The sequence below is a fragment of the Podarcis melisellensis genome (assembly GCF_964234715.1).
Source record: "Podarcis melisellensis genome assembly, chromosome: 4".
NCBI lineage: Eukaryota > Metazoa > Chordata > Lepidosauria > Squamata > Lacertidae > Podarcis > Podarcis melisellensis.
This window is the reverse complement of record NC_138531.1, coordinates 29,158,870-29,303,048: the sequence shown is the minus strand read 5'-3', so window position 1 is coordinate 29,303,048 and position 144,179 is coordinate 29,158,870. Positions and strand designations below refer to the sequence as shown.

The 144,179-nt window shown below is 42.8% G+C and overlaps 4 protein-coding genes across 11 annotated transcripts; 3 read left to right on the top strand and 1 right to left on the bottom strand.

Annotated features, from left to right (window-relative positions):
- The first annotated feature begins 48,204 nt into the window (after positions 1-48,204).
- On the top strand, positions 48,205-86,216 carry MRPS9 (mitochondrial ribosomal protein S9). Its single transcript, XM_081907458.1, has 11 exons — positions 48,205-48,361; positions 57,739-57,918; positions 67,375-67,437; positions 67,527-67,557; positions 69,100-69,179; positions 74,676-74,764; positions 77,373-77,448; positions 80,063-80,231; positions 83,388-83,496; positions 84,915-85,084; positions 86,012-86,216. The coding sequence occupies exons 1-11, from the start codon at positions 48,272-48,274 to the stop codon at positions 86,101-86,103; spliced, it is 1,149 nt and encodes a 382-aa protein (XP_081763584.1). The 5' UTR covers positions 48,205-48,271; the 3' UTR covers positions 86,104-86,216.
- Positions 86,217-92,357: 6,141 nt separating this feature from the next.
- On the top strand, positions 92,358-102,969 carry GPR45 (G protein-coupled receptor 45). Of its 5 annotated transcripts, none has more exons than XM_081907461.1 (2): positions 92,358-92,481; positions 101,034-102,969. In XM_081907461.1, the coding sequence occupies exon 2, from the start codon at positions 101,268-101,270 to the stop codon at positions 102,402-102,404; it is 1,137 nt and encodes a 378-aa protein (XP_081763587.1). In that variant the 5' UTR covers positions 92,358-92,481; positions 101,034-101,267; the 3' UTR covers positions 102,405-102,969. The 5 variants fall into 5 exon arrangements, with proteins under 5 accessions (XP_081763587.1, XP_081763588.1, XP_081763591.1 ...); XM_081907462.1 differs by lacking the exon at positions 92,358-92,481 and adding an exon at positions 92,746-92,911; XM_081907465.1 differs by lacking the exon at positions 92,358-92,481 and adding an exon at positions 93,489-93,506.
- A 1,413-nt stretch (positions 102,970-104,382) lies between these two features.
- TGFBRAP1 (transforming growth factor beta receptor associated protein 1) lies at positions 104,383-128,787 on the bottom strand. Of its 4 annotated transcripts, none has more exons than XM_081907381.1 (13): positions 128,390-128,519; positions 126,344-126,449; positions 123,782-124,483; positions 121,193-121,387; positions 119,179-119,333; positions 116,645-116,727; positions 113,956-114,297; positions 112,687-112,744; positions 111,433-111,576; positions 110,749-110,895; positions 108,993-109,152; positions 107,126-107,559; positions 104,383-105,680 (listed from the first exon to the last, which is right to left on the bottom strand). In XM_081907381.1, exons 2-13 carry the CDS (start codon positions 126,387-126,389, stop codon positions 105,492-105,494), a joined length of 2,655 nt encoding a protein of 884 aa, XP_081763507.1. In that variant the 5' UTR covers positions 126,390-126,449; positions 128,390-128,519; the 3' UTR covers positions 104,383-105,491. The 4 variants fall into 4 exon arrangements, with proteins under 4 accessions (XP_081763507.1, XP_081763506.1, XP_081763505.1 ...); XM_081907380.1 differs by having other exon boundaries at positions 128,386-128,515; XM_081907379.1 differs by lacking the exon at positions 126,344-126,449 and having other exon boundaries at positions 128,386-128,787.
- Positions 128,788-133,850: 5,063 nt separating this feature from the next.
- Positions 133,851-140,565, top strand: LOC309367845 (ashwin). The gene is made up of 4 exons (XM_081907486.1): positions 133,851-134,037; positions 136,209-136,375; positions 138,075-138,444; positions 139,177-140,565. The coding sequence occupies exons 1-4, from the start codon at positions 133,912-133,914 to the stop codon at positions 139,231-139,233; spliced, it is 720 nt and encodes a 239-aa protein (XP_081763612.1). The 5' UTR covers positions 133,851-133,911; the 3' UTR covers positions 139,234-140,565.
- The last annotated feature ends 3,614 nt before the right edge of the window (positions 140,566-144,179 follow it).

Genomic DNA, 144,179 nt, shown 5'->3' with positions numbered 1-144,179 from the left:
TCAATTGAAGGGCTCTAGGCCTCTCCTCAGGGCCTCGGGAACATGGCTGCCATGTGGCTGCGACATCTCCAGGCATGCTGCCAACAGAGGTCACCTATCCCAACAGGCTGTTCACTTCAGCAGCAGTTACCACGGTGACAGCATGTCGCCGTTGCCCTGGTGTCCTTCTAGGTAAGGTGGAAACCAATGCATCACTGCCTTTGATGGATTTGTCAATAATACTTAGCAGGGGAGGGGAACCACTCACATAACATTCGCAGGGCCGCAGTCCCTAAGCAGTTTGGGGGTGATTTAATTGTTTGAAGGGATGTGTGCTTCTGCATATATGCAGGGGCTAAACAGCGTCCGTAGAAAGCAAGGGGTAGGCCATTTGAATGGCTGCCTTCTGAAACCTTGGGAAAACACGGGCCTGTCAGCAGCAGAAGTAGCCAGCCTGGTGGTACATTAACCAAGATGCTGCGCAAGGGAGGTATAACCTGGAAATCTGTGGACTGCAAATTTATTATCTACAGAATTCTAATGCATTACTTATGAATGGCTGTGGTATTGTTTATTAACTCTCCAGGATCCGGGACAACATTTACTTACACCTTCTTATTTCCTGTCTGTCAGGCAAGAGGGTAACCAATTAAATGTCATCAGCAGAATTTAGTTCCTCTATTAGTTTTGACTTTCTATCACCTGCTAAAGATTGGCAGTTAAGGCGGCATCCCAAACATGCTTACCTGGAGTAAGTCTCCTTAAAATCAATGGGATTCCCTCCCCCAGTGTCATCTTCCACAAACAGACATGGTTTACTGCTTGACCAATGGCCAGTGGTCATTACAATAATACGGGGAAAGTAAATAAAAGACACCAGCAACAAAATGATAAAATGTGCCAACTGGTAAAAACTCAAGCAATCTTGTCCTATTAAAGCAAGTCTGATTCAGTCCCTCCGAGATGGTCCACCACCTTAGTCTTTGCAGGGCATTTCTCAGTTTTTCAGCAGCAAAAGCAAATTTGCTTTTCAAGTAAGCAGGTTCAAAATGGTGTGTTATGATTAATCTACATGGGTTTGGGGAAAGCACACACACACACACACACACACACCTACCTCTTAAATTCATGTGATGACAGTATATGTGGTTAGCTCCAGCAAGTAAATGAATGGAAGAAACCCTGACCACTGCTTTGCAATGGGATGAACTTTGTAGAGGGTGAATGAATTACCTGCTTTGGAATGTCACCAATACGTTTGCATTTGATATATTGCTGGTAGAAATTAGATATGTGTGAAGTTAGCTGGAATTCTGGAGAACCTCAAGCCCTGACCACAGACAACTGGCCTAGTAAGCTGCTGTGGACTGAATGTGCTCAGCACTGCTTAATTGTCAAGTAATATGAGGCTCCTGAATTGGCCACATCCGGTATCAATAGGAGACTGTCATACAGAGCAGTACTTCTTGCTTCGAGCTTTATGCAGTATATACTTCAGGGATCCTAAGGTGGAGACCATTCAGGTCTAGATTTAGGTCTCACCATCCATGCTGCTGGTCTGGGCAGCTCAGTAATGGAGTGTTGAAGTTACTAGGAGACAATCCTATATCTGCCATGTTTGGGGTAACTAAAGACTCCAGGAAGAAAATGCAAAATTATATGTGGAAGAACTTTGAACTTACAAGCCGTGTCTATGAAGCTTATTGTGTTCCCAAAGCTTACCTTAATTCAGCATTGAAGGTATTGCAGAGGAGAAGGAAGAATTATTACATATATGTGGATTCAGAACAAGCTCTCAAGAGATCAATACAATACTTGAAATCAGTGGTGGCCAGTGCCCATTGGAAGTGGACCACACACCTATCCGCCATGAATTTGTCTAATTATCTTTCAAAGTCTTCCCAATTTGGGGTCTTCATTGCATCTTGTTAAAGTGAATTTCGTAGATCAGAATCGATACAGAAGTTTGTGGTGTTTAAATGAATAAGTAATAATAAAGCAGTAAATAACCAAGAAGACCTCTGTGAATAGAAGGACTAATTTTGTTTGTAGGCAGACAACACTAAATGTAACTAGATGGGAGCGTACCCAGGAAGTGTAAACAAGGGCAGGAACCCAGGGGTGATTGGTTCTGCTGATATGGACTCCCCCCTCAAAAAAAACCCATAATGTGTGAATTGGCACTTAGATAGGGTTGCCATACATCCGTAATCTCCTGGACATATCCAGAATACTGCAGTTGGCAGCAGTGTCTGGGCAGAAATTGGCAAAAATAGACTTCCGGGTTAGCGCGTCTGGCTAATGGCGGATTCCCTCCGAGCTCCGGAGGGAATCGGCTCAGCAGGGGATCGGGTCTTACCGTGCCGGCGACACGGGGACCCTCATAAACCACGCACACGGAGTGCGTGGACATGGTGACTCGGCGGGCACCGTAAGCGCCCCCCCGACTCGTGAAAGAGCCTTTTTAAAGGCTAAGGATCGGGTGCCAGGGAGCGGCGTGGTGCTGTGAGTCTTCTGCTACCCCTGCCGGGCGAAGCCGCATGCCATTCTTCAGTCAGCGCTGACTTCTTCCTGTTAAATTTGGACTTAAAAGCAAGAGCAACAACCCGTGAGTAACTTGAAAATTGGATTACAAATTTTTTGGTTTGGATTTGGCACGAACGGGGGAGACGAAAAAAAAAGGAAGTCCGCCTCCTCCATATTGTTAACAGTGCAAGCAAGGATTTGTCAACTAAAATTGCGGGAAAAATTTGTGTGATTGGATAAAAGATATAAACCTCACGGATTTAAAAGAACTAAGTTAAGGTGCTGGAGGACAAGAGAGTATTTTGTCTGAAGTAAAATACCACCCTACTCAAGCCCGGGAGCAATCTGAGTTAAGAGCCTGCCGAGATATAGATATTTTTGACAGCTGTCAAATTTGCTGTCAAAGTTGAAAGGACTGAAATTGAAACTCTAATTGATTAAATCGCTACAAAATATCACAAATAAGGAAAGATTGATACAAACAAATCTGACTTTGGGATCGGAGAAGGAAAGATTACTAAGTAACCAGAATCCCTCTAGAGGGGACTTTCGGACATTGCAAGAATGGAACTAAAACAAGGAATACAGGAAATACGTGCTGACTTGAAAGAGCTGATCCTTTTCGTGGGAAAATTGTTACAGAAGAATGAGAAAGGCCATGTTTTGTCTACGAGCCCATCAGACCTGAAACTATCTGAAAATACACTAACTGACTTGGAAAGGGACTCGTTGCGCAAAACACAGGCAGCTGGACAAGGAAAAGAACTCAAGACTGAGGAGGAAAAAACACCTGCCAAACAAAAGGATTCAAAAGAAGTGAAGGCTGAGACACTGCATAAGAGAGAAAGACCTGTTAAAAAGAAATTCAAACTGACCAAGGTGAAAACAGGATTATTTGGGACATATAGATTCAGGAAACAGCGTTGGAATACTGGGTATAAGCGAACAGGTCCAACTGAAAGAATCACTGCCAGCACTGAGAAAATAAGTCACCGATCCTGGGAGTTAAGCATGAGAGACTTTCAAAGAAATCAGCTGAAAGGAACTGTGAGAGACTTGCGCGCCTCGGACGTGAGATCGCCAGGCTAAAAAGATGGACTAAATGTACTTTGGTTAAGGATTGAAACCGGGGGGAGAAGGGTGGGAATTAACAGTCCGAAGGGGATCTTTTCTCTTCTTTTTTTTTTCTTTTTTTTTCTTTTTAATTTTTACAGAACAAAGACTAGTATTATAAGAATGGGGAATCCGGGGGAGGGAAATGGTGGCAAATTTAGGAAAGGTATTTTCTTTCTTCTTTTAGATCCATGTTTATATTTCTGTCTATTCCTTCATTTTTATATAGAGGATTAAGGGATATATGTTAATGAAACGTCAAAAGCATAATAAAGTATAATTTTACAACTAAAATGTCAGAGCACAAACAAAGTATAGATTTTATAACTAAAATGAATTTAATTAAATTAGGGATAAGTAACTTTAACAAAATAAGGTACAGGATGTTCAGGGGAAAAACTTGCTAGAATAAATAAATTGGAGCTGGGAAACAATAGGAGGAGACGTGGGGAAGTCCTGAAAAGAAGCTATTGAAAATAAGTGTGAAGAGGAGAATACTTTTTCTTTTTTATTTTTTCTTTCTGCTGATGTACTGCATGTTTATTTGATATATTTGATGTAACCTTTTTGGAAAACCAATAAAGATTATTTAAAAAAAAAAAAAGAAATTGGCAAAAATATCTGGGAAAATCCAGATGTATGGCAGCCCATGTCGGCAGTGCTGTTTTTGTCAGGATTTTCACTGTTTGAAATATGGCAACCCTAATTTAGGATGATAATGATGTATGGAAGTGAGAGCTGGACCATAAAGAAGGCTGATTGCCAAAGAATTGATGCTTTTGAATTATGGTGCTGGAGGAGACTCTTGAGAGTCCCATGGACTGCAAGAAGATCAAACCTATCCTTAAGGAAATCAGCCCTGAGTGCTCACTGGAAGGACAGATCCTGAAGCTGAGGCTCCAATACTTAGGCCACCTCATGAGAAGAGAAGACTCCCTGGAAAAGACCCTGATGTTGGGAAAGATTGAGGGCACAAGGAGAAGGCGGCGACAGAGGACCAGATGGTTGGACAGTGTTCTTGAAGCTACCAGCATGAGTTTGACCAAACTGCGGGAGGCAGTGGAAGACAGGAGTGCCTGGTGTGCTCTGGTCCATGGGGTCACGAAGAGTCAGACACAACTAAACAACTAAACAACAACAATTTAGGATGAATTTACACATGACAATCGCAGGACCTAGCAATTTCACTTATGTGTGAAACAAGCCAACGCAGATCAACCACACCAGACAGAACTTTCATGCCCTCTTACATCATCTCCAACACGAAGCTTTTTTAGCTGGGATGGTTCACACATACACCAGCAGATTTATCAGTGACAAATCACCTACTGAGGGGCATGCACGTGTGAAGCAACCTGGAGCTTAAAGAAATCTCCTTTCCAAACGACCAGCGAAGTGGGTGTTCAAACAAAGTAATGCATTGCATCTCCTTAATTGCCCTGACTCTTTGCTCAGTTCCTCCAGCTATATTATGAGAGCCAGCCCCCCCCCCCCGCCGTTGCAGCCTTCTCATTGTTATTAATTGTATTCCTTTTTAAATGTAATGTCATATCGCTGCTGGCTGAACTAATGAAACATCCCCATATTACTAAAATAGGCATATTTCTTTTCTCCCTCTTTTCTCTCTCTCTACGGCACATTCTATCAGACCTGTCTGCTAAAGACATCCCGTTAAAGACCTTTTCAGAGAGTAATACAAAGAACATCTCAGGCACTCCAACATTTCTATTACACGATTATTAAAATGCCCAGGAGGACCAAACAATATGGTGTGAATTCAGCTAGACTTTAGAAAGATGGGTAATTCCTGCCATTGATTTTTAGGTTAATATTAATGCCCGATTACATTGCGAGGGCTCCCAAACACAGCCACCACATACCAGTTTTCACAAAAGGAGCCACTCAGCTCTGTTCAAGAGCCGCACTCCCCTGTTATAATGAAAATCTGAATTATTTATCTCAGCTTATTCTATGGTAGGTCACTTGACCTAACTCCCCTTTTCTGCTCTGTGGTTCATCAGGCATAAAAACAGCATTTTCCACCACAAATATCACCAGTTCTGGGCTTTTTTTCTTTTTCTTTTTTTAAAAAGAATAGTCAACATGTTTGGACTACGTCTCCCGCAGCCAAGGAGAAGAGAACACAGAACCACTGGCTTGAACATCAAACACTGACATTGACCTGCTTTAAAACATCACTGGTACAACAAGTACAAAACTGAATCGTGGCAGCAACTGCCCACTTTTGATGACCAAGGAAAAAACTAATAAACATGTATCTATGTAGAAAGACATGTTTCAGGTCTAATCTGAAGCCAGAGCTTATGAAGAGTCAGTCATCAAATCTATTTCCAGCATCTTAGTTCACCCTGAAAAGGAAGTCCCCACAACAAGAGGTGGTCGAGGTCACTGATATAAATGATATTAAAATGAATTGGAGAATAGGTTTATTGTAAGTGGCCAACAGCTTATGTAGGGAATCTTTGGCCCACCAGATGTTGCTGAACTAGAACCCTGGCTGTTGATGATGCTTGCTGGGGTTAATGGGAGTTGCAGTTCAGCAACATCTGGAAGGCCAGATGGTCTCTATACCTGACTTACACAGATCCTTTTCGTATAGAGAAAGCCTGACTTAAATGAAGTTTGGAACGGGTGGTGTCTTCTCAACAGACCAGATGATTTAGAGCTGGCTCCCTTGTCTCTCCTCCAGAGAAAGCTGACAGCAGCAACTGGGAAATGCTGGGGAGGGCATTTCAGCCAGGAAGTTGGTGCTGCCAGTTGTTATCTTATTACACTAGACTACCATTCCTATAAAGCCCTGATCACTGGCCATGCTGGCAAGTAGGGGGTGGGGAAGAATTTCAATGCCATTTGCATTTAAAGTGAAATAGATCAGATTTGCGCTTTTCGAAACAATATGCAAACCGAAACACAACAAACCTTCAAAATTCGTACTTATCTGAATTTTGCAAGGCAGTTCGGCAGCCAAACAATGCTTACAAAAATGCACATATTACATAAAAATATGCATTTGTTAGGAGACATTTGCACTAAAAAGTGGAAGGATTTAAAAAATAAGTAAATCACAGATTACTACAGAGATGTGGAGAATTGAATTTAAGGGGGAGAAAAATGAGAAACTTTGAGAAGAGAAATTGATCAATCCTTCCATCCCTCCTGGGTGGTCTTGATGGGAGTTGTAGTTCAACATCTGGAGGGCCACAGGTTCCCCATGCCCAACTATTGCTTTGTCTTTTCTTCTTCTTAGTGTTCATATGAACCCTGAGCGTTGGGGGACAGGGCAAATTAGAACTCTAAATCAATAATGACTCTTGACCTTGAGTTCAGAAATCACTATGCATCTATCAAAATTGGTACGGTTTACTTCCTGCTACTTAAAACCACTTATATCTTCGCTGGATAAGAAAGTGCAGCCTCAGCATTCAATTTAACAAAATCTAATTTCAAACACTGAAACCTGGTTCACAATCTGAGTGATTTCAGATACATCTGGGAATATCAAAACACTATTACCCTCAAACTCAATCCTCATTTTTTTTAATTAAACATTCTTGTCCCATCTATGTACCTGAGAACTTAAAAGGCAGTAGAAGCGACAGCTGAATTTTTTTCCTTTTTTTAAAGTTAAGAATCTAATTAACTTACAGGACAGTTCTGTGAGGAAATGCAGTTAGTAACGCGTTTGGGAACTACTGCTAAGGGCTCAGATTTGTCCTTTATTCTGTACTAGTGAGAGTTTAAATAAAAACTTTGCTGTTTTATCTTCAATTTATTCATTCATACTCGTCATCACATTAGATTTCAGGCTATTAAAAGAAACAACTGAATAAAACACACTATTTTTCAATTACAATTCTGCAAATCCAAGTTGTACAATTACAATTGATTGGGCAATCTTGCACAACAAACCTGCTTCTCATAAATTTTGGACTTTTGCAACAAGGTGATAGGAAACCGCACTGAGACATGTGGGGTAACACTTGGTGGATGCAATGTCATCTAGCCTCACCCTAAAATCAGGTTGAATGCCTACTAAACAGCCAACATTGTTTAGCCTTCTTGCAGACAAATTGGATGAATGCTCCATAATCAGGTCATCTGGAAGAACACCCACAGACCAAAAATAAAAGCAATAGATAAACCTCAAAAACATAACAAGAACATGACTGGTACTATTCATTTAAATATTAATAAAAATGCTACCATGATGTAAAAGTGCATCTCATCCTAGTTTTTATTATTTTGAGGTGACTATATTATTATTATTATTATTATTATTATTATTATTATTATTATTATTATTATTATTATTTACACCTGCCTTTTGTTTAAAATGGCCATTAACATGAGCATTAATATGATGGGAACTACAGTGGTACCTCGGGTTACAGACGCTTCAGGTTACAGACTCCGCTAACCCAGAAATAGTACCTCGTGTTAAGAACTTTGCTTCAGGATGAGAACAGAAATCGTGCAGCAGTGGCACAGCGGCAGCAGGAGGCCCTATTACCTAAAGTGGTGCTTCAGGTTAAGAACAGTTTCAGGTTAAGAACAGACCTCCAGAACAAATTAAGTTCTTAACCCAAGGTACCACTGTAGATGCAATAATCATACTATTGCAGCCTCAATATTAAACACACTTCCTAGGGAATAGACTGCACTGAACACGGTGGGACTTACTTCAGAACAGAAGTGCAAATTATTACACCATTGAAAGTAATTCTGTGGTGCTGTAATAAGATTTGCATTTGCTCCCACACTTTTTCGTTAGGCTTTTGGCATAAAAACAACAAATAAACCAGCAAATATCTTGCTTAATGTAATAATAGGAAAAGTCTGGTGATTCTCTTTCTTTCATCCACCTTAATCATATCAACCTGTGCGCTTGCTTGAGCGTAACCAATGCCAAAAAGCCTGCTGGCATCTCACTGCCTTGCCAGTTGGTACGGCCTGTATTTCTGTCTGATTCCTTCCTGCCTTGCAAGCAAGGGATTTTGGGGAAGGCGGGCGGGGAGAATCCCTGGGGTGAAAAATGGAAGCAGGTTAACATGTTTTTGCTTGCTGAGGCGGACAGTGACCTCAGCTCTTGGGAGATGTGTTTAATCTTTGGAAACTTCTTGCTATATTGAAGCCTCACCTTTGCCAAACCATCGTGATTTCAGACAAATCTCAAGACAGAGAAATTCAAGACGCATTGGAGGAAAAGCAAGCTCCATTTGAGTTGTGAACCTGGGTCCTCTGGAAGTTTTGGAAGCAATTTGGAGGCAAGTGGAACCACAGGCAGTGCGCCTGCAAGAACTATAACATTCTCTTTGCTATTTGAGGCAAATGGAGAACTGTGTCTGACAGTTGTAACTTCCACACAGAGGGAATGGTTTTTTTACCAGCATTCTCCAGTTGCGGGGTTGTGCCCAGTCAAGTCAGGCAAGGACATCCGCTTCAACAACGGAACTTCCACTCCATCTTTCTCCCCGTGTGCCCAACAAATATGTGTCTGCTGACTTGCCTATCAGAAGAACTTACCCCCATGTACACTGCCTGGGTGCTAATTGCCAGATTTCCAGGAAACCCCACAGAAAACTTCATGTATCTGGCACAAGGCAGATGGAGTTTCCTCTGAAGAGAGTCACACCCATTTGAGGTACCTACCTAAAGTGTTGGCTGTCCCTTTGTGACCCCACACTTGGTGGGTTTTGTATAGTCACAAACAGCTGATATGGGTGGGGGGGAGGTGCCAGGACTCCATACCAGTGAGTACCACCACACACAAAAAGCCCTGCTCACCATCCACAGAGGAAGTCCCCAAGTCCCACCTGATCCTGTGTAAGCCAATTTCCTTTTCCACCTCTAAGACAAGGGTGAATAACCTGTGACCCTCCAGATGTTGGTGGATTGGGGCGTGTAGGGAAGGAGTGTGTGTGTGCTTGTTGTTCCAACTAAAATTGCCTGACAGAAGCTGTTATTTAGCCCCAGGGGAGAAGATGCCATTGGAATAAAAACTCATTTTATCGAATAAGAAAGACAAAGAAGTTTAAAAGTTTGGCAAAGTTTTATTTTTTATATAAACACTGCTAACAATATCCAGACTGTTTGAGTGAGATATGCCAGCGTTTCAAATGTTTGCTGCTTGCCAACTACCACTGATGACTGATGGTGAAATTTTAGATGCTGGACCTCCTGCTAAAATCTACAAAGAACAGAACTGGGGTGGGGGTGAGGGTGAGGGGATGCTTTATGGCAACAACATTTCGTTTCCCCAGCAGGGTGGTCATTGTTTCTTCTTTTTCTTTTCTTTTTCTATTATTTTTTTTTTGTTCTTTCTTTTCTGGTTACAGATATGCACATGTACCTATCTGTTGGTGGGAAATTAAATAAAAATATTACTCGATATATGAAAAAACCTGCACCCTTGATTCACTGGTGCTTGTTTTTGAGAACATGAAACCACTGGGAAGTTTAAATTTTGAACCTTGCCACACAAAAAAGCACAGGGGTAACTTGCGTTCATTGGGCAAACCAGTGAACTTTTCTGGTAGGAATTGGCTAAGCTGTAGTCCTCCAAATGTTGCTGGACTCCAAATCCCATCAACCCCTGCCAGCATAGACAATTGTCGGGGGTGCTGGGAATTGTAATCCACCAACATCTGGAGGGCTGCAGGCTCCATCCCCTCCCTAGTTGGTGGGATAAAGTTTGGCATTGGCATCTAGCTTAAATTCTTGACCATTTTTTTGAAGATCTGTATGGGGCAAAGGTCAAATGAAATGCTTAAAAAATAATTATTATTATTGGTTGTGTCAGATTATAAATGTGTGTTGTAAGATCTGCCCTACAGAAGTCAGATCAAAAAGACACGTTCTAAGACACACAGAAGGAATCTGGAATGTGGATAACTTCATGCCTTACCAAGCCCGGTTTGTGTATGAGCTGCCAACACATCATAGACTAGAGACAAACTACAGGAAAAGAAGTGTTCAGAAGTGGGGAAATGAAGCAGCCGGGATATTTCCTTTTCATCCCCTAATATGCAAGAGACTCCTTTTTCCGCCTCCTGTTTCCTAGGGCTGCTGTGATCTTGTACGGCATCTGCAACCACTCGGAGCTGTTCTTACATGACTGTATTTATTATTAAGGTGCAAGCTGCACCTGAACAGTTAAGGCTGAGCTGAGAATATAATGGAGAATAAACGCAATGTTTTTGAAACCGCATAGGGAATATTAAATTCTCTTCACAGAGGAAGGGGGTTAGCTCTCTGATCTTTCAGAGCCAACCCTCCAGGTGTATTCCGCAATGTGTCCTTGATATAATAATAGTGTGTCAGTGGTGGGATTTATACTGGGCTATCCACAATCTATTCTACTTTATTGGTACTGCAATGTTCCCCCAGTATTACCACATTAAGGACCCCGGGAGGTTAAGTCCAGTCAAAGGCAACTATGGGGTTGCAGCGCTCATCTCACTTTTCAGGCTAAGGGAGCTGGCATTTGTCCACAGACAGCTTTTCCGGTCATGTGGCCAGCATGACTAAACTGCTTCTGGCTCAACTGGACACTGTGACGAGTGCCAGAGCACACGGAAACACCATTTACCTTCTTGCTGCAGTGATACCTATTTATCTACTTGCACTGGTGTCCTTTCGAACTGCTAGGTTGGCAGGAGCTGGAACAGAGCAACAGGTGCTTACCCCATCTCAGGGATTTGAACCGCCAACCTTCTAACCAGCAAGCCCAAGAGGCTCAGTGGTTTAGATCATAGCGCCACCTGCCTCTGCATTATTGCCATCTGGCAATCATAGCACAATGAAAGCAGGACAAATGAACAAAACCACCTTGCCCCGTAAATTTTGTGGAATGAAAAGTTACAGTATTTCAGCTAAAGGCGTGCACTGACTGAAAACGAAGCATCATGCCCTTCCCGAAACCTCTGCAGGCACAAACAGTAGTGGAAGTGGACCAGTGTATAACTGCTCTGATACCATCATGTGCACAATTCATCATGGAGGTGCAATATAAAAGGACTTCTGGTGCTTCATTGGGAATGTACCAATCCAGGCTGCAGTTGGAGTATTCGTTAAATGCTCCTCAGTGAAAAGTGTCCCTGCAGATAGAAAATTATAATGTCTACTAGAGCTAGTGTTAGACCCTGACATTGGGTTAGTTAATCATGGGGGGGGGGATAAATTTGATTCAATTCACAATTTTCATAGGAACCTGCCTATTTCACATTTCCCGAAACAATAATCAAAACAAACCAAAACACAGCTACTCTGGTATGTTCACACTTCCCTGTGTTTTGTGATGCAGAGCTCCAACCCAACAATCTATTTTGTATATGAAGGGAAAGCGTGCATTTAAAAAAATGCACATATTTGTGAAAATACCACACAAAACACATTACATTAGACAAAACGGCTTACTAAATTGCTGACGAATTTTCGTAAGAACATTTTTTAATTTTAAAAAAATTCGGAAAGAGTGAAATTTAAGATCAGAAATGTTAAAAATTGCAAGAAACTTAAACCGGCAGAATTATCCACCCCTGGCAACTACCAAGGTCCCAGCAGAGGAGGTTTAAGGGTAATGTGATTAGTCTGGCTGCACCGGGAGCTGCAGGGGCCCCAAATTTTAGCATAGACAAGGTGCTGCTGAAATTTGAGAGCCCCAAATCTGCCACTGTTCCCAGGGCCCTGGCAGGATTCACTACTGATGTCTGTCCTGATGCCTGAATTCTGCCCACTGCCTGACACACCAAGCAGCACTCGGGGGTTGGATTATAGGCAGCTTGAGATTGTCCACAGTTTCCTTGAGCCACTTCCACTCAGGGGCATTATGGGAAAGCAAGAGGGTGCCACCATGTTGCCAGGTAAGCCCACCAGAGCCCACCATCAGAAGCGAGGACCCACCACTCTGCCTATAACCTCCTCAGACTTTGAGCCAGCTCTGCTGTCATAGAATCATAGAATTGTAGAGTTGGAAGGGACCCTGAGGAACATCTAGTTCTAGTCCGACCCCCTGCAATGCAGGAATATGCAGCTGTCCCATACAGGGATCGAACTTGCAGCCTTGGCAGTGTCAGCACCATGCTCTAACCAACTGAGCTATTCAGTCTGGCAATAAGAAGGACTGTGTGCTGAGCTTCTTCCCTGGCATGATCGATGGCTGTGGGAGTTTTATGGGTCTGAGTACACACAATGCAGCATAAACCTTCCTTGTGCAGTGTGCGAGGGATGGGGGCAGGGGAGAGGAACATGCCAACTTCCAGCTCTCCTTATTGTAAGCTGGAAAAATTGAGATCGTGAGAAACATGGCAGCCGCAGAGAGCTGGCTGACACATTCTACGGGCGTTGCCATAGAAAGTTGTCCACTATCACTACCCTGCTTGTAATGTACTCAACATTTGATGTGGCATCATTGCATTCTGACTTTCAGAGGCACTCCCCTTGCTAAGAGTCACAACGTTGACAGGTTGGATGTGGGGAAGCTCCATCAAGATAAAAACCACATCAGGTCAGCACACGCTTATTTATTTATTTAGACAATTCATCTGCCGCTTAATTGCGATCCTCTCTGAGTGGTGTACAAGCTCCCCAACAATACACTAAAGACAAAATCGGTTATCAAACTATAAAATTGAAATTCAGTTAAAATGCCAGTTCTTTTCTTTTTTTAAAAGTAAGGGACGTGGGTGGCGCTGTGGGCTAAACCACAGAACCTAGGGCTTGCCGATCAGAAGGTCGGTGGTTCGAATCCCCACAATGGGGTGAGCTCCCGTTGCTCGGTCCCTGCTCCTGCCAACCTAGCAGTTCGAAAGCACGTCAAAGTGCAAGTAGATAAATAGGTACAGCTCTGGCAAGAAGGTAAACGGCGTTTCCGTGCGCTGCTCTGGTTCACCAGAAGCAGCTTAGTCATGCTGGCCACATGACCCGGAAGCTGTACGCCGGCTCCCTCGGCCAATAAAGCGAGATGAGTGCTGCAACCCCAGTGGGTCATGACTGGACCTAATGGTCAGGGGTCACTTTACCTTTACCTTTAAGTGAAGAGGTTGATGAGGTTGATGACCTAGAATCAGCTTATATTTAGATCCCGTCCAAATGTAGGAAACTGCCTCAATCTGAGTCTAACCTTACAATTCTCAGTGAAAAGCACAAACTTATCCCCCCCCCCCCCGTATTCTTCAAACAATGCATCCCAACATATCACAACGACCTCAAGGAGAAAACCCCAGATCTGTGAGGGTCATATCTGACTGTGATGAGTGAAGTTATTTTCTGTTTGTTTTTACTGAACCTTGAAAATTAGGTTTAAAACCAAACAGATACATATACCTATATGTTTGACTCTGTTTCCTCTTTATAGCAAATCCAAAATTGTCCCTGAGAGTGTTCAGAAAATTTCAAATTTTCACCCATATCAAACTTTAATCATTGTCTGCTATCAAGGAAAGGTACGGAAAGCAATATTTTCCCATCAGAGATGAGCAAAATGCAGTAAAGAGATGTCACTTCTCACATGATACACCATCTGCTGAAGTCCACAGGAGTTTAGCCACAATAGAAGCTGGGAGAAAAAAGATCCCATTTTAGCATTGAAAAATGTTATTAATTTTACCTTTCTCAAAGCAATTTCGCTGACATGTGGGAGGGGGAGAGAATTTCCCTTTTTGCAGCTCTCTCTTTTCTGAGCTCAAAACATTTTATACTTTCATGAGTCTGTCTTCTAAGAGTGTGAAAAATCAAAAAGAGATGGACAGCGAGATAGTCTGGTTAAAAAGATGCGCCGACTTTATAAGAAAGTGTTTGCCTGCCTAAAGTTGTCTTTTATCATCACAATGACAATAATGTCTGCTCATATGCCTGGATTTGTAGAAGTGGTTTGCTTTTAATTCATTCACAAGATGATATCTTAAGGAGAAGGAGCTACGTCTGCCTTCTTCCCCAAAACAAAATAATATTACTAAACAATACATATTGCATATCGCTTCAGAATTCCAAACATGGTCACATATAAATAGATGGTTTAGAGCTAAACTCTCCCTGAAAAAAAAAAGTAATTAATTGGTGCAATACACAAAAGACTTTTTTTTGGTAACCAGCACAGCTTTAATTACAAGTAATTGTTCTCAAAACCCCGCTGTTCACAAGTTCTACATTCTAGACAGTGATTATGCATCAAGACGCTAATCTATCACTTTCATTATTTTAGTCATCAGGGGTATGTTCATCAAAGTCCTGTGTGTAATCCAAACAACAAGCCAGACACATCCCAAGCTCCTTTTTAAAATCTATCTGTTTTCAACCATTTTTAATGCTTATATAAACCAGATACCTTTGTTTTAAATGAAGACATTATGTTCAGTTTCCCTGTTCTTGATTTTTAGGGTCAATTTATTCATTTTTTAATATTGCTGTGTGTGTGTGTGTGTGTGTGTGTGTGTGTGTGTGTAAGACAATGAAGTCCTTTGGAGATCTAATCCATCCATGTTGGTGGCCATAACTACCTCTTGTGGGTAATTGCCGTAGTTTAACTATGCGCTCTGTGAAGAAGTACAGTGGTACCTCGGGTTACATACGCTTCAGGTTACATACACTTCAGATTACAGACTCCGCTAACCCAGAAATAGTACCTCAGGTTAAGAACTTTGCTTCAGGATGAGAACAGAAATCGTGCTCCGGTGGCGCGGCGGCAGCAGGAGACCCCATTAGCTAAAGTGGTGCTTCAGGTTAAGAACAGTTTCAGGTTAAGAATGGACCTCCGGAACGAATTAAGTACTTAACCCGATGTACCACTGTACTTTATTTTCTGTCCTGCGTCGACCAATATTCAGCTTCATTGGGGGAGGGGCCATAGGAGCCAACTCCTAGGAGCTGAGGTCCCTTTGGCCACCCTCAATAAAATTTGCCCCCAAATTGGACATTGCCATTCAAATGGTGTGAGTGCACCCTGGCATGTGATCAATTGTGAGAAGTGGGCTTACCTGAGCACCCCCTATTTTATTCATGTTGGCACCCCTGGCTCCAAGTTCTAGTATCATGAAAGAGGGAGAGAGAAAAATCTTTATCCACTTTTCCCATAACCTTATATACACCTATCATAACCCTATCTTACTCATATTTTTTTTCTAAACCAAAAGCCCCAAACGTTGTAAATACTGAAGGCTGGATCAGAGTGACATTTATGTCTTCCTTCAAAGATGTGAATTGTGGTGCCTCAGACAGAAAATCCATACGGGATACCAACCACTAAACTAGCACGAGGCCTAACTCTGTACAAGCCACATTCGAAGTAAAAAAAAAGCTCCTGTTCCTTTCCATGGGGTTTGTGGAAAAGAATTTCCTCATGGGTTGCGCCCCACAAATCAGATCTGCCTGTCTCATGCTCTGCTACCCTGAAAGGCACCCCAAATCTGCCTTTCGAGGCAGAATGTAAAACTTCAAAGCTATGTTTGTAGGGGTGAACCGCATTCAGGGCATGGAAGCCAACTTTAGCTGAACTAAATTGTTTGTGCATGAGGTGTCTGTCAATTGATTCCATAGATAGCCTGATAACCCTTTTGATGTGAGTCAGAATTCATGGGCTTGATACATCATCATCAGTCGTCATCAATAGTTTATTTACATGCAGCTTTTCCATTGTAAAAACTATGCTCAAAGTGGTTCACGACAACATGCAGAAGAAAATATAACAACATTTCAACGTAATACAGGGATTGGTTGGAAGAATTCTTAAAACTGGTCCAATTCAGCAGAAAAAAGGAGGCAAGTGAGCGGTTCTGCCTGTCAGATCAGGTCCTAAGTGCTAGATTGTCAATTAGCAATTATTTCTGAGTCCTAGGGTAGTAGCAAGAGAATGGGTTTTTTCAATAGCAGCCCCTTGGTTGTGGAATGTTCTCCCCAAAGATACCCACTCGGTGCCCATCTTAATGTTTTTAGAGCATCAGATCTGCTCTGATGACACATTGCTGCGTGTTTGTTTCAGGACGGTGTCGTGGACTCTAGACATCAGCCTAAGCTTCCTGAAGGGAGGGTGCAATACGTAATGGAATCCATCATATTTTTGCCACTTTCTCTAGCTATAGACTTGAAAGCACTTCTCAAATAGACCGAAATCCAAATTACACACTCAGAAATATCAAAGAGTGCAGCCTTTCGTTGACTGTACCATTTCAGCCTACATTCAGAAGATTGCATGCCAGTGAATTGCCAGTGCACTGGAAGAAGCAAAGATCACCAGTGTTGAAGGAATGGTTCTTCAACATCAACTTTGTTGGACTGGTCATGTTGTGCAGATGCCTGATCATCATCTTCCAAAGTAACTCCCTATTCTGAACTTAAAAATAGAAAGTGTAATGCTGGTGGAAAACAAAAGAGGTTTAAAGATGCTCTCAAGGCAAATATAAAAAAATCCAGTATAAGCACACAAAAATGGGAAACACTGGCCTGCAAGCGCTCCAATTGGAGAACAACCTTTACCAAAGGTGTCATGGACTTTGAAGAAGCTCAAACTCAGGATGAAAGGGAGAAATGTGCTAAGAGGAAGGCACGCTTGGCAAACCCTCACCATGATCAACAACCTATGTCTCCACTGTGGAAGGATGTGTGGATCCAGAATTGGCCTCCACAGTCACTTACAGACTCACAGTTAAGATTGTGTTCATGGAAGACAATCTCAGCTACGAGTGATCACCAAAGAAGAAGAAGAAGCATGCCTGAATTCTTTCCAAAGAGAAACCTCCCTGCTTGGGAAAAGTAGCCTATCTGGAAAAGTGCTATTTGAAGTGCTAGAGCTTTGATATGCAAGGAGGTTTACAGACTGGCCACTAGCTGACTGCACAAAGGATTATTTAACAAGTAGTGACCTCTCTCCTGCAGTTGGTGTTGAAACCCCATGGGGAGCCAGTCCTCTGTAGCATCGGCAAGAGTGGCAAGGATTATATCATACACAGTCACCTTCAGTCTGAAATCCATAGGGAAGTGTGTGAGTGGATGCCACAAATGGCAAGCCTTTCTCATGATTGCGTCTAAGTTACAGGGTAGTAAATGGTCAGCTCCTGAGCCTTTTGGAGGAAGCTAGCAAGAAGAAGATCCTTGTTTCTTACATTATGCAATAAGTCAGGGCTCCTGTGCCTTCAACACAGCTTCTTTCATCAACTTTTCATTCTGTCTTCTACATATATCTACGAAAAGCACAGACTTTTCGTTATGTGTGGATTCCAGTAACTTCACAGCCAAATGCCTATTTCACTGGCTACATAATGTTACAAACAATAATTTAACAATGTCACACAATGTTACAAACGATGTGCTGAAGAATACAGTGTGGCAGACACTTGCCCCAAATGGAAAATTGGGACGTGGGGTGACTCTGTAGTGCAATTGTAGTCCATAACCAAAGAGAGACATAGCAGCTGATTCCGATAGAAACTGGCTTGCCTAGCGATGCCCCAGGAAATGCATAGCCGATGTGGCATAACTCCACTGGGCAAGCACCATTTCACTCTTCAAGCGCTCTCTCTATAGTTCCAGAATCCCTCTATCAAGTGATTGTATGCCCTCCTCTATGACCTCCACACTCTAAGCCGACTTGCAGTACATCACAAGTCTTGAATCGTATCTCAATAGGAATGTCACTCATGTTTACAGCTCGGCATGGCATCTTTTACCGCTCGCTAGCATTTTGTCAGACAAATATGAATAATCTGACATGTTTCTCACACTACAATAGAGCCCAAGCCGGTTCCTATTAAAATCAATAAAATGAGTACCGGGGAGGCGGGGTGACATGGGTCTCAGCCACTGTAAATGAGACACGAGTGCGGAGCAGGGAATTGTGTTGACTGCACAGTATGGATCCGACCTTCCGATGGTGTAAAAACATAAACATTATTGACCTCGTTGGGCTCTCTCAATTTGCAGTAGCTATCTGCACCTAGAGCTCTTTTCTTTTCCGTCGTTCAAAATGAGAACCATATGCTACAAAATAAAAGGAGATCTCTACACAACAAATTAAATTATTCACCCCACCCCACCCCCGCTCTGAAGTGCCAACCGTCTTTTATTATGGTTTACATAGCAGTTTGAGCAGGGCAAGCTCAGTGTAATTTTCAATTTCTGACATCATTTTAACCATTTCAAGAAGTGCAGAATCTTCTGTGCAGAATCAATGTGTATTTTCAGAAAGGAGCGCTGTGCGAAGCTGAGGGCTCCTCCAGATGGGCTCTATATTGAGCACTCTTCACGATTTGTGCTCATGTTGTTATCGGGCTGGTCAAACACAATCCCACTCTCAGAACCCTTTGTGTCTGCAAAGGTTTTGGAGCGGCCATACGTCTTCATATGTGGTAGCTGCACGTCCCACAGTTTCCTGCTAAAAAACCTGAAACTTTTCATATCACAAAAGTTCCAGGGTTTCTTTGGGGTTATTTTGTTCTGCTTTTGTTGCGCTGTGTCCCTCCACATGGCAAAAATGGGGCAACATTTGGGAAGCATTACACTCTTGAGAGTCCCATGGACTGCAAGAAGATCAAACCTATCCATTCTGAAAGAAATTAGCCCTGAGTGCTCACTGGAAGAACAGACCGTGAAGCTGAGGCTCCAATACTTTGGCCACCTCATGAGAAGAGAAGACTCCGTGGAAAAGACCCTGATGTTGGGAAAGATTGAGGGCACAAGGAGAAGGGGACGACAGAGGACGAGATGGTTGGACAGTGTTCTCAAGGCTACCAGAATGAGTTTGACCAAACTGCGGGAGGCAGTGGAAGACAGGAGTGCCTGGCATGCTCTGGTCTATGGGGTCATGAAGAGTCGGACACAACTAAACGACTAAACAACAACAAAGCTCTAACAACTCTCAGCACAAACTACAATTCCCAGGATTCATTGAGTGAAGCCATGAAAGTGGTGTAAGAGCGTTTTAAATGTATGGTGTGGATGTGACCACAGACTCTCTTTGATAATGAGAGCATCAAACAGTCAGAGCAGACATTGCTCCTGTCATTATTATTATTTTTTGTCATGATCCAATGTTCAAGAAGCATGATATCCAGTGCAAGGAGAGAACCACTACAGGTCAGAATAGCTTCTTGATTCCTTTCAGTGAAAGGAACTGATTTGTATGTGCATTCCTTACACACAGATCTACTTGCTCCACCAATGGAGACCTACTGTGCAGAGATTCATGAGCATGAATGAGCACTAACAGAACTGCAAATCAGGATGTCTGTGGTATATCTCAATCCCATACACAAAGCAGGGGTGGAACTGACGTCAAGAATCTTATTATTTCGGGTAAATGCAATTTTACAAGGTAGTTGATAACACATTTTTAAACTTTCTTTTCTGAGCACACGGAGAAGGGTGTGTGAAGATTGGACTGAGTGAACCCTCTGAGTTCTGTTGATAGTACTACAGTAGCTTACGTCTCATGGGGGAGGGAGGGAAGGTGAGCAGAGGACTCTGAAATTAACACAGTTTGGACACATCCAATTTCATTTTCACACTTTAAAAACAATAACAATCGTTTCAAATTGCACAAATCTCACGAAACATTAATTCATTATCAGAAGAAGGGGAGGACCCCCACCACAACCCAAAAGTGGCAAGTTGGATCTTATTAAAATGTTCAGCTAATTTAACAATTCACTTCAGGCATTTTGCAAGCTGTGAAAACAGAAGTGTTTTTAAGATAACAAATGCTGCATGTTTGTTAATGAAGTCCATATATACTTTTTTTGCCATTTGTGTGGTGTGTTCTAATGGATGCTCGCACGTGATCCTTGTCAATTGATTTACCAGTCCCAAAAAGAGAAGGGATAACATATTTTCTCCACTGCACGTATAATTGCCTTTTATGCAGGTCTGGCAGATTATTGCTAGCTGTTTACAAATCCCGCTTTAAAGACTTTGCAAGCAAAGGAGAGACACATACTTCCATTGTTTGCAAAATGACAGCTCTTAAAGGATCACATTAGCTTTCACACAAACGACGGAACCTTTCTCAGTAAATTATTATTATTTTTTTGTTTCCTTCTAGAATTTTGTTAGCTCTGGGATGTAGGTGCAAACTCCCGAGGAAACCTGAGCACACATTGAGGCTATTATAGATAATGTTTATTAAATAAGCCTCTGAGGATGTTTTTCTTGGGCCGCTCTCAAGCATTCTGAAGGAGTCATGTTCCATGTTTGAGGTCCCATGTTTCTTCCTCTCAAACTATGAGCAGCTGTAGCACATGACCTACTTCTGTAGATCTCTGTAATGATTTCCTTCCTTCAGTGGCTTCAGGAGTCCCTCTTTGCCCTGCGAAAAAAAGGGACAAATATTTTAATCCAAGCAAAATGCTAACGCAGGTTTTGTTGGTTTCAGGGAAGAAACTCAATACAGCTACATCACTGAGTGTAGGCCTCAAATTGGAACCATCTGGACTGCAGAAGCTCCACAAGTTCTTTGGGGAAAGGCATGGAGACTCCCCCCTCTTGCCTTGGGCTATATTTCCTACACCTGCACACACACACAAACACACATACACACACAAAAAGGGTGGGGGAGGCTATAATGGAAGACAAGCTGGACTAATGCAGGAATTCAACCTTTCTCACACAACTGGAAAAGCAACAGTGGCTAAAGTGCAGAGGCTGAACGGATATATTTCATAAATGCAGGCTCCGTGCAGCATGGTTGTCACAGAAAGTTTTGGATGAGTTAAGGTCATCCAAAAGATGACTGTAAACTGAGCCCATGTCTTCTGGACGTTCCTCACCAAAGCCACTGGGCCAGTATGGAAGTCAAGGCAAAGGAAAGCTCATATGGGAATGTGCACAACACGGGCAAGGAAATATTCTAGAGAACCTTTTTTAAAAACATAAGAAGCTGTCATTGCTCCATCCTGCTCAGTATCATCTACACGGACTGGTAGTGGTTCTCCAGGGTTCAGGCCAGAGTCTGTCCTAGCCCTGCCTGGAGACACTGGGGATTGAACCTGGAACCCCCTGGAACATACAAAGGATGTGCTCAACCCACTGAACCACAACTCCAACCCATGAGGAGTCTGTTTCCTTAAAGGCTTTTGAGAATAGCAGCCCAATGGCACAAAGATGGAAAGATGCATCCCTGCCCACTATAGATGAATGGCTGATAAACATATTGGACTTGGCTGAGATGACAAAGTTAACATGCTTAATTAGAGAAAAATCATTATCGACATTTATTCAGGACTGGAAACTTCCGACAGACTTTTTGCGTGAAAGAGAAAATGAACTTGTAATATTGGGATTTGAAGGTTGAAAAAATACTGGTTTACAGAGGTTGGATTTTAAGGAGCGAATACTATATTTAGCTGTGAGGCAGAGAACCAGAAATCCTTTTATCTTCCTTTATCTCTTTTCTCTCCTTCTCTTCTTTTGCTTTCTCTTTCTTTCGGTCTCTCTTTTCCTTTTCTTCTTTCTGCCGTTGTTCGTTTTAAAATTAAGCAGCTGTTTTATTTCAGTGTATTATAAAAAGATACTTTGCAATGGGTATGAACTTTTGTATATTTTTGGATGAGTATCAATAAATATTTTTTATATGTATATAAAAAAGAGAGAATAGCGGCCCAATGGTATTGCTGTGCTTCTTTGCTCTGGCGACTCAACACCATACAAAGTCACCCTTACCTTTCCCTCCCAAAGTTAAGTCACCATATAGAATCCTTTCCACACTTGGGGGCCTGAGTGTTTCTGAGACCCCTGCACTTGAATGAGCTAGAAATGGAATTATAACTGTGGTTCCACAGAACACTTAATATTCCCTGTTCAAACTCTGCCCTTACAACAACAAAAAATCGGCATGGTTCTTTCTAATTATTGTTCTTTAATTTATGCAACCGAGCTTCGAAACAAAACAAAAGGCCAAACTATTCTAAGCTTCACTTGCAGGCCACAGGGATTGATTGGGTATATAAGGGATGAGAAAGTAATAAGAAAGATGGTGAGTTGCCTAATCCCAGATTGTCCCTCTAGCTCAGTATTGTATCTTTTATGGGCGACAGCCTCTCCAAGGTCTCAGGCACAATACTTGCTACCTGATTCTTGTAAACGAGCTTCCACACTTGAGTGTGGCACCACGAGGAATGGACAGACCTGTCCAGTTCACTTCTCTGTAGCTTTCATCCCCCCCTTTCCATCCATAAGTTCAGCTCTCCACATTTCCACAGCCATTTGCAATCTTAAAAAGAAATCTCATGAAAACTTGTGAGCATATTAGTGTCAATTTCTCCCAATAAATGTATATTTTTATGCAGTTTTGACTAATATACACCAATTTTGCAAGCAATTTCCCTGCTTTAATGCATTTTGTCTGATATTTTCAATAATATGTGTTTTCATGCATGTTTTCCCCCCCAATATATGCATTTTCGTACATATTACTTGGCTGGAGAACTGCATCACAAAATTCAGGGAAGTGAGAATTTCGTAGGGTAGTTGTGTCTTGGTTTGCGTGTTGATTCAAGAAGTATGAATTAGGTAGTTTTTCATTAAATCACAAAGAAAATTGAATTTCCCCTCCATCCCTTGTCTTGACCAATGCCTTGGCAATTCGAAACAAAAAGTTTATTGTGAATACTAGTACAGAAATAGCTTTTGCTTCGTTTTCATGAAACTCTAACAATTTCAGGCAAGGCTTTAGTGTCAAACAGGAAAGTGATGAGTGGGCAACATTATTGTATGTAAACAAGTTTTTCTTGCACCACCATGGCCATTCTGACAGTCTGCTCCCAGAGGCTGCCAAGAACCAACATCAAAACAAATTTATACAAAGCTAACTAACTAACTAACTAAGTAAGTAACAACAACAACGACATGTTCTTATAACAACCCTGTAAGAATACATGGGGTATTATCATTCCTCTTATGACAGATTTAGGACTGTAGTTGAAGGAAAGTAGCCTATCTAGTGTGTTCATGGCTGAGGTGAGATTCCAACCAGCTTTTTGCAATTCACAGCGAAGGCCACAGTTCTAGACTCGCTTGCCTGGGAGTAAGTCCCACTGAATTCAATGGTTCCTACATCTGAACCGGCACTTAAAGAATTGCACTTTACGTCTCATGTACTGCAATCCTATGTACGTTTACTCATAAGTAAATCCCTGAGGTGTCCAATGGGGCTTATTAACTAGCAAGGTGGTGGCGATGACAGAAGCAGCCTTTCCTACTATACCGCAGTAGTTAACATTTGCATTGTCCATAAAAAAAAACCCCACACATTTATGCCTAAGCTATTCTTAACTCCCCTTCTTTCTCTATTCCATCAGTCCTCTTTTTCTCCCTCCTTGAAAAATAAGTCTGGGGTCCAGATGTTTCCCTTAATGTCTAGATATTTTCCTCTGACTTCCATCTCCATCCAGGTACAACTTTTGTTTGAGTAATTCTTTCAAGGGATATGTTTCATGAAGGCAAAGCTGACACACACACACACACACACAAATTATCCAAAGATTTCCCGCCGACTCCCTCTTTCCTCCCCTTTTTTTTCTTTTGGTATGGTGTCATCCAAAGTAGTAAAGACAGCTTTCAGCTAAGAAGCAAGATAGTGGTTATACACATAGCTGCTGCAGCAGGATTATCCTCCCTGCATTACGGAAGATTTGGTGGGCCCACGAACACTTTCTACCTGTTTTAAGATTTGTAACTGGGGGAGTTGAATGGATTACCTTGTGCGCTTGATTTGCCCGCAGTTCCTCTGAGCTCTGTTGACATGATTTATGTAAATCATAAAGCGAAAGCGGCGACCTCAATTGAGTTCTCACTTGATTTTTGTGTAATGTGGAAGGAGGAGGGGGAGGAATGCTACATACGGTGAGGTGCGGCGTTATTGCGCGGGCAGGCACAACGTTCGCTTCACAACGAATGTGCTTTTTCCACACAACTGGTGCACCGGCGTTGGCCTCCGACGTATGTTTTGCCTCCCCCCCCCTCCTTTTTGCTTTTGCCTTTCCTCTTCCGCCTTGCCCTTACTGTCAAGTGGACTTGTCAGCAACTCTCCTCTTCTCAGCGGGGGTGGAAGGGAGAGAGGTAGGGAAGCAGGACAGCTACATTTGCTGCCGTTTCCAGAACAATGCTTTGGCTAATGAACAAAGGAGCCTAACAAAGCAGAAGCCAGCTTTCTCCTCTGGCAGAAGCCGGATGTGTTATCCCTGCACTGTGCTTCTGATCTCCGTTCGAATAAGGGTGACGAGTCAGTTCCCTGGACATACGACTTCTGGCTGTTAGCACCGCTTACACCACCCCAATTAGTCTTTGCAGATAATTTAGTTTAGTTTTGTTGCTTATTTATCAGGGTTAAGGGATCTCAGACCTCTCCTTCCCCACCCCCTTTTGGTATTGATAAAAGCAATGGGTTGTATTCTGCACCCCACCCCCTTCTCTTGAAGCCTTTTGATTGTATCCTTTCTTTGCGGGGGTCCATATGTTCGTGGCCTCCAACTGGAACAAGTTATTCAAAAGGAAAGTGGTTTGTGCTTTTCAAATGTGTTAGGTTTCTTTCCAGAAGCATCTTGCCTCTTCTCCTTCACGTGTTGTTGCTATACCCATCAAAAGGGAACAGGGGGCAGGCAGTTATGTATGAGAGATTTGCCGTCCTTCCTCAAATTTACTGAACTCTGCAATGTTTCAGTTTAGTTTAGCAATGCTTTCAAGGGTTTCAACAATGCGGTTCATCATGGATAGGTATGCCTTGTGTGTATCTATGCTGCCTTTCTTCCAAGAAACACAATAATTTGTAACGGAATTTTGCAGCAGGAATTTGGACCATTTCCAGACCACCGTTACATTTGGGTGGGATTCAGTCATGTATTGGCAAATTTGTGCTGGGCAACAGAAGCTAATTTGGAGATTTACTGTATTTTTCGCTCTATAGGACGCACTTTTTCCTCTCCAAAAATTAAGGAGAAATGTGTGTGCGTCCTATGGGGCGAATGCAGGCTCCTTGGCTTCAGCGATAGCAATGCGAAGCCTCCGAAGCGCAGAGGGAGCACTCCCTCCATGCTCCGGAGGCTTCGCGTTGCTTTCGCTGAAGCCTGGAGAGAGAGAGGGGTTGGTGCGCACCGGCCCCTCTCACTCTCCAGGCTTCAGGGATAGCTGCCTGAAGCCTTTGGAGCGCAGCGGGAACTTGCGCTGCGCTCCAAAGGCTTTGGGTTCCTTTTGCTGAAACTGGAAGAGCAACAAATGGGCTTTCTGCAAGAAGGAAAGTAGTGGGGAAATGCTGTGGAAAGTGTAGGCTTAATACTTTCTTTGACTGAATGTCAGTTAACCTCTCCACAAAAAAAACCAGAATGAGAGCTTATTAAATAGCCAACTTCATCTAATATCCCTGCAAACAAATCAGAATGATGAATGTTCAATAAACAGCACAGTGGAGGCAGGAGAAACTTAGATCTCTCCAGAGGAGGAGTGAAGACAGTAAGACTTTTAAAGATACCTTTGTACACTCACACATACTAAATAGGTCTTTTCCTCCCGGTACTCAGAGTTGATGTTGTTGCTGCTTCATCTTTATCTTCTTCACATTCCATAGAAATGGAGGCACTTTATTTTATGCATACGTGCTTATTTATTTAAAATAGCTCTTTACAGAACAGAATGCTAGATATTTGCTCTGATCCAACAGAAAGCCACAACATTAGCAGGAGTAGGTCTCTCACGCCCCATTTCCTTCTTTTATTAATTTATGGAAAATACTTTGAGGCTGCCTTTTAAGGGCAAAAGCCCTGTCAAGCAGCCTACCAGATAAAAAAATAATAATACGGCACGGCCACACGCAAAAGCCATGCTTAATAAAAACCAGTTACGTATAAAAGATTAAAAAGAAAAACACGCCAGCCCCAAACCAATAGCTTTGCACACTTCAGACGCATCACACTCTTGAGGAATGTGCAGGGTGAACAAACACATGCAGAGATTTCACACCCACCTCAGAAGAAAAGGGTAGAAATTTTGGAAGTGGAAATAGGCAGATTCAGGCAGCAATTACATGAGAGTGAGCTCCACTTCACTCAGAGAGGCTAACTTCTGTAAAGGGTTGTAAGGTGGCACTGCTTGAAGTCCATTTCAGAGGAAGGGGGGGAACCATTTTCACCCTGGGGGCTGCATTTCCTCATGGAGAACTTTTCATGGCATTCCAGTGGTGGGTGGAGCCAGACACAAAAGTGGGTGGAGCAATGGATATGAACTTTGCCGTGCAAAAGCCAGGTGTTCCAGGCAAGCAAGCAGCCTGATCACAACTCACTTCAATCTAAATTCCACCCTTCCTCCTGAAGGTGCCCAGGACAGCAGGACACATTCAGGCCAGGCGAAAGCATGATGCGGGCAGGAAGCTGGCTGTGTGATGAGTGTGGCCTGGGAAGGAGAAATGTGGCCTGGGAAGGGCTGTGGTCTTAGGGCCAAACTGAGAAAAAGGTCACATCTGGCCCCCTGGGTCAGAGGTTCCACACCCCTTAGTGAGCTGGGAGAGTCTGTAGCAGAGAGAAGCCCAGAATCAGCGGCAGAAGCTGAAGCAGGAGAGTGGAAGGAGGGAGGCCAAGAGGCAGAGGTGAGTCACAAGTGTCTCCCCCTCCCACCGCGACAAACTCCCCTCCCCTATTGTCTACCAGATCCAGAAGAGGTATGAAAAGGGCAGAGGAAAGGTTAGCTGCATGCAGGCGCATTCTCCGAATGCTTGGAGAAAGCCATGGAGAGGAGGGGACTGCGAGGAGGCAGGGACTCAGCAACTGATCATGGGGCTACATGCTCTGCTCATTAGGTCTGACACTCAACCAAGTCTGTAGAGATCATGGTTTTGCTAATAAAGAGTTAACTCCCACTGTGAATGGTGTGATTTACTGCCAGCACACTCCTGTGGCGGTAGAGCAACAGAAAACAATTTCCCTCCACCTTCTAGATGACAGCCCTTTCGGATATTCAAAGGCAGCTGTTATATCTCCTTTTGTTCTTCCCTTCTCCAAGCCAAGCATGCCCAACTATTTCAACCATTCCTCATAGGGCTTGGTTTCCAGACACTTCCCCCCATCCTGGTCACCTTCCTTTGTATACACAATCCAGTTTGTCAACATTCTTCTTAACATGGGGTGCCACAGCTGGACACAGGAATCCAGATGTTGTCTGACCAGACTAGAATAGAATGGAACTATTTGTTCCTTTGCTGCATCAATTCACCACATGGATTGTACAGGGACCTGAATTGCATGGGGTGCTTCCACACCATAGAGGAGACCCCTGCCCCTCACAGGAGACCTTAGCCTTCCAACTTGTGAGTGGCTGTACACAGGAATAAAAGTGACAAGCCAGAGGGGGCGGGGTTTGGCAGCATGCTCCCATTTCCCATCATGTGACTGTTTACATGCGATTGCAGTGAGTGCCCAAATGTCTCATGATGCTCCGAGAAGCCCCCATCATTTTATTCCCTCCCTTCCCTCAGAAGTTTATTAGGATTATTTCCCCTAAAGTAAGGATAATCCCTATTTCTGTAGGATGAACAACAAAGGAACATAGATTTTAAAAACACACTGAAATTAACTTTCTCACCACAGAAAACACACTACAAATACATATTACATATGTAGTTGGCTTGCTATTTTGCAGAAATTATGAGATCTGCACTGGAGAGGAGTATGTGTCCTTCAAAGAAGCGATGAAATAAAAATGAAAGCTAGAGCTTCACAGAAATTCAAGGCATTGCCACGATGGGAGGTGATCGCTTTAGAGGTTTCCCCCACTTCTGATCATATGTATCTTAAAAAGACCAAATGAATGCTTGTCAACTTCCCAGCGAATCCATCACTACTTCAGGCCAATTAAACATCCCTTCCTGACTGTTAAGATCATCTTGTCTTAAGATGCCAGCATAAGGGAGCTTTCTGAAGTGCTGAGAAAACTAATTCTTTTGTGAAACTTACTTAAACATGGAAAGGAATTAGAAGATGTGGCATAAAGCAGAGCCCATATGAGCCTGTCTGCCCATGAAGATCATCTTGGGAAGCTGTTCTCCGGTTGCCTCAGCACCTCAAAGGTAGCGATGGGAAAATCTGTCAGTTTCAGTTTCTCTCCGTTTCCAGTCTTCAGTTCAGCTTCCAGTCTTCAGTTCCACATTTTCAAAATAGTTTGTGAATCCCCCCCCCTTTTATAAGTCCTCATGAAAATTTGTCACTATTTTAGTGCAAATTTCTTCTACGATACACATTTCCCCCCATACAATGTCCCCCAATATAATGCATTTTTTTAAAAATGTTATTTTCACTAATACAGTGGTGCCTCGGGTTAAGTACTTAATTCATTCCAGAGGTCCGTTCTTAACCTGAAACTGTTCTTAACCTGAAGCACCACTTTAGCTAATGGGGGTCTCCTGCTGCTGTCGCGCCGCCGGAGCACGATTTCTGTTCTCATCCTGAAGCAAAGTTCTTAACCCGAGGTACTATTTCTGGGTTAGCAGAGTCTGTAACCTGAAGTGTATGTAACCTGAAGCATATGTAACCCGAGGTACCACTTTATATACATTTTAGGCATGTTACTTAGTTAAAGAACTGCATCGCAACATTCAGAGAAGCACGAATTTCAAAGGACGGTTAACGCTTCGGATCGCATATCGTTTCAGAGACTGCATATTAGGTAAAGTCACCTTTAAATGAAGGCTGAATCTAATTCGTCCACACACAGCCCTTGCCCATCCCTGCTCAAAGATTAGACAGCTGGAGACCACTTCTAATGAGAAATGAGATTTTTAAAAATGAATTAATACTGCAGTTATTAATCGGCTACTGTTCTAGTCCTGTTTTATCTGATGGGGTAAATCTGAACTGATCAACAGCAGTCTGCCTTTCATGGCTATTCTGTAGCAGGAATATTTTGCACATGGGTGTCATGGCACATGGCCCTATCATATGACAGCTAAGGGGGGGGGAGTCCTCAGACCTTGTATTGCACATGCTCAGAAGGGGGAAGAGTTGCTGAAAGAACACTGTTTCAGTGTTTATGTCTGCTGAGTGCCAGATCCATGAAATCAGCTCTAGCTTTCTTGGTTGCACTGAATTTCAAAGCTTGGGAATCTGGGCAAAAATTGGGTCGTCCCCCCCTTTTCTCTCCCTCTCTCAATCTCTTTGTACACAGGCTTACCAAAACTTTCTACCTTAAGAACACTGTTTTACATTGCCAGGTAAATTCCCTCGCACCTCTGCAAGTATGGAGAAACAGTGACATTCAGTGGTCAGTAAGATTTATGGCATCTTGGTTTTTTTCTTGCAAATCCCCGGGGTGTCAAATGCCCTGCGATAATCTTGTTTTGTTTTCAGCTCCTTTCATCTTTTGAGGAAGTGGGTGAAAAGGAAAGAGAATGAGAAGGAAATGCTTCGTGTTTCAGTAGTATAAAGTCACTCGAACATTAATTTCAGATTAGCTCAAATGTGTTTGTGTTGCATTTTTCAGGGGAATAAATGTAATGTAAGAAACGACACGCAAGAACAAAGAATCTCATGATGTTGCAATAAACCGCTTAGGCTTTCTTCTTGCCAGCTTCCAATCCCTTGTACTTGGAAGTAAAAAATGTATATTCAAGTCAAGGAAAGAATAAAATGCAGGGAATACCGTTTGGCTTTAGGCATTTCTATTGGGCTAAAAAGAAAAAGAAAAAAAGAGAGAAGCAATTATGCCAAAATGCAAGGAAGGGGAACCTCTGGCCCTATAAATGTTGTTCAACTCTGACTCCAATTAACCCCAGCCAACCTGGGCAATAAGAACAAAGGAAGTTGTCTCACACACTCAGACCATTAGTCCATCTAGTTCAGTATTCTTTACACCAGGCTTTCTCAACCTCGGCCCTCCAGATGTTTTTGGCCTACAACTCCCATGATCCCTAGCTACCAGGACCAGTGGTTAGGGATGATGGGAATTGTAGTCTCCAAACATCTGGAGGGCTGAGGTTGAGGAAGCCTGCTTTACACTGACTGGTCGTGGCTCTCCAGGATTTCAGAGACTGGGTCTTTCCTAGTCCTACTCTTACCGGGAGATATTGCGGATAGAACCTGGATAGAACCTTACCTTCTGCGTAAGAAGTGGATGCTCTGCCATTGAACGGCAACCTTTCCCAGGACAGTCTAATAGCGTCGAAAGGGCCACCTGTTCCGCATCCCTGCCATTATTTACTTCTTTGCGGCATTATACCACCTTCTCTAAGGAGCTTGAGGTGGCACACACCTCCTTCTTTAATCCCGCAACAACCCTGCAAGGTAGTTGAGGTGGAGAGTCAAGAAGGCCCACGGGCAGCTATTGAGCTTCATGGCCAAGTGGGGATTTGACACACTAACCATTAGACCACACTGGCTCTCAGTTATGTATATATTAGCTGTAGGGGACATTCCAGTCTCTGCCCTGTGCACTGCAATGCATGGGCTCGGATCGAAGCACATTCACACAACTTTAGGCCTGCACGTAACTCTGTGAGTGGAGGAGACATTGGTGGGGGAAGAGATGCACTTCTGTGGAAGCAGTGTGTGGGTGCGCACGCGCGCACACACACACACACACACACACACACACAGAGACATACACACAGCACCACGCATATAAGAGAATGGGCCCCCAGTGTCCCCTAAGTTTGCAGCTCTTTTCATTCTTACTTGGAAATAAGGTCAACTGTAATCAAATGAACTTGCTTCTGTGGAACGTGTTTAGGATAGATCTATTTGGATATACTGTACTTTTCTGTGCATAAGACGACCTTTCTTTACTGTAAAATAATGTTCAAAAATGGGGGTCGTCTTATACATGGATAGTACGTGGTGGGGATGGGTGATTGGTTGCCGCCGCGATCAGGAGCTTGTCAGCGGCGATTTTGTGGGTGATTGGTGGTTGCATAAACCACCATGTGTGATTTATGGATCAGTGATCCATGCGACGGTCATCTCCAGGCTTGACTACTGTAATTCGCTCTACGCGGGGCTGCCCTTGAAGCTGTCCCAGAAACTCCAGTGGGTGCAGAATGCTGCAGCGAGGCTCCTCACGGGGTCTCTGCCATGGGAGCATATTCACCCAGTGCTTTTCAAGCTGCACTGGCTCCCGGTGGAGTACAGGGTCAGATTTAAGGTGCTGCTTTTGACCTTTAAAGCCCTTCACGGCCTAGGACCCTCGTACCTACGGGACCGCCTCTCCTGGTATGCCCCACGGAGAGCCTCAAGGTCCATAAATAACAACACCCTAGTGGTCCCAGGCCCTAAGGAAGTTAGATTGGCTTCAACCAGAGCCAGGGCCTTTTCAACTCTGGCTCCAGCCTGGTGGAACGCTCTGCCTCATGAGACTAGGGCCCTGCAGGATCTGATTTCTTTCCACAGGGCCTGTAAGACAGAGTTGTTCCACCTGGCCTTTGGCTTGGAGCCAATTTGATTCCCTCCCTCCCTCTCTTTCTTTTTTCTTTTCCTTCTCCTCCTGCGATGAGGCTATATTTTAATATTTTAATGTTCCATTATTTTAATGCTGTATTTTATTTTTGTTTTTAAGTTGTAATCATTCATCTTGTTTTTATTATTGCTTGTAAGCCGCTCTGAGCCCAGCCTTGGCTGGGGAGGGCGCGGTATAAATAAACAATTATTATTATTATTATTATTATTATTATTATTATTATTATTATTATTATTAAAGTGCTGCTTTTGATTGGCTGGTGCTGTGGAAATTTGGTGGGTGATTGGTTGCTGAGGCAAGTGTTGCTCTGGATTTGCTGCTCCTTTGGTAACTGGGCTTGCGTTTCCCATTTGCTGTTTGTGATCGGGCAGACACATGTTGGCTTCAGCGACGCGAGCGATTGTGAGGGTATGTCATTTGGGTTAGTGATTTTCTGCATCCCCCCCCCCCCGAAAAGCTAAACAACCCTGTGTGCAATCCTCCCCCCAAAAAGCTCAACAACTCTGGGTCATCTCCCCCCATTTTCTTAAATTTGAGTCCCCCAAAATAGGGGGCATCTTATACACAGAGGCGTGTTATACACGGAAAAATATGGTGTGTGTGTGGGTTTGGGTGTGTACACACACACACACACACACACACACACACACACACACATATATATATATATATATATATATATATATATATATATTGCTAAGAAATGGCTTTTAGTCTATAATACATCATATGGTGAACATTATTAATGTGATCGAGAAAAATGGAGGAAAGCCATTTTGAAATTGTATATGCATTCCAATCAATGTAGCTTTTAATTCCACTTACAGATACAGGAAATGTTTTTTAAAAAGAGCATCATTTCTGAAGAGGCCTGGGCCAAACTGAAGACAGAAAAAGATAGTACAGTATTGCCAAAGTATCCCCAAACAGACCAGATGAGGGGAAACAGAGTGGCTTAAAGCCCAGTCCTGTGAGTCATACCAGTAAAATGGCAGTTACTGGCTGCAATGGTCACTCAAATGGCAAAACATAACAAATTGTTTCTCCGTCAGTAAAACACTAGGGCCTGATAAAAGGTTCTCCATATTATGGTTGTGTCTCAGTGACAGCATTGGCTGAAACTGCAAACCTGTTCCTTCAGAGAGAGTTCAATTCCGGCCAAGTTGTGAGGGTGCTTCTGGAGCCATTACTGTCACTTGAGGCTCAGGTGGCCTCGGTGCCATGGATTACCTTCCATTAACTTTGACTGGTGCCCTAGGTGCAGCCCTCTCTTGACAGGGACAGCCTAACATCTGTTGTATGTGCTCTTGTAACCACAGGTTAGATTACTGTAATGTGTTATACATGGGGCTGCCTTTGAAGATGGCTTGGAAACAGCATCTGATGCAATATTCAGATTCCTGACCGTGGCAAGACATTCTTAGCATGTAAAGCCAAATCTGGCATGACTGCACTGCCTACAGATTAGTTTCCAAGCTCAGTTCAAAACACTGTTTTTGACCTATACAGGCGTAGGCAGCTCAGGACCCTAATACCTCAAGAAACACCTCTCCCCACAGGAAGAAGAAGAAGAAGAAGAAGAAGAAGAAGAAGAAGAAGAAGAAGAAGAAGAAGAAGAAGAAGAAGAAGAAGAAAAGGAGGAGGAGGAGGAGGAGGAGTTTGGATTTGATATCCCACTTTATCACTACCCGAAGGAGTCTCAAAGTGGCTAACATTCTCCTTTCCCTTCTTCCCCCACCACAAACACTCTGTGAGGTGAGTGAGGCTGAGAGACTTAAGAGAAGTGTGACTAGCCCAAGGTCACCCAGCAGCCGCATGTGGAGGAGCGGGGACGCGAACCCAGTTCCCCAGATTACGAGTCTACCGCTCTTAACCACTACACCACACTGGCTCTGGGCTCTGCATTTGGCCTCTGTGTGGAGGATGGCAACATGCCTGAAATGGGGAGTGTCCAGGATTTTTTGGGATTCCCTATGTGATTTGGAACCTGGGAAAACCAGTGATTCTTAAATGCAAAGCCAGCCTCCAGGTGGAAGGAAAGCTCTCTTCAAATTGTTGCACTCCTTGGGTTGGTGGACAATGAAAACAACAAGGGTAGGGGGACAGAGCTAGCGTGTGTTAGTTTCCACTGCCCTCCTCATGTGTTTTCTTAATGGTAGTGCCTGAAGAGGGCTATAATGGCCTTTGAATCCGGTTACAGCTACCGGTTGGAATGAAACTGACATAACGTGGCAAGACAGAACTGCTCCGCTGCCTTTTAACAGAATGATGATGTAGCTATATTGATGCACTGTGGCAGCTATGCATATTTTTAGGATCTGGGTGCCAGAGCCATAACAGAGCGTTGACATATAGCTATAAAGGAACCTGCTTTGCTTAAACAGCAAAGAGCAAGTTCTGGAGTTTATGTTGTTCCTCTGTTTATTAAAAACGGATGGGAGCACTTGACAGAAAAATCAAACTTCTGGTCATGGCTCATTAATCTCGGTTGTATCTGTCAGATATGTGTGTTTAGAGTTTCAACAAGGCTCAGAAATTAAGATTACTGCTGTGCTTTTGTGTTTGCTCTAATTCTGAATGGAGAGAAGCACTACCGATAGTTTAAAATGAGAGACAAGAAAAGGGTCATCTTATTAAACGAGATATAGCGGATGACATTTACAAGTTTAACTACGTTTGTCCTCAGTTTCAGAATCAGCTGACACTTATGGCATATATTGACTGCAAATGGTGTTTGGGCAGATTAGGCTCTCTAAATATATAGCTATATCTCAAAAATTCATAATTGAAATGCTTTCCTTTTTAGTTAGAATGTGATTTTCAGTGGCATTTCAGAAAGAGGTAGCTGCATTTTCACTTCCTGCTTTCACCTATGATGGGGTCAGTTATAAGCAATATTATTGAAGACAACAGAGTTTCCCAAATAGAAACAGCATCATTATTGTTATCAGAATTTTCAGGAGAGGTGGAAATAGCTTACTGGTGATGTTGCGTTGCTAATAGTGGGAGCCTAATATTGAAAGTGGAGAATATGAAAAGGCATGGGGCAAAAGGAAAAACATTGTGGAATTCCCCAAAACCTGTTTAATTCACCTTCTTCCCCCACTTTCTGAAATAATACTCAAGAATCTCAGAAAAATGCATAATTACTTTAATTACATAGGAGGCCACATTCAGGTACTTTCTCTACTAAAGAATTCATGCATCATTCCAAATAAATTATTTCCCCTTAGGAAGAAGACAGAAGGGTATGACACTATTCAGCCTGTGTCCCGAGCTGAGTTATGTGGGAAACATTATTTCTGAGTGCTAACAATTTGTATGTTTGCCTGTTCTTAGGGAAATACTGAATGATTAGTGTTAATAGTGACTTTTTATCCGCCCATGGTAGAGGGTAGGATCCTGGCCAAATTGTGTCCCCTGCAATGACGCTATTCCTCAGATTGCCTCAGCCTCTTCAATGGATTGTATTTACCACTGTGAAGGTGTTCATCTTACTTGCTGCTCAACTTAAAGCCTGCTGGCTATTTTCTTATTACAAGGTAAGTGGAACAATTGCCATATTGTCAACTGAAGGAAAATGCAGAATATTGAAGAAGGGCAAATATATGTGCCAGCCTTTGTATGTACATACCGGAAGAATGCGAAAGCAAAATTCACATGAAGAGGGTCTCAGAGCATGCTTTGCTGAGATAAACCACATAAACTATTGCCAGATCACAAATACCCTTTTGCCATTCCAGTGGCATCCTCTAAACAAAAAGGAATAGGATATGACTTCATCCTCTCTTTGAATGTAATTCTAGGGTTCTTACATACTAACAGCAAACTCATTTACTCAGTGTGGATCCTTGCTCAAAATGGCACCGACCTTCCACATGAGGGAGGTTTCTGCAGGTTTGGGAGTGCCCCATGGTTTGTAGAAATGTGAACAGAATATTATTTGGGAGCAGAGAACCTAAGAGGGAGACACTCCAAAACAGCCTGAGCACAAAATGTTGCCTGGTTATTGGAGGGAGGAACTGAAAAATGGTTGAGAAAGTAGACAACAAAAGAGTGTCCTGGAAAAGGGAAAGGCTACCTGGCCAAAACAAAGAACATTTTTCTGGCGGGTCCCATTTGTACTTTGGAATGAGCCAGTCAAAAGAAGTGTGGAATTAGCACTTTTTACGGATTCTTTGGTGATCACTCGTAGCCAAGTAAGATTGTCTTCCATGAACACAGTCTTAACTGTGAGTCCGTAAGTGACTGTGGAGGCCAATTCTGGATCCACATGTCCTTCTACTGTGGGGACATAGGTTTCTGGGCGGGAGTTGATCGTGGTGAGGGTTTGCCAAGCGTGCCTTCCTCTTAGCGCGTTTTCCCCTTTCGTTCTGAGTTTGAGCGTCTTCAAAGTCCATGACACCTTTGGTAAAGGCTGTTCTCCAATTAGAGTACTTTGGAATGAATCAGTGTGAAATTGGCACTTTTATGGATGATACATACTTGCACTTACCAGCTCTCAAGATTAGTACACATTTTTGGATATAAGTGTTGAGGGGGGAAGAAGGTGAAGGAGAGGAAGTTTGGGAGCAAATATTTTTGCAACATCTCACAGGAGCGTGTGCTCTAGCACTGAGCTATGGCCCTTCCCTACAGTCCAGTACTGATAGGGCTAAAAGGAATAAAAGAGAGTTGTACTTCCTTCCCCCTTTGGTACCCATTCCTGGCAGGAAATACTGTAAGAAGCCTCCTTCATGCCCCTGTGGTAACAGGGTCCTATTGGACAACATCTCACTAGGAAACAGAAACAGCAGCTGCAGTGGGCCTACCCTGGATTTCTTTGCTTTGACACTGCAAAATCCTCTTCAAAGTAACTCTAAATAAAATTGGAGTTGTGGAGATCGGCTAATGTATACCAGAAATGAAAATGGAATGTTCTCTGAAATGTGTGAATACAGCTGATTTATATCTGGAAGCAAAGCAATTTTTTGCATCTCCCTTGTAATAGCCATGCATTTATATATATCAAAATGTGACAAAAAGCAACAAAAAATTATAAACCTTGGCATGGTGAAAAAGAAAATCACAATAGGAATATTACCTAAAATGAAATAACATAAAACACCACACAATAAAACCCTGAATTTGTTTACCAGGGTGCAGACTTCTGATTGTTCTGACAATATGTATCTTATTCTCCATGTCACGTGACCTGGCTGAAGTAAGAACTTCGTTTAAAAAAACAAACAAACAAAATCTACCCCAATTCATTTTTAACAAAATGAAAAAGCAAAGTATAAAATTTAAATGAATGCAAAAAGAAAGAAGAAAGAAAAATCAAGATATTTAATCCTTAAAATAGAGCCGGTCCAATACTATGAATATGTTTTGTTTTTATGCATTGATTTTATTATTTGCAAAGGTTCTCTTCATTTAACCCAAACACACACACAGATACGCTCAGAGGTAGAAGTTAGAAAATGGATGAGGGGGGTATAGAGCAAAACATAATATAAGGAATTGTACGGTCCAGAGTGATGCATAGATATGGTTGAAGTAAGCCTGAAATCAAACCCCCTGACTGAAAACAAATGTATTTCAGTGCAGCGTTACTCAGAAGTCAATGGGTTTACTCTCAGGTAAGTGGGTACAGGACTGAAGCTTCAAAGCTCATGGCTGGTTTCAACAAAGATGTATTTCGCATTCTTGCCAGCTGCATTCCCCTTAAGTGTCCCAGACAGTTGATATAATGTGGAAGCCTGCAAGCTACAGGGGCATAACGGACAGGGGAGCCCACCACAGTCCGATGTCTGGGATAATGGGAGAAAATGAACTTTCAAACACCAGGATTGAATGACTAGCCTCTGCTGGTTCAGTAGATTTCACCTCTGCACAAAGAGTTGCAGCAGAACTTATTAGCACTGCACTTTGGACTAAAGAATGAGTTAGGCTAGCCTAAAAATCAGTTTGGGAACAGCAACAGGAAGAAAGAAGAACACTTTCCATGACTAAAAATACATGTGTCTAGAAATCATTTGCCAAGTAGCTAGCAGTCACTAAAGACATAGGCCCAACAGCCATGTTCCCCCGCCCCCTGGGTACAATTCCCTTTGAGAGCAATGAGATGTCATTAAAAATTTGCTCTATCCCATACAAAGTGAGCAAGAAAACCTGTGTTGTATCCACTCTAGGCTGTGTGTGGCTGGATGACTTATTCTGAAGCTTTCTGAAAGGAAAACCTGAAAAAGACTCAGAAAATGCTGGAGCCCTTGGACCATCTCAAAAAGGTATGTGCAGGACTGTGACTTCTAAAGGAAGGGAAGTGGACTCATGGTCCTATGTGGGTCATGTTAATTTTTGTTAAATAAATAAGAAGTGGTGCACCTGGATCAAATCAGGTGAGTTTTGTGGATTCTCCCACTATTTCTAGTAACAATATAAAGTGGAAATCTTCCATCAGCCTAGCAATAACCTGGTAATTGAAATACTTTATTGTCACTTGCACAACTTGTATACAGTGAGATTACATGATCACCCCCTACTCAGCTCTCTTAGTCTTAATTCCCCTCGTTCATTGATGCACACCCACCAAACCCGAAAGTCAGTTGCCCTGTTGTTATCTTTTCATTCAGCAGCCTAACAGCCCATGGATAGAAGCTGTTCTTTACCCTGTTGGTGCGACTAATCGTGCTTCTATATCTTCTGCCCGAGGGCAGGAGATCAAGAAAGTGCCGGCCAGGGTGTGAATCATCCCTGAGAATTTTCCTCACTCTCCTGAGGCAACATTCTTCCGCGATGTCATCCAGCGGATTCCTGGGACAGCCCACAATATCTTGTGCTGTATTCACCACCCTCTGTAGGCACTTCCTATCAGTTGATGTCAAACCAGCCTACAACACCATGATGCAGTATGAAAGGACACTTTCTATTGTGGACCAGTAGAAGGAGATCATCAAATGTTGATTGACATCGTTCTTTCACAATACGCTGAGGAGATGGAGTGCTGCAACTTCTAATTTTGTCAAAAAGTGAACGACTGGTTGAAAAGCCATGTCCATCATCATGACCTACGTACAATAACAGGGTCAATGAGAGACAGAAGCACATGTACTCAACATAGTATATACTGTACTTTCATGCGAGTCACCCTCTATGACATTGCTCCACCTCCAGATACCAGAGGACACATTGGCAGAAAATGACACCGCCCTATGGTTCAAAAGCTAGACACTCCATAACACCACGCACAAATGAGGAAGATATCAAATTCTTCCTGGATCCTGCTTCTCAATCCATTTTGTTGTACACCTGTAGGCCTCCAACAGCAGAAGAGTTTGCATAGTTCAAGAGGTTATTTTAGGAGACCCTCAATGCTGAAGCTGGGTCAAGAAGAGTCAACAACTAATTGGTTCCACTGTTCTAAAGGGGACGTTGCTTACCTGCCAAAAGAAATGACAAAAGTGACAATGTCAAATAAAAAAAAACCCTTCAAACTACCCATGATTCACCAGGAGAAAGGTCATGTAGGAAGATAAGAGAAACTGCATCCTATGATTCTTAGAACAGCTGTGGGCCTCCTCTCTACTACAATGTTTATGACAATTGCAGGGGAAAGAGAGTGAAAATTTCCCCTGGTAGAACCAAATCATGTACCATCTGGCCACCACTGTCAGAGAAAACCCCATCAAGAAACTTCCAATGTAGTGTGAATAATCCCTCAGTCAGCATTCCAGATGCTCTTGCACCAAATTAATGATAATGGCTTATTGTAAACAGTGTTTAAATTTATATAAGGGGGGTGCCATTGAAATCCCCCCCCCAAACTCAGGGCCTATAGAATCTGCTGGCTAGGTGTCAACTTCTAGAATAGGAAGATTCTATTATACATGTGCTTGCACATGTTGGAAACTATTCTTGTTTAGCAGAAGATGATAATGCTAATGCGCCAGTGATGAGGATGCGTTTTATGTGACTTATTATTTGAAATCACTTAGGTCAGAGGTAGTCAATATGGGGCTCTTCAGATGTTCTAGACTACAACTCCCATCATCCACAGTCATGGGCTGATGGGAGTTGGACTCTACACAACGTTTGGAGGGCACCACATTGACTACCCTTGATTTATATGATTGCTCAGTTTATGTTCCAGCACCATTACATATTTCATGCTTAGAAAGGAATCCAAGACTTGGACTATATCTCTACTTCTATTATTTTATTCTTGGTAGGATTGTGCTTTATGCACAATTTTTTTTCAGAGCAGCAATCTTATGCGGCACCCCAAAACACATGATTTGGACCGCTGTGCCCGAAAAAAGTGCAGCCTGAAATTGTGTGAGATCACGACACCTATTTTTGCCACTGTCCTCTCACGAGAAAAGAATGGGATGTCCCATTTTCTCCGGGGCAGTTGAGGGGTCTGTGACTCTTGGACCAACTAGTTGCTGTCTCTCAGCTTAGCCTACCTCTTGGTTTGTTGTGAGGGTGAATTGGGGGGGGGGGCAGAATCATGTATGCTTCTTTGACCTTTTTGGAGAAAAGGTGGGATATAAATCTAATAAATTAAATGCATAATTGGTAACATCATGGAAGCAGTTACCACACATCTTCAAAACTCCATACACATTGAGAAAAGGAACTATTTCCCTTGCGGACCAACTCTTCTCTGAAATATCCTCAGACATTTTTTAATTATTATATTTTCAGAGGAGAATTGGAGGGCTAAGCATGCCTCCCATCACCTAAGAACCAATGCCATTATTTCAGCAAACACAGATTTGGGACATGTAGTTCCCAGGATGTCTGGAAGTCTGAGGGAGAAATTAGACACCAGTCGAAATGCTATTGTGTGGCCTTGTGTGGCTTGCAGTTATAAGGAGGGTGGAGAATCAGAAATCCATTATTTGGAGAGGTACTCACATGATACAACTTATCCCTAAAACTGATCCAAAATCTAGTTAAACATTATTTTTAAATGAAGGAGGAAGAGGAGGTAGCCGTTGTGCTGTAGAGAATATTATCATGTGGACTAGTGTGCCTTGACTTTCCAACAACTAAACCATTGAGATCTATTTGTTTACTGTTATAGATATGAGCAGTATTACATATCAACATCGTGGGGGTGAAGCATACACCTTCAAATCTCCCACTCCAAATCAAGAAAGAATGCAAATAAATCTATTTTAATTACAGGTGATTAATTAAAGCAAGACACCAGAAAAACATTAGTTTTAAAGCTCAAAAGATATATCAGTCTGGAGACGGTTATTTTTGCCCTTTCGGAGGCTGCAGCATCAGCTCTTGGAGGTGATTAAAAGCTGTATTCCAAGATTAAAGGAATTTGTTAAAGGTATTTTATTGGGAGGGCTCTTATTTAAAGAGGTACTTCAGGAAGTAATCAGCTGTTTTACGGTTCCATTGAGAAAGCTATTTCTCTGTCAGTATAACCTCAAATAATAAGCATATAATCAGTCTAAGAAATGAGATGTGTATAATATTTCAGAACAAACTGTGTGGAAAGCATCTTGTAGAGCTGCATAATATGCCTGATTTTACACACACACACACACACACACACACACACACTTGATTAACATCAGGAGTTAGAAAGCCATCACAAATTTTTCAGCAGCAAAGGACTGCAGGGAAGGAATGTACAGCAAATAATACTGAATACAGAAAATATTAATTTCATGTTTCCTTTATATACATAATGGATAAGAAACGGGTTCTGATGGAGTTATCCACATTTATTTTTATACACACATATATTTTATCATTACTATGGTTGGGCAGTATGTCCAAATACTTTATAGGAAAAATAGGCAGTTTTCATTCAAAATTAATCTGACTGGGTATCGGAGACATTACTATTGCATTGCCTAAAGTGTAGAAAGCCTAAGAGTGAAAGCCAAGGTCTTTAGGTTAGATAGATAGGTTTGTATTACAAATCCTTAAACTTCTGCTGGAGAACTAAACAAACTGCAGTGACCTTCAAGATAAAACTCATACTTATTATGAGTAATGCTGATTCTAAGAATGCCATGCTATGTGATTCTGTACATATGCATTTTGGATTTTCCATTCCATTCCATTCTGACCTGAGATCATTTTGCTACACCGGTCCAGAAAAAACCATAGAGGGTCCTCTAACCTTCTGGTATAGCTTCCAGAGGCCAATATGAAGGCAGGCTCAGAAGCGCCAGAGAATTGGCAAAGGGTTAGTACCAGTGTAAACACTCAAAGGATTAAGTCACAGCTGTGAGATCTGGACCTATGGCTTGTATGCTTCACTCCATTTCCCCCAGCAGGTAACAACAGCTTGGGTGTACATGAGAATGGGAAAATGGCACAGGGTATGTGTGGAATACTTTGGCCACCTCATGCGAAGAGAAGACTCCCTGGAAAAGACCCTGATGTTAGGAAAGATTGAAGGCACAAGGAGAAGGGGACGACAGAGGACGAGATGGTTGGAGGGTGTTCTGGAAGCTACCAACATGAGTTTGACCAAACTGTGGGAGGCAGTGGAAGCCAGGAGTGCCTGGCGTGCTCTGGTCCATGGGGTCACGAAGAGTCGGACACGACTAAATGACTAAACAACAACAAAATGTGTGGAATGGTTAAACCTATCTTTCTCCCCATACCCCCAATAATTGCCTAAGCAAACTGGCTATCTAACAGCAGTAGCTGAACAAAAGGAAAATACTGGGAGATCTTATCATAGTTCTCCCACATTGACACCTTTATGGAATGCAGCTTTAAACCCTATCAGATCACAAGACAAGTCTGGGTGCATAGTGGCTGCAATCCACAAATAAGCACTGAGGTAAGAGATTATCTGGAATTTCATCCTAAAAGCCCTATGGGATCTTAAGAAGAGTCCACCTCAGGGACTCATGGTTAGATTTCCAGCTCTCCTTCCCCTCTTTTATCTGAGAACTGCTGCTTGAAAATCCAAGTGATATAAAAGTGAGGTTACAGAGAACCAGGCAGAGGGCCTTCTCGGTAGTGGCACCTGCCCTGTGAAATGCCCTCCTGTCTGATAAATAATTATGCAACCTTCCATAGACAACTGAAGGCAGCCTTTTATCGGAGAAGCTTTTAACGTGATATGTTCTGTTGTAGTTCTGTATATTCTGCTGGAGGCCGCCCAGAGTGGCTGGAGCAACCGGTCAAATAGGCAGGGTATAAATAACAAAATTATTATTATTAAAGGTAATCAGAAGCACACTCTACCTTTCCTAATGATTCAGAACAGGACTGGCAAAAAGAAGCACTTCTTCAAAGAGCATATATAGAGGTACCTCGGGTTAAGTACTTAATTCGTTCTGGAGGTCCGTTCTTAACCTGAAACTGTTCTTAACCTGAAGCACCACTTTAGCTAATGGGGCATCCCACTGCTGCTGCACCGCCAGAGCATGATTTCTGTTCTCATCCTGAAGCAAAGTTCTTAACCTGAGGTACTATTTCTGGGTTAGCAGAGTCTGTAACATGAAGCGTATGTAACCTGAAGCGTATGTAACCTGAGGTATCACTGTAGTTAAGTTTTGGAATTTGCTGCCACGTGATGTAGTGCTAGCCACCAACACAGGTAGCTTAAAAAGGGAGTTAGTGCAAATTCCTGGAGCATAAAGCTCTACTAGTCACTTTGGCTTGCACTATGCCAGTATGCCTCTGAACACCAATTGCTGGGGAACTTGGGCAGAGAGAGTGCTATTGCATTCTGAAATATACTCAGAGTCGAAAGTGGATTTCATGCTCTTTATTCAGCTCATAGTGGTGAGAAGGAATGGAAGTTCCCCCACAATATCGGCTTTACATGCATTATTTACACAATGGGCTGCACATGGTTGGCTAATTCTGGGATTCTCCTGTAAGCCAATCTGGTTGCGGATTCACTTCCACCTGGAGCTGGATTGGGTGGTTCCTGATGACCAATCATACTGCTGCATTGTTCTAGAACCAATCAGACTGCTGCATTCTGAATCCTATTGTTCTAGGACCAATTAGACTGCTGCATTTTGGATCCTATTGTTCTAGGACCAATCAGACTGCTGCATTTTGTTTTGTTTTTTTAAAAAAATAATATTTATTAAAGATTTAAGGATTACAGAAAGAAGAAAAAAGAAAACACAAAATTAAACAAAACAGAACAACACATCACAATAAAGAAAAACAACAACAGAAAACATTACTTATCTTAACAAAACAAAAAACAGACTGCTGCATTTTGGATCCTATTCAACTCAGTGCATAACACATTCAGATCCTGCTTTTGGGTTGGCTACTGTGAAAACAGGATGCCAGACTAGATAAGCCTTTGGTTTGATCCAGCAGAACTCTTGTGTTCTTAACGGCTCTGTCCTGTTGAAACGCCACATGCCTCCACGGCTCTATTACAGAAAAGACTAATTTGATCCAGGGAAGAAATGACACCATAAGAAAGTACTGCTATCATCCAATTTTTTATTTAGGAGTAAAGTACATGTCTCTGTTGGTTTTTTTATAAGGAAAATGCTGTTGCACTGTGAGCGAAAAAAGGAGATCATTATCAGGTGAAGATGAAGAAATGGCACTGCCAAGATTGGAGGGGAAATTCCTGTATCAAGACAAGAGTAATAGGCCTATCAGGAAAAGTGGCAAAGAGACAATGGACGGAGATGTGGAAGGAATAGCCCCGCCAGAACCACCATTCAGTCCCTCCTTATTCAAATGTCAAGAGGAAGCAGCAAAGGAAATCATAGGATTTCAGAGAACCAAAGCTACAGATGGGGCGTCCATACGACAGTATAACGTTGTTATCAGAATCATATTTATTTTCAGAATGAGAGGCAAAAAAATTTGAGAATTGTGTGGTTTTATCATTTTGGCTTAGGATCTGTTTGGTAGAGAAGGGGCAAAGGCCAGTCTACTCTGTTTACTTCTCCGTACCTTTTTCTGTAACAACTTCTCCTACAACTCCCTTCATCCCTGACCATTGGCTTTGGCGGTTGCAGTTGATGAGATAAGAATCCACCAACACAAAAGCTGGAGGGCCACAGGTCTCTCTCCTGCCACTGTATGAGGTAGCTGACCTCTGAAATCAACAGTGACCTGCGGCTTCAGAATTATAGAAGGGGCCAGGCACGGATTAGATCCAGAGAAGAAACTCGATGACCTCCAACACAAATTGGAGGTCACCGATCTGCACTGTTTTGTAGCCTAAACATCATGCAGGTTTTTTTTTTATCCAGTGTCACAAGCTTGTAATGTTGGGTAAAGGTAAAGGGACCCCTGACCATTAGGTCCAGTCGTGGCCGACTCTGGGGTTGCAGCGCCCATCTTGCTTTATTGGCCGAGGGAGCCAGCGGACAGCTTCCGGGTCATGTGGCCAGCATGACTAAGTCGCTTCTGGCAAACCAGAGCAGCACACGGAAATGCCGTTTACCTTCCCGCCGGAGTGGTACCTATTTATCTACTTGCAATTTGACGTGCTTTCGAACTGCTAGGTTGGCAGGAGCAGGGAACGAACAACGGCAGCTCACTTCGTTGCGGGGATTCGAACTGCTGACCTTCTGACTGGCAAGTCCTAGGCTCTGTGGTTTAACCCACAGTGCCACCCGCGTCCCTCTTGTAATGTTACATTTATGCAAAAATGATAAAACATTGTTCTTTTTCTGTGCCAAGCATATTTTTTAATCGTAATTGCTGTACACTTGAAACAGAAAGAAATCCTCTGATCCAGATATTGCATTCTTGATCATTAATTCTCTCTCGGCTTGCAATCCTAGTAGGGAAGAACCTGAAATTGAGGTCTGTAGAAAGGGCATTTGAGTAAACCAAAAACAGTGTACAGAGCTCACAGATAGGTGTGGTGTCATTTCTGAAAAGTCAAAAATATTCAAAGTAATCAAGGAAATTGCACATTGAATAAATGTTGATTTTTATCAGTGCATGCAAAAGAAATGGCAGTTTTTAAACTAACAACCTGCGTTTGAAATCTTTCCCATTAATGCAGGCACATTTGAATTTGCAGCTGCCTTCCCTGGCAAGAGGGGAAGCCTATACAGCAATTGGAATGACGGAGGCGTTGCTGGATGTAATATGCACTGGCCATTCTTTCTAACGGGAAAGAGGTTTGCACTCAATATCCCCAGACAGAGATGGTACACTACATTTAGCTGCAATTATGCAGTTCAGACGCCAACTTCTTCTGGAAAAGTGAGAGTGAATATATTGGAAATAGTGACGTGGTGTTTGGCTGTAGATTGGATAGCAACTGATTGCAGGGTTTTTAGATTTCACGTTACTGCTTCCCCATCTGTCTGTAGGTTAGAAGGCATGTGCTCTCTGAGCCAGAGCCTTTGATTTATTATGTAACAGTGGTACCTCGGGTTACAGACGCTTCAGGTTATAGACCCTTCAGGTTTCAGACTCCACTAACCCAGAAATAGTACCTCGGGTTAAGAACTTTGCTTCAGGATGAGAACAAAAATTGTGTGGTGGCGGCGCAGCGGCAGCAGGAGGCCCCATTAGCTAAAGTGGTACCTCAGGTTAAGAACAGTTTCAGGTTAAGATCGGACCTCCAGAATGAATTAAGTTCTTAACCCGAGATATCACTGTATTTATTCAATATATGCTGCTTTTCGACCTACAGGTTCCCAAAGCAGCTAAAGCCCAATAAAATTTTTATTTTAAAAATCAAACAACTTAAATACATATGACGTCCCAGCAGGCTGCACCATTTTCTGGAGGTCAAATCAGGCATTTGATTAACAGTCGCCACAACATTTTGGGCAGTATCTGACATTATTCATATATAGAGTAGATCTACTGAAATCAATACTGGATGTCACTCATTGCAGAACTATGGATTCCAGAAGCATTTGTTCTTCACCTTGCTGCAGTTCCGTCTTGCAAACATGGATAAATCCAGGTCTGCTTAGCATACCATCAGTGGTAAATTGTTTGAAGATTTTGTTTTTTGGAATTTTAATACAGACACCATCTGCACTATTCATTTACACACTATACACTGTACTATACACACTATACAAGCAGTACTATACAAGCAGTATTATACCACTTTATACAGTCATGGGTCTGCCCCCCCCCCCGAATCCTGTAGTTTTTAAGAGTGCAGAAAGTTGCTATGGTCTCCCTCGTTACTTCCCAGAGTTCCCTGGGCCGAAGAATTGACTGTTAGGAAACAGTGTTGGTAATTAATGTTGAGTGACTATTGGTGGCTGTTTTTCCTTTTCAATGTTGCATCACGCAAAAAAAAAAAAAAGAATTTCAACTAAGCGAGGAAAGATGCTGACTTCATTACATTTGGGCGTTTTCCCAGAATGCCAACTGACCCCAAGAAGCACAAATTTGATGGTTCACGCAAATTTGCATCCCTTCTTGCACATTTCCAGGTTTAACTCAGTCCTATACTCCTAAGCAAATGTGAATAAAACAGCAGCCTTAATTTACCTTTTCCCAGTCCTGAAACTACAGAGTGTGTATCCTAGTAAAATGAACAATAACAAGACACGAAGAAGCATTGGAAGCACGTTCCCCAACCCCTCAAAGAATTCTGGGAGCTGAAGTTCACCCTGCACAGAATTACAATTCCCAGCACCACTTAACAAACTACTGTACCTAGAAATCTTTGAGAAGGGGGGCAGAAAAAGCGCTTTGAATACGTTTTAAAGGCACAGTGTGTAGGTAGACACCCAAGCCACCTGCAACCCTATCTACTTTTTTATTGCAGAACTACTGCAGATCCAGTCGGTTATCCATAGATGTTCCTTAATAATGCTGAATATCCAACGGTTGGGAGATTACACAGCAGCCACTCATTATTTTTCTTCTAAACATCTGGCAACTGCGGACAGTCCTGAAAAAATAGCAGCCTTTCCTCCTTCCTCGGGGTTTTGCGGCTCCCCGGGGTTCAAAACAGAAACAGGCAAGCAAAATATATATATGCTGCTCCCCTTCCCACTCAGACTTAAGTTGCACGCGTGGCTACATAACTATGAATGGCTTTGCGGCTTCACAGCTCGAGAGTCACATGACTCCTCCTGAGGGCGGAGCGTCCTCTCTTCATCCCTCCAACACTCCCCCCGCCCACCCGCTCGCCGCGTTTTGCGGCCAATCAGGCGCGACGTCTCCGCCGTCGTGCTGCTGCGTGTGCGACAGTTGGAGGGCCGCTGAACGGAATACGGCAGATAGGGGAGGGGTCTCTCCGTTTGCCCCGCCCTTCTCTCCCTTAGCAAATATGGTAGTGGCGGCTGTTGGGCGCGTGCTGCTCGGGAGCCGCGCGTGGAGCGGGGCGCTGAGGACGGGGAAGCGGTTGGCGGGGCCGAAGGTAAGTGAGAAGGGAGGGAGGAAGAGAGAGAGCGCGGGGGGGGGGGAGGGGAGTAGCCGCTCACGTAAAGAGCTGCCGGTTTCTGAGCGCTCGGCGGCGCATGCGCTGTTTTTTCTCTCCCATGCCACCTCCCCCCCCCCCCAAGTCCCATGTGAGGTAACTTCAGTCCCCGAAATCTTTCCTTCCTCCGTGTTCAGAAAACGTTGCTCCGTAGTCCGAAGTTGACTCGAGTCAAATCGCTTTCTGCCTTCCCACCTCGCATGCCTGTCAATAGGTTTATGTGGCAGGGCTGTGAAATGCCTGCGGTCGTACTTTGGCATTAAAGTCACGGCTCTCTCTACACAGACACAAATATAGATACACATACTATGTGTGTGTGTGTGTGTGTGTGTGTGTGTGTGTATACACACACACACACACACACAGTCATACCTCGTGTTTCGTTAGGTTCATGTTGCATCTTTTCGGCTTGCAAACACGGCAAGTGTATATTTCCGGGTATCGCCGCATGCGCAGAAGCGTTTTGCGCACTTCACACATGCGCAGAAGCACTCTATCGCGCTCCACGCTTGCGCAGAAGCGCTGCTCTAGTTGCAGACATTTTGGGGTGTGAACGGCACCCCGGAATGGATCGTGTCCGCAACTAGAGGTACCACTGTACACCCAGTCAGGTGGGTGGGGTACAAATAAATTATTCTTTACACACACAAAAATTTACACACATACACATACATGTTATGATAGGAGTTGGGCCTGCAGTCACATCTGGAAGACCACACGCCTCCCACGCCCATCATTTTTTATATACAAACGTTGTGTTCTGCTCCTTATCACAAGGGATCCCTGTATTATTATTTTTTGTGCTGTGGAGCAACTTCCTTATTTTATTATTTTATATATACTTTTCAGATATATACATTTCACTGTTTTTACAATCATTTTGACATTTTAAAACTTGACTTCCTTTCTCCCTCTTTCTGCAGTTCCTTAAATTTATTTTTAATATCTTACGCATATGCAAATTAACTTATTTATTTATCTTCTTTAAATATATACAGTACGCTTATGTAGCTGCAGGTTATTACAATAAGGATTATTACAAATGATTTCTGTAATTGTGCATTGCAACAATGTAAAATAATGAAATGCAATTAAACCATATAGGCTCACAGTAATGAGAGGAGCCCAACACTACAGGGAGAAATGACACGGGTAAAGTTCATTCTCTTTTTGACGATGTATTTAATCAATAATAATAATCCAATGACACTTGGATTCAAGAAAACTATTCTCAGTCCTAAATCAGGAGGCTCAGTGTGGTATAATGGGTAGAGTGGTGGATTATGACCAGAGAGACACAGGTTCAAATCTCTGCCTAGCGATGAGCTAACTGGGTCCTAATCTGCAAACCAAATGTTTTTAAGGTATAAGGGCAAAGGTGCGTGCATGTTTAGCCCTGATTTAACTGGAAGAAGAATAAGGAGAGGAAACCATCATGAATCATAATGAATAATAAATGTGGTGGTTCTGTTTGTGAATATGTCTCATCTGTTTGGGTATGCTTTGCTTTCAACTACAGATAAATTCTCAGCTGGGCTCTCCCATTAACCAGTTTCAGTTTTGCATAGTTCAGCTGCCACCACATCATAGCCTGGCAGGGTCAGGAGCCCCCTTGAGCTCAAAAAAAATTTAACTAATTTATCAATTATACCACCCTCTACCCGCAGGTCTCAGGGCAGTTCACAGAATAAAATCAAAATATAAAACCACCCAATACATAATCAAAATAACAACAACAACAACCCAATACCCCCCCACACACATTTTAAAAGAGCATAGGATCCTTAAATCAATAAGCTGATTTGAGAAGAAAGAGGGGAAGAGTTGTAGGAGAGGAATCCCCAATAAGGTTCACACAAGAGCTGTAACTTAACAACCAAATGGGTTTCCGGTAGTTATACGCAAAGGGTAAAGGTAAGGATAGAAAGTATAACCATACAGAGTGGTCTCTTGAAAAAAGACTGAGTGCTGCCCTTCCAATCTGCTGGCTCCTTTGAAAGCCAGACCCATCACCTAGCCTTGCCAATTTCCAAAACAAGCTAACTGCAGTTGAGAGCTCTGTTCTTCTCCTGCTTCCAGTCTCTGTTGTAGAGGGAGCTTCCTTCTTGACAGGCAGCTTCTAAGGCCCAAGCTCTCAAGCCTGCCAGAGTACTTCATTGCAACAGAGGAAGGATTTAATTGGAGCTATTGGGGCATCTTTTTCTTTGGTTGGGGCTGTCCTAAACACAGGTTTCTGTCTCTTGTAACTGAAAAAGTGGGTGGGCGGGGGGGGGTGCTTTTCAGGTTGCAGAAGGTGCAAGTGCAGTTCATGCCATTGCTCACCTGCACACCTGCTCCGCTAGGCAGAGGAGAAGCCAGAATTATACCGCAAAGTACCAAGACCAAGTTTAGAAGCCAACTTTCCTTTGCTGCAATATATGGCATCTATACAGCACAGAAGAAACCTGGTTATCATTATGCAAAAAGGACTTGGGATAATCCAAGGTGTGAGACAAGAGGGCCTGTACTTGTATAGGACACTGTTGAACAACATGTATCATTATTTACGAAAATCACATTGCACAAAATACTGTAGGAAGATAGAACTTGTAGAACAACAGTCAAAAACTGTATCAACTGTGTTAAAGATATGGGAATGTAATGCCCACTATTTCACCTGATTTTATCAGACTTTGACATATGATGCTGGAAGGATTACCTAGAAAGATTAATAAAAACCAGAAATATGAGCAGTTACTCAACAATTAAAAACTATTTGCATCCTGAGAATTTATGATGGTTTAAATACTTCATATACACAGTGTTGTTACATGACGTTTAAGAGATTCTTAAGAGATTTAAAAGAATTTTATATTTGATAGGTTCTTAAGAGGTTTAACAGTTTGAGGATACTGTCCTAAAAAGATAAAAATTGTTTTGAATTTATTTTGTGAAACAGAGGTATGATTGTGAATGAGAATCCTCATTACATGATTAAATGGGTGCGGGATACTGGAAATAGGATCCCCATGGAAATCAGGAAATTGCTAGAGCTCATTCTTTTTGTTAAATCAAACTATAAGAGAAAACTGCTTGAAAGTAATGTCAAGGTGGTATTTAACTTCAGTTGTACTAAGTGTGGTGAATAAGGATAAGGAAGTTACTTACAATAACAGTTAGATGTTAATTTTGTAAATTTCTATATTATGAGTTATTCTGCTATTGTTACTAAATTACACTTTAATCCAAAGAGAATATTTAGACTACAACTAATCTAGAGATGATCATTGCAGCGAGGATGTTGTTTTCCCAGAAACTGAAAACTCACCTATTGCCTCCTCATATTAGTGACAGGATAAATAAGGTTTGGAAATTGGCTGTGATGTCAAAATTAAAATATTACTTAATATTGAAATAAACAGGATATGGACAAAACAATTTTCTTTAAGTTTGGTCCCCATTCTTACTGTATTGTCAAAGAAATTCTTGTCCCCCAACATTTCAGTATAGTTTTATATGTTTTAAGTTACGTATTAATGATAATTTAATTGTTCTGCTTAAAAATGATTTAAGAAGCTATATTATTTGAAATGCATGTTCAGAAGGATTGATAATATTAATAGCATTATTGTTATCAGTGTATTTTTCTTGTTGCGTTCTATGGCACAAAAATGAAATGTTACTGTTCAGCCATTGCACAGCAAATTCCCCCACCCTTACAAGTGGGTGCTGAGGTGCTAGTGAAGAGCAACCATGGGCAATGTGAGGATAATTGATGGAATGTAACAGTTTGCAAGGATGGGCTCTCCCAATTTGCTACATGAAATGTTGCAGCCGTGTTCTGGTTTGAATTTAAACATTTAAGAACTCCTTAAGCTGGCAAATGGAATATAACTCAGTACGTATTTCGCCTTGCTTGCTTGCTTGCTTGCTTTATTTAATTAATTTCTGTCCCAGAGCAGGGTCACCTAATGAAATAGAAACTTGTTGCATGCTGCTATCGTATCACGTGACCAACACTAAAATTCTCAGCATAGTAGTACCTAACTGTTCCTGCAAACAGCACAATCAATGCTGACTGCGCCTCCTCACAAGCCCTCCCTACCAAAAGCATCAACAAAGAAATGAGCTTTTAACTGGTAGCTAAAACCAAATAAAATTTGTGTCCGTCACATTTGAGGTGGGTGGGAGGGAGGGAATTCCAAAACTCAAGTGCCACCAGAGAAAGGCCCCCGCTTGTTTTTTTGTTTTTTGTAATATGTATAGGCTTATATTGGTAGGATCTGTCTTATATTGAATCAGTCCATTGGTCCATCTAACTCAGTATTTAATAAAAATAATAATAAAATTTTATTTATATCCCACCCTCCCCAGCCAAAGCCAGGCTCAGAGCGGTTAACAACAAAAAAAGTAACACAGCATTCTAAAATCAATTCATTTTAAAATCAGTTCAAAATCAAATTAATGGCAACCATTGGGCTAGAGTTCTGTGAGGATTACCAAAGGAGGGGGTCAGACTGTGCCTTGGCCAAAGGCCTGGTGTAACAGCTCTGTCTTGCAGGCCCTGTGGAAAGATGTTTGTCTGAGCTTTCTAGCAGTGGGTTTCCAGGTGTCTTCACCAGCCTTACCTGGAGATGCCAGGGACTGATGCATGCAAAGCAGATGCTCTCCCACTCAGCTCTGACTCTTCCCCACTTAAATTTTGATTAATACAACTTATGCCTTATATTAATGAATGGATGCTTACAAGTCTGGGGCCATAATCACCACCACTCTCCATGCTGCTCTGTCCCATCTGGAGCAGCCGGGGAGTTATGTGAGGCTGCTGTTTGTGGATTTTAGCTCTGCTTTTAACACTATCCTCCCCCATAGACTGGTGTCCAAGCTAGAGGCGATTGGACTCTCCAACTCCACCTGTCTCTGGGTTTTGGATTTTTTGTCAGAACGTTCTCAGAGGGTTAGAGTAGGGTCACATATGTCCAAAGCCCTTAGCCTTAACACCGGCTCACCACAGGGTTGTGTGTTGAGTCCCCTGCTCTATACTCTCTATACGTATGACTGTACAGCCATCTATTCCAGCAACAAAATCATCAAGTTTGCTGATGACACTACGGTGGTGGGGCTCATTTCAGGAGGGGATGAGTCCGCCTATCGGGACGAGGTGGAGCGGCTCTGTGTTTGGTGTGGAGAGAACAATCTGGCTCTTAATACGGCTAAGACCAAGGAATTGGTGGTGGATTACAGGGGAAAAAAGGCGGACATTCAGCCCTTGTATATCAACGGGGAACGGGTGGAGAGGGTGGCGGAATTCAGGTTTTTGGGAGTGACTATCGATCAGGGCATGACTTGGAGCGCAAATACCACTGCTCTGGTGAAGAAGGCCCAGCAGAGAATTTATTTCCTCAGACTTTTAAAGAAGAACAATCTGAGTGAGAGACTGCTGGTGTCCTTCTACCGAGGCTCCATAGAGAGCATTCTCACATACTGTATTTGTGCTTGGTTCTCCAGTTGTACAGCTAGGGAGAGGAAGGTGCTCCAGAAGGTCATAACCACAGCCCAAAGGATTATTGGTCATCCTCTCCCATCTTTGGAAGAACTGTACGGTTCCCGTTGTCTTAGGAAAGCAAACAACATCCTGCAGGATTCATCTCACCCGGGATACAGTCTGTTTGCTCTACTGCCTTCTGGCAGGAGATATAGAAACATCAAGTCAAGGACAAATAGACTGAAAAATAGTTTCTATCCAAGAGCTGTGGCCTTTTTGAATGCTGTAACTCGATAGTGTGACCTGGGAGTTTAATGGGTGTGGGTGTGGGTGTGGGTGTGGCTGGAATGTGGTTTGTTTGGTTGTTGTTGTTGTTTTGCTTTTGTTGTTTTTTAAGGGATGGCATCCAATTTCGTTGCACTTGTGCAATGTTGCACTTGTGTAATGACAATAAAGAATCTATCTATCTATCTATCTATAATAACGTTCAAGGCAATGCAATATACAAAACAGTACTACCAGGATGAACAGACAGGACACTGGTCTTCAGTTGGTGGACTAGGACTTACTACTGGGTTGTGACTTGACCTAAAGTAGGTTGCAACAGCAATATTACCATCATACCAATATAGCCAGATTCTAGGGTTGCCATACGTCTGGATTTTCCTGGACATTACTGGGATTTCGGGGGGGGGGGGGTGCGGATTTCCGAAAGGCAGTTCTTTGTCCTGGATCTTAGGAGTCAGTTGAAAAATCTTGTTTTTTGGCTCAAAAAAGCTCAACAACTTTGGGGTTTGTCTAAAAAAAGTGCAGCTATGCCGCTGATTTTCAACATAATAGTAATAAATTAGGGATCAAAATAATGCTAGCAGTGTCTTGCAGCTTTAATACAGAATTACCTGCAAATAATTAAGTAAACATCTCTTACTTTAAAATCCTATGCTTGTCTACTCAGAAATAAGCCTCTTTGAGTTTGCTTCTGTTTGACTAAAAAATAATGTGTGTAGGTGGTTCCCTGTGTGGACAATTCACCTACAGGGGTTGGGTCTAAAAGCATGTGTGTGCTTGTGACAGAGACAGAGAGAGCACTCTCTCTTGCCTATTCACCAGCTTCTAACAGTTTCAGTCTAGCTGGTGGAGCCTGTAGGGGGGAGCCACAGTTTATGCAAAATCTGCCTTCTGAAGGCAGATTGATCATCCTGCTAATGCTCTGCTTATATATTTCTAAGTAATGCAAATATTACAAATACACCATAAACCTCCAGTGCCCTTCTCATCCAAATCCCTGGTGTTCTGCCTCTTGAACACCTCATATCTTGGAACTAGGGAGCATGTGACAATACTTAAAAGTATCTGGGCAGGCTAATGTATTTATCTGTCATGGATGAAAAATACTATCCAGGTTAAAAGAGAAAAGCCAAGAAATCACTTTTCCCAGTACCATTTTCTATTCCTGGAAAGTGGGAAGAGCCACTGAGCTCTGCCTCCCTAGGACTCATCATTGTCCTTGTTTCTGCAGTGGTTTTCAGACCTTGAAAGCTCATATTTAACTACATAAAAGATGGTTGGGATATCACCAAAGAAATGCTCTTGTGTGGCATCAGGACAAGATGCCATTGGTTCTATAACTGGGGCTTGCTTTTTATGACAAGAGTGCTACTGGTAAGGGGTAATACAAGGAATAATAGGAAGGTCACTTTATTTCTTTTGGCATGAGGCAAATATTTCATATCTGAATTCAGCACTTCAGCTATTGGACAGCAAAAAAGGCCAGAAACTTTAGCTTGTGACTTGTTGGGAATAGGCTCTCTTTTGAAATCCTTGGGACTTTCTTTTGGGTAGATCTGTATAGCTAGACACACAAGGCACAGAACTCAAACTGAAGTAAGAATATGTGTCACATTGGAGCCTAAAAGATTTGACCACTAGATGGCCAACTCCTTAAATTGCTCTCTAGCAAAACTGTTGAGTAGATCTACAAGATTTCACCTTCCAACTTCTTTTCCACCCTCCCATTTCTTTTTCTTGTTTCTTTCCAGGGAGACAACTCCAGTAATCTGTTTATGGAATAATTAGACTGCTGAGAAGCTTTGTTAATATGAACACAGGACAAATAAAGTAGTGCATAAGGATGGCTCTTTGCCAAGCTTGAGCCATTACTGCTTTGCCAGTGATTCTTCTGTTCCTTTGGCAGAGTGCTTGATTGAAATTACAGTTGTCTTACCCACTGATTATCTTGGTAAAAGAAAAACAAATCTGTCTAGCCATATCTTACAGGATTCCATAAAAGCCAGAAGATAACTGTCTTTTGGACCATTGTTTTGAGCAGAAATTGTATTCGCTAGTAGGCATTGATGGCAATCGCACTAGGGTTTTAAGAGGGAGGAAGTAAATTGCTCAGCCAAAACTGTCAGCCAGGCTTTTAAAATGGGCTGTCTTAGTCAATATGGTAGGCAAATATGCTAAAAAGCTTTGAGTCCTCATAATCTGAAGTTTTAAGAATTGGTCAACATTTACCAAGAACGGTGTAGAATTTCTTTAAAAATAAGTGTTTGCACGCATGCATTCAATACAGTATATGGTACTAAGACTGTATTCTTGTAAATTAGTTACACTGAGTTCAGTGAGACTTATTCCAAGTAAATGTGCTTATGAAATGCAGCCTTAATATATTCTCAGTGCACTCAAGACATATATATTTCTATCATTATTTTTTTTACATCTGTTAGCTAACACATGAAAGAGGATGTGAGCCAGATTGGATTTGAGGTGTGTGAAATTTGGCCTCTTGAATGTTCTGAGTTTCATTCGCTTCTGAAAAATCAGGTGCATGAAAATATTGAAAACTAAGTAACCTGTTTTACTGAAGGTTTAGGCACATAGAATTCTTTACAGCTCCTTTTCTCTTCCTTCTTCCCATCCCACCCCTGTTTTCTTTGCCAACACTTACCATAAGTGACCTAGACCTATCTTCCACCTTCCTTATCTGTGTTCTTGCCAGAAATATCATAGGAACACGTTACCTGATTATTAGTTATATTAGTTGGGGATATGTAAATAAAATACGTCTTGTATGTTTAAAGGCAGGCATTTTGAAAAACAAATGATTACTTGCTTCATTGTGACATCTGTCTCAGAAAACCAAGTTTCTCGGAAAACAATAGCCCCTAATGAGAATTTATTTACAGAGCAGATGCCAGATATTTACAGAGCAATAATTAATCTTGCCACATCACTTCTTTTCTAGAATAGGGCTTTTCTTCTTCTTCTAGAATAGGGATGTGGCCCCTTCAGATGCTACTGGGCTATAAGTCCCATCATCTCTCCTGCTGGCTGATGCTGGTGGGAATTGGAATCCAACATCTGGAGGATCACAAGTTTCCTACCTCTACTTTAGAGCTTTATGTTTGAAAGGAACAATGAAATTTCACTCAGTTCATATAAATCACAAGCTCCAGATCCCTGGAAGTGTTCCAGTAGTATTTAACTGGAAAATTAAGTGGATTGTCTTATGTTAACATGTATTAAATTTTAAAATGTATTGGAGTTTAAGATGCATCTTAGCTCCACGGCAATAGCCCTGTGAGATGGGTTATGCATTTGGGACAGTATAATTTATCCAAGAATTCAAGTGAGCTTACATCTGTATATGTGTTTTTCTACAGTTATATCCTGCCTATCTATCTTCCGTCAGTGAAATAAAGGCAGCATAAAAAGAGTTCCCTGGTAGTGTCTCTACCAGGCACTGAGGAGTCCAGACTGTCTTAGCTTCAGCACAGTTGCCGGATTCTATGCCTTGATCCATGCTGTCCTTTTTATTTTGAGGTTTGTGATCTGTGTTTCCCTTCCCTAGACATTAAGACTGATCTGCACTACCACAACAGTGCAGAGGAAAAATGTTGCCGCTTCAGGACCTGAAAAGTACACAGAAGCTTTTATCAAAAAACAGACTGAAGATTTCAACATAGGAAAGAGACATTTAGCCAACATGATGGGAGAAGATCCAGAAACTTTTACCCAAGAGGATATTGATGTAAGTATGGTTGCTCAGTTGGAGAAGTAATTTACTGCAGGGTTTCAGAATTGAAAGCTCTTTGCTTCAGCATGAGCCCCTCAGCTCTCCGTGAATTTTAATCGAACTGTCAGCGTACAAGCGAATGCTACTATACATAGAAAACATTGCAACTGTGGCTCTGAATAGAGATTCTACCCCTACTACTGTGCGAGGTCAGGCATCACACTGCAGAACTCTATACTATACCTTGCTAAAGCACAGCAGGTTCTTTTTAAAACTACTAATGGATAATCCCCTTGATCTTAGGTCGTAAGAACCACTATCAAGGTTTATATAGCATTTGGAAGCATTTACCCGTAATTTGACCTGCTGGGTAGACTTATGCTGGGGTTTCATGTATGATACTATAACAGCTAGCATTGGCAAGTGACCTTTTTCAACACTTAGGGCCAACACTTGGGTTGCAACTCTGCATGCTTATTTTGGAGCAAGACCTACAGGAGGTTATTCAGAGTAAACATGCCTGTTCCGCTTTTGATTTGTGACTTCAAGTACATATTTGACATTGAGCTTTAATTCTTTCTGGTTGTCCCTGTGTTAGGTGCTTTGCTGATCAAATAAAATAAAAAAAATCATTGGAACTAATATTTCCTTCTTCCCTCCAATCTAATCTCTCCCACCCCACCACATTCTACCCTGTGTTATTTTTTGATGGTATGGCACAAAATGTCAGTAGTTGTGAGCCATTGCAGTTTAATGTAACTTCCACATAAAGAAGCAGAATATCTCTGAATACTGGGTGCTGTGACGAGCAAGATGGAAGCACGTTAACTTACCTACAAATGGTGGAAAGCAGGCTGTGTAGGTGGCCATGTTGAAAACAAAATATTGCACAACTGTTCTGATCTAGCAGGGCAATTTTAATTCTCCTTGTTGTTTCAGTTTTTAAAAATAGTCTTATCTTCCCTTTTGGTCCTATCCTTTTTCCTGATTCTTTCCAGAATGGCACATGCACCTTGCTGGTTGGTTCTACAGTGTACAGCCAAAAGCTCTTGTGCTACTGGGACAAAGGGAGAGATTTATAATATGCCACCCCCCCAGTACAAATTTATTTATTAGACTGGTTCAAGTTTTGACCTCCACATTGCATGCCTCAGCATGAAGCCATGTTTATATGGAGTTGCATTGATCTCTGAGCAGCTTTGATGTAAAGGCACACACTAGAGAGTCTGTGTCAGCATTAAAAACCTTATAATAAGCAAGTCAGTTCTTTAAGCTTGAATTACTTGCATTTCCTCATGTTTATTAACTTCGTTAAGGCTAACAGACCAATTCAATGCTTGTTGACCTCCCCTGAGATTGAAGGGAGATTGTTAAGATTTGGGGCACAGATTTGGCTCTGGTCAGTTTAAAATGGTGGATGATTCCGTAAGCCCAGTGCCAAAAAAGCTGAGACTCCTGTGCTACTCCTAACAATGCCGCTGGTTCAAAACACATACCGGGACGCTTTTCTCTCTGATCCTAGGTAGCATGTGCCACAGCAGCCAGGAGGTGTTAGTGATGTAGCCCAAACAAGTCAGTGATGACTCCAACATTCTTTTTGCAGAAAGGAAGATTGGCCTGGAAATGAGCGTATAACAACTAATGCGTAGGATGGAGAAGCTTTGATTTACACTAGCCAGGGGCAGTTACTCCAATTCGTCCTGCAGTGGGAAATTTCAGCAGCCCGGTCAAAGTGATTGCCAGCATCCCTATTTGAATGCTGGGCCTGGTAAAAATCAAAACGGAAAGTGTTACTTTCCCTTGTGTATTTGCAAAAATAGGGAATGAAGCAGTGGGCGAGAATGGGGCAGTTGAACTCATTCCTTGCCTTCTTTCATCCCTCAGTCCCCTAACTTGGTTGACTGCCTCTCCCTCCCACCTTTGTAAGGGATAAGTTCTGATCTTGAAATCAGGCCAAGGAAAAAGCATTTGGGGAAGAGATCATTCATTCATTTTGCAGGGAGGAGGCATGGGTAGAGTGTGGAACTCTTTGCTCTTTTCTCTGCAAAAAATGATCTCCCCACCACACTGCTGCTTTTATATGTATTTACTAGTGCCTTGTCTTTTAGAACACAGCTTGCCTCCAAACAGTCTAGTTAGATAGACTCTTAAACTCACACGTGCCAGTTCTTCCCCAGCAGTTCCTTCCAATAATATAAGATGCTTTAAGAAGACAAAAAAGTCACCTGAAACTATATTGAGCCCTAATATGACGTAATCTTAAGATCCTGTACCAAACCCCAACCTTGTGGCCAAGAAACACAGGAGGTTTTAGATACAACTTTGTGAGTTAGGAGTTAGGCCCAAGTCTAGTTTATTGCAAACTACCTCCTCAAGAAAACTTTTCCTTGAGAAAAGTGAGGTATATCCTGAAAAATCTCATTTTCTCCTTCTTGCAGATGTCAAGTATAAGACCAGTTCAACACGTTATCTTTTTTAAAAAAAGAGAAGACAACAAAGAACAACATTTTACTTAGCAAAGCATAGTACTTGTAATGCTTGTTCAAATAACATCAGGTGTTGTAAATACTTAGGCTGTATAACAGTGTCTGCTATGCATAATTAAATTTCTGTTATAAAAATATAAAAGCCGCTTAGCACTGGCAGCAGAATTATCAGGCTTTACACTTGGAATGGTAATAATTCCTTCTGATGAGTACTTATGCATCTCCTGTCGTCTACTGTTAATCAGTGTGTGTCGTGCATTTCCAAAGTAGACATCCTAGGGTTCTTTTTCTTACTGGCATTTTGGATGTGTGTGTTTTGAAACAAGTCATACAGAGAAATATGTTAACGGGGTTGTCATTGCGTTCACGAGATATTTTTTTGCGCAGAGTAGTGCTTTCCTGGTGGTTTTATTTTTTAGAAATAAAAAGTTAAGCTATAAATTACAACTGTGTGTCTTGGGGAGAGGCGGGGGGACTCCAGTAAATTGATATATAACTCTGCAGAAGTCTACCAATTGCTTTTTAATTGGTATTATAGACCGTGCTCTGAAATCCGGATGTTTTATTCTCCTATGTGTGAATATGCAGTATGAAGTTTCTCTAATTGATTCGCTTTGCCCATTCCATTTGATGTATCATTTTTCACAATATTTCATAATTTGTGCTCATTTCTAATGAACAGAGTCGTTAGGACAGGCATGTCTAAGTACAACTGACAGCTAACATTAGGTGCCAGATGCAGTTTATAAAGCTATGTAGAACTGTAGAGAACAGTTTAAATAAATTAGCACCTGTACATTAGTCTCACTTGCTGGTAATTTATAAGCGAATCAGTAGAGATGACATTTAGGTAAGTCATTGATCAAGTTAACAGCTGCATACCCGCTGCCCAGCTGGGATACCTAATTAATAGAGATTGCAGTCCTGACCTAGTGCTTTTCCCTGGGTTGAGAATGTAATCCTTTTATTTTGTGATTTCATTTTTAATGTATGGTGCAAACACACCTTAGCTTTGAACAGTTGGATGATATTAACATATAACCATTCAAAAAAAGGTAGCCCAACCAGTACCCAAGCCAACTTGGAATGATATTTTATAATCCATTAAATGCAGTCACATCATCCTGTTATTTATTTTGGACCTCTGTTGAAGACTGCTTCCTTGTTCAATGCTTGATAAAGAAAGGTGAGAGTTGTTGGTATATGTGAGCGCTAAATAAGTTTGTGGGTAGGGTAAGCCAAACGTCTGGATTGTACTGATTTGCAGACTGCCTGTAGCATTTCATGGAATCATCGAATTGTAGAGTTGGAAGGGACCACAAGGTTCATCTAGTCCAATCCCCGTTTCACCCATTGTGGGGCTAGAACCCACAACCTAATGCATAATGACCTAATGTCTAATGCATAAATGTAAAACAAATGTTTTAAGAAACTTAACTTCATTGACAAATGCCTTTTTCCAAGAGGCAGAGCAGCATAGTTCTCTCTGACGAATAATTTTATTGCGTAAAGTATATTTATTAAAAGGTGTAGGGAAAGCTTCCTTTTCTCCAAAAGAACATGTCTCTCCCCACCCCCCTTTTTTGCTGCAAATCTACCAAGGGGGAAGTTTATGATACCTTGATTTTTATTACAAAATATAAAGTAGCTGTAGGTTGCTTTTGAAGGGAGTTGAAAGAAAGTTGGAGGAGATGTTATAAAGCCTGTTGGCTAAAACTTACATTTCAGAAGAGAATAAAACATCAGTTGAGAGACTCCTATAAGAAAGCAGGAAAATACTTTATTTTTTTATATATTGCCTATACATTTGGCTGGTAACATAACATCATTTTTTATACCCAGTTCTAAATAAAAATACTGGGGTTCATGCAGTTATGTGATGATATCACCTGGAAACGGAACATCAGACCTAGTTTGTACTTGAAAACGAATTATGTGTCTTCCTCTTGATAACATTTTCTTGAAGCCAAAGTATCTATTTTCTTTCCATGTGAGGCTATAGTAATTCCTGCTTCCTTCAGGGTCCATAAGAACATGTGATTGCAGCTCACTTAAAAAAGGGTGCCAAAGTCTACATTAATTTTATCCTTAACGTTTATCCAGAGTAATGTTTTTGTGTAATTTGGGTCCTGAATGTATGGGAGTATATAACCCCCGCAGCAGTTTTAGCCTCCCTATTCATCTTTCTTTTCTGCTCATATTTGATTTGGCATGTATAGGTCCATTTCTTGAGATCTGTTTCAGCTGAATGTTCAACTTAGCATAAGCTGCTGTCTCCCCACCCCAATATCAAATTGGAATATAAATAATAATTATAAAGGAACACATTTTTATGAAACAAATCAAACACAAATTAGACGAGTACATATTACTAACTTTACAATAAAATAATATTGGGTCATTTAGAATTCTGTAGCCCACCTTCTTCAGACTTAAGATAAGCTCTGCTGCTGCTTGCACATTTATCCAAAAGAAGAGACAGACAAGTCAAAAACAATCAGATTAATCAAAACTGAAAAACTGTGTTGCTATAGTTGCATACGAATCAAACATTTTTTTAAAAAATTGTGACTAGTATTGAATACATATGCATTAAACATTTGGTAATTAATATTTTCAAGACACCTGTAATTTGGACTGGATGCTTTCTTTCAGCTTCTTTAGTTGTTTGAACAGAATTATTTGAGTGGTAGTCAACTAAGCCGTACTCGGTGTAGGCTGTTTCAATTTGTGTAAGCTGCCTTGAGTTCCAGTATGATTAAAGGGTAGGATATAAATAAAGTAATAAAATAAGAGAAATTACTGAACATGACTAAGTTAGGTCCATTAACAATAATAATAACAATAATTTTATTATTTATACTCCACCCATCTGGCTGGGTTGCCCCGGCCACATTAATGGCAGTGGGATTACTTTGAGTAAAACTGAGTTGAATGCCACACCTTTTCTTTAAAGTCTCAATTAAAAAATAAATTAGAACTTTTTGGTAGAGAAGAAATGAGAAGTGAGTCATCAGGAGTTTGTTTCTTTTTCATAGAAGGAATAGACTTAAAAGTGTTATTTGTAGAGTGATGGTATGCATTGGTCAGCTCACCAGCACTGCTCTAGTAGCTACCTTTTGGAAAACGTGAGGCACCTGTCTGCTACTGAAGTCCCAACCTCTAATCTTGGCACAGCGTATTTTGTCGCTTTTATGACCCTAAGACACTTGGAGAAATACATGGGCCTCCAAAGATTTTCATCATATTAATACTGAACAACATTTGTAAAACAAAGCCCCTTCTTAACTTGCACTTGTGTGCCACAGTTTCTCTCTTATTTCATTCAGCATCAGGATCTTGCATTGCAGCAAAGATCACATCTGAAGCTGCCCCGAGTTTAAGGAGATGGTGTGGTGAGCTGCTTCTGTAAAGCATGGTCTTCATAAATACAGATGTCCACAAGAAATCGGGCTTTCTGCTGTGATTTTAACCATTTTTAAGTTGTCTTTAAAAAACAAAAAAGTGTTGTGGTCTGAGGGCACCAATTGCAATAGCTTTGCTGAAGCTAAGCATCACCAGTGACTAGACCGCTTAAGAGCCCTATAGTACCTTGGGCTTCATGATGACACGATATGAATGAAAACAGTACAATTTTCATTGGAAGCCGCATAATAAGGTGAAAAAAGTCGTGGATCTGTGGAACAGTAACAGGGTTCTGACTTAAGATTTCAGCATCCTAATAGCACTAATTGAAGGAGTCCTGATGTTGGCACATGCTAGAGCAAGTTTTCTTATTCTAGCATTGCACAGCAAGTCACCTTTAGGTCGTTGTCCTTTAGAGCAGTGTTTCCCAACCTTGGGCCTCCAGATGTTTTTGGCCTACAACTCCCATCATCCCTAGCTAGCAAGACCAGTGGTCAGGAATGATGGGAATTGTAGTTCAAAAACAGCTGGAGGCCCAAGGTTGGGAAACACTGCTTTAGAGTGCCATATGTTTGCAGGATAGATATGAGCAGCACTAGCAGCTGGATCTTCCTGTTCCTGCAGTGAACATGTCCTCCTTGCTATCTCATATCACCCCAAAAGTATGATTTTAAGGTTGCAGGTTAGCTCAGGTTGAGCATGATAATTTAATTCTCAGGGTTGTGAGTTTGAGCCCCATGTTGGGCAAAAGATTCCTGCCGTGCAGGGGCTTGGACTAGATGACACTTGGGGTCCCTTCCAGGTCTACCATTCTATGATAAACCAGCAGAAAGTTTTGCTGTTGTCAAATCTTTTTGATAGAAATTTTATTGGAAATTCCGTACTTGGGATTGCATGTGCATGTGAATCCATTTTAGCCATTTGGTTTCAGTTCAGATTTTCAGTGAGGGGCCAAGTGGATCTCTTACCATTCAGTGATGTGGGAATGCCACCAAGAAAGAAGCAGGTCTTTGAAAAGTCTTGTGCAGAGCGCTCATAGTTTGTGCTCATCATTGCCTTCGCCTCGTTTTCTACCTCTTTAGCATGTACACAGGCAATACTCTGTTCTACTTTAATTACAGATATGTAACAGTCAGTGTTTATGCTCTTGTAGCTGAAATTATTGTTTGAATCATCAAGCAGAAGCTGGCACTGAAGAGACTACTTAATAAGTATACATAGTCGGTCCCAGTATTCCATAATATATTCTTTTGATATGTTATTTTATATGGTGTTTAATATCCGTTGGCTTGCAGTGGGTTTTTCTATTGTCATTATAATTAATCCCCATTTGTTCACAAATGAATGTTCACCTACTCTGTATATGTACAATATCCCCATTGACTAACAAATGGGAATTCATCAAGTCACTAAGAGAATCAAAATACCATTCCAGAAAATCAAGTTAATCCTTTCTGTTTGCTGCTGAATTCTCAGAATTTCTGTTTGGAATGCCAATAGGGTATTAATAAAGTAATAGGTGAGGTCTTTATACACTCCACGCATATTAAGTGGGTTGATAGCGTTGACAAACCAATCTGTGTCCACAGAAAATATTATCAGTGTGTAATAGCCTTGAGTTAATGTAACCAGCAATACAACACAATTCTTCAGAGAGAGAAATATTAACTGCAGACTTGAGACTTTTTCTTCTCATTGTAGACAAATTTTGCTTGCACTAGTATTTCTTTATGCAACAGTTCAAGGTTCAGAATCATAATGAATTTTACATAATTTTATGTAACCTCTGTGCTACGTTGTAGCACAGGTATGCTATATTAGATAGCTTTAAAATTATTAAAATGTCATCCTAGATATCTTCCTAGCACACCAATGTAAACACATTAGCCCAACTCAGAGCTTCGTGCACTCTGCTGACATGGAGCTCAGAGCTATTGCGGACTTGCTTGTTCGCTGAAAAGTTGGAATAGCTAGCACTTGCAAGCGCTTTCACCTGCAGCCTGAACCAAGTGGGGAAAATGCATGCGTGTGCATCAGACCTTATGCAGACTTGAGGTGTCACAGAGTTGGAGCTATTTTCTTACAAGTTGATCTCAATGGGTTGGATCTAAACTGTTGGTGGATAAAACTCACTGGCAAAACCCACCTCCCAGTCTTCATCTGGAGCCTCCACTGGTTCTGTGTGTCCTCCATGAAAAGACAATGTCTTTCCTATTTAAGGATGGGTGTCTGGACACAACACAGTGAAATCAGGTACTTCTTTCCAGAAGCATACACGCCAATCTCTGAGCGGTGCGGGGTTTCAGGCGCTTACCCAGGATTTGGTTTCCTTGGAATGAGGGATAGCTGATACTGTGGTGTCTTTAAGATATAAGGTTTATTTACACATATAAACAATCTAAGCTTATGATGGAGGGACTCAGAGCATTAACACCCCAAGAGGGTCTTGCTTCTCTCATAGCTGCAGGCTTGGATTCAAACAGGAATCAGGCATGGTTCTGTCTCTTCCAGCTGTCTGCCCTGCAGAAGCTAGAAGCTTCTTGCTTCTAGCTCGCACACACAAATCCCAGCCCTGGCCTTTGTCTTTCTGACTCCCAGTGAGTTGAGGGAGGGGCTGTCTGGCACAGAGCCACTTCCTTTGTTACCTTAATGGCCCATTCCTACTTAGATTTTAACCCTTACTGGATCCAGGAATTAGAAGGGACTCAGGCATATAGCCTCCCTTCTGCCCTGCAACTCACAACAATGCAAATCATAAAATTGGTGATGATAAAAAAGGCAGCAGCCAATAAGAGTGTATCAGGGCCAGTTATTTTGACCTGCTAGAAGTCACATGATGATGATGTACTGATGCTTTAGAGGAAGTTGCCGCTGATGTCAAGGATCACAATAGGACTCCTACTCTCTCTGGAAGCATAGGCCAAAGCAAAATAAGACTGTCAAACTCCCGCTGGCTGTTGGTAAACGGCACTCTGTTCCCTTCTCCAGCATCCTAAAGCAAACAGAGGGTATTGGATTATACATGTTCCCAAATTAGGAAGGTAGTGTATGAGTTTAACCTTCACAGTTAATATGATCTGAGTTGATGAATCGTAGGCAAATTTATGTGGCTGGCTGAAAGGAGACCATGATCTGCCAGTAGACCTCAGAGTGATTTGCAGCAGATTGACAAGGGTTTCTGTCTCCCAATCGTTGAAGAATGGCAAGAACACAAAGGGTACTTTCCATCCAAAATAAGACTGCTGAAACAAAGAAGGCTTAGGAGGAAATCAGGAGTGAATTTGTGTGTGAAAGGACTGTGAGTTTTGTTCTGGGGCTTAGCATATGCTCAGAGGCCTTGCTTCTCAATAAATACTGTATGTTGGTCCATCTGCCTCTCCAGTAGTATTTTTTATCTACCTCAACTTGGAGATCTAGTAAAAAGAAAGTCAAAGGGTATAGATCCCACAGGCATAAAGTCTACCCATCTCTGTGCTAGATTTCCTGAGATGAGAGCTGTAATTTATGACTCTTATTATCATCAATAAATGGTTTTTTTGTTTTTGATTTTTAACAAATTCTTATTTTTCTCTTCTTGCAGAAAGCTATTGCCTATCTCTTTCCTTCTGGTCTGTTTGACAAAAGGGCCAGACCTGTAATGAAGGTAAGAACACGATTCAGTGCTGTAGATATAAAGAGAGTTTTTGTATAAGTTGTGCTAACATTTCTCTATTTTATTATATTTTTAAACAGCATCCCGAAGAATTGTTTCCAAAGCAAAGAGGTATGTGGAGGTAGACTGTGTATGTGAAACCACTTAAGTTGTTTTCTGTTATGTTCACATGTACACGAAAGCTGGGATACAAAAAGCTACTAAATGTGCACCTGGAATTTTGCCATGCCCACTGGGTTTTTATATGTTGTGGGTGGCGCTGTGGGTTAAACCACAGAGCAGAAGGTCGGCAGGTTCGAATCACCGCGACGGGGTGAGCTCCCATTGCTCGGTCCCTGCTCCTGCCAACCTAGTGGTTCGAAAGCACGTCAAAAGTGCAAGTAGATAAATAGGTACTGCTCCGGCGGGAAGGTAAATGGCGTTTCCGTGCGCTGCTCCGGTTCGCCAGAAGCAGCTTAGTCATGCTGGCCACATGACCCGGAAGCTGTACGCCAGTTCCCTCGGCCAATAAAGCAAGATGAGTGCAGCAACCCCAGAGTCGGCCACGACTGGACCTAATGGTCAGGGGTCCCTTCCTCACTAGCAAGCAAAGATACCCTTGACACATCACAGACTGCTTCGGAATACCTGTTTCAGAAGTGGCTTGCTGTGTGTCATTGGGGGTTGAGGATATAGTAAAAATAATAAAACAAGTTCAATACTCTTTAGGTATGCAGAATAATTTGCCAGGCCCTTTGGATCCCAGGCCATATTTGTGTGATTCCTTTATTTGTTATTTTGCTCTTCTTTTAATCTTCCTATGGTCATTTCTCAGTTGACCAAAGAGATCGTGAAATTTATTGGCGACCTCAACGCAAAAGTAATATTGGGACAGTGGAATTCCACAACTTTTTACCTTGCAGGTGGTGGTAAAGCTTTCTGCAGTCACTAATCACAGTGTTTATATCTTATCCTTAAGGTTCACAAATCTTGGTCCTTAAATATCTTGACTTTTTAGTTTGATGGGAACGGTATATGTTTTTAAAAGAGCTGACCGCAGCCTGTTGCCGTAGTTGCACCTCTACATTGCTGGTATATCTTTATCTAATCTGGAGCTGCACTTTTCATACCAGTTCATTCTTGTTGGTTTCTCTTCTGTGTGTGCTTTGCTATAATTCCCTGTGTAAATGTGCCTGATGCCAACTTGAGATTGCAATACAGAGCATGAACACTTGGAAGCAAGTTCAATTTAGATCACTGGGAGCTAGTATTGGGCTATATTATAGAAATAAACATATTTAGCTGCAAATAGATAAGGCTGAGGTAGTATGTGCCTTTTTATTATGCTAAATGTTTCTATAAATGCTTAGTTTCTGTGACCAGTAAGACCAGGCTGAGAGGTAATAAGCTTAGAGTGAAGAACTGTCACATATTAGACAGGATCATAACCTTAGCATGGTTAAGCAGTGGGATAAATTATTAGTTGAGATTGTGGTGCCAACGTTGTCTTTTTATAAAAAATTAACCGCAGAGAATATCCTGGCATTCTCTGAACAGTATGGGAGGGGGTTCTGGGTGCTGCATGGGGTTTTATTATTCCTGTTTAAACTATAGTTTGTTTTTTAGACTTCTGTGATTACCATTACATTTGCCTCCTTGTTTCTTTTCCTTAAGCAATCCAGTGGGACAAAGATGGCCGCCCATTTCACTTTCTCTTTTACACTGGCAAGCAGTCCTATTATTCTGTAATGCATGTAAGTTATCTAATGGCTTTTTTCCTAGTGGACCAAAATAATGGCCACTTATTACATAATGTGTATGTTTGTCGTAATTTTCTTAGGGCAAACGCGTTACCAAAGGAAGGAATGACTATTAGCTTTGGTTTCCCCCATAGTTACTAAACCAGTCTTGCTATGAAAGAATTTCAGACTGTGATAAGTAAAATACTAACGAAAGATTGACCAGAGGCAAATTTGTATGGTAATCCTTTTTAAAATGTACAGTATTCTTGAAGGAGAGGAAAGTTGCAGAAGGCAGCTAGATGTTTCTTACTGACGGCCATATTAGATAATGTGTGAAGCAGGTTTAAAGCTTTAATTTACATTTACTTGTAATAGCTTGACATTTGAGCACACAGGAAAATTGCAAGAGGCCAGTGCTGTGTTTTGACTGGCAGCTATCCTACCCTTTCAAACATGAGAATTGGTGTGCATTCCACTGGAGTTCACATTGCTTTGTTTAAAATCGGGATCCTGAGTAAAGCACTAGCCTCAACCACTTTTACATTTTTTTACTCGGAGACTACAAAGAACAGCCTCTCCATAGAGCATGGGTACTTCGTGGCTCTCGGTTCTCTAAATCCACTTTGACAGTGACTCGGTGCTGGTACAAATCTGGGTAGAGAATGTGGGAGCCACCCACATGCTGTTGCCCACTACTGCATTGTGTTAGGACATGAACATTGGTAGTGGTAGAAATCCTAAGCCTCATGCCTGATCATTGTGGTTGTTGTGTTAGTCCTTAGCTGATGGGAGTTGGAGTCCAAGAATAACCGAAGGGCATCACTAAAGAATCTCTAAACCTATTTCCTACAGAAGGAACATATTGATAGTATTTGATGCATGTTGTCTCTTTGTAGAACTCCTGCACGGATCACGTTTGCAACCCAAGTGTCCACGGTAGAATGAATTGTGTACTGAAGTTCAGTTATAGAATATATATATCTATATATATCTATATCTATATCTATATCTATCTATCTATCTATCTATCTATCTATCTATCTATCTATCTATCTATCTATTAATCTGATTGATAACTTTTCAGCCTGGTGATGCCACTGAACTCTTGTTTCCCTTGGTATCTACTTCTGGTTGCAGTACCAATTAGAGGACTTCCTCTGAAAAAACAAAAACAAAAAAACACCATGGCTTTACTGTGCATTTTAGAATTATCTGGTGTGTGTTTGTACTCCACACACCCAAAGGACAAAATCCCCACTTGTCAGGTACATTTATTTCTGTAGAGGGAGAAGAGAGGAATTATTTTTTCTTTTGGTTGACCTTGGGCAAATGAGCTTCTTGCCCTGGCAGAAATGAAATGAATGATAAATGTAGAGTGTGTCTTTGCTGAGTAATGGAGCTGCAGCGTAGGCTTTCCAGAGAGGTTTTCTCCTGCACAGCCTGAGGCAGCCCGAGGACCCCTACTGTTCATTTAAATAGGTATGTCAAATCTGCCTCGAAACGCTGCTGGTTTGATCTGTGGTAATATTTGTGAAGGTTCCATATGGACTTGAGCCCCCTGCAGTGCTAAGAAATAATGTACAACGCTTCATGGTGCAGACGCAAATTTTCTCTGAAAAGGGATGCAGCGCTGCGTTTTAGCTGTCGGAGAGGATGATGGAGCTGACGCGCTAGGCCTGTCAACTTGTTACACGGATGGGTTGCACGCAGAGAGGCTGTGGAAAATCTGTGCCTTTTAGCTTTTCTACTTAATCACGGTTGTAGCATTGCCTTTAGACTGTATGCTACATTAATTCTCTTCCTGCCTTCTGCCTTTCATCCCAAGTTTCACGGAAAAAAGTAAAGCATGCAGGTCTTGTCGAGGAGCCTTATCAAGCAGCTGTCATCTGACAGGCCATTTGCATTTGTTTTGGCTGAAACAGAGCAAGCCAAGGGCAAGATGTTTTCTTGCATTCCATCATAATGAAGAAATTAAAAAAAAAATTACAAGGCGCCCAACTTTTATTTTTATTTTTTTTACCCATTGCTTGCCTTTTGAAAGCGGCATGTGAGGTTTTCCTGAGACACACGGCCTTTTCAAAGAATAGCTGTGCTCACCACTTGATTAAAATCTTCCTGCACACGAAATCCTTTTGACAAACAGAAATGCAATCATTGTAGAATATTTGTAAATTTACTTAACTCGTGTCAGGGCGTTTAGAGATGTCTTCATTAAAAAGAGTGATATAAATCATTTCATTAAACAGGACTCATCCCATCTTCTGCTCAGGAAATGTGAAATATGTGTAAGGGTGTTAAAGATGAGAATCGTAGGCTAATGGAAATTAGAGAGATACTTGTTAAGTGCCAAACTGACACTTTAAAAAGTAAATGTAAAATAATTTCACTTTTTTACTGTATCTTGTGCTCATAGCCTTTTATAATTTGCAATATTTAAATTTTTTATAAAATACATTTTGCCTACACGTGTCTATTACCATTTGCTTTACTGTCATATTTCAGTTATTTATTTCAGTTGAGCCAGCCACCCTGCCATTTATATAGGTTACTGGATGCAATATGAATAGGCTTCCTTGTAGCATCTACACTGACCATCATCCATCTTGTATATTCCATTTCATATGCTGCTTACATGTTAAAGCTTATTACTACTTTAGCATTTCTATTCCCAGTTTCATCTTTGTTTCTCTGTTTGTTGAAAAGAGTTTAGGATGTAAATGGTTTCTTTAGTTGCAAATTCAGCTGCATCCTGAAATGTCTTAACCCCTTAAATTATTGAATTTCTGTGAACCATCAATTGGGAACCGCTGTACTAGAAGTCTTCAGAATATCATTCATCTTTTACAAGGTTGCATTATTGGCTTGTTTAAAATGGCATTGGAAACCCAAACATGTTATGTCGTATATGTAAAGCTGTATGTAACAAATTAAGAAACAGAATGCAAAAACAGACCAGAAGGATGTTTTCCAACTAACAGCAACTTATAGAATCTGTGTCTGGCATTTTAAGATATTGGTTGCATATGAACTCCACCTATTTCCTCTCTCCAGTGCTTCTGAGCCTGGGGGCAAGAGAACTAAGTCTAAATGTATTGATGATGTTGATAACCTACTATGTTTGTTTAAGATATAGTTCAAAGATCCAGTAGCCTGGTGCTTGCTCTTAACTTACTATTCAGCAACAGCTTTGTTTAAAACTGTCTGTCTTGTTAATTGACAAGATTGAGGATTAAGTCCTCCTGTTTTATGGCAATATATATATGGCTCACAAGTATCTTATAAAATCTACTGCATAATGGCCACATTTGTAAGGGATATAGGCATGTATATTTATGACTTTGCTGTTGCCTCTGGAAACTGTTAGTTAAATCTTCACCTATCCGTTCTGAAGAAGCAAGAATTCCTTTCTGAAATGCTTCAGATGTGAACATTTGCCGAGTGACATGCTTCTCAGATTCTTATACCATTGCAAGATAGCATGCATCATTATCCTGTCCATTGATTTGTTATCCTGTAAATAATTTTGCACATGCCTTCCTTTATAGCTATGCACATCAATAAAATTTAAGAACAGCCAGAGTGTTTTGAGGAATGAAGGAAATGGGATCTGAAATGAGCAAGTAAAACTTCCCATGTCACAATGTACCCTTGTCAGTAGATAAAAACTCTTTAGGTTATCTCCCCCCCCCCCCCAATCTAGACTGTATTTGAGAAAAATAAGTGAGGGTGGTGAAATACATTTAGCCAAAGGTGAACTGAAAATGCCCATCCTTTGAGGAGCTGTATGGTATCTTGTGGGCTATTATGACCTAGGCACATTCACACAGCATTATAACAGGGCCGGGAGAAGGGATTTTTTTGCCAGTGTTCAGGAAGACAGAATGGTTATCAAGGTTGTGTTTGCATTGCATGCGCCATTGGCTGTGAGTCTGGTGCACAGCTTGACTCTTTTTAAAAGTTTGCAGTCCATGAATTCACAGAGAAACTTGAAAATGTCCAGGCATAGTCAGCTGAAGGCTCTGAAACTAGAGAGGTTATTTGGTAAGGGCTCTCAAAACATATTGGTGTGCAAATGTCTCAAGGTTTCAGTCTGAGAAACTACAAGACAGATCCCAAGTGTAGGTAACCGTTTGTTCACTGCATGGCTACAAATGGGAAACGAGCAATTCACCATGTTGTTAGAATCATAATGGAGTAAAAGTGGCCATGTAGCTATAATTCCAGCTAACACAATAAGTGAAGCAACATCTTCCTCTTCTTCCATCCATGTAGAGCATCATTACCAATCTCAAGAATGAAGGACCTCGCAAGGATAATGGGACATAGCAACCTGTAATCTTCCCCCATAGGCTTGAAGGAAGTTTTCAGAGCCTGCTATCAGATTGTTATAGAGAAGAATAGAGATGAATGTGTGCACTGCAATTTTTATGGTTTGGCTTGCTTCATGTGACAAGCTTCCATTTTAAAAGGGTAGTCAGCAGTGTTGTATTTCTTACATGGGCAAGACCATCTCTTATCCCACCCTCTTCCAAAGGTCCTGAATTGCCTGGGTTGCTGGTACGTAGAGAAGAATGTAATAGAAATTATATCAGTTCCTGGAACCTGATTCAAAGGTGAAATCTACACACATAAAAAAAAACATTCTGAAAATGCTTTTTTTAAAAAGTGTTTTTAAAAATACAATGAATTTTTCATAAGGCTTTCCATCGCCATCTAGTGTCACATTGTATCTTGCACTTAAAACACACTTAAAACGTTTTATTGGCAGCTGTATAGCTGAGTCCAAATGCTGAATAATAAATCAGTAAACTATGGTTTTATATGATTGAGCAGCATGCTGCTTTATAGTGTGCTACTCCCTGGCTCTTGCTATTGCTGTGCTGGGAGGAAGCAAACCAACAGCTGATTTACCATTATGTGCAACTTGGGCTTGTGGTTTGTTTCTCTCCAAACCACAATTGGAAGGCAAGGTTTGTTATCAGCTTATCACTTATTGTTTGTTTAGAGACAGATACACCATTGTCGAGTGTTCAGTCAGAACCTCTTTTCAGGAAGTTGTAATCAGGTAAACGTCCTTATTCTTTTGTATTCTGGCTTAAATCGGGTGATTCTACAGCTAAAGAGCCAGGATTGTTTGAAGAATTTCATTGTTTTTCTTTTGGTTATTACTACAGACAAACCACTGGTCACAATGGTTTGTTATAACTGAAATTAGTTAAGGTATGTGCTGTGCCCCTTTGTACCACAGTTCGAGGGGAAATATGGGAGTTGTGGTACTGTAGTCTTGCAGCTGAACTTCTAACACACACACACACAATAATTGTTTTTATTAAGGATTTTCTTGGGTTACAAAAGTACATACATTGTCTCCATTTTCAGGTAGTAAGAGCCCTTTCTACAGATTAGTTACATTAGTTGTGAGACAATGTTGAACTTCTAACTGATATTTGATGCCAAAATTTTCAGCAAAAAGATTTTAAGTGGAGCTCACCCTTGTATCTATTCTAGGAATTGTATGGTAAGCTACTTCATATTGAGGAACACCAAGAACGAATGCGTGCTCAAGGATTATTACCGCCTGAGAAGAAATCCCATTTGTAAGTTGTCTCTGTGATCATAATGAAAGTATGTTGGGGATGAGGGATGCAGATGCAGTTCTCATACAAGGTTTTCAAGATATATCATCCTATGTGGTATTATTAGCCTAGGCCAGCCTTTCTCAACTTGGGTCCCCAGATGTTGTTGGACTACAACTCCCATCATTCCTAACTACCAGGACCAGTGATGGGAGGAGATGGGAGGTGAGAATTGGGAGGTAAGCAAAGGAGACTATTGAGGAGTGGAGAGTTGATAGGTTGTTGTTGTTTAGTCGTTTAGTCGTGTCTGACTCTTCGTGACCTCATGAACCAGAGCACGCCAGGCACTTCTGTCTTCCACTGCCTCCTGCAGTTTAGTCAAACTCATGCTGGTAGCTTCAAGAACACTGTCCAACCATCTCGTCCTCTGTCGTCCCCTTCTCCTTGTGCCCTCCATCTTTCCCAGCATCAGGGTCTTTTCCAGGGAGTCTTCTCTTCTCATGAGGTGGCCAAAGTATTGGAGCCTCAGCTTCAGGATCTGTCCTTCCAGTGAGCACTCAGGGCTGATTTCCTTCAGAATGGATAGGTTTGATCTTGCTGTCCATGGGACTCTCAAGAGTCTCCTCCAGCACCATAATTCAAAAGCATCAATTCTTTGGCGATCAGCCTTCATTATGGTCCAGCTCTCACTTCCATACATCACTACTGGGAAAACCATAGCTTTACCTATACGGACCTTTGTTGGCAAGGTGATGTCTCTGCTTTTTAAGATGCTATCTAGGTTTGTCATACTCTGGCTTTATTGTGTTTGTAATGTAAGCTTTTCAGTGGTATATGAGAGAGACGGATGAAGTGAAAGATTTTAGGAATGAGTCAAAGTTAAAGCAGAGATAGCTCAGACAGTGAGTGATAAGAGTCTGTGGGAGAAGAGTATAATAATTGCCTAGCTTGGAAAAAGATCAGAACCTAGAGCAGGAATGAAGAGCAAACACAATGTTGACAGTGAGACTTGCCTTTCACCTCCTTGATTAAGAGATGAAACTGCACGTCACTTTTGCTAGTATCCCTGTAGTGAATGTAACAGCCCCAAAAGAGATTCTCCACAGTCTTTGCTTTGCTTTCACATTTAGAAATGATTTCCTCATGGAGGACAGCCTCCTCTGTATGCCTTCCCTCTTTTCCTTGGATTGATTGTCATCCAAATGATTGTGTGCAGAGCCAAGATATGTCAGAATGAATTGGCACTGGGACACCTTCAGGAAACTAATCGTTTGCTGAGGAAAACCAGCTGGTACCAAAGGATGAGCCATTACTTGGAGTGGTGGTGTAAGGAAGCCTTATCCAAGGTGTGGATTAGGAAGGCCAAAAGAAAATGAAATTGGAGGAAGAAGTTGAAGACGAGCACTGGAAAAACAGTGACTGTGGAAATCCCTGACAAGAAGGTTAAAAGACTTCCAAAAAACAACAGCAACACCCCTTGTTAGGACTAGGCTTGGGCTACATACACATCATGCATTTAAAGCAAACCCACCCCAAGAATTCTGAAATCTAGCTTGTTATAAGGGTGCCAGAAACTATAGCTCTTTGCAAGGTAAATTGCAGCTCCCAACCATTTTTTTTATTGTTTTCCTTTGAGTGGGTGTTTTAAATGTATGGTGTGTACATAGCCTTGGTGAAATGTAAGGTTTCAACTGGAGGGAAAGGTTAGCATGAAGAGACAGAATTCTTCTTGAAAAATGAAGCGAAGAGGTAGAATGAGGGATAAAAGATAAAGCCGTTCAGGAAAAGTAAGCATGAGAAGAACAGAAGGAAAGTAAACAGCCTAAAGGGCAGAGGAACAAGCTGATAAATGAATGGCACCAAGCCCAGGGGGCGCTCATCTTTCCGCTGTCCACCGTGTGGTGATATACAAGATGTATGAAACAAACAACACCAGAGAATGCCTGGTTTCTCTTTTGCCTGCAGCACATGGCAAGACTGTAAGATAGTTATTTTTGTTTTCAAATTGTGGCTAATCCAATCCTATGCTGCCCCTACTGATGCTGCCTCTACTGTGTTTTACCACAGCTCTTTTGGATGCACGTCATCCCTCCAGGAACTGAGTGTTCAGCAATTGGCCGGCAACTGGTCAGTCTGTCTTGCACCAGAGCTGATCTAGATAAGGTGTTGAAATCCCAGAAGACTTTGTATTCCCTTTCTACTTCAGTGCTTCACACCCTGCAATTACCACTAGATAGGAGGGAAGAGTTATGGGGAAGATGAAATACTATTTCTTGCTATGTTTGCGGTCTTTTGTGTTGTGTTTTTTGAAATCTTGTGTATTAAATTTCATTCTGGTACAGCTGATTTACATACACATTAGAATGCTGCTGAAAGTTGCCTTTAAACTAAACTGATGCCCGGACTTTTAACTCTCAACCATATTACTTGTTAATAAAGTAAAATTATGACACCGGAGCTACTGCTCTTTGCTTTTGGGAATAGAAAGTTTGTAAATGTAACTTGCACTTTTTCAAAGTAAAAGACAAGTATATTTCCAAATGAAGTGTGACTGTATGTGTGGCCCTTTGCAATCTTAGTCTAATTGCATGATTAGTTAAAAAGAGAATATATGTGATATTTTAAACAGAAACCTGATTGGCAGCAGATGGCTGATTAAAGAGGAATTGGAAGAAATGATAGTGGAAAAACTGTCAGATCAAGATGTGAGTAATTAATCTCCTTTATTTAATGAACCTTGTATTTTAACAGAACAGCTACATGGGTTTTTCTTTAAGGATTCTGAAAAAATCTTTTCCTTGGAGACAGGAATTATTCATATTCTTGGTCTCTTTCGTGCACATAAACACACATATTGAAGAATCTGTATTGATTCCTATACAAATTACATAAGCCACATTTGGACAACTTGTTCACTAAAATTGTGAGAGACTGAATGGATTCTCTCAAAGCAGCACTTCTCTTTAGTTAAATCTGTCTGACAGGAACCCAAGAGGAGATCCTTCCAGTTTAACTTCTTCCCCTGTTTGAACAGAATGATAATTGTCCAAGCATCCATCTGCAAAAGTTTCCTGTCTATTTGACCTGCTTCCTGGTGTCCCTGTTCTCTTCCTCATTGGTTGGCTTTTCCCTATCCAACCTTCTGCCACCCAAGGTGTTTCTTTTAATTTTCTTTGGCTTCATTGAAACATCTCAAAGAGTCATGCATATTCCAGGCATGCTAGCTGAACTTCCTAGCATGCTCAAAGTGTAAGGCTAGCTAGCTAGATCCTAAGTTTGTTTTCATTTTGATATGCATTCTTCTTGTTCACTATTTTTTCCCCTTAAATGAACTCTTATTTGGAAAACAGGAGGATTGGCTAGTCACTTTACTTCACTGCTTTATCTCCCATGAGCCTGGCCACTCTGGCAACAGGCTTCAAGGTTTGTGGAAGCAGGGAATATGAAGAGAAGAAGTGGGCGATTTCCTAAATCCCAAGATAAGCGCTTAAAGGCTGTGAGCTTCCCTGCTGCCTGCTGACTTGGAAACTTAAAAGCAAGGTGGGGGCAGTACTACCTGAAGGTTGGAGACCTGGAACACACTTTTGACAGCGTTGGTGCAGCAGGGAACCCCATAACAAAGAGTTTATTTATTAAGAGAAACATAAAATCAACAAGAACACTACAGAAACAAAATCATAATGGCTCGTATTGTGCTAGCCCTATATATTCCCTAGCATGTGGTGGTGTTAAACAAATGTCCAACAGTGTGTGTGTGTGTGTGTGTGTGTGTGTGTGTAAGTGTGTAATATGCAGAATATTTTGGGGAACTTAGGATAACCTTTTCATTTGTTAGTCTTCATGTGATGGTAGTTGTGCGAAGAGAGCATGCAGGGCTGCACCCCTGACCCTACTATTGGGTCCCCTGCTGCTCCTGCCTTCCCCACTGCTCACACTTTAGGGCAGCAGTTCTCTGTGGGTCCCCAGATGTTGTTGGACTACAACTCCCATCATCCCTGATCTCTGGCCTTTCTAGCTAGGGGTGATGGGAGTTGTAGTCCAACAACATCTGGGGGCCCGCAGGTTGAGAACCGCTGCTTTAGGGGGGATGTTTGTAAAGGGAAAGCCTATTGCACTTGGTGGGAAGTGTTTATGGGCATTCAGCAGGCTTCTCTTTAAAAACATGCTCCAAAATATGTAGAGAGCAGGAAGGGGCAAGGTTGGTGTGACCCCAAAGGCAGTGGGTGCAGCCCCATGTTCTCTCTCCATGTGATTATAATTGTGTGGAGAGGGACAAGTGAAGAGGGCTTATGCCAAACAAATACTGCTACGTCTGCCAATTGGATTACTTGTAATAAAAAGGGGATGATGAGAGATCAGGTACTCTGTACAACAAAGAATTACCTGCATCTTCATTATGTCACCTCTGTTGCTCTCTTCTCTCCCCCCCCCCAATTAATTGTGTTCTTTATTTCTGCCTTTTGTGTGTGCACTAAACAGGTATTTAAGATCTGGGGTCATCAATACAACATTCGTCATCGACACAAACATGTGTGCCGGTGTGTGAAAGACTTTATACTTACAGCCACTTCTTAAATTTCTTGTTGCCACAAGGCCTTCAGATAAGCCTTAATAACAAGACCATGTACAAGCAGTGCAGCGTTTTACTTTCTAATCACATGTTCACGATGTAGGGAGCGAAGCACACAGTACCAAAGGATAATTTATTTCAAGAGGTTGCCCTTTAAGTCAAGTATCTCTTGAATTTTTAAGAAGCTTGATTGTTTGGTTTAAAAAGAAAATTATAAACATTTAAAGTAACTCCCGACTGAACAGCCAGTGGCATAGATACACATTTTCCGTATGTATTACGAAATATAATCACCTAAGAAGTGGCGTTTAGGAAAATAAAATTATTTCCATTTAAATGTACATATCAACTTGTTTGAAATGAGTTGGGAAGCTTACCTCTTGCCACTCTTCATCAAAGAATTGGATTCTGTTTTGAGGCCTGCAAAATATTTCTTTGAAAATTAAGATGAACTTCATTTTAATGTGGTAATCCCGTCTTACAAAGAGGTTGGTTGTATTTTTTTGAATTCTGGATTCATTTGTTGCTAGGGTTAAAAAAAAAAGGATTAGGTATCTTTATTCACATAGAAAATGATACATCTGCATGTTGTTTTGAAAGCAGCATGCAAATGCAGAAGTGTCATCCTGTCAAAAGTTATCAATAAGAGCAGAACTGGAAAGATCAAGCATGTAAAAATAGAAGTTGTTGGCAAATGCAATTACACTTGCACCCCCACCCCTTAATGATATTTTTTTAATTGTCTACAGTATTCACGGTGTATTCAGCTGCTAGAAAAACTGGTCGCAATGCCGTGCCATGAGATTGAAGATGATTATGTGCAAAAATTCCGTAAGCAATTACCTGTGCAATCCAAAAAGCAGAACGTAGAACCCCTACAGTATGATGAGCAGGGCCTGGCCTTCAGTGCCGCAGAAGGTAACTTTTTGTTCTTGTTTTTCCTTTGTAGAGAGAGGGGCAGTTCTTGGTAGACCTGAGAAATAAAATATGTTCTGGTATTTTCCTGGTTGTACATTCACAAGCATGGAAAGGGCCATAGCTCAGGGCTAGAGCATTTGCGTTGTGTACAGAAGAACAGTGGGACGCGGGTGGCGCTGTGGGTTAAACCACAGAGCCTAGGACTTGCCGATCAGAAGGTCAGTGGTTTGAATCCCCGTGAAAGGGTGAGCTCCCATTGCTCGGTCCAAGCTCCTGCCAACCTAGCAGTTCGAAAGCACATCAAAGTGCAAGTAGATAAATAGGTACCACTCCAGCAGGAAGGTAAATGGCGTTTCCGTGCGCTGCTCTGGTTTGCCAGAAGCGGCTTAGTCATGCTGGCCACATGACCCGGAAGCTGCGGACAAGCGCCAGCTCCCTAGGCCTATAGATGAGCGCGCAACCCCAGAGTCGGTCACGACTGGACCTAATGGTCAGGGGTCCCTTTACCTTTACAGAAGGACACAGGTTCAAATTCCCCAGCATTTCCAGATAGTTCAGTGAGCACCTCTTGTCTTAAACTCTGAAGGGCAGCTGCCAATCAATGTGTAGACAATACTGTGTAAGATGGATTAGAGGTCTGTGCAAGATGGATCATATGGCAGCTTCCTATTCTCCTATGACGTTGAACCAAGAAATGCTGTCCCAAGATTTGTGGTGAAATTTGAACTAGAGCCTATGTTGTCGTACTTGTTTCATGAAATTGTTTTGCTAGGGCATAAGGACCCATTAGCAGCTTTCCTTGGATGGGCAGATAACAATTTGGCAGACGCATGCGGAAAAATGGCACATAGTAGTCCCATTGAAGTCACTGGGTTTTACTTCTGAGTAAACACACAGGCTTACGATCAGGCTGTATTCACACCTGGTTTCATGATAAAAGAATACAATGCATTATGACTGTATCTATTAAGCAGTGTTTCTCATTTATGTGGTTTTTTTTAACCTGACAGTTCATTTGGGCTAGTTCAGTACTTTATTTTCTTAACAAGCAAAGCTGTTCAAATTTCACCTGTTGTTAACCCAGTTTTCACAACACCACAGTGACTCGGATTGATAAGATTCTGGGCTTGTGTGTGTGTGTTAATTCTTTCATTTAATATTACTGTCTATGCTGAGAAAGATTATAGACTATGGCTGAATCTTCTAAACATGCTGGTGATATTTTCATACCAACGAGACTTAATCAAACAAATACGGGTATTTGTTGAAAAGCATAATCTTTTGTTTAAAGATTTTCAGTATCCTATGTGTAAAGATTATCTGAAACCTCTACATAAGGAATTCGTTTCTGAAAGGATTCTTTGTATCAGTAGTAGATTGCATCGTTTTATTTTCTTACATCCCTAAATGCATAATGGGCATGATCAAAACAATTTGTAACTGAGTTCAGTGGGACTTACTCCCAGGAAAGTGAATATGGGATTGCAGTCTCATAAACATAGACATAGTCCCACGTATGACCTGTTCACAGGCCATAGTAAGCTGGAGTTACTGTTTTACTGTGAACACAGAGATTACTCCCACATTGCTCATCCCATACCAAGAGCAACATACCACCATCTGTAACTTAACAATACATCTGAACTGGGGATTGTAACAAGCTGTGTTTGTTTGACTCCAAACTATGATCTGAAGCCAAGAAAAAACTTGGCTTCAAATCAGGGTTGGTTTGAAGTTGAACAAACCATGATCCCTAGTTTGGAAGTAATGCTAAGTCAGGGGTTGCGGTTTGGTGCTCCTTTTCACCCTAGCGGAAGGGTGTTGTGTGTGCGTCTGCACATTCACAGTAAACCATTAGCTATAAATTACCACGATGTATGAACACAGCCATTGATTGCGCTAATTTGCCATTTCTCCATTGATAAATGTTCTTCCCAGTTCGCAACAAGCTGCCTTAAGGTTCAGGTCCATCACTTCTTCATACTTATTATTTAAAATACTTATATCCTACCATTCCATTGCATTTGCTGTTCTCAATGCTGCTTACAACAGTTTTAAAAACCTGTAAAATCAAGCAGATATTAATCAACAATAATCAACAGCTGGGGAAATCTCACTGCCCTAAAATCTTGCAATTGGCACATTGAGCTAACCTTAAAAATCACTTTATCTGAAGTCCTATGGCTTTAAGCATATCTAATTTCATTTGAAGTAAATGAGATGAGCTGCTAAGTATTTATGCTTAAACAGAGTTTGGGGTCACTATTAATGAAGAATTCTCCATGTATGTTGTATAGGTCTGAATCTAACTATTTATCTTATGAAAATCCAGTTTCTCTGTTGAAGATGCTGGCTGCCATTTTGAATTCTCAGAGTATGCTTCCCTCTGCTGGAGGAAAAAAAGAAATATTCATAGCAATGGCGGCAATATGAATATTTTATCCACCATGTCCCATTTTTCTTTAATGGGATGAGACATTTTTGTTCTTGCTGTTTATCCCTTTTTTCAATTTATTCAAATCTTTTCAGTATTTTTATAACAACTACTTGCACGGATGGAGAGAGATTATGTGTAAAGCCTTTGTTGTCGAAAGATGCTAGTGTTTCTGCCATAAGACAATAATACTAATCTCAGGGCTTAGCCATACCACTTGGGTTTCCCAGCAGCTAAATAATAAATAATAATAATAATGCAAATTTCCTTGGTATCATTTTAGCAACCACAGATAAACAGGAAGCATAGGAACCCACTCAGTGGCCAGTACCTAGAATAACAGTCCCTATTTATTGGCTATGAGATGGACTCTCTGTTGTTTCCATTACCTGAACAATTGAGGCAGCTTCACCCATATGGAAGTGTCAAAAGGCTGGCAACTTAAGTCTTTCCCATTCCAGAACAAATTTAGGCACTAAATCAGTATTGGGCCCCAGGATGGATAAAATAGCTTTTGGTACATTACAAATAGAAACTTTGCCTCATAGGAAAAAGAAACATGGGCAGTACTGCAATTGGCCAGGAAAGAATGCTGTGTGATGAACTTGGAATAAATAATATTTATTATGAGAGTATTTCACTTTTGCTAGGATTTTCCCATGATGAGCATGCCACGTATGATTTTTGAGGTGCTAAATATAAACGTGTGTTATTTTTTCAAGGCTGGAGAAAGACAGCAAAAGCAACCGTTAAGGTTTATGACAATGGAAGTGGGAAAATTACTATAAATGGAGATGATTATATTCTTTACTTTCCAGTCTTGCAGGACAGGTGAGTGAACTAAGTCAGTGTTTACTGTAGATATATACTTTATTTAGAATTTTTCAAGGGGATATGTTGCTGAAACAAAGACTATAGCCAGTCTAGTCTTAGCAAAGGCTGGTGCCCTGGGTGACTTCGAGAGGAAGGTAGGGATATGAATTGAATAGGTTTCTTAGTTTCTTCAGTAAGATTGAGGTTGTATTACATGTGCACACCACCCTACCATCGATACTTACAAAAAATTGGGAGCGTCTTATTTCTTGCCATTGTTTAACCAAAGTCACAAATGTCTGAGTTGAACACCGCCCATCAGGAGGACTTCCAGGAAGATGATGGACAAAGATCTCACCTGGAGACTCTTCCATGCCACCGGATAAAACCTGGGATCCCCGATTGCAGGATTGCACTGAAAAACACCAAAGTCAAAAGCATTTGTAAACAATTAGACTATGGTTGAACGAGTGGCATAAATACTGTATATTAAAAATAAAAAATGTTTCTCTCCTGGGCTAAACTATTTCCTTCTATCGCTGTATTTTTGTTTTTCAAACTGCATGCTCTTACTTTTGTCATAGCACCTAATACAAGTCGGAATCCTGGGGCCATCTTGAAACTGATCTGAAGCTCTGTGTTTGTTCATCTTCTCACCAAGTGGATTGTTCCACTTGAGAAAATGTTCCATGTTCTGTGAGAGAGTGATGATGCAAATTCATTTATCAAGCCAGGATTTCAGAGATATAATGCACCTAGTCTAGTTAATCTTGGGCACAGATTGGAACAGAGGGGTATTCTAGGTGCCATTTAAGCAAGATCCCTACCAGATTGGACCAAAGGCATCCTGTTTCTAACTAAGGCTAGATTAATGCATTTAAACTCACAAGAAGGCTGCAGTTTCCTTATTGGAAACTGATCTTTAGAGGCTTGCATAAGCTGTTCCCCACCAAACCAAATGCAGCCTTTCAGAAGCTTAACAAAACTCATTTGTTTGTTTGTGGCACTGCAAGAGAGAGAGAGAGAGAGAGGGTTATGTTGGTTATCTTTCTTTCTTTGCAAATGAGCCTGTTCTAGATATTTGCCTTGGAAGTTTTCATTTGACATAGTTTTATATTAACATCATTTTGCTGGCAACCATGCTATGTTTGCCATTAAAGGCAAGCTGAATTTTATGGAATATATATATGCAACATAAAAGAAGTGAAAGGAGGGATAGAAACGTAATTACAAACCGTACAGCATCTAGCACAGTGCATTACAGTTGATACAACAGGCAAAAAATAATAATCAAGTGGTCCACCCAGACCCTCCAGTTTTGTGGGGAAAGATCGGGAACCACTGATCTAGATCATTTCCACCTGTCTCCCTGATTCCTGGTGTTACAACTGGACTACATGAGCCAATAATGCAGGATGCGTTTATATGTTTTTCAGAGAACAGCTGATGTTCCCCTTCCAGTTTCTCGATCGCCTGGAGAAGCACGACATGGTCTGCTCTGTTTCTGGGGGAGGAAGAGCAGCCCAGGCCGGAGCGATCCGCTTAGCTTCCGCAAGAGCGTTGTGTAGCTTTGTCACCGAAAACGAGGTGGAGTCCATGAGGCAAGGTATAATCATGAAAGTTGCCCTGGCTCATCTGTGTGTTTTGCATTAGAAAGGTTTGGACTGAATCTGGCATTGCTTAAGTGGACATCCATTCACACAGCAGGACTTCAGCCTTCTTTCCTCTTCCACCCCCAGCAAACCCTTTGTACCCCCCCCCAATTGCTCCTAACCGTCCAGAGCAGATGAGGGAGAGGGAGAAAAAGAGGAATTCTTGCTGCCTGAACATAAATCTATTCTTTGAGGCATGGAATCCATTGGCTGCAACTCTTATGAAACCCACTCATGAAAAGTGGTCGTACTTCATATATATATATATATAATTTTATTTAACATAATTATTACAAAAGACAAGCAAAATACATACAAATAGATACAAACTATATATTTCAGATAAGCACACATACATAAAAAAGAACAAAAAAGAGAAAAGGATGAAAAGGGAAAAAAAACAAGAAGAAAAATTGGAAAAAGGAGAAAAATTGGAAGAATTTCCTCCAAATTCACTCCACAAATATCTCAACAATAAAACTTCATTGATTGACTTCCATCGCTTACACTGCACTTCCTATATACATTTTAAGCAAATTTGTATCTGTTATTCCGTATTTTTCCCATACAATCTCATAGTAATATTCTAATCAATAAGTTTTCTAAATCTTTCATAAATCTATTCTAAACACAACCAATACCTTACACTTAATCATTTAAACATTTGTCTTTGATAAGACAAAAACCAAAAAATATAATCCAGAAACAATGGAAACGTACTTCTTATTTTAAAGTGTACAATCTCATCATTAGCTTATCTCATCCCTCTGGGCTTCAGCTTGCACCTTCCTGTTTTCTTCTCCCAAGTTCAGCTGCTGTTCTGAGTGTAGTATAGAAGCACCATGACTGAACTTCTTCTAACCTTTCTCTTGCCCCTGCAGCTGGTCTCCTAGCAGTTGATCCACGTGTGAGAGAGCGGAAGAAACCTGGCCAAGCCGGATCCCGCAAAAAGTTCACCTGGCAGAAGCGCTAAATTCAGAAGTGAAACAAAGTGCATTGCAGCTGTTGCGATGGATAAATTTTAGACGTGTGGATGCGTGTAAATATATATCTATATATTTGTAATTAAATTGTTTCTCTCCCACCCACCCCCAATTCCTGTTGATGTTTTTTCTTCTTTTACGAAAAGGACAAAACAAAAAGAGGTATCAGTTGGAGGTATTAAACTTGCTTGATGTCAGACTTGCTTTCCTACTGAATGAGCAGCGGGAACTAACTTTAATAAACGTGGGGACAGGATAGAGAGGAACAGAATAGAGGCAGCTAAACATGGAAGGAAGTACAGAACGAGGCAGCAGTTGTAGGACGAATGGGGAGGCAATGTGAGTTGCTCTTCGAGAGCTCTGCCATTTGTTGTTAAAGCAGAAGGTACAAAGGTATTGAGCCTTCAATATGAAAAAGCAAGACAATGAATTCTTCCTTGGTGAAACTATTAGGAATCATCTTTCTGAAAACAGCATGGTTGGTCTATGTTCTGTCATCATATGCAAGTCATATTTAGAATCTGTGATGCCCCAAGTCACCGTTTGCATGAAAAATGAATACCTTCTTTGCAGCTTTTAATCCACGCACAAACTATTGTAATCAGTTTTTAAAATTGATTTTAATTCTGGCTGTCAATACAACCTTATTACCACAAGATGGAGCTGTTTACAGTCTACCATACAAAATTACATAGGTTTCCAAAGGGGGCAAAAATAAGGAAATGTGGAGATGGTGTAGAATTGCATCAGACTTTTTCACACACATATACTCATGAAACTATTTAAATCATGAGCTCAGTTATTGTTAGAGCCCAGACCGTTTTACACAATACTTTTTTTTTTGCATTGCTGCCTAACTAGTGTAAGGTCACTAATTTGGAGGGTTTTTAATTGCTTGAACATTATGAGGGTTGCAATAATTAGTTGATTGGTTAGAGTAATCAATTTGCAAACCTTTTGATAAACTAAAAAGGTGTCCCTGTTAATCAGGCAGCCTGTGTTTAATACAAGTCATTACAAAAACCCCAGGAAGCAGATAGCATCTTAAGAGATATCTTCTCTAAAATAATTTGTGCTTCAACACCTGTATGCATTATCTAAAAGTGAAGAATGCTTTTTCTCTCTCTCCAGAATTATTTTATTCGTATGCAGATTTATGCAATTATCATACAGTTAATGTACTGTGATTATCTTAATTACTAGCCCTAACAATTATTATTTGGGAGGGGAGGAATGCTGTGGGAGACTTACGTTAATGTCAAAGACCCACTGAGGATAGAGGAATAATTTTGTGAGCTATACAGGAACAGATACAGTGAATTCAGGCAGAAGGTAAATAACATGTCTCTGTATTGGTGCACTGCATAATCATTATCTCTTGCCATTCTAAATAACAGCCTGGATAGCTCAGTTGGTTAGAGTGTTGTGCTGATCACGCCAAGGTTGGAAGTTCGATCCCTGTATGGGTCGGCTACACAGTCCTGCATTGCAGGGGGTTGGACTCTTTAGGGTCCCTTCCAACTCTACAATTCTAGGATTCGAAAACAGTGTTGATAAATTCAATTACCAGCTGTTACGGAAAAAATCTAGGTGCGAGGCTGCTCAGTCACCCGGCTTGTCAGGCAGAGCCCACGGGTCCCTGCGGAATAAAGGATGGAGTTCAGCCACCAACCGGAGCAAATAGCTGTAGACCAAAGTTTACTGCGCAACAGGTTCAAAGAGGAATTTTGAACCCCGAGTGACAAGGACTTTTAAAAGTTTCTGTTTTATCCCAGCATACAGTTCATTAAGCATCATCACTACATCATTGCTACATCAGAAAAGGGGAGGGTTATACATGATTAGCATAGGAGGAATGTGTTGGGGCAACAGACGGATACAGGATATGTATTGGGAAGTACATTCTAAGCACCTACTACAAAGGACAATAGAACAATGGTTTGCGGAGTCTGCCACCGGGGCAAGTCCGGAGGAATGCCTTTGCCCAGCGATTGACACCTGTGAGTGAGTACTCCTGTGAGTATGTGACCTCCAGCTTGAGGGATTATGCCAGGGCCGAGTGGTTTCCAAGTCCTTGGCTGATGAAGCAAATTGGCGGTGGAATGAAGGAAGCTAGCAGAGGAGTTGATTTTATATGATTTTTAAAGCTAGGTAACTTCCCTGTCAAGTCGAAAGGATATATTTATGCATAATATTTGTAACATTTAACAACTTTAAAGATGTGGCCCCACCCCCCTGGTAATTTCCGTAACAAGCTTTTCTATGGACAGTGGTTTTCTATAGAGCCCAGCCTGTGAAAGGCTGGACAGCAGCCCCAGCATCATGGAACCACGGCCTACACCGGTGACAATGCAGTAGTTGCAAGAAAAGAAGCTGGATAGTGCATTGTGGGTAACCAGTTTTGTTTTGTTGTTGTTGCATCTCCTGTAAGGATGCCCAGAGACAGCAGCTGCCTACCCTCCCAATGTAAATAATGTACTTAAAGGTGCAAGAGAAAAGCAGGTTGTGAAAAGAGGAAATCACGGCATTCCTCTCTGAGAAGCCAGCAGCACCAATATTTTGACAAGCTATTTAGACCAGCATGTCTGAACCTAACCAAAGAACGCCCAACCCTTGAAATTTAATTTGCACCAGAAGATTTTGCAGAGAAGCCAGCCAACTTTTTTCCCCTGACCATTTTGGGGAAGATGCTTCCACACCACGTGCTTAGAGTGGAATTGCCATTCTTCACGTACTCTTTATGCGGTATCCGCACAACGCCATCATCCAATCTTTGTCATTCTGTTTTTCCCCAATGGCTCTTCTGCCAAAAAGTGAATTTTCAGAAGAATGAAAGAGTAACACAGGCTTGACACCTGTACGATGCCTTTAGCTTTACTCCCATCTTTTTAAAGAAAGTATTTTCCCCCCTTAGAATATTGTATTTATTGAATTAAATTTAAAAGTATTTCAAAACCGCTTAATGTTTTAAATGTTTCCAAGTGGTGTGCAACAGTAGGAATCAACATAAAAACAAATCAATATCAAAACAGAAGCCCATTGATTCAGAGATCAGGGAAAGCTGGCACAAACAGATACATCTGAAGCAAATAATTGTTGCTTCACGTATGGCAGAGTGAAAGGCATTCCAAAGTGGTGTAGCAGCAGCAGAAAATGCCCATTTAGAGCTATCATTCTATGTTCTGTAGAGTGGTGCCATGAGTAACGTTTCCCTGGGTGATCTTAGAAGTCTGTATTGGGATGAGTACCCTGCCCCCAAGTTTTTGTGGGCTTTATAATGTTAATAAACGTTTACATGGCCCTGTGACTAGTCAGTAGCCAGTACCATTCCCTCAGCATAAAGGTAATAGCTGCATGTCCAGGTATTCCACTCAACAATCACTGCAAGGTTCTGGAGCGGCTGCAGCCTGTCTTAAAGTGGGATGGACACAAAAAAGTGCAGTATTCCTGATGGTGTGGACAAATCTGCTTGTAGATTATCGCTAGCGTAGCACTAGCAAGAACCCTGTATGGTAAGTCAGTAGAATGGAAAGCAAAATACTGGTGGACACAAAAGAGGTTTAAATACGCTCTCAAGGCAAATCTTTAAAAATACATTTATAAGCACAGAAAATTGAGAAACACTGGCCTGCGAGCGCTCCTAATTGGGGAGCCTTTACCAAAGGCATCATGGACTTTGAAGAAGCACAAACTCAGGACAAAAAGGAGAAACAAGCTAAGAGGAAGGCACGCTTGGCAAATCCTCAAATGTGATCAACTCCTGCCTGGAAACCGATGTCCCCACTGTGGCCTCCACAGTTACGTCCGGACTCACTGTTAAGACTGTTCATGGAAGAAAATCTTACTCGGTTATGAGTGATCACCAAAGAAGGAGGTCAGTAGTCATGGTGACTCTAATTATTATTGCTTTAATGTTTAAGCAATAATAATTAGAGTCACCATGACTACTGACCTCCCTTGGTGATCACTCATAACTCAGTATGATTGTCTTCCATGAATAATTTGGATCTGACTATTGGAGGACCCCAAAATATTTGCAGATACATTGCCCTTTCATATATGGTGGTTGTCAAATCACCTCTGGGTTGCCCTTTAAAAAATGAATGTTCACTCTTAGGATATATGTTCCTGATCAATCTTATTTCTTCATTTTGAAGAAAGCTTCTTAAAGATCTCTGTTGTCAGGGTCCCTTTTATGCAAACATCATGAATAAATGCTCCAAAATGTTTTATAAACAGGCATCTCTTGAATCATGGCCCTGCCTTCCTGACTTTGATTCTTGTGATGAGATGTTTTCCCTCTCTCCCTTGTGGACCATTCTTCCCCACCTAAGCTGCTCTTGAAGCTTGACTTTCATTCCAGTGGATAATTAGCAATCTATTATGCTTTATGAAGATGGTAATGTCAAGAAGAAAGTGGCACAATTACAGTTTACATACAGATGTAAGCTCCTTACTCTGTGTGTTTTGGGAGTGGCTCTAAATGTTCTGCAGATGTAGTTTTTGTTGTCTTTAGTTCCATTTGCTCACTTCATTGCTTTTTATTTATCGGTTGGTGATAAGGAGAGGGAGAGGGAAATGGGGAAATGTTCCATAGGAGCCACATAGTTTTCTCTTGACTGATAACTCTGTTGGTAGATCAGGAGGCTCTTAATCTCACCTCGTGGGTTTGAGCTTCACGTCGCACAAAAGATTTATGCATTGCAGGAAGTTAGACTATATAACCCTTGGGATCCCTTCTAGCCCTACCATTCTAGGATTCTATGAGTGCAGGATGCCAGTCCTTCAATTATGTTGTGGGTGGGTGTGAAAAGGCATCCATCTGTGGAGTCAAACTGTTGAAGTGATCCCCCTGGGATGCAAACTTGGGCACACTATGGAAGTCCTGGGCTGCTGCTACCCAGACAAGACCTCGCTGAAATGGTCCAAATGAAAGCAGAACAGTATGTTTGGCACCAGCTTAGTTGCCGGAGTTGCCAGAAGGAAGGTGTACAAAGCACCATCCAGCCGTCTTGGGGACTGCACTCTGGATTTGTGTAGGGTTCACTCCTTAGCCTTTTCATCTCCCAAAGATATCCCACAAGGCAGTGGAGGTTTAGGATCAGAGTTTTCCTTCTCCTAGATGGGCTACCTTCCCAGGTGAACAAGCCCCAAAGCACCTTCTTGACTGTTGGACCCACTATTGATCTCCTCTATTCAATCCACTGGAGCCTACCTTCACATGCAGGTTTAGCTGGCCAGTCAAAGCCGTTTCCCATGATGTGGCCACTATGGCATGCTGACAACTTCTAGGAGCTACAAGAGAGAACTGGGTCCCAGGGTCATCTAGTCCAACCCCCTGCAATGCAGAAATCTCAACTAAAGCATCCAGCCTTAGCACTTCCAATGAAGCAGAGCCCACCAGTTCTTGAGGGAATGCCGTCCATTGTGGAACAGTTCTGATTTACAGTCAGAAAGTTCTTCTTGAGATTTAGTCGGAATCTCCTTTCTGGTAACTTGAAGCCATTGGTTCGAGTCTGATCCTGCGGAGCTGGAGAAAAGAAGCTTGCTTCATCTTGTTCATTATTATTAATAATAATGATGATGATGATGATGATGATGATGATGATGTCTGTATAGTTAAAGCTATGGTTTTCCCAGTAGTGATGTATGGAAGTGAGAGCTGGACCATAAAGAAGGCTGATCGCCGAAGAATTGATGCTTTTGAATTATGGTGCTGGAGGAGACTCTTGAGAGTCCCATGGACTGCAAGAAGACCAAACCTCTCAATTCTGAAGGAAATCAGCCCTGAGTCCTCACTGGAAGGGCAGATCCTGAAGCTGAGGCTCCAATACTTTGGCCACCTCATGAGAAGAGAAGACTCCCTGGAAAAGACCCTGATGCTGGGAAAGATGGAGGGCAGAAGGAGAAGGGGGCGACAGAGGACGAGATGGCTGGACAGTGTTCTGGAAGCTACCAGCATGAGTTTGACCAAACTGCGGGAGGCAGTGGAGGACAGAGGTGCCTGGCGTGCTCTGGTCCATGGGGTCACAAAGAGTCGGACACGACTAAACAACAACAACAATAGCCGCTGGGGATGGGAATGGTTAGCGGTATAAAGACGTGTCTATTTTCGTTTCCGAAAAAGAGCGGGCCCTCGCTTGTCGGTTGTGGACCGCGGGGGGAGCGCCTCTAGAGGGGGCCGTTTCCCCTTCGTCGTCCTCGGCCGCCTCCGAGCCCTGGAGCCGCTTGGGCGCGGATGGGCGCTCGGCGGGAGCGCAGAGTGCGCGCTGGATGGAGCGCGCCGGGGTCGCCGTCTCGGGGGCGCAGCCGGCAGGGCGCGGCGCTCGCCTCTCCGCGGCTGCCTGCTTCCTTGCAGCGGAAACGAGGTACGTGGCTCGGATGCGCGCACGCGTTGTCTGGAGGGGCGAGCTACCGGATTTTTATTTTTTTAAGGGTTTGCGGGGAGGGGAGAAACCTCCTGCTACCTTTTAACTATGCATATTCATCTGGCCTGAAATAAACTCTCAGCAACCGGGGATCATCCTGCATAGCAGAAAAGAGGGGGAGGGAGCCGTGCATTTCCCGGTGCTGCAAGAAACTGAAGCCCGGGCTGGCTGCTTGCATGGCGCTGCCTGCAGTAGCTGTCTAGCGCCAAGGTGCAGCACTTTGGTCTGTCTGGGAGCTCTGATGGTGCGCTTCGCTACCCTGCCGGTTTTCTTGGCAGCAGCCTGTCTCTCTTGATAAGGATTTTCCCAAATACTCCTCCTCCACCACCACTAATTCGGGGTGTTGCACCGATCTCTGCAAAATGCTACGGTAAGCGAGGTGCAGGAGAGGAAGCTAAACGTATTATGTAACTAGCCGGCACTTAGTTTTCTGCCTCATCTTTTCTTTTCTCTTTTTTAAATTGCACTTCAGCATGTGCAGCGTAGAAACAGTCGAAGCTGGTAAGGAAATACGGCTTGTATGCAGGGTCCTTATGAAGGGATATGGTCAAAAAATTTAATAAGAGCCGGAACTTCGCTAAAATGATGGCTCAGTTGGAAAGTCAACAGTCCCTTGTGGGGAAACCCTGTTTTTTTATTGCAGTGGTTTTTCTCTCCTTCCTTGGAAGTTTTCAAGCAGAGGTTGGATGGCCATCTGTCATGGATGCTTTGGTTGAGATTCCTGCATTGCAGGGGGTTGGACCAGAAAGACCCTCAAGGTCCTTTTGCAACTCTGCAATTCTGTGATTCTAAGTTGGCGAGGCAGAGTCTCCTTCATTCAAGACCATTCCCAGGCCATTCTGCTGCAAGGCAGTGGTCCGCAGAAAGGTCACACACACACACACACACACCACCACCACCACCACCTGGAGCGTGGCTCAAAAACAGACCCAGTTCGCCTCCCGAAGGAATTCCTAATTGAGGAGGTGAGTCAGGGTCACAGAAGGACCTTCCAGACATGCATCACTACTAAAGGGAAGGCTATCGCTCCAACGGGTGCTCTCTGCCTTCAGTGTCGGAGGCAGTATTGCTCCTGAATATCACTTGCTGGAAACCACAGAATGGGAGAGGGACCTCGTGCCTGAGGGTTTCCCGCAAGCATCTGGGTGGTTGCTGTGAGAACAGGATTTTGCACTAGATTAGGCTTCCTCAACCTCAGCCCTCCAGATGTTTTGGGACTACAATTCCCAGCATCCCCGACCACTGGTCCTGCTTGCTAAGGATCATGGGAGTTGTAGGCCAAAAACATCTGGAGGGCCGAGGTTGAGGAAGCCTGCACTAGATAATCGGCCTTCTGGTCTGGTGCCTGGTTTATACCTCACCTGATCCACGGTTTCAAAAGATCCTGTGCACCTGGGCGTGAACTTGAGATGCTGACTTTGAAGTAAGTGCATAAAAGATTGTTCAGTACCGTGGTACCTCGGGTTAAGAACTTAATTCGTTCCGGAGGTCCGTTCTTAACCTGAAACTGTTCTTAACCTGAGGTACCACTATAGCTAATGGGGCCTCCCGCTGCCGCCACACCGCCAGAGCACAATTTCTGTTCTCATCCTGAAGTAAAGTTCTTAACCCGAGGTACTGTTTCTGGGTTTGCAGAGTCTGTAACCTAAAGCATCTGTAACCTGAAGCGTCTATAACCCGAGGTACCACTGTATGGTGCTAATGGTTGTGTATTGCTGTACTGCATGTTGTCTTCATGGCGGTTTGCCAAAGGAAGCTATTTGTCTCGGTGTGTCTGGCTGGCTCTTACTTTGGGCATCTGATGTACAGTACAGCTTCATTGCAGAGCAAATAACTCACCTCTGGTATCTCACAGCCAAATTGCCCTAGAATCATAGAATTGTAGAGTTAGAAGGAACCTCAAGGGACCTTGCAATGCAGGAATCGCAGCTTAAGCATCCATGATGACAGAAGAGCCCGTTTCTCCTAAATGCAGGTCTCTCCCAATTACCTATGAAACGAGGCCAGGAATCCTTTTATTTTATTATAAATAATATTTCTAAGGAGATCGAACAAAACCTTTTGGCGTCATAAACGTGACATACAGTATAAGATGACAAAGAGCAAAAGGGGGGGACACAACACATAGACATAGTAGCTCAGTCAGTGGAGCATGAGACTCTGAATCTCAGGGTCATGCGTTCAAGCTCACATTGTCAAAATATTTCTGTATTTTAGGGGGTTGGACTTGATGACCGTCGTGGTCCCTTCCAGTTCTTTCTATACCGTGAATCTGATTCTAATACATATGCAATTAGGAAAAGTTTTTTTTTAAAAAAGCTGAAAATTTTGTAACATAGAAAAATAAGTGACCACACAATACCTTGCTATTTATTATTCTGGACACAGAGATATTTCTGTGTTTTCTCAAATTAGCTTTCCTTAATAGTGCTGTTTGCTGTTAGTAATGCTTCCTGAGCCAAACTGAAGAGGAATAAATTTTGAGAGTGAAAGGAATGTGTAGGTCAGAAGTTCTGAGTCTTCCTAACTTACCCACGGCTTCGAGGCTCGCTCTCTGTTTGATGAGGCACTTTTTACCCCACTGGAGTTCACTTCAAAGGTTGGAGCCTAACCGAGAAGAGAATGATTACTGGGAAATAGACTGTGGAGAGAGGTAAGCCTCAAATGGATGAGGGATTTTTGAGGGGAAATTTACTGAGACCTTTCATGAATGCCACAGGAGTTCTGTGTGGGCGCCAAGTTGGGAACCCCTGGGTTAAGCAGTTACCTCTCCCCCCCCCCGCCCCCAATAACTGGTACACTCTTTACTGAACACACTTTCCCTCAAGTTTATATAACATACAGGTTCTTAAATCTCAGGAGAATTGCCTCATAATAATAATGCAGCAGTTTGATGTTTTTGTCTTTCTGTTTATTTCATATTTTAGTGTGTCCTGTCTATTTATTGACCAGATTTCCAGAGTTTTGAAACCTTTCCATTTTCGGTGCTCATAACTTTGCTTTTTTCTCCCTTTCTGCTGCCCCAAGTTCCTAATATTTTTACAAAACATCTGAGCCTCTCTGGGGCAATAACAGATGGAACAGCTGTTTCCTACTCCTGTTTGAAGTGGATCTCTCTAAAACATCTTCCACCTCGGCGTCATCTCTTAAAATGCCTTTAGTTAAAAAACTAAATCCTTGACTTCCTTAGCCTAGCAACCCAGCTGAACCAAGCAGGCTGGCGTCTTAACTCACTGCGCCAGTGATTCCACCAAGATCCTGCACAGTATTTGGGTAAATCTGTCCTTCAGACTTAGGCCAGTTTAACAGTTGTTCTTTCTCCTATAAATTCCCGGGAATTGTCATTAGAGGGTGTGGTGTAGTTCTGGCATGCCCTCAGCCTCTCTCTCCAAAAACCTACAGTCCAGTCAGCTTCTGTTTCCTAAGGATGGGCAGACATGTAGTCCAATGCACCAGCTTAGCATTTCTCAGGGAAGCCTTGCAAATCTGGCACTAGTTATCACCATGACAGCCCACCTCCTCTACAACTTTCCAAAAATGACCCTTTCATGAAGTACATCTCAGTCTCTAGCATGCTCTACTTATCTCCTGCTTGGACTACTGCAATGCGCTTTATGTGGGGCTACCTATGAAAGTGACCCGGAAACTGCAACTAATCCAGAATGTGGCAGCTAGACTGGTGACTGGGAGTGGCTGCTGGGACCATATAACACCGGTCTTGAAAGACCTACATTGGCTCCCGGTACATTTCCGATCACAATTCAAAGTGTTGGTGCTGACCTTCAAAGCCCTAAATGGCCTCAGCCCAGTATACCTGAGGGAGCGTCTCCACCCCCATCATTCAGCCTGGACACTGAGGTCCAGCTCTGAAGGCCTTCTGGCAGTTCCCTCCCTGTGAGAAGTGAGGTTACAGGGAAGCAGGCAGAGGGCCTTCACGGTAGTGGCGCCTGCCCTGTGGAATACCCTCAGATGTCAAGGAAATAAATGACTATCCGACTTTTAGAAGACATCTGAAGGTAGCCCTGTTTAGGGAAGTTTTTAATGTTTGATGTTTTATTCTGTTTTTAATCTGTTGGGAGCCACCCAGAGTGGCTGGGGAAACCCAGCCAGCAGGGCAGGATAGAAAATAATAATAATAATAATAATAATAATAATAATAATAATAATAATAATAATATCACTGGAAGCTGCCTGGGCACAAAGGGGCACAAACCCTTATCTTGCAACCAGAAGCTTCTCATTTTCAGATGAGACCATAAGAGTAAATTTTCCTATGCTAACTTTTGCCCAGTGTAGGGTCAGATGTGTCAGGAGCTCATCCTACACTTGAATAATAACAATAATGCAAGAACGTTGGACAGATGGGTGGGGTGTAAATAATAAAATTATTATTATTATGGGGGTACCTCGGGTAACAGACTCTTCAGGTTACAGACGCTTCAGGTTACAGACTCAGCTAACCCAGAAATAGTACCTCGGGTTAAGAACTTTGCTTCAGGATGAGAACATAAATCGCGTGGCAGCAGTGGGAGGCCCCATTAGCTAAAGTGGTACCTCAAGTTAAGAACACTTTCAGGTTAAGAACGGACCTCCAGAATTAATTAAGTTCTTAACCTGAGGTACCACTTTATTATTATTATGCAAGAACATAGGGCAGATTCATTCCTACTGAACTATAACTGATTGCACATTGAACATTGCAGGTAAACTTCTCATTGTGGGAAGCCACCCACTTAAATAAGCCTATGATTGTGAGACCCACCCTTGCCTGGCTGGTCCTTGTTTCTGGAAGTGTTCTGGTCTCATCCAGCCCAGTCGCACTTCTACTTTAGGGTGCTTCTCCTCCCCCAGCTTTGTTTTGTAATTCCTCCCCAAGTTGTCAGTTTGCTTCAAATATGTGCTATTCTCCCTTGGTTACGATGGATCGCTCGCTAATTTACCACCGAGGTCGTGTCTCCTTTTCAAGTGAGGGATTGCCATGGTGACACCTAGACGGATATGAATGCTGTTTCCTTGCCTGACGAGATCCGAGTCAACCGGCTAATGGAGCCCTGCTGAAGCCTTGCGTGAGGGAGAATGGCATGCACAGCTCTGTGCCATTCACAAAGAGCTACCTTGCTGCGACAGTTCATTGATCAGAGATAGCCCTTATCGCAAGGTTCAAGTTGGAAGCCTTGCTTTTGTCCAACATTTAACAAAGCACATTTATTTAAAGACCAATGCTTCGTTTCAACGGGAAGCATTTGGAACTGTCAGGTTAAGTGGCTCATTTAAATATTTCCCATGTATCTCTGTCGTGTCAATTTCTTTTTTTTAAAAAAATGGGGCAATTTTTCACTACCAGGCCTGACAGGCAGCGGGTTATAATGACAACAGATCAGGGGGTAGGTTGTTCCACTACATCCTTTTTGAAACTTCTTTCTCAATTATTATTATTATTATTATTATTATTATTATTATTATTATTATTATTTCTTCAGAGCAAACTCAGGGAAATATTTAATGGGGGGAAACCAATGTATCTTTTGTTGGGAATAAATTAAAGCAAACTTCTGGAAGAACAAATCAGATGGTGAGGTATAATGATGATGATGTGAACAAGCTTTACAGTGGTACCTCGGGTTAAGTACTTAATTCGTTCCGGAGGTCCGTTCTTAACCTGAAACTGTTCTTAACCTGAAACACCACTTTAGCTATTGGGGCCTCCTGCTGCTGCCACACCGCTGGAGCACGATTTCTGTTCTCATCCTGAAGCAAAGTTCTTAACCTGAGGTACTATTTTTGGGTTAGTGGAGTCTGTAACCTGAAGCGTATGTAACCTGAAGCGTATGTAACCTGAGGTACCACTATATTTTATATTTATTTCACAACTACTTTAGATCGTGGGTCCAGATCCAAGAGTTAATGTTCTGATACCTCAGGAGGTTGACGGTAGGGAGCTAAACCAAAAAAAAAGAAATGCACAGGAAATTTATCCCTCCTTGATATTGCAGATGGTGAACAGCTAGCCTGCAGGCCAGATGTAGCTCATTGCATCTTTGGGTCTGGCTTCTAACTCCACAGCTGCACCCAGCCACTGCGCATGGTTGCTGCATTAGGCAAGTTTTACGAGGCTGACAGCACATGGAGGGGAGAGTGAACACTGAACAAGAACTGCAGGAAGCAGGACCCAGACTCAGCGGTTGTTCTAAAGGGCTAGCTCAACATTCCTCAAATCTGCCTGTGGAGGAAGGCAAGAATCAGTTGACCCCTGATTATTTTGCTGAATCAGGAGCTGGGCACCTTTGCCCTCCAGCAGTTGCTGAACTTCAGCAGCTATCAGCCCTCAAAAGCGTGGCCAGTGGCTAGGGATGATGGGAGTTGTGGTTCAGCAACCTCTGGAGGACCAAAGGTCCTCACTCCTGGATGGAATCAACCCACCTGAGCAAGCCCAAAGCTGCAGGTGAATGCACTGACCATCACCCCCCCCAGTGGCGTAGCATGGGTTGTCAGCACCCGGGGCAAGGCAAGTAATTTGTGCCCCCTAACCCATGGATTTGCGCCCCCTAACCCGTGGATTTGCGCCCCCTAACCCTAACCCCCAGATGTTGCGCCCGGTGCGGCCGGGCCCCCCTGCACCCCCCACGCTACGCCACTGCCCCCCCTGCAGTGTTGGAAGCCGGGGGCTACATATGAGTTGCATTTGTGTGTGTGTGTTAACTTCTTAATCGTAGCAGAGCAATATTGGGGGGGCGGGGGCGGGGGCGGGGACAAGGGATTTGGAGCAAACATACTTTAAGGCAGCCTCGGACCCTACAAGAGAACTTACTCATGCCTAGGAGACAACGGGAGCTGCTTGTTTGCTGCTTGTGGAGAGAACATTGTGCAGAAAAAGAACATCTTGTTATTGCTGAGCTGATGGTTCTGCCGAAGGGAACACTGCTGTTCCAAGGCACTTTTTCCTGCTTTTGTTACTTCCGATTTCTGAAGTTCCGAATTGCATTACTGAATAGACTGCATTACTTGAGCGGCCGCAATACAGTTATGTGTATAGGTGTTTCAGTTGGTTTGTATTTATTGACAGGTAGGTCACCGTGTTGGTCTACCATAGTCGAAACAAAATGAAAAAATTCCTTCCAGTAGCACCTTAGAGAACAACTAAGTTTGTTATTGCTATGAGCTTTCGTGTGCATGCACACTTCTTCAGATACCTGATGCATGCATACCAATAACAAATTTAGTTGGTCTCTAAGGTGCTACTATGGGACGCGGGTGGTGCTGTGGGTTAAACCACAGAGCCTAGGGCTTGCTGATCAGAAGGTCGGCGGTTTGAAGCCCCGCAACGGGGTGAGCTTCCGTTGTTCAGTCCCTGCTCCTGCCAACCTAGCAGTTCAAAAGCATGTCTAAGTGCAAGTAGATAAATAGGTACTGCTCCAGCGGGAAGGTAAACGGTGTTTCCTTGCGCTGCTCTGGTTCGCCAGAAGCTGGCCACATGACCCGGAAGCTGTACACCGGCTCCCTTGGCCAATAAAGCGAGATGAGCGCCGCAACCCCAGAGTAGGCCACGACGACCTAATGGTCAGGGGTCCTTAAGGTGCTACTGGAAGGAATTTTTTTATTTTGTATTTATTTGTTACACCTAGGGCTATATGTGCGTGTTTAATTCACGTGCATGCTTTGTTCACATACAGAGAAAGGGAGAAGGAAATCCATTCTCTACAATAGGAGTGAGGAACTTGTGGCTCTCCATAAGTTTTTGGACTCCCAGCCAGAATGGCCAAGGGTCAGGAATAAAGGAAGTTGTACTCCAGCAAAGATCTGGCTGGTCACAGGCCACCAGCCGCTGCTCTACATGAAAGAGAGCAAAACATGCTCCCTTCTTCATCTTAGGTTGCTTCATGCTGCTATTTTAAGCATATATATTTTTCGCAGGCTGATTCCTGTATCAGATAAAGTCCTGTCCCAGCAAGGGGACTGGCTTCTGAATACAGAGCAGGATCAGCAATTAGAGCAGCATTCAGGCCTTTGGTACAGAATGTGTTCGCTGTATCCGTCGGCAGCCATGAAACCTGATCCTGCAGTAATGAAACTAATATAATTGGCACACTGTGGAGGTAATCACAAGGTGCCAATATTTTGCAGATTACAACTCGGAAGCTTGCTTTTGCTTAATGTTTGTCCATGCAATTTTGATTCGAATATTCCAATAAGATCGTTTAGAAATACTATAAACAAAAAGGTTTTAAGGTTCGTGCTGGAAGGAAGCTATTAAATGGGCAGGCAACCAGTTTCCAAGGTTTTCCCAGTCACTGAATAAGTGGGCTTACCAAAGTAATAGATCTAAGTGTAAGTTTAATATAGAAGCTAGCTGTTGTAAACCAAGAAGTGGCACTTTGTTGTAGGATACTGAGTATTCAGTACCTTGCCCATACTTTTTCGATGGAAAGGAAACCATCAAGTAGACATATGACTAAAAAACCAATAGATGAGTTACCACCATATTTCTTTTCCAGAGCCACGTCTCTCTGAAGATACACACTTGATAATGGCCACGCTTCTATTTGGGTGTTGCAGAAGCCCGTGCTTCTCTAAAATTGCTGCAATCTGCTTTGTCAATGCTAGCTGAAGAAACATTTTTTCAGACAGACTTAGCCACAGACTAACACCTGCTTTGAGTTTGTATGGCCGATAAGATGGGAAAATGGCAGCCGCCATTGAGTTAGCAGGAAGAGGGTTTTGCATCTCGGATGCCGGCGTTTTGCACTGTGATGGCATGCAACCAGACTCCTGCAGACTTCGTTGTCGCTCTGAATGCAAGCACCTGGCTCACAGACCCAAGTTACACAGTGCTCCCAACCCCGCTCAGGATACTGTTGGCCATTATCATGCTATTCATGATTGCTGTTGGATTTCTGGGCAATGCTGTCGTCTGCCTGATTGTCTACCAGAAACCAGCCATGCGTTCGGCGATCAACCTGCTTTTAGCTACCTTGGCTTTCTCGGATATCATGCTGTCGTTGTTCTGCATGCCTTTCACCGCCGTCACTATCCTGACGGTGAGCTGGAACTTCGGGGCTCGCTTCTGCCGAATATCTGCCATGCTGTACTGGTTCTTCGTCTTGGAAGGGGTCTCGATACTCTTGATCATTAGCGTCGACCGATTCCTCATCATCGTCCAGCGCCAAGACAAACTCAACCCCCAGCGTGCCAAAGTCATGATTGCGGTTTCTTGGGCCTTTTCCTTCTGCATCTCTTTCCCTTCAGTGGTTGGGTGGATGTTCGTAGAAGTCCCGAGCCGCGCTCCCCAGTGTGTCCTGGGCTACACAGAATGCCCTGCAGACCGAGCCTACGCCGTGATGCTCCTTGTGACTGCTTTCTTCGTCCCGTTCAGCATCATGCTGTACTCTTACCTCTGCATCCTGAACACTGTCCGTCGCAACACCGTCAGAATCCACAACCACGCCGAGAGCGTCTGCTTGAGTCAGGTGAGCAAACTAGGCCTCACCGGGCTGCAGAAGCCTCACCAGATGAACGTCGACATGAGCTTCAAGACCAGGGCCTTCACGACTATCCTCATCCTTTTCGTCGGCTTCTCTCTGTGCTGGCTTCCGCACACGGTGTTCAGCCTGATGTCGGTGTTTAGCAGAAATTTCTACTACAGCCCTTCTTTCTACATCACCAGTACTTGTGTGTTGTGCCTGAGTTACCTCAAATCCGTGTTCAACCCTGTCGTCTATTGTTGGAGGATCAAGAAGTTCCGCGAGGCCTGTCTGGAGTTCATGCCAAAAACATTCAAGATCTTCCCCAAAGTGCCTGGACGAACGAAAAGGAGAATAAGACCAAGCACAATATATGTCTGTAGCGAGCACCAATCCGCAGTTTAGGAACCATAAAAAGAAAAAATACTGAGCAGCTTGTATCTTCCATCACTGCCCTCACAGCACCATGCTGTTTTCTTTAATGTGTTGATTGTAACCCAGAAAACTTAGGGAGTTTTGTTCTTGTTATCCATTAAATTGAAGCACTTCCCACACTAGTCTCATTGTCAGGTTAAACAAGTGTTGTGGTCTTACCAAATACACTGCCAAATAAAATATATTGCCTGTACCATTCTATTTTCTTCTACTTAGGAAAAAGCATCACCAACAGCCAAGCGCACACAGTGAAATAATTGGTATCGCATTTTAGCTCCATGTCTCCCCATTATGTTATTTAGGTTTGTCCTGCGAAGAGCAACACGCGGCAACAAATCGGCAGTGTGAAGCCCGACAAAACACAATGAGGCAGAAATCTTCCCTTATGTTTTATCTATCATTTTGCACAATCTAGCAAAAGTGGGTTGTGATTTAAAACACTTAATTTCATGGAAGAGTCCAGGTTATGTATGTGCTGTTAAATGCAAGATCACATTTTGTTCTTTCTAGGTTTATCCTCTTAAAAATAACAGTATGAGAGGGGGGAGAGAGGGAGAGAGAGAGAGAGAGAGAGAGAGAGAGAGAGAGAGAGAGAGAGAGAAAGAGAGAGAGAGGAGAGATCAGTTTTGGGACCACGGAGGCTGCGGGAGATGAGCCCAACCCCCTGGCTGCAATACTGATGAAGGACCACCACCCACCATCAGTTTCATGAACAAAGTTTCCAATGGCCACTAGAGAGAGGACCTCTCAGGAATGGCTCCCCAATTGTGGAATACCCTTACCTGAGAGGCTCATCTGGCAACTTTGGGTACCAGAAGGATGTTTAATTCTCTTACACCCTTTGTGATTTTAACATCTCAGCTAAAATCCACTGTTTTATGTCATGTATTTTGTTTACCATGTGAAAACTAGTTCTCCAATATATAATTTTTGGCTGTGATTGTTTCTGTATTTATTTATTAATGTTTTAAATGGTTTTTTAATAGTTTCCTGCTTGTTTGCTGGTCGTAGGAGGTTATTAGGCAGCCACACAGATGCCATGATAAATAATGGCGCACCTAGTCTGACCCTTAAGTCTACAACTCCCATCATCCCTAGCGAGCAGGACTAATGGTCAACAATGGTGGGAATTATGGTCCAAAAGCAGCTGGAGACCCAAGTTTGGGAAACCCTGCTTTAAACAATCTGTTCTATTCCGTCACTAGCTAAGCACAAGAGTTGACCGAGCCTTCTGGGAGGAGAAACCTCTTGAAACATTCATGGTGCACCGATGCAACTCTGCAGCCACTCTTTGCCCATTTTCCTTCCAAGGACTTTTGCCTCAGGTGCAAAGTACAAAAGCCTGTGTCAGGTGTGAGGGACCTTTGACCCTCCTGATACTGCTGAACTGTTCCCCACCCCCGCCATCAGTCCCAGAGAGCAGGGGATGAAGGGAGTTGTTCATCTGCATCACACCTGCATTATAAGGTGCAGAAAAGCAACCAAAGCTTTCTGGAGAAATAACACAGCCTCCCCAAAATAAATGTAAAGGTTTCACTCAAAGAGGCAGCACTGCTCTTCCAATCTTTTAAACTGAATACAGTGGTACCCTGGCTTACATACGCTTCAGGTTACATACTCTTCAGGTTACAGACTACGCTAACCCAGAAATAGTGCTTCAGGTTAAGAACTTTGCTTCAGGATGAGAACAGAAATCGTGCTCCGGCAGTGCAGCAGCAGCGGGAGGCCCCACTAGGTAAAGTGGTGCTTCAGGTTAAGAACTGTTTCAGGTTAAGAACGGACCTCCGGAACGAATTAAGTATTAACCCGAGGTACCACTGTGTTAGTAGTGACACAGACCAACACAGATGGGTGTGTATGTTTGTATGTATGTACAAATAATGTAGTAAAACAGAACATTACCTGCACACAGTGGTGTCATTTCAAAAAAAAGTTTGGCACGCTATACTTCCGTATCCACAGAGCATTTATTAAGTGTTATCAAGCTTACTCCGCACCATCGCGATGCAACCACGGACATTGCAGTGACAGCATCCCTTAATCCCTTTGAATGAACCCATTCTTGCAAAGGAGCTCAGAACCGCAGATCATTTCTTCACACGATCTCAGGTGTAGACGCTTCAAAAGCTATACCTGGAATTACCGGTTACATGTGTTTGCTCTAGGGGAACGCCGATATAAAAACCATTTCATTCAACTGTATTTACAGAACATCTGTATGATAATAAATAAGTCGTTACAGTTATTAAAGACTCTTCCTTCCCACCCCCCCACCCACCCCCACCTCCGGTCGATGGTTTATGAATCCAGGTGGCAGACCCCGGTGACTTCGCTGCAATTAGTAGTGTCAGAAACAGTGGCTTTTCCACAGCATGGTGATCCTGTCATCATGCCTCCTCTCATTCCCTCCCCGGTTGAGCAGGAGCTCCCATGGGGGCCTAGCGCTTCCAAGAGGTTTTGTAACAAATGGACTTGCATGGCAGAGAATAAAGGACAAAGGCTCAAAAGTGCAACAAATCGTTTTTGTTTTTTTTTACAAAAAAACAGTATCAAGAGCACAGAACAAGTTCATGACGCTGTCCCGGCAGGCAAAATTTAGACCCGGCAGAGAACATAATATGCAGGCTATGCTCTACTCTCAAGAGAAAAGTGCTCCTTCATGCCACTTATTCAAGAGACAGAATCGGTTTTCTGGGGAAGAGATGTTTTTGCTCATCAGCTCCTCTCCTTCCTAGACCACTTGATCACCGAATTCAGTGCATGTTTCAATATAGGTATATGTATTTTTAAAAGCTTTTCCGTTCCCCACCCCCTCCCCAGCACCCTTACCGTGAGGAAAGTATTTGTTTGTTATATAAACACCTGCAATTTCTTGTGCTGCCTACATTCATAAGAGATCAGCAGTTTAAGAGGCCGTGTTTGACCAAAAGTCCTCCTCCATCAACCCCAGGGCAAACTCCTCTCTCCTCAAATTATTTTTGTTCTTTTGCCCAGTCTCTCCTTCGGTTACTCCAAGGAGTTAACCAACACAGCGTCTGGCACTACCTTGGGCATATTTCATGTCCGTCCGCTGGGGCTGGAGAGATGGTGGTTTGTGCTGGAATTCACATGTCGGTTCGCGGCGCAGTGTGTGTGGACCACGCTGCCGTTTGGATACCTGACGAACGCAGGCTCGCTGAAAGGGCTTTGACACATCTGGCAGACCTTTCTGTCTGAGAGAACCGTTGTGATCCCTTTTAGCTTCACCTGCAAAGCGGGAGAAACAAGCCAAAGAGCCGCTGAAAACGTGAACCGATGAGGGTGCTTAAGAGGCTGCCATTTTGTCACAGAGACTATTGCTACTCTGAATGGTATTCAGTGCTAGAGTGGACCCATTGAAGTGAATGGACAGGAGTCATTTAGGTTCATTAATTTCAAAGGGTGCTACTCGTGAGTTGGACTTAGCTGAGTGCGACCCTCTGCGTACTTCACTGGTGGCATATGCTGTCTACTAGAATTGGTGCAATGATCATTCAACTAATTCCAAAGTTTCTTTCTGGAAGCCCTGACAGTAAGGGGTATTTAAAAGCTCTTTAGGGGTGCAGCTATGTACTTCATCTGTACATAAATGCAAAATTCCATATGTAGCATTGTAGACATGTGCTTTAATCTGCTTTTGATCTATCACCAATTGAATTTTTTAAAGAACATTTAAATAGTCGTTTTAATGATAATTCTATTGCTTTGTTTTTAAAACTGCTTTGAGGTTTGCTTGCTTTTACAGTCAAGCAGTGTATCAACTTTATGAGACAAAAATGGTCTATGGAAGGTGGTGGTAGGGCTTATAGTTTACTATTTTATATATTAAATTCTGGTAAAGATGCAAATACTCCCCTTTTCCCAACTCTGCTTCCTTCTCCCAGGGAAGCTTTGGGAGAACATCCATCACACTGGTTCTGTGTGTGTGTGTACAGCAGAGGTAGCCATCATAACTGCTGTACTTGAAATTCCCATCAGCTTCAACCAGCCTGGCCAATAGGCAGGGATGAGAGCTGCAGTTAAACAACTTCTGGAGGACCGCAGGTTCCTTGCAGCATGTCTATGAAGGCTTGCCTCTTTCCCGTGGCTTATTACCTTCTGACACAGCTGAAAGCCTGCCTTAGGAAGGTGCCTCCCCGTGCCCTGGTTTTGCCACGTTGATAGCAACAGCACAATTGGCATACAGTGGACTCTCTAGTTACGTACCACTCTGGATACGTAACTTTCAGGTTACGATCGTGGCAAAACCATTTTAGTGCAAGGGCACGGGGAGGCAGCTCCCTAAGGGAGCCAGTTTGATTCCCTCCCCCTCTTTCTTTTTCCTTTCTCCTCCTGTGATGAGGCTGCATTTTAATATTTTAATGTTTCAATATTTTAATGTTGTATTTTAATCTTGTTTTTAAGTTGTATTCATTCAACTTATTTTTATTATTGCTCGTTAGCTGCCCTGAGCCTGGCCTTGGCTGGGGAGTGCAGGGTATAAATAAAAAAATATTATTATTATTATTTAAACGTGGCAAATACTTCCGGGTTTCACCACGCGCGCATGTGCTGGTGCGCTCTGCGCACCTCGTGAATGCACAGAAGTGGCGCCTCTGCCTACAGACTTTTCGGGTTGCGGACAGACTCCTGGAACGAATTTAATTTGTATCTGGAGGGTCCACTGTACTCACCTTCTCGTGCATGTAAGTGAGGTTCTCCACTTTTGCTAAGCCCAGTGCGATCTGCGTCATTCTTTGTGCATGGATGCTTTCCCGCATGGAGCCGCAGAGAAATGAGGAGAGGAGCTGCACCGACCAGGTGTCTGGTATGAGCTGCAAAACGCAGGCCGCGTCAAATTCGGCCGCATGGTTGTTTAGGAGGTCTACAGCTGCCATGGCCAGTTGGTGCTCCGATGTGTTGGAATTTAGATACTCCGAAAGGAGCATGTGGAAAAGCTTCTTCCTGTAAGGAAGGTCTTTGCTCTCCGAATTCCACACGCAGTACTCCTCCGCGGCAGCAAAGTCCTTCAGTTCGTGGACCAGGATATGCAAAGCTTTGTCGTGCTGTTCCAGTTTCCCAAAAAGTATCGCACACTCCATGTGAAGATCTGTGCCGCTGATTTTATCTGCCGGATGTAACGTTTTAAGCAGAGGCCTTGTTAGAGTGCAAGAGAAAGCTATATTCCTCAGATAAGCTAGCCGTCTTCAAAGAACAACAGAAAATGAAGAGCAAGCAGAATGATAAAACCAAGAACAAAAATTCCCTTCTAACACAGGGCAGTTACGTGTAGAATTCTAGGCTCATCGTTATGTTTCTGAATACAATGAGCAGGATGGAAATAAGTCTCATTCAGGAACAGAAGACATTCCCTTTCCGACACAGGGCTAAAACACCTAACGCAGCTGTTTTACCCATTACTCTGCAGGAGTCCTCCAGTTCTCAGAAACAGCTTTTGGGGAGCTACGAGGAAATGCAGCAGAAAGCAGAGCCCCAGGGAAGACCCTGGTGTAAGCCTGCTATTGGGATCCCTGCCGATATTTACCTTATTTTTGGCAGTGCAGCAGCATTTAACGCAGCATTAAACACACAGTTTAAAAGACCTATGTTCTTATGCCACTAAAGCCACTTCTTAGAATTCACACGTTGCTGGCTGGGTTCACTCATTGCCATACTGCAGCAGGGCACAGACCCACACACATGCCAAAATGACCTAATATGGGCTATGTCCAGTTGCCCAGGATCCCTCACTTCAGAAAGTTTTTTTTTAAAGTAATATTTATTAAGAGTTTAAGGATTACAGGAAAAAAAAACAAAGTTAAACAAAACAAAACAATACATTACAATACATAGAAAAATAAAAAAACCACTACCTATCTTAACAAAACAGAAACAAAAACAAAAACAATTAAAAACACATCCAATATTTCCATATCTTGTCTTTCATTTACTTGTTTCATCGACCTCCTCACACCTTCCTTTTTTGTATTCTAGTTCAGTTAGCTATTTCAGCAAATCCTTTCCATCTTTCTCAGTTTTTGCCCTATAATTTATCTTGACATAATCTAACTTTACTTTTCCTCCTTTAGCCGATTAACAATCTATTTTTACTTAATCCTTTATAACATTTCTGCTAAAGCCATATAACTTCATTCCAACATCCTTCTAACATTCATTAATTTTACAAAGTTTCTGTAAATAATCTTTAAATTTCTTCCAATCTTCCTTCTCACTTCAGAAAGTTACAGTGGAAGGATTGTGGCAATCAGGCACGTTACGCTGATGCCTGCATCAAATTCTGGAATGCACTGCATTGCAGGGAGCTGCTCCTGGATCCCATAGCAAGCTGAACTAGGCCCGAGTTATCCTGACACTGTAATGATGCAACAGGAACCGACATCAACACAAAGCATTTAACGTTATCCCTCAGACAACTTGAGTTCAAATCACCCTTGTGCAATTCACATATCCTTTTCCTTTTCTCTGCCTGTGTAGCTGGTTAAAACAACAACAACACACCCTTCATCAGAAGCATATAAAATACAATTTCAGTTCTCTTACCTAAAATAAAACGAATTCTATAAAGGTCAGATTTCTGCAGAAGACTGCGTAGCTTCGCCTGCGATTTGCTCAATTCCTCACTCTTCTCTGCAGCCAGTGATTTCAGACGCAGGACCTCCTCCAGGTAAAGGACTGCCAGGTGGGTGTGGAATTTTTCCTTCTGCCAGCATAAAAGACAATATTTTAATTCCAAGACTGTCTCCATAAGTAGCTTTATTAATGTTGGAGTATTAATGTTAGAGTATTTTGAATTTTTAAAAAAACAACAAAATGGTTAAAAAGAAAAGAAAACCATTTCAAAAGGACTGGGCACCTGTGCTCTGACAAATTCAGAGGTTTGAAATTCCACGTGTGTCGCAAGAGCAAAAGGAGTTCCAGAGCAGCACTTAAATAGAAAGAATTCATTTGCCTTTCAAAATATGATCACCATTAGCAATAACTCAAGGAGCACGAATCCTATTATCTATTAATTCACAGGCCACTTTTACCTTATCACAGTTTTGTCACTCTTTCCTCCCATTTGCATCTCACCCATTCGAATTCAGCGGGCTTACCTAAGCCCAGAGTCCTTCTCGCTTTCGGTAAAACAATTATTATATAAAATCGTGCTTCTAAAGCATTTGAAGTTATGCAAAAATTTCTAATCTTGGAATTACTTCTTCCTAACCACCCACTGACTGGCTTTTAAAAAAGAGAAAAGGGGGGGGGGAGCTCATCTTTTTAACAGCCTAATTCCACATTCTAGAGATCCTACACTCCTAGTGGAAGGAGATAAGGAAGCTTTTGCCCTATTGCTGCAGGAGAAGTTGGGAGACAGCAGTCATGCTGGAATATAAACACCCCAGAGAAAACACTTCATCAGACAAGGGAGATTTGGGCAGGGGTAGGGGATCCTTTGCAGCCCAAAGGCCACATTTACTTGTGGGGAACCTTCCAGGGGCCGTATGGCAGTGATTGGTGGGGGCAGGCAAAATGAATGAAGCATTTCTATTATTTATTTATTTTACAGGAGGAGAAGAGTCAGGCACCCACCCACCCAACCTCCATCAGACAAGCAAGTGGCATCACCATAATTTAAGGAAAGAATCAAACCAATTAAAAGCACTTGCAAGGACCAATGAGGGATGCAGCCTGGAGGTGGGAAGAGTCTTGAAGGTCAGACAGAGGTCAGGAGGGGCACATGTGGTCCCTGGGCCTGAGGTTCCCCATCCTTGATGTGAAGCAGTGTTTCCCAAACTTGGGTCTTGAACTACAACTCCCATCATCCCTAGCTAGCGGGACCAGTGGTCAGGGATGATGGGAACTGTAATAACAACAACAACATTAAAAAACTTCCGTAAACAGGGCTGCCTTCAGATGTCTTTTAAAAGTAAGATAGTTGCTTATTGCCTCCTCTGCTTATGCTGCAACAGTAAATAGAACTGGGCTTCCAAGAGCAAATAATGTAAAGGCTAAGTCTTGTTTTTCCGTTGCTCCCATAGATAAGCAAAAGGGTCACCTAATGGGTGTACTTTGTGCCATAATTACCTCCTGGTGTTAAATTATCCAGTTTGGTAATGGGCCTACTTAGAGTCTCAATAAGCAAGCAGAATGGAATAGAGGTGTTTTAAAGCTGCAAGTTACCATGGTTGCCCTGCAACAATCTAGAGAACTAAAGGAACAACCTGGACTTATTTCTGAGCTTCAGGCATAAACTGAACATCGCAACAGACGCACACCAGTTTTTATGCTACCGGATCCAACTATCGCCACTTACTTTCACTCTTCTTTCTAGAACCAAGAACTCTAGATATTTTACTAGTGATATGGGATATTTGTTAAGGCAGCTGATGACGTCGTCTGGATTAAAGCTGTTCTTCTGTTCTTCTTCCAAGGGTCTTCTAGTGAAGATGTACACACCAACCTAAAGCAAGATGCATTAAAAAAAAAAAAGATTTGCAAAGTTTACATAAATGGATGGTCACACACAAGTCTCTGGTGCCAGGTTATCAATTCCTGTTGCCTCATACTTGTTAAAAGGGACTGAAAATATCTGACCTTTTCTAATGCTAATAAAATCAATGAAAACATGACACAAGTTGGCAGGGTGCAACAACGGATGTTTGAGGGAGCGAGTGCACAATATTCAGTTTATACAAGACTAATGGTGAGGACACACAGCTGTGCTGCTGCCTCTCTCTTTAAAATATATTTTTAATTTGAAATTATATCATGAGGCGGCCCGTCTCACCTGGATCCGGGAGTGGATGACATTAAGAAATACAGATTTGTTAGACCTGGAAGGTTTCGACAACCAATATGGATGGCACACCTACCTAGGGTTTGGACTAGATGACGCTTGGGGTCCCTGCCAATGCTACGAGTCTATGATACTCAAATATCCCAAGCAACAGCAATTTCAATTTCCAAAACCTCCCCCCACAAATACCCAGCCACAAACCTCTTCGCTTCGCTGCAGGACCCACTCTGCGTACTTCCACACCAATTCATGGTCTGTGCAGGATGTAAGGAAGTCGACTATATACTCGTAAAGATCTGTGCGTGTTGAGTCCTGGATGTCACCGTTAACGATTTTCACCCATAACTGAAGCCGAAAAGAAGCATGAAACAATCAGGTTCAGGTTGAATCCCACGGCGATAAAGCCAGCTGCTATTTTTCTCCGGGCTGTTAGTTAATATAAATTTAGCCAAACCAACAGACTTAGCACACCGATGCCAAAGACTTGTGTAACAGCGCCAACAGGAGCTGAGCACGGGTGCAAAGTGCAGGTCTTTCCCCTTGCCTCTGCGCTGGACTCCTAGAGCAAAAGTAAACATTCGACACAGGGCTGCCACCAAAAAGGGGCATGTCAAAATCCTTCCCTGCCCATCATCCTGGCAACAATTGGGCATGCTTACCCATGCTGTGCCATCTCCCCGATGTGATCTTCCCCGTCTACACTCCAAATCATTGCCTGCCTTCTTCCTTTTTGTATGTACAAATCTCTCCATCCCCTTTTATTCACAGAACACAGGCAGCATTCTACCCGGTTCTTAATAAGTGAACCTGCTCCCAGCTTCTAATGTTTTGGCCTGTAAGTGCAAAGATATCAGGGTGACCACAAGCGCTCCAAAGCGGATTAAAATTAGGTAGCTACTATTTCACACTGACTTATGAACCTTCCCCCACATGCAGAGAGGCAAGAGGGACTTGTCCTGAGCTGATCTTAAATGAGCTATTGTGGTTTTAACCTCATACAAGAAGCACTTTGTTTTTACTGCTGCAAGATAGGCAAACCAGAAATGTCTACAGAAATGTCCAGAACAGCTGGACAAGGAATAGAGACAGAAGCCAGGGGACAACTAGACGATACACCTGGCTGGGATGCTGATTGACCAGCCACCTGAATAGCATGCCTGACCTTCAACTGATATTGCCACCCGGCCGCTGCCACCCTGTTGCCCAGATATGCTGAAAGAGCTGAAAGGTAACCAGAAAAAGGGAGCAGCACAGAGACACCAGGGATTCTGTTCCCCTTTCATTAGCTCAGCTCTCTACCTGGAGAGCAACAACAATAGCTCTAAATGAATGAACGTGCATGACAATTGCCTAATGGCCAGAACGGGAACTGAAACATGAGTTGAAACGGTTTGGTTCGCCGTGAAAGGTTTACGTGTTGCTTTGATTTCCTTGGAGACATGGCTGCGCTCTAACCTGTAGTGCCGCTGCATCTTGACCGTTTGCATGATACAGGAGTCCAAGCGCGAAGAACCTGTGTAAGAAGCAGTATTGTTAAAAAAAAGGCAAATGAGTATTTGGCATTCTATGTGATAAATGGGCTTAATGATTTAGTTATTGAGCCTGATTTGTGATCGTAATAAAGACCGATCGGATTGGATTAATTCTTGCAAAGTTTCTGTGAGCTGGGTCTATTTATTCCCACTTTACATGTGAAGGAGGTCGCATTTCTTCCTCCTATTTGCTACTTTGGGGTGAGGTTGTAGCCCTGATTCCAGAACACAACACAGCCAGCATCTGAAGAGCACACACACCAGGACCAGGTGGGCCACTGGCCTGATTCGTCAGGCTGTTCTCACGTTCACTTGGAAGAGAGACCGATAGCCTTCTGCCCTCTTCTCAGCTGAAGCAGGAACAAGTCAGTGGGAAAGATCGACATAGGTGGTCCTTCAAACCCTTGCTCAGCCATAAAGTTCAGGCTCCTACAGTTACGCAACAAGCACGGCTGTATTCAGATGCCACGGTTACACAACAGCTAACAGTTCTTATTTGGGTGACTCAAGATCCTTCAGAAGAAAAGGAACATTTCTCGAAAGTTAGGCTCTCTTTTCAAGCTATGATGATGCTAAAAGGCAAAAAGGGGAAGTCACTTAGGGGTTATGAGGAAGAAATGTTTATTTTAGGAATGTGCAGTGCTTTTCTTCAGGGGAAAAAATGGTGCCAGGACTCACCATGAAGTTGCCACACTTTTAACCACTGCTTTTTTTCGAGAAAAAACAGGTGCCAGTACTGCTTACCCTTGAGCACCTCCAGAAAAAAAGCACTGGGAATATGTACTGTGCTGAGCTTGCTTTCCCCTCCTCCCTCCCATTCCGTTTTTCCTCACGTGCCATGACTTTTTGGACCAACACCCTGAGGGCAGGTACCATCTTTTGCAAGCCGCTCTAAAATTCCTTTTTTCAACAAACAATATTAAATAATCTTACACACGGTAGTCTAGGGAGTTGGCACTAGGGGACTTAGAACGCTATTTTGCTGCTTGCATTTTTTAAATCAAAAAAGGTTATGGAGAAAATTTAGTTGCTCACCGGAGGCCTCACATCATTCAAAATGGAATATGGGCATCTAGTTTAAAAGATGTTTTAAAAAAACAAAAACCCAGAAAATAATCAGGGTAGTGACTGGGCATTTCTCCTTTCACTTTGAGCTCTACTGGGGGTTAGGAAATGTCACCCAGAGGCTTACTTTTTGTGCTTTTCCAACCACGCGGCGCTATCCGCGAGAAGGCAGAAATTCTCGGAGACCAGCAGATCTAGCAGGCTTTCGTGACCGGACTCCGCGTAGAGCTTGAGCAGGGCCGTGTCGACGTCCTCCTTGTAGCCGTTGGCCACGTCGGTGCTGCGCACTTCGTTCAGGTAGCTCATGAGGAACTGCTTGCACTTGGCCATCTTCTCCTGGTCCCCCTGCGTCAGCTGGTTCAAGTCCGCGTATTCGTGGAGGGGAGGGTGAGTCCGCATGAAGGAGGAGGAAGAAGGCAGCAGGAAGGGGTAGAGAGAGATCAGCTCCCGGACATCCAGCTGGCCGCCTCTGCAATTACAGGGTCAAACTAAATGAAGCAAAAAGAAAGGGGAAAGTATACAGAGGAGCATGCGCGCGCATGCACACAGAGGACACTTAGCTTGGTACATACTTCAATCAGTGGAGAATTCAGTGACCAGGTTGCTCACAGGAGCAGGACAGTTTGAGCATCTTACATCTATCCTGGTCCGACTGTACTGGCTACCAGTTAGTTTCCAGGCCCAATTCAAAGTGCTGGTTTTGACCTATAAAGCCTTAAATGGCTCAGGACCCCACAATACCACCTCTTTTCATATGAACCTACCCATGAGACCACCTTCGGAAGCCCTTCTTTGTGTGGCAGCTCCTTGTGAGATCTGGAAAGTGGCAACACGAGAATGGGGCCTTTTCCGCACTGGCTCCCCGTCTGTGGAATGCTCTCCCCAGGGAGGTTTGCCTGGTGCCTTCATTTTGCCTTTAGACACCGGGCAAAAACGTTCCCTCTCAACTGGGCCTTTGGCTGATTGACATCCGATGCCCTTTAAAAATGTGTTGGGGGGGGCAGTTATTGGGTTTTGTTTTTTTTTATTATGTATTTTGCGATTTTTATGTTGTAACCACCCTGAGACCGGGTATAGGGTGGTATACAAATTGATAAATAATAATAGGGAAATGTGGACACTTGTTACAGCTGCCCATAACTTAGCATTAAGAAATCTAGATTAGAACTGCAGCGGGGGACGAAGGGTTAAAGCACTGCAAGCCCCCTCCTAGTGTCCCACTAGGACCCACGATTGGGCACCCCATGCAGATGAACGTATATGGGGAAACCCTTTGTCCCTCCTTCGATGCTCCAGGTTGCTTCCCCTGCACAAGAAGCTCTAGACTTCTCATCCTCACTCATAAGCCAGGATCCTACTCTTTCCTTCCTTGTTTCCCTTTCCTGAGGGGCAACTAGGAGTGTTGGCATCCTGGAAAGCAAGGCTGCAGCTGCCCTGCCCTCTTCCCTTCGTTCGAATGCCTGCAGCTCATGTGGGGAATAGCAGAGGGCAGGCCCATGGGAAGCCAAGGAAATTAATGCACACCACAAAAGTTAATATTTACTTGTTTGTTTGTTTGTTTGTTAATTATACCCTGCCCATCTGGCTGGGCCTCCCCAGCCACTCTGGGAGGCTTCCAACAAAATATTAAAAAACTATAATGCATCAAACATTAAAAGCTCCCCTGAACAGGGCTGCCTTCAGATCTCTTCTAAAAGCCTTGTAGTTGTTTTTCTCTTTGACATCTGGTGGGAGGGCATTCCACAGGGCGGGTGCCACTACCGAGAAGGCCCTCTGCCTGGTTCTCTGTAACCTCACTTCTCGCAGTGAGGGAACCACCAGAAGGCCCTCGGCGCTGGACCTCAGTGTCTGGGCTGAACGACTGGGGTGGAGACGCTCCTTCAGGTATACAGGACCAACGCCGTTTAGGGCTTTAAAGGTCAGCACCAACACTTTGAATTGTGCTCAGAAACTTTAGGGCAGGCAGGGGGTTCTGGAGGGTGCCCAAGAGGCAGTTGGTGTCATGGTGCCTGTGGGTGCTGTGTTGGTAATCCCAGATCTAAGCTACGTTACAAACAGAACTCTATTTCCATATTTACCATCGCTTCCGTTGTATGTGCAACAGCAAACTGAAAAGCTCAGTTCCCAGAAGCTATGCAGTTTGCCGGCACGCATACACACACAGTACCCGTCAGAATGCCTATACAGTGGTACCTGGGGTTACAGACGCTTCAGGTTACAGACGCTTCAGGTTACAGACTCCGCTAACCCAGAAATAGTACCTCGGGTTAAGAACTTTGCTTCAGGATGAGAACAAAAATTGCACAGCAGCGGCAGGCCACATTAGCTAAAGTGGTGCTTCAGGTTAAGAACAGCTTCAGGTTAAGAGCGGACCTCCAGAACAAATTAAATTCTTAACCCGAGGTACCACTGTACCAATATTAAGGGGAAAGCCAAGGCAATTGTTGCAAACATCCAGCTGATTCAAAATCAAACCTGGTACGTCAGCTGTTGCCTAGATGCAAGCAAGACAGGGGCCTGTGGGCAGAACAGACGAGGACTATCTCACGGCCTTTTAACAGTTTCAGTATACAACAATCAGGAGGACTTGGGAACACGTCAGAGAGTTTCGTCACTCATCAGCCACTACCAAATCAAAAAAGAGCAACCCCAAATTTGCTTTGGTCCGCGATCCTAAATCTTTTGCCTTCTAAGTGTTTCAGTCCTGCCTCATGACAATATTTCAGAACTCAGAAGCCTTTAAAGCCAAGCACAAGGATCCAATCGGTTGCCAAGTAACACTCAAAAAGTGTTCTTCGCCCCACATGAGGGATTACCTGAAGAGTTCTTTTGCTTCTAGGAACTGAAGCTGTGCAAACTGTATAAATCCCGCTTGCTGCAAGATTCGTTTGTACATAACCTAAATGGGAAACAAAGAGGGGAAAATACCACCCGTTTAGGAAACTGATGAAAGAAAAAAATAAATAGTGTGGCTCATACACTAGTTGTGCCATGTTGAAATGAGAAATAAGCCAGAATCTGACTTGATTTAAAGCTCATAACTGCATGCAATTTGTACGACTTTCACAATATGGAGAATCAGAGAGTTGGGTAAGGCTGCAAGTCCACCCTGAGACTACGAAGCATAGCTATCTAGCTATCAGCTTCCCGGGAAGTCCTCTGGGGACTGCGAAAGGGTGCCAGTTGCAACAGAGAAAGAAGCACACATGAGAAACTTCTCCAGATGACTCCAGCAATGTTTGAGCTGTGAACCTACAGACACTTCCAAGTCAATGAGATTCCCAGGGCTGATCAATCCCATGAAGGAAACAGCATAAGAACATGTGGATTGTGTGCATTCAAAGTAGCAATGTAATGTGCACACTGCAAAATGCACATACGTGCAAGTTGCAACTGGGTTCCATGCTCTCTCAGATGTGGAAACTGTTCCAAACAGTTTTCATACCCGAAGCCAGCATAGAACAGTCTACAAGCCAACTACTTTGAATTGAGATGCAATGTTTTCAAAATCCACAAGTAGCGCACCTATTCTCACCTTTTCCCTCCTTTCACTGATTTGAGCAGAAGCTAAACCTGGCAAGCTCATAGTGTATTCTAGACCTATTGCAACCTTTCCCAAGCACACTCCTGAGATGCTTGGAGATCTTTAAGCAGAGGCTTGACAACCATATGTCAGGAGTGCTCTGATGGTGTTTCCTGCTTGGCAGGGGGTTGGACTCAATGGCCCTTGTGGTCTCTTCCAACTCTATGATGCACCTGGGCCTTGGAACAATCATTCTCAGACTAAACTACCTCACAGGACCACTGCAAGCACAAAAGGGTGTGTATGTGCGAGAGACAGAGTGAGAGTGTGTCTGTGTGTCTGTGGAAAATCACATAACAGTGCCTCGAGCTCCTTGGAAGAAGGATGAGATATAATTGCACCAGCAATAAATATACAAAAACATGTGAAGACGAGCGCTGGCACAAAGCGAAAGGAGATGAAACAAGAGGACTCAGCTGTGGCTAATGAAATAATGCTCTACGGTGAAAAGAATCTGATGTTTTAATTTGTCTTCTAAACTTTCCTGTAATTTAATTAAATTTATCTAGCCTCAAGCAATACAAAATTACACGGGGGGGGGGGGGGATCCATGGACATTAAATAAGCTCTGGTAGTAGAGTCAAGTTATCCATCTGAAGGGAGTTCAAGCTAAAGTGATTTGAAGGCAAAGCGAGAAGGTGAGTGGGTGGGGGGCTTCGCAGTCTCTTGGGTACACTTTATGAAGGGCTGCTGGATCAAGAAAGTTCGAACGGTGATCCTATATCCAAGAAAGCCTAAATTGTTTCAGAGAGCTGGCACAGCATAATAGCTAAGAGAAGATCTAATCCATTTATTTTATTTATAGCCCACCTCGCCTTCCAAGGAGCTTGAGGTGGTATTGTGCATCTTCTCTTTTCCCCGTTTTATCTTCACAACACCCCTGTGAGGGAGGTTAGGCCAAAATATTTCAACTGCCCCAGAGTCGACCATGGATTTCATGGCTGAGTGGGAATTTGAACCCTGATCTCCCAGGTCCTAGCCCAATGCTTATGAACACAGTGCCTACGCGAGTTACTCCCACCCTCAGAGATGCAACAAAGAGATAAGGATGCCAACGAACACGGATATTTACATTCCACAATGCCTGTCACCACCTTTTACGCTTGCTAAACTACTACTTCCGCCTGGAAGCAAGATCTGTTGAAGAAGAAGGAGTTTGGATTTGATATCCCGCTTTATCACTACCTGAAGGAGTCTCAAAGCGGCTAATATTCTCCTTTCCCTTCCTTCCCCACAACAAACAATCTGTGAGGTGAGTGAGGCTGAGAGACTTCAGAGAAGTGTGACTGGCCCAAGATCACCCAGCAGCTGCATGTGGAGGAGCAGGGAAGCGAACCCAGTTCACCAGATTACGAGTCCACTGCTCCTAACCACTACACCACGCTGGCTCTTCTGTTGAAGTAAATGAAGCTTCCTTTTTCACAAGAAATAGTTTAAGATTAAAGTTAGTCAGCTCAAAAGGTGGCACACGGCCTTTTTATTCCAGTTGCAAATGCTTACAGGGATGTTCATCACTCAGAAAACAGAACAATCTTAACTCTTAACACACCCAATCCAACTAAGCGCTACAGCTTCCCAATATCTCATAGCTTAAAGACAGCAACCAGGAAGCAGCTCTAAGAATGGCTCTCTCTCTCTCTTGCGATACCAGCATGTAAATGGCTCCAGTTTCTAGATACTTCAAAATAAGACTTTCAGCTTTTCAAAGCTTGCTTGCAATTCTGCTGCCTTCACATGCCCAGATGCATTCCAAAAATACCAACAGACCTGAAATTTCTCTTTCGGAATATTTCTTCGGGCTCCCTTTGCTAAGACTAACGCCTCTTCGACTCTGTGGCTGGCCAAAAGATCCTGAATCTGTGTTTCCAGAGGTAGTGGGACCAAGATATAGACCCCTTTGGTGGTAGCCACAATTACTCTGCCTGGGGAGAAAAGAGTGAAAACAAGATGTCTGTTTTACATGATCGCAAATGACTTAAAAAAACAAAAACAAAAAATATATAGAAAAGTCACTGAGATGCAGAAACTAAATGCAACTTAAAGAGAAAATACATTTTGAGGAAATTTGATTTTGAATTGATTTTAGAATGAATTGGTTTTAGAATGCATTTCAATTAATTGATTGTGATTTTATGTAAACTGTGTTACTTTTATTGTTGTTAGCCACTTTGAGACCGGCTTCGGCTGGGGAGGGCAGGATATAAACAAATATTATTATGATTGATTATGATTATGATTATTATTGCAAATCCAGTGCAACGCAAACACAACAATATATCAGATAATGTCAAAGTTAGGAAGGCACACCTGGCCTTGCAAAAACGTAGTTACCATTAGGATCAAGTATCTTTGCTGACATTTTAGTGATGGAACATGGATTTAAGTTACAAGTACACAAATGGTCGCTGATGGTTCTACAAACACGTTTTCTTCCTCCATTTTAAAATGAAGAAATGAAACCCCACATCGGTTCGGTTTAGCTAGTGCCTGGCAGTTTATTTTTAGAATATGCCAGTTGTATTTCCACATAAAAAGGAACTCGAAGCATCACTTGTACAAACATTAAGAGTGCTGCACTTGCACAATCTCAAATCTTGCTCATGCTTTCCAAAAGCGCCAAACGAACGCTGTCAACCGCTTTATTTTTTGAGTGTCTACGATCTTCCATAGGAAGTACTTCCATGTCACCCCCACAGGAGAGATATTTTTTGTCTGATGGCAATAAATATCTTTCACGTTGGACAACAGAGCCTTATTATAGGAAGTGCAACCTCTTGAATCAACCAGCTATTTACAGCCGGCGGCCATTTTGTGTGCGTCCAAGTGACACACGAATGTGCCAACATGTGCGCCAATTTTGGCCCCAGAAGGGGGAGGAACTAGGCGGGGACACGACAGGTTGAGATGCACAATGACCTGGAAAGCGACCCCTTTTGGGGGTTTGCCCATATATGCATTTTTCAATCACTGTATGCACATTTGAAGTGTGGGTTTCCTTAGCTCCAGAGCATGATTGTTCCTCAGAACATGGATGAGGAATTCCAACTTCCATCAACCCCAGAAAGCATGGCTAAATGTCGGTGTTGATGTGTAGCAACACCTAGAGAGTCACAGATTATACGCTCTTTCCTTAAGAGTGCGATCAGTCCTGAGAATACACAATAAAAGCCATTCAGCTCATTAGCTCCTTAGGGGATGTTTTGCGGCTACACGTAGAAGAGTTTGGATTTGATATCCCGCTTTATCCCTACCCTAAGGCGTCTCAAAGCAGCTAACATTCTCCTTTCCCTTCCTCCCCCACAACAAACACTCTGTGAGGTGAGTGGGGCTGAGAGACTTCAGAGAAGTGTGACTAGCCCAAGGTCACCCAGCAGCTGCATGTGGAGGAGAGGGGAAGCGAACCCGGTTCACCAGATTACGAGTCCACCGCTCTTAACCACTACACTACACATAGGCTGAGCAGTACAGATAACCTGGGAATGTAATACAATACTTAATATTTTGAGTGATAAATGCTGAGGACTAAGATGGGGAACCAGATTGCTGATGGACCGCAGCTCCCATCATCCTTGACAACTGGCCATGCTGGTTGGGGGCTGTTGGGAGTTCAAAAACATTGGAGAACCACAGATTCTTCATCCTTGGCTTAAGAAAAGCAGTTCAGTGGTTTGCTCTTGAGCCAGTCCCTGCCTTTTATGTTTTTGAAGACTGTAAGAAAAACACTTAGATCTTCCCCAAAGTAATCCAACACACACACACACGTGTGTACACAATTAGGTACCTTCAAAGTCTTGCAGGATATGACCATCCTTAAAGGGTAGTGTCTGTTTTTGCTGCTGGTCCAGCATACTATGCACCGTAATGAACTCCTCGTCCAGTGCAACTACGTAAGGAAAGCAGAGGGCTGCACCAACCACGTTTTCTGACCAGTGAACAGGAGCACGCTGGGAAATGCCGTCAACAGTTGCAAACATGCCTGCCGGTTTAGAAAGGGAGCGATGAGTTAGAAGTCTGGTCGGACAACCAGCTGATCGCCCGGCTTCTACATAGTTATCTGCATAAAGTTACCCACTAAGAATTCTCCATGAAAGTGCCTTCTCAGGAGCTCTGAAGAAGAGTTTCTCTCAAGCACGACAGTAACTTGCACACCGACAAGCAAAACCTACCATGCACCATTGGAAGAAAAAGCTACACCTTTTTAAACTGCATTAACCAGTATGGAATATTCCGTCTCACAAGTGATGTTTTAGAAACAAATAGATAAAAGGATAGGTTGTGCGAGAATCGGTTGTGTGGACTGTTGTGACGCTCCGAAGACTGACTGGAGAGATGGTCGGCTGGAGCCTGCCCTACCTGGCTCTCACTCTACCCCAACCCCCCAAGCTGGCAGCTGATTGGCTAGGCGGGGAGGGGGCGGAGCGATGGCCAGCAAGCAAAGGGGGTGTCACCCAGGCACAGGAAGCCCGTGCCAGGTTGCAAACCCCGCCCACTGCTTTGATGAGTGAGCGGTCTTTGTGCGAGAATCAGCTGTGCGGATGCTGATTTCAACCAGATGTTCGGTGCCTTAGTTGCATTTAATGTTAGAACGTTGCATGACATTTCTGTTTGGTCATCAGCAATGTTCTGTCCTTCACCATACAGTAGAAGGAATGGACACCTTGTGGAACAACAGTCAAGTATATTTGTTTGAAAGTAAGGTCCATAGTGTTCGGCGGTAGATACATGCCCACTGAACTATCTATGGCTATAGTGCGGTTCTCTGCAGTAGATGTGCCCCTCTGCTGGCAAAGGTCTTGCTCCCTGGAGGAGAGGCCCCTCTGCTCCGTTCCTCGTCTCCTGCAGCCTGTGGATCTAGGACTTAGGGATTGCTCCATGTGCTATCAAGCCTAACAACAGTACACAGATGTTTCCTCCAGAAACGAATAGCCACCTGCCCTCTCCATAAGAACAGAAGGCTCCACTTATTAAGGAAAGCAAGAGGGGACCCTCATCTTTAACAAGCTATTTACGCCATGTAGGATTCACCTTATCTCAGGCAAAGCTGGGGGTCTTACACTGAGCTACGGCGGAGCCATAAATGCTTACGGATAGCAGCTTTACAAAAACAACCTTAATTCTACAACCTGCAAAAGGAATCCAAGCGCGTTAGAAAACAGGACAATAAAAAACCAGGTATTAGCAAGGAGGTTGCGATTCCCCCCAGAGCATGCAGTTTGAATCTTGAAGCAGCACCATTGACTCCAGTGTTGGCTTAACAAAGTTACCCTGTGCTACTTACTTAGTTTGTTTCTTACAATAGGAAGGTCCTGGCACAATTCTGTTTACAATTCAAGCCCTGAATTGGATGAGTCAAGTAAGTTAAACGGGAGGCACCCAAAATTCCAGAAAACATCAGAATTCAATCTTAGTGGAATGCCACTAACACCCTGATCCTACAGTGAGCAAAGCAAACCCAATCCCATTGATTTCAATGGGCTCAAGCATGCCTAGCACTGATTAGGATCAGGCTGTAAGGAGGCACGAATTTCCAAGATCAGACCACTCATTCATGTTTTCCAATATGCTGCTTTTTAAAAAACAAAACAAGATTTATCAGCAGTTGCTAGAGTATTGGGGCCTTTCCACACAATTGGTTTTTAGTACAATAAGCAGCACATCTCCCTCCAGACTATGATTTTATAGCGCTTTCTCAAGTTAGAAAATAGAGCCCTGGTGGGACACGGCCTTTTACCCTGCCGATTCAATGCATTCATTCCTATTACAACTGTTGCCTGGGATGTGCCTGCACAATTGTCACAAGCATTTGCTGGGCATCTTTAAATGCAGCACTCCAGCCCGGTGTCCACAACAGTATGCCAACTTTTGCTTTTTATTTCCTTATTTCTTTTGTCGTCTGCATGCTCTCCTGCTGTGAGATCACAGCTCGTTGCACAGATATAAGGTATTGGTAAGACCAGATAGGAGGGACGCGGGTGGCGCTGTGGGTTAAAACACAGAGCCTAGAACTTGCTGATCAGAAGGTCGGTGGTTCGAATCCCCATGATGGGGTGAGCTCCCGTTGCTCAGTCCCTGCTCCTGCCCACCTAGCAGTTTGAAAGCACGTCAAAGTGCAAGTAGATAAATAGGTACCACTCCAGCAGAAAGGTAAAGGCTCCCTTGGCCAATAAAGCGAGATGAGTGCCACAACCCCAGAGTTGGTTACGACTGGTCCTAATGGTCAGGGGTCCCTTTACCTTTACCTTTAAGACCGGATAGCACAGCACAAAGGAACAAATGGATCAAGATTTGACATATCATGGGAGGACCAAACCCTTTCTAAGCGCAGACCCAAAAACTTTCCAACAGGAGGCAGAGAACATTGTGACCTTACCTAATCCTCCAGGTCCTGCCAACAGGAATTCTTGCCTGCCTACTCTTTTCACAATGGGCCGTCTCTCTTCGCTAGAGTAAGGAAAGAGGTCCTGGGAAACGCCAGTGTCGTAGTTCAGAATAATGTACTGGGTGGTGAGAGCGAGGCATAAATAGTGGCCGTCTATAGCCACGGCACAAGGCTGCTCCGGGGTGAGAAGCTCCTTCACAATCTGAACGCGGTCCTCATAGACCAAGAAGAGCTGGATGGTCCTGCGCTTGACCGAAACGATACAAACCTCAACGCAGAAAGGATCCCCGCTCATGGGGTTCTCGTTCAACGTGAACATCGTAGCTCCCTTGATCCTGGCCCCCGTGGGGATGGGCTCCAGGTTCATCATGTTCATCAGTGTTATGGTGTTGTCGCAAAGCACCAGGAGCCGATTGAGCGCCGAAGCGGCTTTCAGCTCCCCCACGGGCTTCCGAAAACTCAGGTATTTGTGCAGCTGTTTGGAGACGGAAAAGGACGTTTTCTCAGCTGGCGAGTTCTTTTCTTCCAGCAGGAAGTAGTAGATGGAACAGTCATTGGTTCCGATATACAGGTTCTTCCCGCAGCACTCGATGCATTCGATGTTGATCCGAGCTTTGTCGCCCATCAGCAAGTCCCGCTCAACCGCAGGGACAAGCCTGAAGGCCTTGACACTCATCGCGCTTTCCAGATGGCCTGCCGCGGAAAAGGAAAAGAGAGGCTTATTTTTATCCACACCCAAGCAGCAGGGAGAACAAACAGAACGTTTAAAGGGAATCAACCCAGACCTTCAGTTTGCTAACAGCGCCTGTAAACAGGTGCCCTTTCCGACCCGACACCAGAAATGGTACATCTGTTAACTTGTCTCTGTACGTGGCTAGCCTGAAGCTAATATAAGGCAAGCAGACTGGTGCAGATCAGCTCAAAATCTGCAGTCTATAACTTTATCGGCTCCAGGCAGACAGCAGGAAGAGGAAAAGCACCTCCCTTGGTTCACTGGGCATACAGGTTGCATGTGTGTTTGTCCAAGAAACCTTTTCCACCATGGACCACTTTAAAAACTGTTGAGAGTCTTGTCAGAGCACCTAATGATTTTTCTGCCCATTGCAACAATTATAATGTGCTGTACTAGACTCTATATGATGTTTTAATTGTTTCCACTGCTTTTTAATTCTTGGATCTGGAATTCCATAGAATTCAAATTGTAATACAGCAGACTCACAACTTACTTGGGGGTTATGTTCCAGGAACAGCGCATAAAGCCATCATTGCATATAGTCAAAACACATGGGGTACAATGGTGGGTGGGATTGCCAAAGTCCCCTCCACACACACTCATCCCCTTAAAAAATATTATTATTATTAGCACGTGAAGCTAAATGCACACAATTTAAATGTGCATAAGTTGTGGGTCTACTGTACAATAAAATACAATATATGAAATAACCACCTGAATGTAGCTCACAGGTACTGGTCGTCCACAGACCAGTTTGGGAACCCCTGCTTTAGGATGATGTATGTAATGCACTTCTCTTTGATTTAGTACACCTTTGTTGCTTTCTTTTTTCCAAAGCAGCACACATGGCATCCCCAGGCATTCCCCAATCCAGACACTACAATATGGCTGCCTGTGCCCTGAGACCGTGTTCCTGCACAGCCATGGCTTCCCCACTCTCCTTTTACGGCTTCAGAAATACTGTATTCACATTACCTGTACACACAGCTGCGAGGGAGTCACTTTCACTTTAATCCTGACATAAAACCGAGTATACTCTCAAAACCTTTCAAGAAAGCAAGACGGCTTCTAGATCTTCCCAATTTTTTGTATCCTAAACAGTGCCGCTATCCAATTTTCTGACTTCCTAAAGCCATCATAAGGGTTGGGAATACTTTTTGGAATTAAGAGCTCACTCCCAGTGGCTCAGCAGAGAATGTGAGGCGTGTAATCTGACTTCAAAATACCTGCATCATATTCTCCTTCTGCCACACATATTGCAGCGGTTAGAGTGTTGGACTGGGGCTTAGGAGACCAGGGTTTGATTCTCCACTCAGACATGAAGCTCACTGGGTGGCCTTAGGCCAGTCACTGCCTCTCAGCCTAGCCTACCTTGCAGGGTTGTGGTGGGGTTTTAATGAGGAGGGGGGAGAATGAAAGTCACTTTGAGCTCCATGGAGGAAAAGGTGGGATAGAAATGCAACAAATAATACAAGGTGGTGTAAGAGAAGTGTGGGGAACCTCAGGCCCAGGGGACTCTCCTTTATACCCAAGTCATGCCCCTCCATTGACCCTCTTATTGAATGCTTTTGCGTGGCTGGAAAAAGCTCTCAAACTGCCTTTCACTTTCCTATATGGAGAGATGTGCAGGCACGTTGCTTCGATGAGAAATGGAGAGATGTATTGGTGTAGACACTCTGGCTTTTGTGTGTGGCTGGAATTTAACCTGTTGCTCCACCTGCTTTTGCCTGTGGACCCGCCTACTACTGGCACGAGACACGCCCCCCCCCAAGGCTGCCCAAGAAACAATGCTGCCCTCAGGCTGAAAAAAGGTTCCCCACCTCTGATATAAGCAGTGGCTTTAAGAGGCGCGTGCCTCAGTTTCATTTGCTGAGGACACCGGCTGCCATCTTGCCTCTGGGCTTGCTAGGAGCATCTTGTAGGCCACTGTGGGGAAAAGGGTGAAAGACTAGTCACTAGGCAGGACTTTTTTCTCCTCCAGCATAGCTCTTTTCCCCCAATGTTTTCCTGAGCAATTGCCAATTTTCATCCCATTGCATGTTGTAGCTATTTAACCGTGTATTAAGTGTGGCGATAACAACAGAGGTATACAAGGAACAGTGGTACCTCGGGATACATACGCTTCAAGTTACATAAGCTTCAGGTTACAGACTCTGCTAACCCAGAAATAGTACCTCGGGTTAAGAACTTTGCTTCAGAATGAGAACAGAAATTGTGCTTCGACAGCGCGGCAGCAGCAGGAGGCCCCATTAGCTAAAGTGGTGCTTCAAGTTAAGAACAGTTTCAGGTTAAGAACGGACCTCTGGAACAAATTAAGTACTTAACCCGAGGTACCACTGTATAACAATAATAATTTTCATGTGATAACATTTCTCACCTTTCTCTCAATTCTACTGATCTTAATTCTACTGTTATAAGGAGACTTATTAAGATTTTTCTATAATGTGGGGTCTCATTGTAGATTGTTGTTTTCTTACATGTAAATTATGCCTTAAAACTTTGGATTCGTGGTTTTGCATATTTTCAAGACGCACAGAGGCTGTTGAGTAGGCGACACACAAATCTAATAAATGACAATGATGAGTATTCTGGGCTGACTAATGTGCTCTCGAGTGCCGAGGAGTTCATAGAATAAATACAGCAACAGCAGACTCAGCCACGCCAATCCGCAACTGAATATTGCAACACACGAATGACACAGTAGTCCACCTGCAATTGTGAAATGCAACACACCTGTGCTTCCTCCCTGGATTTTGATAACCAGAATGACTCTATGGCACCTTCCTTTTATACAGATTACCTGTGTCCGCTCTATTAAGACATCAACAACATGACATACCACAGAACAGCAGGTGATGTTGTAAGGCTTTCTAACACTGCTGCTTATGAAGAGTGTGGAACTGCGCAAACTTCTGGGGACAGTGTGACTTCCATTAAACTTGCCTACAACCAGTGTTTTTTCTACTGCCATTCTGTCCCTGCTCCAAGGGAGTCAGGAAGAAGAAGCCTGTGTGTGGAGGCGGGGTCAGTTCTTGACCTTTTCTTCCTTTAGGCACGGAATATGGCCGTCATTACTTTTTGAAACTGCACAGAGGCAATCAGCCCAGCCCAGCCCTATACCTAGTGAGAACTTGAGCTGGTTAGCAGAAAGCTAACCAAACAAACACACAGAGAGAGCCTTGAAGTAAGGTAAAGGTAAAGGACCCCTGGACGGTTAAGTCCAGTCAAAGGTAACCATGGGGTTGCGGCACTCATCTCACTTTTCAGGCCGAGGGAGCCGGCATTTGTCCACAGACAGCTTTCCGGGTCATATGGCCAGCATGGCTAAACCTTGAAGTATAAGCAATGGGAATAACGAAGTAAAGAAAGAAACATGCAGCAGAATACGTACTGTGCATAAGGCAGCAGGTAATTGCAGGGGGTGGGGATTTCCTCCATCCCCTGCAATTACCTGCTGCCTTATGCACAGTACTTATTCTGCTGCCAAGAATGTAAGAATGGGAAGCTGAATTGCTAAGAAATTTGTTGTAAATTGCGTAAAGTTTATCAAGCCTATATAAATATATATATTGGTCGGTTTCCAACCAACGAAAACACAACAGGGCATCAAACGTATTTAAAACATTTAACAAACTTCCCTATACAGGGATGCCTTCTAAACGCCGTATATAATATACAAGAGCCTAATGGTGCTTAGATGGTGTCTCTGCACCATTCTTACCAAGATGCTGGGAGGAGCTCCGGCTGCTGCAACCCAGCCCAGCCCAGCCCAGCCCACTACCACCAGCCTCACCCCTCCTTCCTTTACCCCCCAGCCCAGTTAAAAAAACCCGTCCACTTGCTACACACGAGTAGTACTTACTAACCCTCCCAGATAGGGAAAGGGAAACTGCGCTTTGTACCAAGCAACGCACCAGGCCAGGCGAGCAGTCTTGGGCCAGCAGCAGCGACACCCCCAGCACCCAAGGGCACCACGCCCACCCCGGGGCGGGCGCGGGGTTGACCCCCTGCCAGCAAAGGGTGCCGGACCGAGGCAGAGGCAGGGAGACCCGGGAAGGTGCCGGGAAGGAGGAGGGGGGCGAGGAAGGCGCGGGCGTGGCGTCTTTTTTCCCCCAGCCCCCGTTGACCGTCCGAGCCGAGGCCTCCGCTGCCAGCCGAGCCCGCTCCTCCTTCCAGGCCCCGCCGGCGCTGCTCCGCGGCTCTCCCGCCGCCGCGGTGGCGAAGCCAGCGGCAGCTGAGTCTCTCCCTCCGGGGGCGGCGGCGGCGGCGGCGCCGCGGCCCTTCCGGTCACAAGGCGAGGCTGACAGACGGAGGCTCCTCCCGCTGGAAGGGAGGGAGCAGAGGGAGGGAGGACATCTAGTCCAACCCCCCGCCGCGGGGCAGGGAGACGCAGCTGCCCCCGACGGGGATCGAACCTGCGGGCTCGGCGCCCCCTGCGCCGCGTTCCAACCGACGGAGCTATTCCAGGCTGGACCCGAGGAGAGGGATGCTCCCCAAAGGATGTCCCTCGGGTCGCAGTTCTGCCCGAAAGGTGCCTCCGGCTGCCAGGGAGGAAGGGGAAACACGGATGTTCAAGGAAATAAAACAACTCTCTGGTTTTTAGAAAGACGTCTGAAGGCAGCCCTGGATGGGGAAGTTTTAGATGTTGGGTGCGCTGTTGTGTTTTCATGGGTTGGGAGCCGACCCAAGTGGCTGGGGCAACCCAGCCAACCCAATAAGAAAGTATTATTTTTCTCCAGTCAACCCAATAAGTCTTCTTCTTCAGTAGTCAACGCAATAATAAAGTCTTCCTCCTCCTCTTCTCCTTCTTCTGTCAACCCAATAATAAAGTCTTCTTCTTCCTCCTCCTCCTCTTCTTCTCCTTCTTCTGTCAACCCAATAATAGTCTTCTCCTTCTCCTTCACCAGGAAGAACTTTCTGGAGGTAAGAGCTGCTTGGCAATGGGACGGGTGCCCTTTGAAGGTGGTAGACTGCACTTTCCTTCGGAGGTTTTTAAAGCAAAGGCCACCTGTGCTTGGTACTTCAGTTGAGATTCCTCCATTCTTGTTTGTTTACTCTTATTATTTAAATTTGTATACCGCCCTATACCTGCAGGTCTCAGGCGGTTCACAACATAAAAACACAAAATGTGTATAATAGAAATAAAAACAAGAGCAACCCAATAATGCTCCCCAAAACATTTTAAAAGGGCATTGGGTGCACGGCAGGGGGTCGGGCTAGAGCTCCCCCACCCTGGTCCCTTCCAACTCTACGATTTTGCAATCTACGTTGGGATCTGCTTCCCCTGTGGATCTTGTCCGCTGAGGCAATCGCCTTACCTGGCCTCATGGGTGGGCCCAGCCCTGGTTGCAGTCCTAAGGTGGGGATGGAGCCCAATGCCAAGGCATGTTAGCGGCAAAGTGATTTTCCAGGGTGTGGTCAATGGGGTTTGCTCTCTAGTAAGTGTGCCCTGAAATTTCGGTCAGACTAGGAAGTGATTTTAGTATCCGTAGCACCTTAGACAAGTTGAGCCTTTTCACCAGGTGTAATGGTGGTGAGTGCACATCAGTGGTGTCATAGCCCAAAGTGGGTGGGACACCCCTTTTCAGTCTTTTGGTGCCACCATTCCCCTGCTGCTTCCCCACTATATGAAATTTGGCTGGGGACTAGTTCCCCACCCCTCTCTTAAAATTTTATTATAGTATCTATTAACACATGACATGTATGGTATTTATTAACAGATTTATTATGGTATAAGCTTTTCTGCTCTACAGATCCATGACGTCTTACGCTACGTTGGCAGATTTTATATATATTTATGGATATTTGATTTGTAAGGCAATGGGAAATGAGTCCAGTCCAGACTGACAATTATGTTGAAACTTAAATAGCAGTAGTTACAAAGGTCAAGGAGCATTTCCATTACGTTGAAACAGATTTAAACTTACAAAGGAGTATGTCAAAAAACACTAAAAACTGTACAATAGCTTTTCAGTTGTATTTTCCCCCCTGGTCTTAATTATATATTTTCTTATAATTTCATAAAATAAAAAATACATTTATGAAGACAAGGACCCAAAAGCTACAATGAAGGAGGGAAACCCCAAGAAAACAATGTGGACTTAAAACTGTCTGGCCACACAGCAATCACTGAGATTCTGTAACCACTGCAATACCAAATATGTTATGATGATTCCTCTTCAGCTTACTCCAGCTACTCCCATTTAACTGGGCTAGGCAGGATCAGAAAGCAGAGTCAAACATTAACAACCAGTACAGCAAGTTTCTACGTTAATTATTTTCTTTGTGGTGATGCATCAGGCAGTTGTATGAAGTCTCCCAAATCCTCTGAAGGATAGAGTGAAGCAGACCATATCTTAGATAGAACTATTCCAAGACTCTCATACATAGCATAGGCTCTTTATGCAAATAGTATATGAGAATGGCACCAACTAATACCTTAAAGGCTGCAATTCTAGACCCATTTATCTGGAAATGAGCTCCATGGAAAGAAGTGGAGTCCATGTGGTTTTTAACAGCAGAACTAAGATACGTGCAAGTCTTTCGATACTGAGGTGATTTAAAAACTACTTACAATAAGCAGAAATATAGAGCCAGTCCACACTTTTGAAAGCTGCCTATTTTCCTTCTGTGCAGTGATGCAGATTGTGCCCAGAAGGTCAGAGCAAGCGTATGGGAAGCAGTAAAGTGGAAAGGTGGGACTACTCAGAAACAGGACTTCTTGAAAACATTGTTGCCCAAGGGCTGAGCAAAACCACCTGAGTTTACACTGCTTTTTTATTTCTTAATACACAAATTTGTTGATAAGCTGTCCAGTTACGCCACTCCCATGCAGTTGCACATAGACACAACATGTGTTGTTTAAGCGCAATTTTCTGTGTACACATTCTTTTTCCTTTTAATCACCCAAAGACCAGTTGGGAGTTTGTAGCAAAACCCAGGAATGAACAGGAAACCTGCAAGCAGCATGAGCTAATCATATAAAAATACTGATTATTGCAAGGGCAGAATCTGTGCAATCAACCACTCCTATAGACTTGACCTTCTAACAATTTAAATATTAACAGTGCAATTGTATACATATATACATGCTCAGAAATAAACCCCATTGTATTCAATGGAACTTAACTCCCAGATAATGCTGCATAGGACTACAGCCTAGCAGTGTGTGTGTGTATATATATATATATATATATATGACTACTCAAATACAAGTTCATTTAAGTACCAAGGTGCTTACTTGCAGGTGAAACATACTTCTGAGCAGATACACTTTGATTACAATGTTAAATATATTTGTTAGAAAAATAAGGATAATGTAATGTGAATTGGTTACTTCACAAAGCCAGCCTTGAAGTGGTTTTCAAATTACTATACTAACATGCATAAATCGTAGCCATTTCTATCATTATTCAGTCCAAGAGGTCCTTCATGATGGTGTGTGTTCATAGTTCCATCCAGTGCTTTTCCCCCTTTAAGTAATGTTTAGGGGTACTCTCATTTTGACTCAAGAAAACAACCGTTTTATACTTCAAATCAGGAAAAATAAATACAGTAAATGTACAAAAGTACAGACTCACATGCGTACCCCCAGAAAAAAGCACTGGTTCCATCCTTCACACATCAATACCAAAGTAATATGCCTCATCATATTCAGTCAAAAACCTAATCCATGTACTGCCAATTCTATCCACAATATATTATTTTTGATGGCAACATCTTCAGGTAGTGTTTCTATGGCTTCAACAGGCGGAGGTAACTAACAAGAAAATTCAAACTCCAGCCAGGCAGCAGTGGTGCGACAAAGCGGCAGTCAATGCCACACCCACAGCACAGTGGGAGCAGAAGGTGGGAAGGCAATTCACTGCACCAGCCTGGCACTGGCACAGCAATCAAACCCAAATTGGGTTCAATTCTATTCAGCGACAGCAGGGGGATCCCCTTAGGATCCAGTGGATCCCAGGCTGGCTAAACCCTTCCACAACAGCCTGTTCGAGGGCTGCTGGCAGCACTTCTACCCACACATTTGGCAGGAGGAAAACACGCCTCTCTCTCGTTGGGTAGAGGGACACCTCCACCCACTTTCCGGGCACAAAGGGGTGTGTAGATTTCCAGCCCAATTCTGCAATCTGGTGCAGACCTATCTGGAAAGAAGGCCCACACAGTAGGCCATTTTAAGTATATACAGTACAGTGGTACCTTGGGTTAGGAACTTAATTTGTTTTTGAGGTCCGTTCTGAACCTGAAACTGTTCTTAACCTGTGGTACCACTTTAGCTAAGGGGGCCTCCTGCTGGCGCTGCGCCGCCGCCACACGATTTCTGTTCTCATCCTGAAGCAAATTGTTTTTATTAATTTTCCAATTAAAAACAAACAATTAACATATCAAATCATAATCCAATTAAAATAAAAAAGTTCTTAACCCAAGGTACTATTTCTGGGTTAGCAGAGTCTGTAACCTGAAGCGTCTGTAACCCGAGGTACCACTGTAGGCACACGTTTGCATGATAAAAGAAATATGTGGAGTTTCCCCCCGCTGTGGGAAGCAAGTTAATAATAAAGGCAAAAGATTTTTCTAGCTGATTTCTGCCAGCCACACAGCAGAACTGCAGACAGGACGTTTACAAACAGTTTACAAAATAAAACAGTTAAAAATAAACATATTCTGGTTTGCATCAAGATTATGAGTGAATTAGCCACCCTTTTATGTGAATTAGCCACCCTTTAGCACATCCCAATTGCCATAAAACAAAAACACGCACAGAAACCAATGCTTCTAAAAGATGCATGGTGAGCTGCAAGCGAATATTCAATAGGATCAAACAATTCAACTGGATTAAACAAATTTTAATAATGATAATGCAGCACTGTGATCAAGAATACAGAAGCCTTCCCAACTGCACTCTCTCGGCACACGTAAACACAGCTCTCCAAACACGGATGCTGCCTTCGTGGCCCGGACTCCGCCTCCTTTGCGTCATTTCTATGCGCGCAGCTCCAGGCTGTTACGTCATCTACCCCGTTTCCCCTCCTAAAAAACATAAAGAAAAAAATGAAGAGTGACACACAGCCTCCACTTCCGATCGCTGCAGCCTTCCCCTCCTGGGTTGGCATCCCTTTATCTCGGAAAACAAGGGAGGACTGGTGGAAGGTTTCCAGAGCTTGCTGTGGCCGCAGTGGGAAGAGACATGTTTTGTGGAGCCCTTCTTTTAAATCGCTTTCCCAAGCGGCGCCCGGAAACTCAGCGTGGATTGCCCTCTCTTCACTTCTCCCCCTTCTCTTATCTCCGCGGCGTCGTTGCACGCGCAGGAATTGTGGGTAACCGGAAAGAAGCCCTCCGCTGAGCAGGAGGAACGCTCAGGCGGCCAATCAGGTTCGCGTTCGGAAAGATGGCGGCGCTCGGGTCCCGAGAGCGCTCTGCGGGGGAGGGAGGCAGCGGCGCGCGGGCGGACTCGGACCTCTTGCTGCACCCGGAGCTGCTCTCGCAGGAATTCCTCCTGCTGACGCTGGAGCAGGTAAGGGGGGCGGGGGCGGGGGGCGCGTCGGTTGAAAGGGGGCGGGGCGAGGCAAGGAGGGAGGGAACCGTTAAACCGCCTCACCTGAGACCGAGCGGAATCCGGGCTCTTAAAGCCGGGCCGGATCTCGGGTTGCCAGTTCATACCCTCCAACCTTTCTCCGATGAAAATAGGGACGTCCTGTTCAGTAATAATAATCTTGATGATGGTTCAAAAAAATAATAATGAAGGTAATTCTAATAATAACAAATATAATAATTCAACTAACAACAATCGTAACAATAGCAACAACAGCATTGCAAATAATAATAATGATTCAAATAATAATAATAATAATAATAATAATAATAATTTATTCATACTCCACCAGCCTGGGTTGCCCCAGCCACTCTGGGCAGCGTTCAACGTATATAAAAATACAATAAGACATTAAACATTAAATAACTTCCCCGTACAGAGCTGCCTTCAGATGTCTTCTAAAGGTTGTATAGTTAGTTACCTCCTTGGCTCAGGGGTCGCATAACTCCATATCCTCCAATGAAAATAGGGACATCCTAAGGAAAAGCAGGGATCAAATCAGAAACCAGGACGGCTTTTGTAAATCCAGGACTGTCCCTGGAAAATAGGGACATTTTGAGGGTCTGCCAGTTTAACCCAAAGGAAACCCACCTGCCTTTTAATACCTGCTAGATCTGGAAGAATCTTCCGAGGAAGCTTTATTCCTGAGTTGGAGTGTCTGTTCACAACTGAAAAATGTCTGCTGATAAAAGCGCAAGAGCAGAGCCCTGGGAGGGGGGAGAGAAACCGGCAACGCTCTGTGCCTCGGAAGCCTTCGTAGCAGCACCTGCCCTGCAATTATTCCTATGCATGTTTCAGTCTATACAGAGTCATAGTGTTGGAAGGGACCCCTAGGGTCATCTAGTCCAACCCCCTGCAATGCAGGAATTTCAACTAGATCCTACGTGACAGATGGCCCTCTAACTGCTGCTTTGAAACCTCCAAGCAAGGAGAGTCCAACACCTCTTTTGAGAGTCCGTTCCATTGTCGAACAGCACTTACCGTCAGATAGTTCTTCCTAATGTTTAGTCAGAATCTTCTTTCTTGTAAGCTGAGCAGGAGAAAACAAGCTTGCTCCATCCTCCAGATTTTTGAAGGGAACTATCATATCTCTTCTTAGTCTCCTCTTTACAGAAGCTTGTGGATTCATTTTGAAAATTTTGAAACTCACTTTTCAGGGAACAGTGCCATCACAAAGTTTCTCCAAAACATATGAAAATACCACTGCAAGGCATGCACACACACACACACACACACACAGCCAACCCAGCAACAGCTGAATATTACTCCCCACCCCTCCAAAAAAAGTACTTTGCAATATCTCCCTGACAGATATTCCTGTCTACGACCATTGTTGTACTCACACTTTACACTTGAGGACATCCTTTATTCTTCAGCAACATCTGTGCTGACATGTTTGCTCCAATTCATGATGGCTCCTCTGCACTGAGTAAAGAGATTGGTGTTACTTGCCCACACAGTGATAGGTCTATTAGGGGTGCTCCCTTTTTATGGCTTTAACAGCAGCATAATATGAGGGCATTAAGCAGGTAAAACTCTTTACGCTATAGTCAGACTGAGAGGGAAAAAGGCCCATCTGCTAAATTTCTGCATGTTGGACTCTCATTAAAGGCACAGAAGCAGGGCCAGTAAAAGAAAGATTAAGCCTACTTTCAGATGAGCAGTTTAGGTCAGCTGTCTCAGTCTGGCAGCTATAGTATTACAAAAGTGTATGGGTGTACTAGGGAAACTGGTCCTTCAGCTATTCCTGAACTCCAGCTTGCTTCATCCCTGACCATGCTGGTTGGATTTGATAGAAGCTGGAGTCCAGCAACATCTTGAGGGCCACAGACTCCCCACCTTGAATTTGTGGGGCACTCAGAGTCTTCAGGCTGAGGCAAGCTGCTGTTTCAACCCCAACTCTATTTTGCTTCCTGAAGTGAGGTGAACTGTGCATCCTTCGCAGGGCACAGCAAATGTCTATGCATTTCTGTTTTAATAAAGATTGCCAAGTTTATTACAAGTGATGTGATTTTAAAGTGTATTATGTACACTTGTTATCCAGAGAACATTTGCAGTCATATTGAATATGTTTTTTTATTACTCCGCAACAGAAGAACATCCCAGTTGAAGATGAAGTGAAGATCAGTAAAGATGGCCTTACTGATCTCTATGTTCAGCATGTCATACCACTGCCTCAACGTGAGTTACCAAAAACTAGATGGGGAAAGTTGATGGAAAAGAAAAGAGGTCAGCAGGTGTTCAAGCATGAGGTCAAAAGGTAATTCTGTTTTGCTTAGTTTGTGGATTCAAACGCAAATTCTTCCTTCCTTATACCAAGTAAAACCATTGATCCATCTAGCTCAGTATTGTATTGGCAGTGGCTCTGCTAGATTTCTGGCAATAGCTTTTGCCAGCCCTACCTGGCAAGGGATTTAACCTTTTGGCAAATTTTCCATTCAGAAGGGAGTTCTATGTTTCTTTTGACCTGTTCCTCCTCGCTCAGTAACTACAACAATGGTTTTTTGTTTTTTATAGGTATTGGGGCTGCCAGCGGGATGTAGAGAATTATTATTGAAAGCAGTAGCGTAGTCAGCAGTCTGATAAATCCAGAGTGAGAGCAAATTAGATTAAGAACGGAAAAGTACTTTTCAGTGGAGTTCATGCAGAACAGAATATCTAGCTATCAAATAAATCTTTCAAATACATTTGTTAAATGTGTGTGAGATACCACATATTTTGCAAACCTGTCCTATCTCCCCAGCTGTGGCTTCTTGTTTCAGACAGAAGCTGATATGAGTTAACTTTGCCCTGCCTGCCAATCAGAAGATTGGGGAAATGGGTCTGGTCCCATTGAGGATGGGCTTTGATCAGCTGATAGGGGCTCCACTCTGGGGGAAAGAACCAAAAAAACCCCCACCAAGCCTTGCACAGTTTTTTTTTGCATTAAAGAACATTATCCCAGTCTCAAAGGTAGTGAATGATAGCAACACTAGTACTAAAGCAAGGGATCAATTTCTCTGGATTCTGGGACTTGAGCACAAAATTGTATGCTGCACAACTCTGAACCATGACTTGGAGATAAGGTATATCATATCTTAATTGCTCTTCTGGCAGGAAAATAGAACCTGAAGGCTTCCTCTATTGAACTCCAGTTTAAATCAATCAAACGTAATTATGCTTAGCTATGTGCTGGGGCCTTTTGTTATTTTTACTAGTTTTTTTTAAAAAAATCTAATCATCAGTAACCTGTATCCATAAATAACTGCTATTTAAACGTGTCCTGTTTTTGCTTCTAGAAATAGAGTGTTTCTTCCGAAGTGTCTCAACTATTGCTTCATTCACAACTCTTAAACAAAATGGGAAATAATGCATCTATAAATTTGGGTTGGTCTATTCATAATAGACTGGTTCCTATTAGCAGATTCAGTTTATTTAGGCTGCAATCGTATGCCCACTTAACTGGCAGTAAAATCCACAGAAATCGGTGGTCTTCCTTCTGGGTGGACATACTTGTGATGGGACCGTTGAAGAGCATTTATGTAGACCAGGGATGTGAAACCTGTGGCTCTTCTGATGGTGTTGGACTCCCAACTCCCATCAGTTAATTTATCTGATACCCAACATTTAAGTCCACTGATTTAAATAGGCTGAGTATGATTTAATTTTTCTGACAGTGTTCATTTATTTTTTAAAAGTGTTAATGTTTTCCTGATTGCTCAAGTGAATTAAATGCAAAATAAATGAAAATCAGAAAAAAGCAGCAGCAGTGCCATACCGCACTAGATGAATTCCCAATCTATTTCAGCGCCTGACCTGCTGATCTTAGCACAAACCGAGATAAAAGTTCCACTGAAATAAATAGGACCCATTTCCAAGTAGTGTGTTTGGGATAGTATAAATTTGTAATGACTGAGGTTTCATTTACATCTGTGCTGCAGTAATTAATATTGTTTCTGTGTTACCATTTCTTTGTTCAGCACTGCTCCAGCGGAAAGTCTACGGAAACGACCTCTCATTGTGTTCGATGGTAGCTCAACGAGTACAAGCATAAAAGTGAGGAAGACTGAGAATGGGGCTATTGATAGTCTAAAACTCCTTACAGCAAGAAGCGCCAGCACTACTTGTAAGGGACTGACGGTTCCTTCAAATTCTTCAGCATGTCTGTCTGTCTCCACTTTTTCACCGGACATTAAAGTGGGATCCAGGATTCACGAAGCTAAGCAGAATAATAATATTGTCGATAACAATATGGCACCTGGTCAAAGGTCACCCCCATTGGTGCCTTTAACAGGAACTACTGTTGTGAAATTAAAGAGAGCTGCTCCGAAAGAAGAATCTGATGCATCCGTAAGTCTTTCCATATCTGTTTCCTTTAACCACATGTAGTTGTTGCCATGTCTCGTAGCATAAATGTGAAAGCTGTGGCAGTATTTTGTTAATCTCTGAGTTTCTGCAGGTCACTAGGATGCTGTGCACTAATTATTTGAATATTACCATATATTATACCTTAACACAACTTTACTATTGTCAAAGAACTGTAATATGGGCATTAAAGTGTTCCTTTCTAAATTACTGCATCATTATTACTGTGTAAATTATGGCCAACCAGTAACATAATTCTCTGACTCAATCTGAAATGTGAGGGTCATTATTTTGGAATGTGGCAAGCTTCATTTGGCTTTGGCTTTCAACAATGCCTATTTTTCAGGAATATGAGTTCTGTTAGGAATAGATTTTGAAATTAAGATCCTGCTTGATTTCTATGCTAGGTGAAACCCATATCCTGCTGGGTTTCTATGCTCTGCCAACTCACTCGTCTGCATGCCATTTCTTGTTTCCAAAGGTCATTGGGCGAGTGCTTAAACACAAGACTGATCTAAACATTTTCATGCTCATTTTAGAAATGGAATTGGGTGGTCTTTTGGTTCTTGCTTTTCTCTTCTATGTTTAGTTACGACCGTATTTTTATTTTAGCCACAAGATGGCACCAGAAGCCAAACTCTATAGTATAATATACAAGGTTTGTTTAAATGATTTTGGACAGGCAATCTTAACATCGTTTAAATCTTTCTCCCTCAGAACGGTCTGAAGTCTCCGGAATCAAAAAAGAAGATCCAGCATGTGAAATGGCCATGAACCAATGAGGCACTGGAAATGTAAATAACATTTAGCCTCCATTTCAGAACAGATGAGTCATATTGAACAGGGTTGCAGATTGCGGTGGATTTTTCATAACGTTAACAATTCTACAGTACAAAGCAGGCACCATATTCTCACCCATCACCTTAAGGATATTTTCTGTATTGCACTTTGAGTCATTTACTTCCCATTTTAATGGTTGGTTTTGGTGGAACAAAAATATTCTACTAGCCCTCCTTTGGAATTCTCACTTGTACTGCAGTTCAGCCTTTGCATGGCCTGGCAAGAGAAAAGCAGTGTGCATTTATAACTATTCATGTTCAACTGTACAGCAGTATTGCCTTTCTTTTTTTTGCAAATACAGTTCTCTACACAAGTGTATTTAGACAGTGTGGATGACTATATTTCCCCGTTCAACTGGACTTCCCATGGTAATAGTGGCTTTTGCACAAAGTTCTGTCGGCAGGGCAAGAAAAATATTTTGAATTCTTAGGTGCTGATACCAAGTGTCTAGATGTCTTTTCCAGCCTTGTTATGAGATGGTTACCTCTTACAGACATAGGAAAAATACTGAACTGTGTAATTTCTTTGCTTCAAATTGAAGTTTTTGTTACAATTGAAGATGAATTTCTGTTGTCTTTTGAGCAGATGGAAGCACATGATAGACTGTATACAGAGAGTATTTGAGAGAAAAGTAGTGCATGAACTAGTGCCATGCTTTTGTACAGTACATGCATAAGTATTTTTTCATAAAATACATGAACCTTTGTGGTCGATTTAACTTGCCTGCCTACAAAATGCCTGCTAAAATTCTGGAGAAAAGCTAACACTCCACTCATTGGGGCAGTTTGAATAGAGGGATAAATTATACGGAGAGTAAGCAATTGTGGTTTGCAAAAGAAGAAGTCTTGCCTCTTTCCTATCTGTGAATAAATGTGGATTTCTTTGAAACCACATGGATCCTCTTTCATATGACGTAAAACCCAACCTAGCTGGGTATAATAGTTAGAATTGCGTACCATACACAAAGTAGTGTTCAGTCAAATTCAGGCTGCCATCCTGTACATGCCTACCACAGAATATGGACTTAGTGGTATTTACTTCTGAGTAAACATGGTTATAACTGCATTGTTGGTGCACGACTTCCACTAGATCATGATCAAAGATTTGGAAAGAATGGTGTGTTTGAGGTGTATTTTGAGTTTCCCTCTTCCTGAACACGTGTGCAAGTTTTGTACTTTAGTACAGCACAGTTTAATTTTGTGTGTTTTGTATCTGAGCTGTCTTTTTAGTAGCCTCACCTGATTCAAATAAATTGATTTAAACTGATGATGTATTAAATTGTGTGGACCATCTCTGTTCTACAGGATTGGAGACAAACACCTGTTATCCCAGTCTTTAAAAGGGTTTGAGGAAACCGTACACTGGTCCAGGGGTCGCCAGTCCAGCACCCATGGGTGCCATGGTGTGTGCAGAAGCCTTCATTGGCACCCTCAGGCAGGGATCCCAGATTCTGAGCTTTCATTAAAAAACCCACTAGCACTTTAAAAAAGAAATGTGTAGAAGAAACCATTCTAAGCAATTTCTGTGAAATGAGCCAGCCTATCCCGCCTATCAGTGTTTCAGCCAGCCAGTGACAGAGCTGTGATAAGTCACTTGTTTGGACATCAGGCAGTTAACAGCCTGGGGTCCTAAAGATATAACCCAATTTTGTTGTTGGAAAGAAATCTTAAAACTTGGAGTGTTAGTGAAATCATGTAAAGTGGGGAGGCCTCTCTAAACACTCTTTAAGTGCAGTCTTTTCCGCTCTCTCTCAATTCCTATTAAAAACACTGGATCCCCAAATAAACCACAACTAGAATCAAAGCTCTGGGCCGCCTGGAGGATTCACAGGAAAGTGGCTTCTGTCTCTGCCCTACTCTGCACATCAGCTATTAGGCAGGGAGGCTGAGCAGCCTAAAGAAAGCCCCACTGTGCTTCAGGTCCCTTTGGGGCTTCCTCTGCCCTCACCAACATCCTCTTCAGGCTCCGGGGAGGGTCTCCTCATGAGCCACGAGGACTCTCCAGCATTCTCTGCCATTTCCAGGTTTGATTGAATTATTAAATTATTTCTCAGCGCCTTACATATATGTGGTCACAGGTGACTCCACCTTGATTTTTGGCTTGGATACATTATTCTTTAACAACATATTTGATCTGCAGAGCCGCACATTCTCAGTACTGCAAAACTGGTTTTGGTGTGGCGCATTGTCCTTAATCCTTGCAGGATGCGTTCAAAATAAGCAGGTCCTCTCTGTCTTCCCCATGCTCCAACACCCTGCTTGAAGAGAGCTTTTAAAAAAGTCTGCTGCACTGAAGACGAAATGGGTAGTGGACATGGAAGTAGTAAAAAATTTGCTTTTCACTTTTAAGTCAATGAGATCATTCCCAAAGATTCCAGAGCGCATCTGTCCTGCAGCCATCCAAATGAAGCACAAACGATGTGGGTTTTCATATCCCTGTCATGAAGATGGTGAGGAGAAAGCAGTATTCGCAACCCCAAGTACTTGTTCAGAAGATCATTTCTTTGCCCCTGTGTTGCCTTTTCTGATACAGCAATGAGAGCTTTTCAAGCATTTTAAGATCATTTGCTTGATATTCTAAACAGAGACTGAGTTAGTGGGCAGCACATCGTAAACCTTGTCAGTGCCCAAGACACATGGTTGCCACCAACAACACCCATTCATTACCATGTTTGATGAAATGCAAAAAGCAGCTGCTACCGATTCATACCATTGAAGGAAGCTGCAGGAGCAGCACTCTTGAAGTCAGTAAGGTGAACTTTATATTTTTGGACAAATATAAAAAGGTTTCATCTCATGGTACCTCTCATGCAGAGGCCATAACATATATTGTGGCACACTGCATAGCAAGCATCACATTACATTCCTCTGCAGTAGGACTGTACCTCTCTCTGAGCCATCGGTACAGAATTTTACTACGTTATCTTAGAACAGGGGTAGGCAAACTAAGGCTCAGGGGCTGGATCCGGCCCAATCGCCTTCTAAATCCAGCCCGTGGACAGTCCGGGAAGCAGCGTGTTTTTACGTGAGTAGAATGTGTGCTTTTATTTAAAATGGATCTCTGGGTTATTTGTGGGGCATAGGAATTTGTTCATTTTCCCCACCAAAATATAGTCCGGCCTCCCACAAGGTCTGAGGGATAGTGGACCAGCCCCCTGCTGAAAAAGTTTGCTGACCTCTGTCTTAGAACCTATGCAAGAGGTTAAGTACATACATTCCAGCAACTTCATGAGTGGCAACGACCGTGCTGCTTCCCAGAATTAGCCTCAGGTTCTGCACAGGAGCATGTGAGAGAGGGCAACAAATGCCAACGAAGGCTAATGTGAATATGGTCTTTGACACAAAGTAGTTTGGCCAATAGGGGAATCGATTGTAAGTGGATTATGACAGTGATCTAAACATTAGCTTTTCAGATTATCAGGTTGTCAGTGGCCTGAAGATTTGCTTCTAATTTCTCAACCTCATTAATGAATAAATGGCTATACAACTACTTAGAGGTAACAGTGCAATCCTACACACGTTTGCTCAGTGCTCTTGCCTTGACATTTTTAAAAAGAGCTATAGATTGGTCATAGTAAGGGAACTTTGGTTGTCAGTCTCCGTATAAAGATAACAATTGGGATAATCTCTTGGGTGGATGAAGTTAAGCGAGATTGTGATTAACGGTATGTATTCCTGGTAGAAAAAGATTCCCTCTGGGGAAAATAAAGCTGTTAAATAATTTTATGTATGCTTCCATCTGGGAAATAGAAAAAAAAGAGATCAAGATTGATTCGGGGTTTCCTTTTCCTTATTTTGTTCTAGAGCCTGCCTTGAATTCCTCAGCAGCAACTATATGTGATGAGCAGCTTCCATGACTGGTAGAAATACACACAGAACTGCTGGGTCAAAGTTTAATATTTGGCTTGGGGAGAGAGCTCAAGCTTTTATGGTCTTCTCTTAAGAGTATATATGGATTTTAAATCTTCTGCATTAATCGCTGGAGAGCTTATGTTTTTATTGTAGAAAAGAAGCAGCATATGCCAGAAATGGATTTACATAATTCTTCCCCAAAATTATAATTTGCCTGAAAAGACTAACATTATAAATAATTATGCCCTGCACACTTTTTGAGATGTTTCCCCTATATTGTTTGAGAGATCTTAAATCTGAATTAATATCCTGACTGTGAAAAGCAGAAAATATTCTGTCACTGGTCCATATACAGTCATACCTCGGGTTACAGGCGCTTCAAGTTGCACATTTTTGGGCTGCGCAACATGGCAAACCCGGAAGTACCGGAATGGGTTACTTCCGGGTTTCGGTGCTCGCGCATGCACATAAATACTAAACCGCGCTTTGCGCATGTGCAGAAACGCCGAATTGAGACCCACGCATGCGCAGATGCAGCGCTGCGGGTTGCAAACGTGCTTCCCGCACAGATCACGTTCGCAACCCGAGCATCCACTGTATACATTTTCTTCGGACCTGTTTTCCAGAGCTGAGATAAAACGAACCCCATGTTTTTGTAAAGCGGACAAACTATCTACCTAATATAATTGGACACAAAGTGAAAATGAATGTACTGCAGTAGCAGGAGCTGACTCCTAGCTACCTTACCCTTAAGCTAGGAAGATAAAGCCTTCTCAAGCCCTACTAATAGTTATGCATAACAGTATAAATCTGAGGAAGCTGCAATCTCATCTGCCTCTTGCTTATTTATGATTTCAGAATCTGTTTTGATCAGCGCCTGAAGTTACTGATTGCGAAAGTATGATGAACAGCAGACACTGGAGCAATATTGTACAAGCACAGCAGATACACTACTGGAAATACCTGGAACAAGAATCTAGCTGCTCTTAATTTCCATGATTGCCTAATATTTCAGAAAATAAGGGCAAT

Coding starts and splice junctions, on each gene's coding strand:
- GPR45 (XM_081907461.1), top strand. CDS start 101,268: ATGCCGGCGTTTTGCACTGTGATGGCATGCAACCAGACTCCTGCAGAC.
- MRPS9 (XM_081907458.1), top strand. CDS start 48,272: ATGGTAGTGGCGGCTGTTGGGCGCGTGCTGCTCGGGAGCCGCGCGTGG. Junction 80,232..83,387: donor GGCCTTCAGTGCCGCAGAAG/GTAACTTTTTGT, acceptor TATTTTTTCAAG/GCTGGAGAAAGACAGCAAAA. Junction 85,085..86,011: donor GGTGGAGTCCATGAGGCAAG/GTATAATCATGA, acceptor TTGCCCCTGCAG/CTGGTCTCCTAGCAGTTGAT.
- TGFBRAP1 (XM_081907381.1), bottom strand. CDS start 126,389: ATGAAACTGAGGCACGCGCCTCTTAAAGCCACTGCTTATATCAGAG. Junction 121,388..123,781: donor GGCAGGACCTGGAGGATTAG/GTAAGGTCACAA, acceptor CTAAACCGGCAG/GCATGTTTGCAACTGTTGAC. Junction 105,681..107,125: donor TCACTTACATGCACGAGAAG/GTGAGTACAGTG, acceptor CCCGCTTTGCAG/GTGAAGCTAAAAGGGATCAC.
- LOC309367845 (XM_081907486.1), top strand. CDS start 133,912: ATGGCGGCGCTCGGGTCCCGAGAGCGCTCTGCGGGGGAGGGAGGCAGC. Junction 136,376..138,074: donor TTCAAGCATGAGGTCAAAAG/GTAATTCTGTTT, acceptor TTCTTTGTTCAG/CACTGCTCCAGCGGAAAGTC. Junction 138,445..139,176: donor AAGAAGAATCTGATGCATCC/GTAAGTCTTTCC, acceptor TTTCTCCCTCAG/AACGGTCTGAAGTCTCCGGA.